The 116,784-nt window shown below is 39.3% G+C and overlaps 6 protein-coding genes across 11 annotated transcripts; 4 read left to right on the top strand and 2 right to left on the bottom strand.

The window, feature by feature from the left end:
• Positions 1 to 487: 487 nt before the first annotated feature.
• On the bottom strand, positions 488 to 22,132 carry Tsp74F (Tetraspanin 74F). Of its 2 annotated transcripts, none has more exons than XM_076519746.1 (7): positions 21,820 to 22,132; positions 4,517 to 4,612; positions 3,834 to 4,028; positions 3,584 to 3,754; positions 2,755 to 2,847; positions 1,702 to 1,842; positions 488 to 918 (listed from the first exon to the last, which is right to left on the bottom strand). In XM_076519746.1, exons 2-7 carry the CDS (start codon positions 4,592 to 4,594, stop codon positions 871 to 873), a joined length of 726 nt encoding a protein of 241 aa, XP_076375861.1. In that variant the 5' UTR covers positions 4,595 to 4,612; positions 21,820 to 22,132; the 3' UTR covers positions 488 to 870. The 2 variants fall into 2 exon arrangements, with proteins under 2 accessions (XP_076375861.1, XP_076375862.1); XM_076519747.1 differs by lacking the exon at positions 21,820 to 22,132 and adding an exon at positions 15,931 to 16,082.
• Positions 22,133 to 29,306: 7,174 nt separating this feature from the next.
• On the top strand, positions 29,307 to 41,660 carry LOC143258914 (tudor domain-containing protein 3-like). The gene is made up of 17 exons (XM_076519461.1): positions 29,307 to 29,666; positions 30,012 to 30,096; positions 30,175 to 30,374; positions 30,453 to 30,600; positions 30,690 to 30,923; positions 30,998 to 31,131; positions 31,208 to 31,444; positions 31,519 to 32,164; positions 32,238 to 32,351; positions 32,427 to 32,523; positions 32,610 to 32,770; positions 33,629 to 33,735; positions 38,814 to 38,947; positions 39,090 to 39,226; positions 39,296 to 39,478; positions 39,547 to 39,697; positions 39,780 to 41,660. The coding sequence occupies exons 1-17, from the start codon at positions 29,629 to 29,631 to the stop codon at positions 40,094 to 40,096; spliced, it is 3,123 nt and encodes a 1,040-aa protein (XP_076375576.1). The 5' UTR covers positions 29,307 to 29,628; the 3' UTR covers positions 40,097 to 41,660.
• Positions 34,252 to 37,797, top strand: SAK (polo like kinase SAK). Of its 2 annotated transcripts, XM_076519738.1 has the most exons (10): positions 34,252 to 34,474; positions 34,543 to 34,638; positions 34,809 to 35,022; positions 35,099 to 35,211; positions 35,298 to 35,390; positions 35,459 to 36,280; positions 36,346 to 36,651; positions 36,720 to 37,001; positions 37,190 to 37,375; positions 37,447 to 37,797. In XM_076519738.1, exons 1-10 carry the CDS (start codon positions 34,427 to 34,429, stop codon positions 37,621 to 37,623), a joined length of 2,337 nt encoding a protein of 778 aa, XP_076375853.1. In that variant the 5' UTR covers positions 34,252 to 34,426; the 3' UTR covers positions 37,624 to 37,797. The 2 variants fall into 2 exon arrangements, with proteins under 2 accessions (XP_076375853.1, XP_076375854.1); XM_076519739.1 differs by lacking the exons at positions 34,252 to 34,474; positions 34,543 to 34,638 and having other exon boundaries at positions 34,890 to 35,030.
• PIG-L (phosphatidylinositol glycan anchor biosynthesis class L) lies at positions 41,474 to 44,493 on the bottom strand. 2 transcript variants are annotated; one of them, XM_076519744.1, is made up of 5 exons: positions 43,810 to 44,482; positions 43,481 to 43,562; positions 43,170 to 43,366; positions 42,972 to 43,102; positions 41,474 to 41,939 (listed from the first exon to the last, which is right to left on the bottom strand). In XM_076519744.1, exons 1-5 carry the CDS (start codon positions 44,120 to 44,122, stop codon positions 41,799 to 41,801), a joined length of 864 nt encoding a protein of 287 aa, XP_076375859.1. In that variant the 5' UTR covers positions 44,123 to 44,482; the 3' UTR covers positions 41,474 to 41,798. The 2 variants fall into 2 exon arrangements, with proteins under 2 accessions (XP_076375859.1, XP_076375860.1); XM_076519745.1 differs by having other exon boundaries at positions 41,764 to 41,989; positions 43,810 to 44,493.
• A 360-nt stretch (positions 44,494 to 44,853) lies between these two features.
• On the top strand, positions 44,854 to 45,969 carry LOC143259016 (mitochondrial fission process protein 1). The gene is made up of 3 exons (XM_076519748.1): positions 44,854 to 45,146; positions 45,318 to 45,445; positions 45,518 to 45,969. The coding sequence occupies exons 1-3, from the start codon at positions 45,089 to 45,091 to the stop codon at positions 45,803 to 45,805; spliced, it is 474 nt and encodes a 157-aa protein (XP_076375863.1). The 5' UTR covers positions 44,854 to 45,088; the 3' UTR covers positions 45,806 to 45,969.
• A 5,504-nt stretch (positions 45,970 to 51,473) lies between these two features.
• On the top strand, positions 51,474 to 105,597 carry Lim1 (LIM homeobox 1). Of its 3 annotated transcripts, none has more exons than XM_076519740.1 (8): positions 51,474 to 51,614; positions 57,699 to 57,891; positions 88,125 to 88,357; positions 95,242 to 95,463; positions 98,371 to 98,612; positions 99,458 to 99,743; positions 101,733 to 101,921; positions 104,381 to 105,597. In XM_076519740.1, exons 2-8 carry the CDS (start codon positions 57,719 to 57,721, stop codon positions 104,494 to 104,496), a joined length of 1,461 nt encoding a protein of 486 aa, XP_076375855.1. In that variant the 5' UTR covers positions 51,474 to 51,614; positions 57,699 to 57,718; the 3' UTR covers positions 104,497 to 105,597. The 3 variants fall into 3 exon arrangements, with proteins under 3 accessions (XP_076375855.1, XP_076375856.1, XP_076375858.1); XM_076519741.1 differs by having other exon boundaries at positions 101,754 to 101,921; XM_076519743.1 differs by having other exon boundaries at positions 95,263 to 95,463.
• Positions 105,598 to 116,784: the final 11,187 nt, after the last annotated feature.

Raw genomic sequence — 116,784 nt, forward strand, 5'->3', positions numbered from 1 at the left:
CAGAATGGAAAAGTAAGGTGGAATCCTTTATCTAGAATAATCTATTTCGAAAGTTCACAGCCGTTGCGGTATGAATAACGAATCGAACGACGACGGTTCACGATCAAGCAAATATTAAAAATATCGGATTTGACACGTATGAAATTCAGCAGGATTTCCTAGTCAAAGGAGATTCTACGTCTAGTTCCACTGGGATTTGGATGAAGGAAGTAGACTATTTGAGAATCGCTAAGCACCTCTCGACGAGGAAAAGATTTCACATTGAAGCTCGAAAAATGACTGACGTGTGTCGCTTTTTAAGAATGATAAGACTGAATTTATTTAGACTTTTCGCCATTTTGATTACGCTGTGAGCTTGACCGAAGGAATTTATTCGAACGTTTCTTATCAGTCTTCGAAACATCAACAATTTGACGAAGAAATGAGAGATCGGCCATTTTGACCGGCACATTTAGGTTTAGCGTTAAAGATACATTCGCCAGAAATATTGGGTTATTTCGTACACGTTATATTTATTCCGCGCAGAAGGTACACAATGTATTAACGATAATAATTATATATAATACATCATACACTTAAACGAGAACGCTTATCTTATACCTCTATAAATTACAGAAAGATAAAAAGACAGTAAATAAAGGTACATTGAGTAATGCTAAATGTAACAAAACGATGAGGACTGTACATTGAAAGAGTAGATGCGCGTGGAGATGCATTTTGATTTTCATACTTCAGCTAGGTACACTCAATGACGATGATGACGTTGATTATGAATTCGTATGAGTCGCTCGAGGACGGTTGCCATCCACTTGGTCTTCATTAGCTTTGCCTCGACGTACTGAGGTGTCTTTAGACCACTTCACTCTCTCGTCATTCTATCATCTTGAAGAGCCCGCACGAGAATATCATTCCGAAGAACTGCAATCAAGTCGTTGCCAATTAAAATATATTTAACCCACCTCAGCAATCTGTACAAAATTCAACTATCAATTCACATTTTTGGATTAAAAAATATAGGTCTTCATAGATCGGCTGAAATAACGCAAGAAAGAGTGTTTTACCATTATACAATTCGATTAACACGTTCTTAATTTTCTAAAACTTGTATAATAGTAAAATACATTTTACTGGAACCAGCAAAGATGTATTTAGTTATATTTGTACAGCTACCGACACATGCTGACACGGTATAACGTTTCTAAAATTAGACCAAACGATGTAAATATTTTTGAGATGATAGACAACGGGCTAGTCTGCTAGACAATGCATAATTGTCCGATCTCGACGAAATTTCAGCTTGCGTATAAGTTTAAATTTATGTTTCACGCTCGGATAAAAAAATTGGAAAACGTAATTTTTGTATCTTTCTCGTCATTCCATTCAATTGTAATTTCTTTAAAAAAGATTTCTGTACATTATCCAGTAAACTATAGTCCTTCTAACATCTCAACAAAATTAAACTTGAATAAATTTGTCTTGTTTTATTCGATCTGAAAATTTAATAATAATAATTTCAGAATAATTCCGTTTCAAACGATGTCCGCACGCATATGTCCATGGCTATAAATCTGAAATCTTGAAGAAACCTTTCAGTTTACTAATTAACGATGGTGTAAATGATCTAACAGTAATTATATCGGTATGCGATAGTGAAAATGGAGTTATTATATCGAACCGCAAGCGGAGAAAGTTATTTCCTACCATCAGACACGCGACTGCAATACCAGCGCCGCCCATGATCGTCGCGTGCTTCTGCATGTAAATCCGCGTGCTGTTCATGCAACCTTCGAGATAGGCATTCGAGGGATTCACCGTGTCTGGTCCAGCATTGCAGTTGAACCGCTGCAACAGATCGATGAGAAACCGCATGAGAAACGATTCGGCTTGGGAAAGTCGATCGAACCGGTGAAAGCGTGAGAGGCGAAACAGTGCCGAGGCTGACCGAGAGGTTGCGACGCGGCGGAGGCTTTTCTGAACGTAATCAATAGGTCGTCGATGTTTCGAAATTCTCTGGGATCGTTTAAGTTAAATTGCACCGGTGCAATCATCCTTGAAAGCAAATCCGAGCCAGGAATTCATTATCGTTCGTTGGTACAAATGCAGAGACCTGTTGAATCGACGGTAGGTAATCGAGCCAATAATGTTGCATAAAACCGCGATATCTAAATTGCTAAGTAATTCTTGCAAATCGGCGATTGCTACTTCACCGTCTACTTAATTCAACGAGCAAATTAAGTGCAATTTCAAAAAGATGTTACTTCATTGAAGACTGTGTAGCAACGAAGATCGTCTACACAGCTACTACGCAACATTCTAGCTTGCTATAATTAGAGAATTCTGATTAGCCACTGTTATTACTCAGGTCATTCTACCAGTGTGATGCACTTTCATACGTATAGTGCACCGATTTTAACAGATACATCTGAACAAACAGCTGCACGCTGTGCATTGTAATTTCAAATCGCACGGTCTCGCACATTACAAACAATTTCTAACGTAGAAACTCGATGGCAATCATTTGACTCGCAGATATTAATTAAGACGACTTATTATTAATTACCAGAGCCAGCCTAGCTGGAGGCAATTAATACGCGCGAAGGCGGGCAATTTGTCTATCTCCGAGTTCGAAGAGAAATACTTGATCCAGACGCGAGCACCGCGCGAATCACTAATTACTGCAATTCCGTATTCACAGATCCGTGGACGACTAACTTTTCCATCCTGAACCAGCTCGTTAAGGAAATTGATCTTTACCTGGCCAGGCTGAATTTCACGACAACAACTCGCCGGAACGTTCAGACCCAGACTTCCCCAATCTCGCCATCCATTTACGCCACAGCAGTGGAGCTAAAGTCGAAAGAAAAAATGTCGATTAGAGTCGGATCAACGGTTCAATCTATTTCATGTTGTAAAATTTTCGCGACAGGCAAAACAAACTTCGGTGATAACACAAAAAGGATCTGCAAGCTGATGCTAGTACTTGCGAGTTTCTTGTACCGAATACTTACGTAAAACAATTAGCTAACTACAGTGATGCTTGTAACATAGTTACAGTGGCATTCTTCGAACAGATTTTATCACTATAATTAATACTAACTCCCTTTAATTACACAGACATCGTAAACACGGCGAAACATGAAAACAAAGTTTCTCTAGGCCGTTTGCAAAGCGTTAACGAGGTATATTGTGCTAAACAAGCAGTTAACAATTCAGCTTGATGCATCCCATTCGGTTGGGAAACGAAATCTGTTGCTAGAAACTGGGCTGTGGAGTGAAACAGGCTTCCCAATGTTCAAGGTGGTAGAAATTTGATTCGCGAGAAACAGGTATGGTACGATAATACGTGCTCGAAGTTCACTTTTAACCTTCTCCTACGGTATTCGTACAAGCTTATGGCGTTTTGGTCGCATAGACCCGACTAAAAAAAAAGAAAATACGCGCGTACCTTTGGTTAAAATAATGGTTAAAATGGTCAAACTGGTTAAAAATTTTTATCAAATAGTTGTCTTGCCTACCGGATAGTGTTAGCATAAAACCAGTACGAGCACGGCTTTCAAAATTATCGGCGGGTATCAATGCTCACCGTGGATTGCGTCGTGTCCCATGCTTCCCTGACAGCCTTGCGACTATCGTAAACTCTCATCGAACTCGACATTTCCCTTTGCAGCGTGTTCACCAACTTCTCACGGAACACGTACGCGAGGACTCCGCCAATTAGCATTGTCACGAACAGCAGGAACACGATGATAAAGTACTGGAATCGTTCAGAATTCGGCCGTTTAGAATTCACGCCGCGAACGACGACGACATCGGCTAGCGAAAGGGAGCTTTACCGTGAGAAGCATGCACTTGACTTCCCTCGACGCGCCGATGCATCCGAAAAACGAGATAATAGCCACGATGATACCGCCAGCGAGCAGGACGTAGATCGCTCCCGTTAAGAGATCATTACCCACCAGTTCGCCGATCCATGGTACTTTGTCCACCATAGCCCATGCTGCCAGTGCCACTATGGCCACTCCGCCGAGCTGAAATGTTCACGTTTCTTTGCATTCGAAAATTTCATTGTTTTCCCAGGACTTTTTAATAGGACATCTATAAAAAGATCGAACTTTCGCTAACAAAACAACAAGCCTACCGAACGCCGACAGTTTATTTCGACAGTTCACTTGGATCTTTCGCTATTTTTACGATAATGTATGCTTGTGTTAAGAAATTGATTCAATCACTACCAATGAAAAAAGTCTTTATAGTTCGAGCAATTTAAAATAACAGATTAAAACAATTAAGAACTGATAATGTATTATTTGGAATATATTTAAATTATTACAGAGAGAAAGAATTTGCTATTTAGCTTGTAATTTTTGCAACCGACGTAGCGAATTTTTATTTCACATAAAAATCCGCTGTTCAGTCATCGCGTTTAATCCAACTGGACGACTTTTACACGGAATCGGAAAAGTAATGGAAGCTCGTCTAGCAAAAGTGGTCTCAATACATGGCCTCCGATGCTTACAAAGATGACGAAGTTGACGAAGAAAAGCGAGTACTTCATACACCGTCCGCAGCCGTCCATCTCCGTTCCGTAGCCCATTTTGCACTATCTCTGGATCTGCAAACAGTAGAAGTCGCTTGAAGTGCTTTTTCCAAGACTCGGAGCATTCGTTGCGCGATAAAACGACAGAAACGCACGCGGCGAACTATTGTCCGGAAATAAGGGATGCGGTTTTATCCTAGCTCGCAAATTACGTGCACGCGAACTTTTGTCGATCGATGGCAATTCTTTTCCCTCCGGTAAACTAGCCACAGGTGCGAACCGGCGCAAAGCTGTCGCATGACTTCGGAAACCTGCGATTAGGCAGAAGAACCTCGCAGAACTTTAATGCATTGTTTTGCAAGTGCAACCGTTTCTCAATTAGGTAGAACCGATCGCGTAATCATTGCGATGTCCAAAGACGATCGGCGATCGATCGCCAAACTGGGCTTCGAAATTGATTCCGTGCCGATGTCACAGGCCTGACAGCACGTAGAAAGACTTCTTCGCAATTCCACGTGCCACGTTATCGTCCCCAATTTTCTTCTTCCGCTGGCCTACATACTTGAGGCCAATTGGCCGTGATTGCGCAACCGTCTGGTCACTTTTCCTTTTTCATTTTATTTTAATATCGAACGGCTGAGTCATTCGAATCGATCTCAACGACAGGTGAAAACACGTAAACAACAATACAGCCTAACGAAGACATTTCTTTTTAATTGGTCGCCTCTAAATCCGGCTTACAGGTAGCTGTCTAGCCGAGTTCAACAACCTACAGTTCAATCTTTAACACGCTCCCCGCCGCGTTATCGCGACACCCTGAAGTGGATTCTCATTTATTCTTATTTTCTCATTAAGGGGCGATGTGCGGAAGAGTAATTTTACATATCATCCATTTGAAACAAGCTCGCTCCGGTGTTTTTCTATATGTATATCAGGTGTCGGCAATCTTTTTTTGCTGCGGGTGAAAATTAACCAGAATGTGATATATTTTATTGGGAAAATAATGACAATATGCTATTAAACTTTAAACACAACAATTCAAAATTATTATTCTAATTGTTATACAAACAAATATAATTATCCGCTTATCAAATATCCATACTTCAGATATTTACCTTTGTAATAAACAAATTTCACATTCATGAAATATTTCGCTGTATGCGATATGAAATAAAATGGTCCAGCATCGAGACGGTTAACATAAACTATTTTGCATCTAGATGACGCAGTGGTGGATTTCAGAATGAAAATAGAGGTGATTGCTTGAAATTTCTGTAGTCTATTTTTGCGATAGGAGTGTCAGATTCTAGCTGCAGAAAAGTTGAAAATGTATTTTCCATAAAGCTGACGTAAGTATAATATGAGAAGAACTCCGTTCCTGGAATTTTTATATCCAAACGCAAAACCTGTTCAGCAGGTCAATCAACAGGCTGTTTATTAATGCAACTGTGAAACAAATACCATTGTATCTACCATATAATCCAAATAGGAATTGTTTTTCAATATACACATATAAGAGAGAAGCAATAATAATAATACATAAGAAGCAAATGCAAAAAACAATCCGTCGCCGTCTACTTTTAATTTATATGATTCTTTTCCGCCTTATTTTGTTTCTTTCATCCTTCAAATGAGCCGTTTATTTTGAAAGTGGCATAAGTCACTTTGTTGTTAAGTCGATATATTTAAGGGTTTGCGTTTTAACACGTTTAAAAATATGGATGCTAACTTTCGAGAAGATTTACTTGTATTTGTTATCTCAGGATACTGATATTTTTCTCAGTATAAATAATTTCGTATAAACATTAAAAAATCACCACTTTTCATTACGGTAAAGTGACTTATGCCACTTTCAAAATAAACGGCTCAAATGTTATCCGACAAGCGACTAATTAATTAATTAATCTCGAATAAATTAATTACCAATTCAGGAAATCTCGAAATCCGGGGAAGATAAAACGTTCGAAAAAAACAATCGCTAATTCGATGCAGAGAAACACGTTCTAAGTCAAGATCCTTGAGACTTGGTAGTTCTCGGTTTCATAAGATAACAAGTACATACATACACAAGTTCAAGAGAGATCCGTTCGTGTGTGGGCATGAAATAGTAATGCGCGCTATTTTTACATTTTCCCGTGACTCAAAGCTTTTGTAATGCTCGAGATCAGTGCAAGCATCTCTAAATACGATTTACATTGTTTTACGTAACACGCTTCCTGCGATCCCTGAGGCCGTCACGGCGTCTCAAACTACATCGCGTACACCATCGAACAGGTGATACCTACCAATGAGATAATTACGACGCTATGTTAGCGTCGCAGCTGGCTCGTTCGCAGATTCGAGCACATCGAGAGATGCGGATCGTTTAATCCGTGCAGGGGTCGAGACTAAAGATTCCTTTCATTCAACCAGGTGCAATGTTTTAAAGTGAATGCGTGTATACGGACTGTTGAATATGAAAGCCTAATAACCATATGGTCCTTTAGTACGCACCTCTATCCCACATGAATATATTAAATATACGTGCCACGAACCGTAGGGTTACGATTAAATGCGATTACAATAATATTAATTTTTAATTTATATATTATTTATAATATTATTTATAATATTATTTATAATATTAATTTTAATTTTTAATTTTGATATTTTATTTAAGATTTTCCATATAACAATTATCCTGATCGAGTTAAGGGAACCTCACTCGAAATATAGTAATTTCGAACATAATAATGAACTTATTGTCATTACTTAGTGACCCGTAGAGTTACGATTAAATTCGATTACAATAATATTATAATCTTGATATTTTATTTAAGAATTTCCATATAACAATTATCCTGATCGAGTTAAGAGAACCCCACTTGAAACATAGTAATCTCGCGCGCGCGCGCGCGCGCGAACATAATAATAAGCATATCGTCATTACTTAGTGACCCGTAGAGTTACGATTAAATGCGATTACAATAATATTATAATCTTGATATATTTTATTTAAGAATTTTTATATAATAATTACCCTAATCGAGTTAAGAGAATCTTACTCGAAGTAAGGTAATTTACTAAATTACTAAAATAATGAACTTATCGTCATTACTTAGTGACCTGTAGGGTCGAGATTAAATACGATTACGATAATATTATAATCTTGATATTTAATTTAAGAATTTTTATATAACAATTATCCTGATCGAGTTAAGGGAACCTCTCTCGAAATATAGTAATCTCGAACACAATAGTAAACATATCGTCTTTACTTAATGACCCGTAGAGTTACGATTAAATGCGATTACAATAATATTATAATTTTGATATTTTATTTAAGAATTTTTATATAACAATTATCCTAATCGAGTTAAGAGAATCTTACTCGAAGTAAGGTGATTTACTAAATTACTAAAATAATGAACTTATCGTCATTACATAGTGACCTGTAGGGTCGAGATCAAATACGATTACAATAATATTATAATCTTTATATTTTATTTAAGAATTTTCATATAACAATTATCCTAATCAAGTTAAGAGAACCTCGCTCGAAATATAGTAATCTCGAACACAATAATAAACATATCGTCTTTACTTAATGACCCGTAGAGTTACGATTAAATGCAATTACAATAATATTATAATCTTGATATTTTATTTAAGAATTTTTATATAACAATTACCCTAATCGAGTTAAGAGAATCTTACTCGAAGTAAGGTAATTTACTAAATTACTAAAATAATGAACTTATCGTCATTACTTAGTGACCTGTAGGGTCGAGATTAAATACGATTACAATAATATTATAATCTTGATATTTTATTTAAGAATTTTTATATAAAAATTATCCTAATCGAGTTAACACTAAACCTACTGCGGTCAAAGTGACCGCTTTCTTATTTTGCAATTCTGCAAAGTTCCGAGACTCTTTCGTGGAAAACGCTTGAATAAGTTATATTATTGGAGCAAGTCTTATAATAAAAACTTTACAAATTCCAAATAAATTCGGTCTTCTCACTTTTGTGAAGCAGTACATGCCAGTTAGTATTACTGCTTGGTGGGTTTAGTGTTAAGAGAATCTTACTCGAAGTAAGATAATTTACTAAATTACTAAAATAATGAACTTATCGTCATTACTTAATGACCTGTAGGATCGAGATTAGATACGATTACAATAACATTATAATCTTGATATTTTATTTAAGAATTTTCATATAACAATTATCCTAATCAAGTTAAGAGAACCTCACTTGAAGTAAGGTAATCTCGAACACACACACACACACAATAATGAAAACTTATCTTCACTATGCTGTACTTAGTGACCCGTAAGGTCGAGATTAAATGCGTTTACAATCATATTACAATCTTGATATTTTATTGAAGAATTTTCAAACATAATAATTATCTTCATCGTGTCAAGGGAACATTACCCGAAGACGAATTTTCGTACACTAATTATCCTAGCTAATCGTGCCAAGAAAACATTACTTGTAGGCGATTGATACGATCCGATAAGGTAGCAAACTATTCCCCAGAGAGGGGGTATTCTAAGAACGGATACGTGTGTCAAACTTCCGAAGGGCAATGCACGGCTCGAGATCTCGAAAAATGCAGGAGTTACTTTTCACGGTAATCTACCATCCAGAAACCATCCATTTCGTGGTTCGAAGCGACGAGAAATCGCTGCGAACGATCTGGGGCTGGCCGAGGTCGCCGGGGTTCAAACGGAAGAGGTTTGTGGAAACGCAATAAAACATCGTCACGAACGAGCCGTCCGAAAGTTGCTCAACTTCGCCGAAGATCGAGACGATTCGCAGTTTGTTAATTGTCCTGACGGTCCGTGGGCTGGCCGGTTGATCGTTCGCCGGCGATCACCGGAGTTTCAAGATCATCGGAGTCTATGAGCAAGCCTCGCTCGACATTGCCATTGTGAATCACGCCCTCGCGTTCCACCTCTAACTAACTCACGGATCTTACGTGACGCAAGGATCGAGACCGATTCGTGTTTGCATGCCGCGAGGATCGAGAGCGCGCGGCTCCGCTTTCGGAACGCAGGGAACATTTGCGATGCTGGTCCGGCAGGAGATATTGCACCTGCCGGGCACGATGAGCAACGACCTTCGCGTAGATGGACACGTACCAGCGACTTCTCTTTCTGAGGCCGGCAAAAGTGGGTCATTTCGGACGGTCGGACAATATACGCTTGCGTTTATCGACGGACAGATGATATTCGCGAGCTGGTTCGTTCCGAGTTGCATACCATCGTGCCTTGGCTCGCAAGGTACTCTTTTTTTGTCCGCGATTTCTATGCTGCGCTGTACTTTTTGTTTCGCGGATGACTCAATGCACACGGCCTAGAAAGATTGTTCTGATGGGCGGGGGGAATGGCGAATTTTGGTCGAAGCAATGTAAATCATCGTTCAAGAGGAATGTAGAGAGACAGGGGCGAATGCAATCTAATAAAACGGATCAATAAACAAATATTAGCACGTAGACATACATGTAAATGGCAAGTTTTCCAGAACAAAAACTGGAACTACGGGTAAATTCTCTCCAATTGTCCCTCAGCTTGTAAACTGAAATCGACAATTTGGGAAGAGGAGATGCGATTGTTCGAGCCTCGGAGCTCGTTTTTATAGTTGTTGACAATCGAAAACTATAAAAACGAGCTGCAAAGCTCGAATAATCGTGTCTGCTCTTCCCAAATTGGCCATTTCTGTTTACGAGCTGAGAGATAATTGGACAGAATTTACTGTAGCTCCAGTTTTTGTTCTGGTAAACTTGTCATCTATATGTATTTCGACAATTGGAGAGAATCTGCTGTATTCTGTGATATATGCGAAGAAAGTCCGTAGAGAAAACGACAGGATCAACACTGTGGAAGCAATAAGCGAGAAACGGGGTAAAAAGATTACAGAATGACTTGAGTGGCTACAGAAAAGAAGGCAAGAAAAGGAGATGAAAAAGCTAAAGAGTAAAAAACGATTGTATAGAATAGTGCTGTTAGGATTAAGATACAGGAAGTGAATGGGGAAATCAACCGAGACGAATGAATGAGTGCATGGCTTAATTTAGTTTTGTAAGTTATTATATCATATTGGACATTGATTCCTAGCCCATGAAGCTATGTAATATATATGGATGTAAGGAAAAACGCCACATGTCATAATATCAAAATCAAACGAGAGTTTCTAAATCTAGTGTAATGTACATTTTGTAAATCTAATGGGATGAAACAAACATTACCAATTTGTATGTCAGTGATTCATTTTTCTCTCGTGTATTCAGAAATTCGATGTAGGCATTTTATAAATCGCCAACGTGTGAACACGTAGTTCTAAGAAGACAATAAGGCTTAACGCATTCGCCATTGGAACATTTAAGCTTGCACCTATAGACAAATTTCAACTTTTTATGAGTGGTAATAGACGGTTCTTGTTCGAGGCCACGTAATATCGTCTCAATAGTTTGAACATGCTTGCCAAGTTAATTATAGTCATAGTACTTATCTTCGTCAACCGCGTGTGTCTTATAACCCCCTCAATCATCGTCACCCACACCTATGTTTCTCTCCTAATCTACTGGATCGATTTGTAAATTTTTTATTAACGTCTCGCCAAAATAGATCGTCAAGGTACAAATTTGCATGAATACTTTCTGTCTCATTCGTAATCTACTGTGAATGCTTGGAAACACTTTGCTAATAAAGTATCTCGTTTATACGATATCATCTGACTCTTTCTCTCTCTCTCCTCTCTCTCTCTCTCTCTCTCTTTCTCTCTCTCCTCTCTCTCTCTCTCTCTCTCTTTCTCTCTCTCCTCTCTCTCTCTCTCTCTCTCTCTCTTTTTCTCTCTCTCTCCTTCAGAAGCTCGGAATTATAATCTAATAAAATCATCACAATTAGATTTTTAAAAATATATTTATGAACTGGAAACACACTTATTTTAAATTGACCAGCATGATCGCGAAACATTAATACCAAAAATGATTAATACCAATATTGATAAGTTAGAGGAGCAATTTTATATATAAACATTAGATAGAATTAGATAGAAAGATTATTACAAAAATTTGTCTTACCGAATCATCAAGATAGTATAAACTGAAGGAAGGTTAATTCATTGATACTATAAAATATTTTCAATGATTTTGATCAATTATATCGTCTGAGCTGTAGCTATTTCTAACTATGGTTGGCTATAGTCATCTAATCCATTAATACTATGGATTATACATCCATTATACTCTAATCCATTAATATTATGAAATATTTTCAATGATTTTGTTCAATTATATCATCTGAGCTACAGCTATTTCTAACTATGGTTGGCTATAGCCAATTACGGCTATTTCCAGACATGGTGTTTTCTGATCTCGTCTAAGTGAAATTCTATTACTTTCGTTTGAATGGAATATTTCTTATATTATTCCTTTAATTGCTGAAATTATTGGCTCCAATTAAATTACCCTGTATCGTACAATCTTGTGTAATATAAGAGCAACATTGCGCCCTTATTCCGATGATTTACAGTGTCCCATAATTTCGTCCACTAGTACAGTTCTAGGTCGGATGATTTATAACTCATGTATTCTCATTCTATACAGTGACATATTATAAAATTTTCCAGTCCTACAAGTTATTGCAAGACGTTAGTCCGCAGTACACGTTCATGTCACGTAAAGCATTCTCGAGGTAGAATCATTGATCGTGAGTCGTAGATGGTATCTCTCGCGCGTACTATGAAATCTTGATTAACTCGGATCCGATATTATCCATGGCCTTGATTAACTGCGATTTTGATTAACCAGTCAAAATAATTGGTTTCTGATTTTTATTCTTTTACAATTCCTGATACCATGAAAATGTTTTCCTTAGAAATTTTTATGTGAACTTTTTCATTGAAGCACATATTATGACAAAAATCGTAGAAAGTTTCAATGAATCCAATCTTGTCGTTGTTCTAAAACAATATACACAAATATTCGACGGAAAAGTCATATGCGATATAATTTCTTGTCCCGACAATGTTTCCATCGAAGCTCGCTTCACTGACATTGGCTTTATGTTTACACGCCAATCGAATCGAATGACATTGGCATGTAAACATAAAGTCAATGTCGGTGAAACGAGTGCCGATGTAAATATTGTCGGCGACTTCGAACGGAACAGTGTTAGTTACGCATCGCTGGCGATGCCCAGATCTGTAATTATAAACAAAGCATATCATCCGAACGATAAATGCATGCAGCAGTGTGTCCTCCGGGATAAGTTATCCTAATTTTTTATTATATTTTTACGGCGAAAACCACCATTTCTCAAAATGTTGGCTAAAATGCCATATTTAAAGTGTACATATGTATGTACACAGTCGGTGTACAATATATTCGTACACCTTTTGAAACAGAATAACTTTTTTATAATCGGGTCAATCGAACTAAATTTTTTAAAAAATGTTAGATGAATTAGTAGACTAGACAATGGCTAAAAGATTTGTTTAAAAAATTGCGATTGTTTGGCATGATAAAAGAATTAAAAAATTATGTTTTTCCACTTTTTTGCTGTGCCTATAACGAAAATTTATGAGACGCATTTTGTAGATATCGGTAACTTATATACAGGCTGTCTCTGAAATAGGTGAACAAACTTCGGTATCGTATTCTATAACCCCTAAGGATGAGAAAAGGTTATATGAACGTGGTGACCTATGGTATTGGTCTGTATGTATACCACCAAAGGTCCGGAAACTCATCATTTTTGAGATAATAGCAAATTATAGTAAGGTAATCAACAATATTGACAAATACTATTAACAATATCGTAACGCTAAAAAATTTGATTGTCACGGCATGTGACAAAATTTGAAATATACACCAGGACTTTTTGAACGTATTCGGTAGTTTATGAAACGTAGATGCGAAGCGTGTACCAGGGTACAGGGAAGTAATTTTCAGCAATTTATTATGTAAGTTGCAAATCTTTAAAATCTGATCTCGCATACAAAAAGTGTTTATATCTCTAAAACAAAGAGTTTCCGGTCTTATGTTTATATGACCTTTTCTCAACCTTGGAAAGTGTAGAATACGATACCGAAGTTTGTGCACCTGTTTCGCAGACACCCTGTATATGTTGAAACTTTCACTGAAATCGGTTATTAAAGATGGTAACATCTTTAATGTGTGAAGCCAAAGTTCATCCTCAAAGAAACCATTTGTATAACATTGTGTCTTTAAAATACATGTTCTAAAGATGATCTTTGCAAACAAACAATGCATAATATTTTTGAATTAAGTATTGCGCTATTTCCTATAGCGTTGTCATATTACGTTATAACGATAAAGACCGAATTGTGACATTCATCGAAAGTCCTGCTCTAACATGATTCGTGACTTAAAATAAGACGTCAACTATAATCGAAAAATTTTACCTGTTTTTAGCATGCTCGAATATTTAAAGTATCAAACAGTGCTTATCAACAATCTTCGTGACCAACGGTATAGAATTATAGCCAATTAAATTTCAGTTATAGAATTCCGATTAAATATATTCCAATTATAGAATTATAGCCAAATATCAATGTCTGATTATCCATTTCGAATTTTTTGAGAAGATTCCACTGTGCGATGTACCAAAACGTTTATTCGTTGTTTAATGTATATAAATTACGTGCTCAGTTGTTTTTCCTCCAGTCTCAATTAATCCGAGCACACTCGGGCCCGACGAAACCGGTTCATCGAGGACCCACTGGTATTTCTATATTTTGAAGACAAGGTAGCTCGTCGCCGTAATAACAGGCCCGTTAATCACCGTCGACATTATTCAATTGTCATCGCGTTATCTAATTCGCGCTGCCGTGTAATTTTCATCAACGTGTTTGACCTAGATGTGGAACTTTGGACCGACTCGGGACCGCAATCCGTCAGGAAAAAATAATTGCGTTACTCTTCAGATAATGACGGCTCGACGTGAATCGCCTCGTTTTCCGTTTCGCGATTGCCTGCACAGCTCGTCCGTCGGTTTTCCTCCGCGCGCGATTTCTATCCGTCCGAGTGAATCACGAGCATTGTACCCCGCGTTGCATCCTAATCCGCATGAGTTATCACGTTATTCTTTTCACAGTCGGGAAAACAGGTATTTGCGTCGATGGGTGGCCGTGACGCAACAGTTTTCAAATGAACGTCGATCACTTCGTTTGATTTAAAGTAGGTGCGAGACCTTTCCGTCGATTTGTGCTCTTAATCATACAGAGCATTTCTGGCAAGCAGAACCGGAAAGGCAGTGCGATTATGCACGAATAAATAAAACGAAAGCGTAAACCAGAATGTTTCACCCGCACGCGCCGGCCGGTGTTTTCATGTAGAAACGGAAAGTCGTGAACAGGCATGGTAATTTGCTATTCAATGTTTTGTGCATTGGCTTCATTTTCGAAATCGTTTATCATAGGATGACACTTCGTGTTCTTAACAATTTCACGACCGCGCCAGTTACTTCTTCAACAAAATTATAAATCTTATTATATATAAATCTTAATATATTATTATATATATTATAATTATTAATATATTTAATATTATATTATAATTATTAATATATATAATATTATATTATAACTATTAATACATATATAATATTATATTATAACTATTAATATATATATAAATATATATTTTATTTATTAATATATAATTTATATATTTTTTTATTATTTATATATATATATATATATATATAATATTATATTATATATATTATATATATTATGCATATTATATATATATATATAGTATTAATATATTATATATTATTATATATAAATCTTAATAAAATGAAGCAATCATTTTTAATTTTTAGAAATTAGGAGTGGAAGATTTCCCCATTCGGTCATCAATCGACAGAATTTAAAACGGGGAGATGTCCCTATTTGGTTAACTAAATGTTAAGAAACTCACTTTTTCGTGCAGAATCAGTCCCATTACGATTACACCGTCAATTTCGAGGCAAGCTGCATACGCACACGTCAAGATAAAAGATCTTTTTACGTAAAGTGAAATCATAGTCATGAGCATACAAAATGTCTGCTAGGATCAGCTAGAGAATGATTATTCAATTCTCTGTAACTGTTTCCGGTGAATAGAATATTTCAGATCAAAAGCAAAACGACAAAGGCATACATACGTATATTTCGAGGAAATAAAAGAAATTTCTTGAGGCATTGATTTCCTTCCCGATTAGAAATGGAGAATTTTATTAGAAGCATAAACTACAGAAAATAATGATTATGGTAGAAAAAACATCGCAGAAATGTAAAAAGGTAAACGAACTAGCGCGTCTATAAAATCACGCAGAGTGTGCGTGGCTTCTGCAAAGCCACTTCCGACGTTAATGTTGACGTGCAAGACTTACGAGTTAAATGCACAGCGATGTAGTCTAATCGGCGGATCAGTGTAGATAAAAAGACCAGAGAAACCACGTTTCCGGAGCGAGTACAACTTCGCACTTCGATTGAGCACATCCGACTCGCGAACAGCTTTGCGTGTGGTCTTCGTGCTCGCCTATTGTTCGCGGGAAGATAATAAAAGCGAATCCTCGTGCACGGGTGCACGATCCGTGATATTACGATTTCGTGCATCGCGCTCGAAGGTCGTGCGGATTTTTAATACCCCGTTGCTCATTACATTTGATTATTTCGAGTTACATCATAATCGACGCGTGCTTATTACATCGCGTCGAGAAGCAACGTTCTCACGTAACATTGGGTGTGTTTACGATTCTCGTTTATGAATATCTTTCGTCTCCGAAGAACCCGTTCGGTATCGATCGTCTGTCAGAATACTCGGTTGGTGTACACGTACGCATATTTTTCCTTCTTGCATCTACTTGTCAATGCTTTAGAAAAAATACTGTCCTTCAGTTAGTCCTAATTTAATTACGTAAACGGTGGTTGCGTTAACAACAGGATAATATTTAAATCAAACTTGTATCGGTTGTTCGTAAAGTCGCTCCGTTCTTTCACGAGAAAATGAAAGACGATGTTTTAATGTTTAGAATAATAAAACGAACAAACGCTTCGACATTTTCTTCTGGTAGCTTTGAAATCTTACTTTCTGTTTTTTTTTTATTTATTGACAAAATAATGAATCAAGGGCTTTTTTAACACCCTTACAAAACGGAATTTATTTTTAAAACGATCGAAAGGAAGACCCGATGGTCATTACCACAGGTTATTACCGTCATGTACGAAATGAAAGTAAAAATCGGTGATCCAAAGCTAAGCAGAGGGATCTTAACATGGTGGAGTGACGAAGAAGCTCGTAGGCAACGTTTCACTTTTATAAATATCGGTGGGAACGGGGATCCTATCGTTAGCACAGATCTCCGCGAGATCATAAATCGCCTCGGTCAAATAATAGAAAGTAATAAGCACGGTATCCGTGTATTCTGTACGATTCAAAACCTAAACCGCGATATTCGATTACGAGATTATCTCCGGCGGCGAAACCTATGACCGCTAACGCATCAACCTTTCGTTCGATAAAATCTTGGCTACCTCATCCGCGCGAGAAAACTAGTGAAAGCGTTGAATAATTCGCGGGGAGACGATGCCGGGCCATCGTTACGTCGCGGATTAGAGGCAACGAGGGCCACCGATCGGCCACGATAAATAGCCGATATATCGGAGGGGAATAAGTGGCGGAAGCTGTTCTATGTTACGCGAGTCACCGTACAGTCGACGGGAAGTATAATATACCGGTTTTGCAACGAGCTATGGCACGAAGCTCTCCCGTAGGCTCGGTCACGCACCGACATACTGCCTTAAAGACGCATTACACGAGAGAGAGAAAGTGGCTTCTCCCTTCGCATTAAGTAATCCGCCGGCCGATGTATGTAAAACGTAAAAATAATGGAACGATCGGGACCCGAGACGCGGTGACGTCACCGTGGCACTTCCTTCCTCGTACCGAGACGACGTAAATGGCGTCCTGGCCCTTCTAAATGGCACCCCCGACCCATAGGAGCTTAATTAGAGCAACGCAATTCCTCATCGAGCCGTAATTGCGAGCGCCCGCTTCGACGTATCGATCACTTCAGCGACGAGCATCGTCGCTAGACTCTTATTACCGTCCCCGGCCGAGCAAACGGTCTGCTCTTTTTGCTTGTTACCAGACGTTTAAATTAAGCATTTTATCGCCGGTCTATTTGATCGCCTTAGGGGCCCTTGCAGAAGCTCCACCTTCGCAGCTTTCATCCGGAGAATCGTCCGCGGAATTTCCGAGGATGGTTCAAGTCTTTGCGGAAGCTTCTGCAGCTGGTCAAAAGTGCGGCGGATGAGACGGGAACAGTATTAAAAGGTAAAGAATCTTTGAATACGAGACTTTAATGAAATTCGAGGGAATTCGTCCCGAGGATATGTGAGAGAGCTGTTAATAGCGTATCCGTTTAAGACGTTTCGGGTCCAGAAGTACACATTTGGCAGCTTTCCACTAATACTATCCCAACAAACTATGTTCTTCCTCAAATTGTTTGTCTTGCCGTATCTATATATCTTTAAGAATGAATCATCGAAATAAGTGGTAGTAGCTTTGTACAGGGTTTCCTAAAATTATGGTACTTCCGGGAAATGAGGAGTCATTTGAAGTAATTTTTTCCTTAGCGAAAATGCAATCCGGGGCTTCGTTTAAGAGTTATTAACGAAAAACAGTGACCAATGAAAAGCGAGCTTAGCTAGCCCGGTTCCGCTAATTGGCTCGGCCGCTAGGCGAGCTCGCCTCTCATTGGTCAGCGTTTTGCGTTAATAACTCGTAAAGAAAACCGCGGACTGCATTTTCGCTAAAAGGAAAAAGTTACTTCAAATGACTTCGGGAACCCCTTATTTCCCGGAAATACCATAATTTTAGGAAATCCTGTATATTTTCGTTTCATAGATGAATAACGAGTACAGTAAATTCTCCCCAATTGTCCTTCGGTTTGTAAATAAAAATTAACAATTTTGGGAGAGGAGATGCGATGATTCGAGCACTTTGCACCTCGTTTTTATAGTTATTAACAATCGACAACTGTAAAAATAATCGTATCTCCTCTTCCGAAATTGTCCATTTTTGTCTACAAGCTGAAGTATAATTTGGGGAGAATTCACTACATATTCTCTAATTACGTCAAGTAACTAATAGACCTTGCGCCAAATGATAGTAAACTAATTAAAAGAAACGACCTTTTCTCTCGAAACTTTCATGGTTACAATGGTTTCCTTAATTCGCGTGCGCGGTATGTTCCCTTGTTAGCCTAATGACAGTATAAGATTCGGAAGTGTATACAAAACACTTGGAGCCGTACAATGAAACGTAAGAAGAGGAAACAGGTGGAGGCAACGTGCAACGGCCACCTAGTAATTCTCAAGTTCCTGCACCGTCTTCCTTAAACACAACTTGCAAACAGCTTTTCACCTCGAGCAAACAATTAACGTCAATCTCGAAATTATTATTGTAAGAGATAATCCGTGTGTTGTGCTCGAAAGCTATTTAAACGTATCGTACAATTAACAAGCAACCGAGACGGCAACCGTATCTCATGCGGGTTTCTGAAATTCGTGTCACGCATTTGTCGACGACCGTTTATTCTAAAGACCTAGCTCCTGGGAATATTAATTTATCAGCGATACGTCAGCGTGCCGATTGTCCGCGCAGGACAATTCGCCAGTTCCGGGTCAATCGTCCCGTGATATTGAAAATTGCTGATTACGCGGATTCTCGGCGCACACCGCCGACCGATAAAGCGATTTCATTTCATTCGATGACAACGAACGAGCACGACTTTAATGTCTCATTCGTGGCCGCCATCGTGTTGCGTAAAAGATTGATAGAATTGCGGTTGCGAGCAGAGTCTGTATGATTCAGACCGTCGAACGAAAACAGAAACCCCGGTTCTCCTCGGCTTGACATCATCGCGCGTACCCGCATCATCGACGAGGAACGCCGCGTTCCCGAGAGTTTCACGGTTGCAGTCGTGACTTTCCATGAATCGTTTTCTCTCGAGAAAGAGAGACACGCTTGCGCTCTCGGGACACCGTTCGCTGAACGCCCGCTGATTTATGTCGCGAAAGAAAAAGAACCGATGGAACCAGAAAGGATCGACGCCGGAGCATCGGCGGGACGTGCGTCGAGGTTGCACGGCCGAAGGTTAAATCAACGATGAGAAAATCGTTAAAAACGCACTCCGTCGTCCCACCATCGGACATACGCGCGTTGTCAGCGTCTGCGAATTCGGGCAGATGGAAGTCTCGTTAGGGTCTTGTTTTTTCGAAAGGACGGGTCAATACAGCCCCGTCGCGTTTCCAACAGTGGCCGGTCACTGGGTCGGCTGTATTAGGTCCAAATTGAATCAACGTACTGTTAAGTACCTCCGGCGATCGAGAATCTATTAAGTTGTAAGCATGGACATTAGGAACGCGACGATTTCTCCACGGCCACCTGCTGCAAAGAAATCCTGCCACTCCGTTACCGTCGAAAGTAATAATCGGTGACAAGTGAAGCGATCAACGTTGCGCAATATTTTCTGAGTCAACTGATTGATATTCCGTACGTGCTAGACGCTTTTAGAGCACGGATAAATATTAAGTGGGTTGCATAAGGCTGGATCGGAGCGCAACGTTTGTCGCCCGCACACTTTATAATATTATAAACTATGACGTTCCGAATCCGTCGCATATGTTTTCTCTCAACGCGTTCCGTTGTTCCCGGTTAAGTCTGTCGAAGCTAAATTAATTTCCGAATTAAGCACCCCGCTATGGGAACACGACGGTGACCCATTAAACGCGCGTATCGCGCTTAATTAATTCAAGGTTTCGCATTGCAAAGTGTCCACGCCAATGTTTACGCGCGGTAGATCCGATAAGGATTCGCTTAGACACTTGGAGCTTAAGAACGAATTTCTTCTCAATGAAAGTGCGAATGATAAAACTCGAAGGAAAGTTTCTCCACAATTTGCCAAACATTTCACTCCAGTGACTTTCAGACGATCACGTGTAATACAAATGCTTAACACCCGTCGGTGTTTAGTCATCCTAGTTCTCGATTTCACTGGTTGTGATTAATCTTTCTCGAAGGACGAATTCTTTCGGAATGAACGCGAACGATTTTTCGCCACGGCTTGGTTATGCCACGAATGATAACCACGCGCGCAAAAATGAATGTTTACGCGGCTAGCTATCGACTTCAACTGCAAAGCCAAATATTAGCTGCACATATTCCGATAATCTGAAGGCGATTCGTCCGAGACGTTTTCAATGCTCAATATTTCACGTGAGTTCAAATTATTTCAGAAACCTACTTCTGCGTGAACTTTACCGCGCGGAAGATGTGCAAAGAGATAAAAAAAATCACTGAATATTGACGCTACGCTGAAAGTCGGGGAAGCAGACAAACGCGAAACGGTGAGAACGTGTGATAAATAACTGTCCCCTACGAGATACCCGAAGACCCCTCGATTCCATCCAGATGAATAATGAAACTCGAGGCGCGAAGAAGGAAAGGGCTTCGGTAGGAGAAAACGTAATAAAAAAACAGAAAAAAGAACGATCAAGGAAAAAGTCGAAGGGAGGGTTCCTTTCAGTCGGTCGAAAGTTACGCGACGTCCGAGGTCATCGAGTTCCACCCATGCGATCGCTATGTCCGCGTTACGATGCCCGCGTCTACTATTACGCGCGCGTTTTCTACACGCTCGGCGCGGCACAGAAGTGGTTGCGCGCGAACACTCGCAACAATACTGCCGATGCCGTAACAATATGGATGCTGGAAAATTCCGATCCATCGCGACCGATGATTTACGCTGCCGAAAAAAGCCTTCCGCGGAAGGCCTCGTCCCTTTCTCTTCCGTTTTTACGAGGCTCGATGCAAACGAATCACCTCCAGAAAGAAAGCAAACACTGCTCCGCGACTTCGAGAGCCCAAGCTCGGTCGATTCCCGAAACCGTAATTGCACCCGGACGTTTCGCATTTGCAACATCGTCGATCAGCGTGGGCGTCGCTCGATTCGACGACGAACGAGACGCGCGTGTTATTCGGAGGAGCCGAGCCTGGATTCGCAGGAGCCTGTTGATTCTCGCGGCCGAATCGCTCTCGATGCCAATCAGTCGGGACAGGCTTGGCCCCGGCCGTGTTTTATCGGTTGCGGATCTGAGAATCGCGGGCTTCGAATCGAAGCGGTTTTTCGTTCGGTGCGGAAAAAAACACACGAGCCAACAATCGCGCGATCGATGCTCCAATTCGCGGCGACGAGATTCGGTTGCTGTGTACTCACGTTGCTCCGTATGTTAGGATCTCGCCCTTCGGTCGCAGCCGGCTGATAGAAACTCGTTTCGTCCGCCGACAAAACGTGACACCGTTCCGCGAGGCACGCTCGAAACTGTCGGGCTGGTCTCGGACGGTGCGCGCCGCGGAAAATCAAACGCGTTCTCCAGCGCACACGGGGGGTTTCGTGAAACGACCACGAGGCGCGGCAGCCTGGAAAATCGTCGTTTAATTCGGACACGAGGTCGCGGGCTCGAATGGTACCTTCGGCACGGACTCGCGCGATTTCAGGCCGGGGTCTGAGTGAAACTGAAATGGGTAAAACCGACTGCGGAGCTCTTTCTCTCTTTCTCCCTTTGTCCCCGGTCTCGCTCGGCTCCCTCCCTCCTTTGACTTGGTCTCACCGATTATATCGTCCCCCTCTCTCCGCCATCCTCATTTTCTCTGTCCATCTTTCTCGGCCACTCGGTTATTTTGCTCCCCTCTCCGTTCGAACGCTGCTTTTGCTTCTCCTTCGCTGACACTCACTCTCCCTCTCTCCTCCTTATTCGAATACTCTCCCCCTTTACCGGCTCGAGTCATCGTTTAACGCGCGGCCGACGCGACGCGACCCGACGCGACGGTCCCCGTCCTGTACCTGTGTGTACACACAATCGTATCTCAGGGCTTCTACGCGCAACGTGTGTAACCATTGTGCGATGCGATCCGACACGCGTAGAATCCGTCGAAGATCCGGCGAGCTACCGAAAGTGGGGTACGGGATAACGTCTCGAATACGTCGACCAGCGCCCGTTGTACAGGTCTCCTCGTTTTGGTTCATCTAGCCCGTTGACACAGATGCGTAAATTTGCCGAACGATCGAAGCCGATTAGCTCAACGGCCGATGCTCTTATCAATCGCAAACAAGGCGAGGTGCAATTAGGGGTACCGGGTCAGGAGGTTTCTGGAAATATATGCTGATAACTCAAAATGTACCGGCTGACGCACGATTAGCGAACTGGTTTCAAACCGTTACGACTCTCCTGGCTGCCGCGTATTTTATCCTTTGTTTTTCAGTTACCACTTTTACTGCCGCGCCACCCGTTAATATATCATGTCTTACAAATTCGAGTAGTTTATACGAAAGGGGAAAGATTGCAAAAGCAATATGTATATAATATATATATTTTATAATATATAATAATAATAATATTTCATTAAGTTATATTTTTTTTTTAAATTTTGTGAAATGTTCGAGGTTGTTGGGTCGGCAGTCGAAGTGATAACGGGGTGGGGAGCATCGAAATGGTGCGAATTGGGGTTCTTAGGGCATGTTTCGCGATCGCTGTTTAACGTTTTTGATTGCAATTGAAGCATTTAAAGTGCTCGGGATTTTGGTAATGAGTACCGGTCTCTTTGAGATGACCAAACAGAATATGACGAATGACCAAATAGAAGTCGGGAGTCGCCAAAACCAACGAATCTAATGGTTTATTTCTTGTCCGGTTGAAGCAACATGCTATTAGAAAGGAACTGTGAATGTGTATTTAATCTCACACAATCTCCGCACTTCGTACTTGAAACATAAACTTTTCGAATACACGTGCTTCCATGAAAAGCTGGCTAGTAATACGTTTATTTGTGTCTGTGATGCCAGCCCACTGCTAGTTTCTATGTAATCAAGCTTTTCGTGCCGCGTTACCTCCCGCCCTAAACGAAACCTTGTGTATCGACCAGCTGCTAATTGTTAAATTAGAAAATCAAACGTTTTTTTAAACAGAGTGGAGCACAGGATCAAAGAATTTAAGAAGACATTCGACGAATGTCGAAGCAGAGAAAACAGCACACTGAGATAGTAGAAAATTGCGATCCTAGGAAGCACAATTTTGTCACCGTTGCAATCAATTTACATGGAATTGCAAAGAGATAACGAAAACAAGAATGATTGAAACATTATCCTATTGATAACGTATCCCAAGCTGTGGCGATCTACATACCATTGTATAGTCTACGCTCTAAGTCATGATTATCTTGAGCTGTCGTTATTTAATTTTTGTTGGTCTTGTTGCGTATACCAACTTTCCTCAACTTCTGGGCCAAGGACCAACGCTAGACCGCGTTAACTTTTTAATCAGCCGTAAAGCGATATAACCACTCAGCTTCAAAAGGAAAATCGTAATTAATTTGTTAGAGAAGTGATCGTACATTATCTTGTATCACCTTCTGTTGTAACATGTGCGTAAACATTTGAAAACGTTTTAGTGATTTCAATTCCGAAAGCAATATAAACAAATGTAATTTTGGTTAAATTGCTTTACTTTTAAATTAAAAAAGTTTCGGATGCAGGTTTTACTGGACGTCAAACCGCTGCTTTTCCAGAAAAGTGAATTTATGAAGCAATGGGAGAGCAATTAAGCAAACAGTGGGCATTGTGGAAGGAGTAATTATTCAGCCTTGAGGCGCCAATTGATTTTGTCCCTGCCGCAATCGACGCTGCGCGACGCGTGTCTACTCGTACGCTTTTGCGTAGGAAGGGTAGAAGCCTTCGTGGGGCACCACCCTACGTTCTACATCGATTCAAAACACTCAGAAATTAGGACGAACGAGTTCACTTCTAATCATTTATGACAAGAAGACATTGTTCGGTTCCCCGGTCTATTTTATGATTTCATTCTGAGCATTTTATTTCAAGATTTAGTATATAATTTTTGTAGTGTGATATACAGGGTGCTCCTACATAAATATAATATAAAAATAATCTATGCAAAATTTTAGATCGATTTGACGACGGCGATCCGTGTGTCATCGAACTCGAAAATGTCCTGTTTTTTAAATTGTTTTTTTTTCATTTAGTATTTAGTATTCTACATTTTCAATTCATTTTCCTCAAAGAAAGAATTACTTCTCTTCAATTGTGCCACGTATGTTAAAATGTAAAAAGGTTGCGACAATTCTTGATATCTCGACTACTCTTTCATTAAACAAATTACTTTGATCGCGTGAGACTTTTATAGATGCTGACGTGGCAATCAACTTGGTAACAATCTATTGACTTCATCGTGTTCACAGTTCTTTCGAGGTATTTTCAAATAAGGATTAAATAAGTCACAAAGAATGATTGAATTATGCTATAATATAATTATTTGAAGCAAGTCACATTGATCTGCAGATCTTGAAAGAAGAGATTATTTGCCATTTCTCAACAAAGATTAATTTGTTCAGCAAGCCTACATTATTAGTTTGTGTTCCTAGGCAATATTAATTCCTTTCTCCTTCTTGTGATATACGTGATAACAAACGAGTTAGCTAACTTAGACGAACTCACGGTGCTCTAATAATCTTACCGTCTATTCGTATACCATCCACCCACTTGTGGCAAGAATTATTGAAACATAATGTACATATGTACGGAAGCGATTCAATAGAGCTCCACGCCGTCAGTTATTGGATCGGGCATCGTTGTTCCACTTACTTTTGAACGAGTCGATATTCGCTATATTCTATTTCCATTCAATTCGAATCAATCTGTATATCATATAATTTCTACCTTCGATATCACAATTTTTTTTAGAGCCTAGAGGGAGTCTGAGGTGACCTCGTACGTAGGGAGATTCGATTCAATTTTATATGTGTTTCTTATCTACTAAACTAAAAAGGATAGTGTGTTGCAGTATATAGAGCGCGCCGTTATCGTTAGGTTGTGTCAGATTATAATTATTCTATACTCTGCGGGTCAAATAATGAAGATACATGAACAAATCAAATTTGCATAACTTTAACTCGTTGAGACAAATATTTTTAGTTTTTGCATAGCATTTACTAGCGAAGCACATTCAAATGTAAATTAATGATAACTATGTATGTCTGCAGCGAACGAAGTCGCAAACATTTCGCAAAAGAGAAGTGTTAGGCTGAAACAAAAGTATAATTCTTAGATTCATTGTTTGCGTAAATTGAAATTGGTTTATTAAATTTAGCTGATTTGCTGAAAGTTCAGTTTCTTAAACAAAACTTAACTACAAACAGCTCGATAGCTAATTTTTCTTCTCTCTGACAATTAACTATTTCCGAGCGATAACGTGTTCTGTTGAAAGTAGATTGTTTCTCTGAAAGTATCGTGAACGCTTCTAATTCATTTCACGTTATTCCGGTGATAGTTGGAGCAATGTTTAAACACCTGAGCGAGAACGGTAGTTTTAGCCGATGAGTATCAATGTTATAAATGGTGGGTTCGTTCCACGGAAACGCATAAAAGTCGGTTTGTATTATTTATATCTTGTCCTGCGCACCTTCGCCATCGTAATTATTTTTCCCTCCCCTTCCCCGCCGTGACTATAAGCTGACCCAGTAAGCAAAGATAATTTTCTCTCACACGACCATAATGCACAATTAAAGTGTACGGGACGTCTATGAGTGGAAAACGTAAGGCACGCGCTTTCTTTTTTTAGAAAACACGATCTTTGCATTTCCAAGGTGTCGCAACGAATCCGAACGATCGATAAACACGTGAAAACGCGGCGAATCCTCCGTTAGTCGGTTCCAGTTAACACGTTCAAACTGCTACAATTATCACCGATATATCTATATCATCGATGCTAATAAATTATTCATCGTTATAGTATGATTCGATGAGATTACGAATCAATTTGTACATTTCTGTACGTAATAACGTCAGTATTAAGGGAACGTAAACCAAATGAAGACAAAACATGTTATATTATATTGTATATTGCAATCGCAATATCAATTTTTCGTTTATTGCCAAAATTTATCCGCTTCAATTTTGTTTCTCTTCGTGTTACAATTCGTACCTAATTAAGAACTCAGAAAAATATAATTTAATGGATTCATACGACTACAAGTTCGAAGATATGAAAGTCAAGTTGACTTGGTCAAACAATATCGATAACAATTTTAGTAAGTAATCGACTATTAATTTTTACGGTAATCGTTTTGACCACACAATTTTTCATAAACTTTCGGCGCAGTGATATGTGCGAGCCTTGCCCTGGAACGTGTCCACACGCTTCCGTCATCTCCGAAGTTAGGTTCTATCTGATCTAATTTCATCGTTTGTTCAAACGGGGCTCCGCCCGTGTAATAATCATCGGGTGAAATTGGACCGATCAGCGATTAATATCTTTCTTATTCGCTAACGCCATGGGGGTTGCCGGCGATAATAACCAATGGCAACTGTTTTACAAATTGCGTGAGCCGCCCTACGACGCCCTCGAAACAAAAATTCCATCTACTTTGTGAGTACTTTTCATGGAGATAATAATACAATTCCATTTACACACAGTACGCAACGAGTTACTAGACACGCACAGAAGTGACCGTGACATTCGTGCGGATACTTCGTTTCTTACTTCAATTATCCACACTCTCTTCTTCTCTTCGTACATCTATTATTTCGTAAAAATTTTAACACGACAAAATTAATATATACTTAGAAATCTAACAATTTTATACAATGTACTGTAATGTTTAGCGTATAACGCGACATTTTTAAATATGATAATTTTTACACACAAATTAACTATTAATACAAAAGATCCAAAGTGATCTTCATACCTTAATACAAAAATTCAAAAAAAATATCAACATATTAAGAATTACATTGTTTGCCCTCTTGATTATCATACAACTTCTGCCTAAACCATTTTTCCATATGACAAATAGTTTACAAGTGATTTTAACTGAAGACACCAAAGATTAGAATAACATGAGAAAGATATTAGTACTAGAAATATTGTACTCTAGACAAATTTTGAGGATGTGTTAATACGTTGTTTGCGATTTGTTAAAATGATTAAAAGAAGGAAGAAATTCCTATTATAGGAAGGTATTATAGGAAGGAATTCCCAAAATACGTTGCAATTAATGTAGGGAGACTTTATCTTTGTAATCTGTTAATCAGCGAAGAAAGTGGTTCGTGTATATGGATGATTTGAAGGCATGATAGCTGACGACAAGGTAATCTTATTTATATAAGCTGAGTTACGCCGGCCGCAGCCGGTGGAATCTCAAGAATTGGGAAACGTCACTCTTACTGTTCACCGAAACTTGATTTTAGAAGCTACCGCGAGAAACACGAGATCCGTGTGACCCATTTCCCCTGCCTGTTACCGTTCAACGCTCATTTTCAAGCGACCAAGTGTTTCTTTCAATTAGTCGACTCATTCAGCGCAGCTCTTTTCACGCGATTTCCTCGGCGATCCACTCGAGTCATGCTTTTTCTTCCTCTTTATGTTCGATTACTTTGCTACTTCGTGCCGTTATATAACGAATTATGTACGTTACTACATCCGAGTATTACCAGGAAAACATCGGTATTAATTTGTTGAATTTATTTATCAATATGCGTTGTTGTATCTTGCAAACAAACGGAAGAAATGTCGAAATATTGATTAACGCGAACTGTACGCGATTGTAGAAAATTTGAATTTTTCCTGTGCTCTAGAAAATTCAAATATTAATACATAATATAAGAAATGAATTTTTATTATTATCCCCAATTTATAAGAATTGTTACAACTTTCAAAATTTGCATCAAAATTTGCAAAATAATCACAGGGATAACACCTTCGTTGTTAAAAACAATTCTATTTTTAGAAAATCTTTGACTAAATGTTCATTCGAAAAATTAACGGTCCTGGCTATTTTTAAATGACAGTCGATATATCGATACTGTCGTATTATTGTTTTCAAATCCCGTTTTCGTGAATTTATTTCAATTATTACACTCAAACACTTGCGAAGTTTGTACTGAAATGTATAACACCTCCGTTGTTAAAAACAATTCTATTTTTAGAAAATCTTTGACTAAATGTTCATTCGAAAAACTAACGGTCCTGGCTATTTTTAAATGACAGTCGATATATCGATACTGTCGTATTATTGTTTTCAAATCCCGTTTTCGTGAATTTATTTCAATTATTACACTCAAACACTTGCGAAGTTTGTACTGAAATGTATAACACCTCCGTTGTTAAAAACAATTCTATTTTTAGAAAATCTTTGACTAAATGTTCATTCGAAAAATTAACGGTCCTGGCTATTTTTAAATGACAGTCGATATATCGATACTGTCGTATTATTGTTTCCAAATCTCGTTTTTGTGCATTTATTTCAATTATTACACTCAAACACTTGCGAGGTTTGTACTGAAATGTATAATACCTTCGTTGTTAAAAACAATTCTATTTTTAGAAAATCTTTGACTAAATGTTTATTCGAAAAACTAACGATCCTGGCTATTTTTAAATGACAGTCGATACATCGATATTGTCATATTATTGTTTCCAAATCTCGTTTTTGTGTGCATTTATTTCAATTATTACACTCAAACACTTGCGAAGTTTGTACTGAAATGTATAATACCTTCATTGTTAAAAACAATTCTATTTTTAGAAAATCTTTGACTAAATGTTCATTCGAAAAATTAACGGTCCTGGCTATTTTTAAATGATAGTCGATATATCGATACTGTCGTATTGTTGCCACCGATATATCGATCTTGAAATCACAGTGCACTAAATGTCCAAGATGGTGGTCGGGAACTTGAAGTCTGATAGGCGCGGTTCTTTTTCAGCATTGTTTGATAAAATCAGAAGGTGCCAGTGCGTTTAGTGAACAACAATAAATAATCATTAACAATTTCGATCTCTCTTCGTGACCGTTGATTCCCGGGAGACTTATTCACCATTGGTTTGCACGTCAGCTGACACATGTTTATGTATATGACGAGTACACGCATGCAACGCACATGAAATATCTGCTGGGAAACTAGTCGAATTAATGAGATTGGCTCCTTGAAAAATTCAAGCTCGAGGTCAACATGACGATGAATGTCGTGAAATTGAAGGAAAAGGGGTGGTGCGTATAAAAATGGATATTACTTTGTTCATAATAATTTACGAAAATATTCTAACTACTCGTGAATTAGAAAACCATTCTATGAGGTATTTCTTAACATGCAAGACCCATTTCTGTGATAAATCAAAATCACGAAAAAATATAAACATGTATCTTATTAGAAAAACAATTAAACAAGTTCATATCATCATGAATCTTATTATAGGGTCTTGCATGTTAAGATCTGTCCTGTAAAAGTATTACACATTACAGGCCTTTCTAAATAAACAAGTATCTTTAAACTGTAGAAAATTTTAGAAATCAAAGTTTTTAATGCAGTAACATATACTTGAATGTATGAATTAGGTACATCACGGATCATGCCTACAATATCGCAAGCGATTCTGGAAATATCATTGATATCCATAAAATTGTAAAGAGATTACTAGATGTAAGAATAACATGCTTTATACATTTTTGCTAAAACCAATGGTTGTGCTAGTTTTCTACTATTTTATTTATTGCATAGTTGGATTTGAGAGAAATTGGTAATGGTCAAGGAGATGCTACTCAAGGTAATATTGTATTACAAATACAAAAAATACGCAATGTAGCTGCCCCTAAATCCAATGAAGAATCTCGTGCAGCTCCACGTTTATTGAAATTATCTTTAACCGATGGTAAAAATAATTATCAAGCTATAGAACTTGAACACATTTCATCTTTGAGGTAAATAATCTAGCTAAAATAGTTGACATTTAATTTCTACAAATAACAGATCTTATCACTTGATGAATACTGTTCTAGTTTAAATACTCCACCTGGTACAAAGATCCTAATTGTCCCAGGAGAATTACCAACTTCTCACGGTATTATTTTACTAAGACCTTCACACATAGCACAAGTACTTGGAGGAAAAGTAACGAACTTAGTAGAGAAATGGGAATTAAATAAAGTAGGTTCTATCATAAAATCTTTTAATATATTAAAGGAAATGATTTGTTATATGTGTGTATATGTGTATCTAATATAATTTCATGGCAGAAATTGGCATTACATACAAGAGTGAAGTCAACTGAGGAAGGTGGACCTCCTCCTTGGATACCATTTGGTAAAAAAATTATAAAAGTGTCTGAAAATGACAAAAACTTTAAAGCTTTGGCAGAAAAGGAAAAATCTAGCAAAGAAAATGCTGAGTTTGAGGCCCAACGTAAAGATGCTATAGCAGAGGCAGCTAAACAAGGTAGCAAGAAAATTTTTGGTGGTGGAAATAAACAGGTATGCTAGATTGAATATACAACAAGAAATTTGAACATTTTAACAATCATTACAATCATGTGATGATCTTACAGCTTTTAGATCACAGTGTACAAAAAATAGTAGATCAAGGTTTCTCTATTGAACAAGCAGAGTATGCCTTGAAATTGAATAGAAACAATGTGGATAGAGCATTGAAGTTTTTGCAGAAGACAGATAACAAACAGAGGTATATTTTTTTCCTTTTGCATATTTTAAACTACTTAATTAACTGTCTTTTACTATAATAATTACAATTATTTTAGTACACTGAAAGAAACAAGAGAACCTCGAAATAAAAGGTTTGATAAAAAGTCAGAAGAAAATAAGCCAAGCAGTGGAAAAATATCTCTCTTCGATTTTCTAGAGGATAAATTGCCTATACAGTCTGAAGCTGCAGAAACCAATATTCAATCTCAAAGTACTCATATACAAAACACAGAAAGTAGTTATGATCGAGTTGAGTCAAGAAATAATGACATGCAAAGTAGAAGAGGTGGAAGGTATATATCTTTTAAAACAATACATATATTATTAAAATAGTAGTTACAAATAAGTAACTGTTTTGCTTTTACAGAAGTCAAAGAGGAGGACGCGGATATCAAGTACCACCAAGACATTCAGAAGAAAATAAAAATAATAAAAAATTAAATTTTAATAACACCAATACTCCTCAATATTCGCAATACAATGGGGGAAACAATCCTCAACAAAATAAACCCCCAAGATTTCAAAGAAATCAAGATAATCATAATTTTCTTCAACAAGATGCTGGAAATAAATCTTACCAGAAATCACAATTAAGTGATCACCGCAATTCCGGTTTTCAAACGCATGTCGATGGAACAAACGTCAACGATAATAGTAATTACTATAAAGGTTCACAAGAACATCAAGGAAAAAGTTTTGGAAGCAGTAGGAATTACGATACTGATGTCAGAAGTAGACAAACTTATGACACTTCCTATGGTAGACATAATCGATCACAAGAAGATGGAATGCATAGACCTTATTCTGCGAATACAGGTGATAAAAATTACAAAAACCAATTTAATAAATTTCAACCAAATGATAGTTCGGGTAGTAAGAGTACCATAGGGCCCAATAATCAAAGGGCTCAGAATCATTTTGGTAATAATCAAAATCTGAATGTTCCTGTTGGAAGTTCTTGGGTTTGGCGAGTGGGCGATAAATGTTTAGCCAAATATTGGGAAGATAATAGGGTAAGATATCATATATTATATAAATACACAGGGTAATAAGTTTAAATAATAGGTTTTACCATTTGGAATTTAGTATTATGATGCAAAAGTAACCGGTGTGTCGGATAGAACCTGCGTTGTTCAGTTTAAAGGGTTTGAAAATTACGAGGAAGTGCTCCAAGTGGACTGTTTACCTATAACAGATGATGTATGTAAATCATAAGTAAATTCCAATTGTATGATGTTTACAGTAATTAATTGTTGTTTTGTTTAATTATATTAGTTCCAAGTTCAAGATCTTGGCCTGGAACAGAAACAATCGGATCAGTGGTGTAATAACAAACAAGTTCGTTATGAACAAACACAGAATCATATAGCTGGTAAATTTATAAAATTTTCTATATTAGATGCATACTTTATTTTAAATATACTGAAACTCATATTACATATGTGATGTATTTTACAGCGGGCATGGAATTTCGAAGAAGTGGAAGTGGAGTTGTTCCTCCAAATAAAACTAATTACAGTAAAAAACGTAACCAGCAACGCAGCACCCAACCTATTTATCAGCCTCCAGCTCAACGATGTCAAAGCTCTATGCCTATGAATACTCAAAACAATTCCTTACTTTAATGTAACGTCAGTCTTTCATTTTTAGTAACGAAAATATTGGACTCTGCAGAATTACTGATTATAGTGTTATTTTCAAAGACTGACTTCATAAGAAAAAAACAGCTACACGCTCTTCACCCCTAATGGATATAGATGTCAATATTGATAAGACGTAATCGAGTCATGTGCCACAAAATAATTTATATTCGTAAACAGAAACTTGTAACAAGTGTACAATTATAGTACGAATTTATTTCCTTACGCAGTGAAAGTGAAACTAACGACTAAAAACAGTAACATACGTGTTTATTATGTCAGAAAATGTCAAGATATTTATATTGTAGAATAATCGTGTACTATGACGAATTGCGCAGCATTTCAAAATATTTCGTCCACTTCCGCTGAAAAGTTAATACATACTTCATGCGCGTAATGTACATTATGCTGTGTATTATTTGTAACTAATTTGTAATTATAGTTATTTCAAATGAATTACAGTTGTGAGAATTGATAGCAAGTTTAAATTTACAAGAATATTGTAGCTCTCTTCCATTATTTACCTACTTAATGAAATGACTACTACTTTAGAAAATTTTAAAATTGATAATCGAAACTTCTAATTTTCAGTAACATGGATAGTGTTTTATTATAATGGGAGTAATACAACCGACAAAATGGGCAAATCAAATTATGTTTTATATTTAATTACCTAGCAATGTATATCGATTATTTTATTAAATTGCATCGATACCTAACCGAGAAACTAAATATGTAAATAAAACTAATCTCAAACAGGAAATGAGATATTATAGCGTCCATGCTCGGTATTCTAACCGTTCGTGGAATTTCCACTCAAGTGTCCAATGATGTCAGGGATTCTGTTCAGAATCTGCTCCAAGTGGCGGAGAGGAAGCCTCACAAATAGAATTGGACGATTCCAATAGAAATCCATTGGCATCATCCAATTCCATTTGTGATGGGTAATTCTCTCACTCCCATTTTCCTGAAAGAAAGTTGTAAAGCGATCAGGATGCTGGGAGTTCTGCGTGAAACTTAAATGAGTTCGACCACAAATGAGGTTAACATACATATAAGAGACAATAGGTATACAGTAATGGGACTTACAACTGCACGCTTTTCTTATTTCCTAAGCCGGCGCGAACATCATCATTTTACTGCTCATTCAATCTGCAGTGGATCCTATCTCGGCAGTGAATGATCCGCCAATCAGAACAAAAAAAGTTTCTATATTGATCCTCACTAACGGATCAAGCTGCGGCCTAGAATTGTGCAGGTGTGTGTAAATATATTTTTTTATCTACGATCTGTTGCACATTTCGTTACTGATATTTTAAAAGTTAAAGGAATACTGTAACTTCTGTTTGCCTCATCTGGACTGTATCTCTGACAATATGTACTCCTATCCTGACTTGTGGTGTAATTTAATTGAATTTAACTATTTTAAAAATTGACAATTGATAGCGCAAAACTGCACGCCATCTATACATTGTAAACAGAAGACGTATACAATTTATACATGGCAGGTACGCCATGTTCTTTCTATTTCAAAATTTATTAAATCCATTTCTATTTAGACGTATTTCATAAGTAAAAAGTACACCATTTGGTGGCCTCGGTGACTGAAACAATTTTCCCGTATTTATTATACGGATGCCAGAAATGCCACCGCTGTCGGGGGGCTTCGGTGAACAGATAGAGGTTAGTATTTTGAATTTGTACGTTTATAGACTCACATTTAATGTATTATTTATTATTTCTAACTGTAGGATTACGAAGTATTGAACTTGCTTGGTAAAGGCGGTTTTGCTAGCGTATACCGAGCAAAATGTCTCCGAAGTGGCATAGAAGTCGCAATAAAAATGGTAATTCTATTATTTTCTTAGGTTAAGTTTTGCTTGTGTCATAAACACTTGTTGCATTATTATCTTAAATTTTTAATTTCTACCATCAATTATGCACATGTATTATTGTATTTGTTGCACATGTGCATAGATGTAATTCTGCAAACAAAAAATGCTTCATACAATTTTAGATCGACAAAAAATTGATGCAAGCTGCTGGGATGGTGGGTAGGGTGCGTCAAGAGGTTGCAATACACTCAAGATTAAAGCATCCAGCCATACTTGAATTATATACATTCTTTGAGGATGCTAATTATGTTTACTTAGTATTGGAATTATGTCACAATGGAGAGCTTCAACGATTTCTTAAGATGCAAGGTTCTTGTGCATTACCTGAAGAACATGGTATAAATGTAGATATATTTATAGTTCTTATTGTCTCTGAAAGTTGCACATAGCATACCTACTTTTGTTATTTCAGCTGGTCGTATAATTAGACAAGTAGTACAAGGATTATTATATCTGCATTCACATCAAATACTTCACAGGGATATGTCTTTATCTAATTTGTTGTTAAGTAGAGACATGCAAGTGGTAAGATTAATTCCATATTGTAAAAATTTGTCTATCATTTGGTTGATTTAGATCCTTAAGTGCCAATTGAATAATTTTAATTACAGAAAATAGCAGATTTTGGATTGGCTACTCAGCTGACAAGACCAGATGAGAAACATTTAACTATGTGTGGTACTCCTAACTACATATCACCTGAGGTTTGAATATTAATTTACAAAATATGTATTGAAATATCGAATACATTCCACGTAATATATTATTGTAGATAGCAACAAGATCATCACATGGTTTAGAAGCAGATGTTTGGAGTTTAGGATGCATGCTATATACTCTTTTAGTTGGTAAACCACCATTTGACACAGATGCTGTTAAGAGTACCTTAACACGTGTAGTTATGGCTGATTATGTAATGCCGTCTCATTTATCGGATAATGCTAAGGACCTGATAGACAAATTATTAAAAAAGAATCCAAAAGAAAGAATTCGTTTACGTGATATTTCTAAACATCCATTCATAATGAATTTAGAAAGAAATAAATTACATTGTGAAAAAAATGGTATGCGTTGTGCATTGTCTGGAGATGGTATGGTTGACTCAGGTTTAGGACGAACATTGTCTTCATATGGACGACCAAGAATGCGTTCTAGATCAGAAGAACGAATGTCCACTATGCCAATACTTTCCAATGGCCTGGGTGTAATGATTAGTGCAAGGAGCGAAGCAATGTCCGAGCCTATTGGAAAAACACATTTACGTAAAACAAGTGACATTGATTATCATCCAAAGCAAAATTCTGTATTAGCTGGACTAGCACCACCCATACAAAGCAAAATATTCTCTCAAAATCAGCATTACAGTAATTGTGATGCATATGAAAACGTTGATAAATACAAAAATGATAAATTTAAAAAACGAGAAAACCCAGAAAATTGTTTTGAAGGAACAGAAGATGGAGGAAAATTACAAGTTCCACCCCTATCTTCAGAAAGATTGCAGCCTACTAGACACAGAACAAAGAATGCGATTCTTACCATATTAGATCATGGAGAAGTCTGCACTGAATTTATTAAACGCAGAAATGGAGTGGTAAGTGTAAAGCGGAACTGAGTAACTGTTGGTATTTCTAAAGTAAATATATTTTGATACTATAGGAAAAAGTAGGAGAAGTGTGCAGAATATCGGGCGATGGATTGAGAGTTATTCTTTATAAACCAGCTAATTCGATAGAAGTTGGCTCACAACCGCCCCCACTACCAGGTCGCGGTGCAGATAGCATTTATTCGTATGAAAATCTACCCCCACGCCATCATAGAAAATACGTTTATGCTTATCGCTTTATAAAACTTGTAAAAGCTAAAACACCAAAACTTACACTGTATACGCACCGATCGAAGTGTCTTTTTATGGAAAATGGACCACATCCGGATTGTGAAATTCATTTTTACAATGGAGTTAAGGTATAATAATAAATTTCGAAAATCATAAATAAATGTTGAATAAATTGTAACTGTATCATTTACTGCAGGTAGTGCGCGTTGATGGCGTGGTGAAAATAACGGAAAAGAGTGACGGGGTTACCTTTACAGAGGGTGAATTTCCACCACACTTTGATGACTATTATGAACATTATTCGGAATGCTATCAACGCTGTTTATTGTTAGAATCTACTCTAACATCTTTGGAAGCAGCTACTGGACATTCCAGTTTCCCTGTTATAATTGGACGTAGGCCCACTGCAGCCTTAAATGATGCACCTTGCTTACAAGGAAAAGAAAATGTTTCTCAAGCAACAAACCATACACCCGTGGTATGGAACTTATGGAATATTGTGTACAAATTGTGTGTGTGTGTGTGTGTGTGTGTGTGTGTGTGTGTGTGTGTGTGTGTGTGTGTGTGTGTGTGTGTGTGTGTGTGTGTGTTGTATATCCTATCAAATGAATTTTTAGATTTTGTAAGATAACATTATGTGATCTGTAGTGGTACCGTTTATTTTAGATGCCATCTTTTGATGCTAGTTGCTCAGTAATTTCCACTGTAGCGTCTCAGTCACGTAAAATGAATTCCATACGAAATACAAATGCTACCAATCTCAATAAGGTGATAGTTCCAGGCGTTGGCACTGCGACCCAATTATCCTCCGGAGATATTTGTGTTAATTATAAGGATGGTTCAGCCTTAACAGTAAGTAAATAAAATCTGTACAACAAATTAGAAAATATAATTTTTAATTTATTCACCCTCATTGTTATTAGGTAAGTCCTCAAAGTTATGGTGGTGGCATAGTATATGAGAGTAATAATGGAACTGTTACGCGATACAACCAACACTATCAAAATTCAGAAGTTCCACACATGGTTAGAGACAAATTGCGCCAGTTACCGACTGCTATCAAATATCTTGTTCAACCGAAACACAAGAATATTCGGTGAAATTAAATATACCTTTAGATAATCAACTATTTTGTATAGTAGTTTTAGAGTAGTGTAACTACTATAAGAAGAAAAATATTTTTATAAGATTATAGTATGTATTGTATTATTATAGGTAATTATAAAGTCAAGCGATTTTTTTCAAATACAATAAAGAGGATATACATATATTTATATCTGTATTTCAGTTTATTTAAGTATATGAGAAACATTGTTTTAATTCTTTCTTAGCTATAATAATGATATATTAAAAAATATTTACTCTATAACGTATATATATTTTAGATGGAAGATTTTATGAAGCTAAATGAGCATGCATAATTTTTATCATTACACTTCAATCTAAACATTATGAACGTGGTTTCCACAAGGAAACAAAGGTAGTCTAATCGGGGTCATGGATGTAATTAACATTTTTCTCTAGTACCATAGTTGAGTTTAATGACGGAAATGCAGCTAGTTTGTAATTGTACTTTACAATCTTTTGAAAGGACAACGATCCCGTTCACTTTTACTTATTGTCGCCATATTGATCTGTTTTAAAGAGTGACAGAAAATGCATAAATAAACATATATAATACATATATCAAGGTAAATATGTTTATTTGAAAATATCATTGTCAAAAGTTAGTTTGACAGTGTTTCAATTGTATTTTTCTGTAATAATCACGACGAACACATAAAAGTCGAAGGGCTCAAAGGTTTACTTTCTATATGTACATATGTCATATGCACATATGTAGTTCGCAACTTCAATCTGTCTAAACTCATGGGGTTCTATAAACAAGTAGTGTGACGTGTCGACGTGTAATTACGAGAAGTGTGTGGGATGTCATTCACTAATACAATAGAACGACATTCAATTGCTGCAGTAATTGAGGGAGTCTAGTCTTATAATCTTGGAATTGACAAGGGGCAGTGCCCATTCTCAACGAACCTAACCTCATATAATAACGGACACAAAACATGGGTAAGAAAATAATTCGCACATATTTTCATTCTATGTAAGATAGCTGTGTAGAAGATAAGAGTTCTTTTCTTAGAAAGCCATGCAATCCGTTTCCTAGCAACTTATCAATAGCGCTAATGTCGCGTACGATACGTTTCGTAATCTATATGTTTAAAGATTACTCATTCATCGTCTCAGTCACCTCTTCGCATCTTAATTGAACAGGTTGTTGATGATAATCGATATTAAAAATGACAAATTATGAAGTAGGAAGTGACAATCTTCCATTGCGTAGAAAATTTGACAGTAACATTAGTATAGACAGATTTTCTGAAAAAAGTCTTCATGGACTTGAATATGAACATAGATCTTGCAGTAAGTTCCTTTAAATAAAGAAATGGCTATTAATTAGAAGTCAGTACAATATAGTAATTGAGTAACTTATAGTAACATTTATAATAAAATTGCTTGTAATAATAATAAATTGTAAGCTAAAAGTATGTTATTATTATTGCAGGGAATATATGCAATGATTGTATGGCTAGAGTGCCATACGCTACTCTCATTGCAACTATTATGTGTTGCTTGGGAGTTGGTATATTTTGTGGCACAATGTACAGAGGTGTGACACTGGGTTCGTTAATGATGGATCAGGTATATTTAGATATTAGTTTCCTATGAAATATATTATATAATATATTTAATCAATAAATACATTATTAGGTATTTCATTTACGGCTTGGATGGCTAGAAGCTATACAGTTAACGTTTGCAATACTTGGTGCTAGCATGGCAGCTTTAGGTTTTATGATACTATGTGTTGGTTGCCTTGCAACTGGAGCTACAAGACACAAAGTATATCGTGCATGGAGATCCAGAGTGGGTGGTCGTATTTCTTGTGCTGTTGTATGTATCTACTTTTCACAAATGACAATTGGAAAAGGAACAAAACAATGACATCTCTTTTTCCTTAGTTCATGACAATCACATACATTCTACAATTAGGCTGGCTCTTGATATTTGCATTTCTGGTTATAATTACCTGGATTTTTACAATATTCTGGGGCTTGTGCAGTAATCCCAGAGTTCAATCTCTCGATCAGTGTATCGATTTTACTCAATTCAGTAAGTTTTGCAATTTCCTGTATTGCAAATTTTGATATTTTGTGAAATCCATGAAATTAAAGATATGCTCTTTCCTACATAGGTTTCATATTCCCAAATAATACTAGAGTAGAAGATATGCAAGTATGTGGACCCCAGGAAGTAAAACTATTTTGTAAAGATTTTGTGGAAAAGGCAGAAGTAATGTTTATCTTGGCAACAGTAGCTGCGATGCTAGTTGTTTTAAGTCTGATACACTACTTGATGTGTCTATCTGCTAATTACGCACATATCCGAGATCACGAGAAATTCCAAGAATTACAAGAACTTCAGTACCTGCAGGATCCAGGTGATGCAGATTCTCCTCAACCTGGTATGGGAACTTTGAGCTCGCATCATCGTGGTAAAGATAGATTCTAGGATACGGCCCGCGAGATCTTCGCTATGAATCCGTTATAAATCAATCACTCCTGTTTGTACGAGACAGAAGATCTCTCCCCTATAAACATAGACAATATTTTGGTGTTACTTTTCTTTCTGTGTACCAAAATTCAGTATTCTATCGAGTATTACTGCAGTAGTTTATTGACTGAAGATCTTGCGGGAACACTCTATGCCGTCCATTTTCTACGACTGTCTTATAAGCATTTATTTTGTTTTAAAGTTACAACTCAATTAGGTAACGATTAGAAACAAATAAGATATATATATATATATTCATTATTATAGTGAACATTCCATTGTTTAAATTCACAGGATGTTTGAAAAAAATGTGGGCAAATACAAAAGTTGAATACGGTACAAAAAAGTAATGAAAAAGATCGTATAAATGTCTCTGCTCACTGTGCCTAATAAATTTATAGAATTATGCCCATATTTCATGACATCCTGAGTAAGATAGGACAAGATTCCATAATTCGCGTGCGTTTAAAGATAAAGTAAGAGTTTTATATAAAATGGAAATGTACATTGAGTATGCGTGAAACACAAAGAATGTAGCACACAGTATGTATCTATAATTGCTACTTTCTACTCTATACATATAGAAATATATTTATATTCATATACACAAATGTCTGCTGTGCACTAAAATATTATTTGGTTGCTGATGTCTGTATATTATATGAGACTGTTTAACAATGCAGACCGTATATTAAGTATTGTTAATATTCATATTGAGACTTTTGCGCTAGAAGAAGTGTATTTTTTTTATAAAAGTTAATTTTATTGTACATTACTACTCAAATATTCTAAATGTACTAGAGGAAAAATAAGAAATTTGTTAATGTCATAGTTTTCTTTTCAATTTGTATTGATTGCAGTTGCATTTAACAGACTATCACTTCATCATATCAGTCTTTCACAAATTCTTACTCAAGTTCAATTGCCATGGCACAATACTTAAAAAAATTAAATATACATAGATATAAATCATAAAATGTAAAAATTAATTCAAATTATATTTTGAATGCACAATATCCGACTGTGCCAAATTTATGCAATTTGAGCAGTGAGTACAAAAATATCACATCGTACATTATTGTACAATGAATAATAAATTATTACATTGTTAGAGAATTATTACATTGTTAGATTCTAAAATGGTTATAATAAAGTAGCAAGTTTGACTTAGAATAGAACCATACTTGCTCAAATTACAGTTTTTGAAAATGTAATAAATTTTGGGAGGATACTTTTGTTAAAAAAAATGGATGTGAGTAATGTTATAGAAGGATACTTTTGTTTAAAAAAATGGATGTGAGTAATGTTATATTGCGTACATAATTGTGCTCATAATTACATTTTATTTACACAAATTTATTGCGATAATACGTTCATTCATACAAGACAGTTTAATTGCGCAGATTACATTGAATAAAAAATGGATTTATTGTTTCGTTTTTAATTACGCGCTACAAGTTTCGTTTCTAAATATTTGTATATTCCTGTAAGGTTGAATAAAATTTACTTCCTATTTCACATATACGATTTTCGAAAATATTTTAAATGTTCCTTTCATGATTCCTACAATTTTTTTACTATGTATCAGTAAACAAATTTTTTTTTTCATTATTATGTACAATTAATTACAATTTGTACAATTTGTATAAATCACTCTAAGTTAATCGTCGTCAAACTGGAGATCTAACTCCAAATCGAGTGCACTTACTTCTTGAAAGGTATTTATGAAAGTATACCGTGAGAATATCATGTACAACTTTCGGAACCAGACATATTGAGACTTGTGTGCAGTCATAGCATTCTATAAAGACAAAATAGTTTCAAAATATATCATTGTACTCGTGCTGAAATCTATAGAAATAAAGAACGAATAATTTATATAATAAACATTTATCATCAGTTTACAAGGTGACTCACCTAACTCGAGCATCTAAAATATCTCACTTCTTTTCATGGTAGAAAAAAATATTAGAGGAAAACATTGGTTGGTTCAAAGGAGCAAATATTATAATAGGCAAACAAATTTGTTCAAGGTTATATCTTTTGAGATCTTAGGATCACCGAAGTTTTTTTTAAATGGAATGATGTATTTCTATTACCACTCTATGATAGCCGAATTCATAAAGCTTGGGCAATATTCGGCACACATTTGCTTTGGAAATGCCTGAAGAACGTACAATTTTTCGATAATTTGTAGTAGTATCAATATTGACTGTAGTCAGTACAAAAGTTTCGCCTCTTCTCCAGTAACAGTTTTTGATCGTTCTCTTTGCAGTGGTTTAATACTCTCCGTTTTACAAAACAATTGAACTTCGCGGTCAAAATTTTGTTACGGAGAATGGTTTCTCTCGGAGTATCTTTTTGTGTACAGTTGAAATGCTTTTATTAAGTTCCTTTTAGTCTCACCATAAATGAAATATATTTATATCGCTTCTGCGTCACTGTGCATGACCATCGTTTCATAGAAGTAACGTTATCTTTCACGATCAGTAAGTCGAACAAATCAAGATGAACTTTTTGTATTCGAGGTCACGCGAAGGTCATAACATTATAGGTCGTTGGATTCGCCTTAACCTCGACTGTCATATAGTGGTGGTAAAAATATATCATTCGATTTAAAAAAGACTTCGATGATCTCAAAAGATATAAACTTGAACAAAATTTTTTGCCCCTGTGAACCAACTAACGTTTTCCTCTGACAATTTTTTCTATCATAAGAAACAAGCGAGATATTTTAGATGCTTGAGTTAGCCGAGACACTCAATGTACTCTACATTTCTCAAAATGAGTATTACAGTTTTAAAGAAATTGATAAAGGAAAATGTACACTTACTCTTATGGTCTTTCTTTGATCATATGTTACTAAGTACCAGAATGAAGCAGTTAATAAGCTAATTGGTAAATCTATCAGTTGTACATATTTTCTAATTATATTCACAGACTCTAACACATACAGTTTACAATCTGAAAAGAAATTAGTTTTTTAGTATTAACTTAATATTAATTTGGTTTTCTAAATGGTGATACTAACAAGATGGTACTTTCTTCTCAATGCATAATGCAGCTATGGCAAAGTACAGGGAGATGTGATTCTTGTGTCGACTTATGCCATGCTTGTCAAATGTTACAACTGCATTGATTTTGTAAGTCTCTACATGTTGTAAAATACATTCTGCCACTACTTCTGTTGGCCATTGTACATTTTGATCATCAGGTAACTCTGTACTCCTATACATGCATTTATTGAACTATGATAGAAGATTAGAAGGATAAAATGTGGCTACATTCAAGTATGTAACATAAAATTTTGTTTTAAAATAATTAAATTAAATTTTTCCTTACATCACTATAGTTACATTAGCTTCTGGAATTCCTAATAGTTTTATACAATCCCATAGTTCTTCTTTTCTCTTCTTATGTCCACCTAAAAGAACATTTAGATATATATGAAAAACTAAGGATATACATATATCTATTATATTATTTGTACTATATCTGATAATTTATCCTGTTGTTAGTAATGTTGTTTTATTTGTACAGTAGTTGTTATTAAAGCATCTACATTCTGCTTTTATTAAAAATGAAGTTTCTATTAATGGATATCCATATCTAGCAACAACAGGACACATAGATAGGTGTTATATTTATAGTTGACAAATTAAATTCCATACCAGTAGTAAGACAAAGTAGATATAGCTCACTAGCCTTTGATTTTGTGACCCAATAGAGTAGCGGACCAAAGAACATGACTTCATCATCAGGATGAGCCGTAACTAACAATATTCTGGCAGGCGGACCTGGAAGCTGCCACGCTCTGTGGCTTACTTTCTTCAAGATTGAATAAAGGAAAATGCAAACGCAAAGATAGGCAGTAACAGCAATTAACAATTGCCATGATATTTCTTTTATGTAATACCACCACCAACAAATTGCTTCATTAATTTGCAGACTAACGTATTCCTTAATCAAATCGAAATCTAACATTTTTAATGACGATGTACCAACTACTTCCACTTACGAGTGTTACGGTCCTGTCATATTTCTGGAAGATCCTGCTACCCTTGGAAGCTCGGGAATAAGATTTCCTTCTTTAGAGGAACATTGTAAGGTTATGTTGTGCAGAAACGAGATACTAATAGGATTGAGCGCCATACTTGCATAAGTCGATACAAACTACTCTCATAATGTTCGTTCACACTTCACACTTATTCATACTTATCTGCAATCTTCTGTGTTTTTTTTGACAAGTTTATTCGTTTATTTCAATCTATTCATATAAAATTTACTAAATCTTTTCGAAACACACCTGTATTTGCTAGATGATTATTTAAATATAAAGGCAATAGATTTCAGATACAAAATGTTTTTCCAATTATTAGTCAATACGTACTATACCTGCACCTGTTATTTTTTGTTTGGAAACTTAAATCTTTCTGTAAACCTAATGCAATTTTCATTATCTAGCACGTATTCGTAATGAAAATACGAAGTCGCATGATGAAATCATTAGTTTAATTTAATAAGTGCGTTTTTCCAATTTATATTGTAACAATTAAATCTCTATGTAAAGATTTGACTAAATTGATGAAAATTTATTTTTCTATGATTTTGAACATTTTCCCGCGCACAGTAGTATAGTATCGCAGGATGTCCAAACTTATAATTCCCTATATTCAAAATTTAGATTTTATTTTAATTTTGTTGTCAAATTGATGTTATTCTTATATATACTTCATTTAGAAAATTAGATTCATGTAGAGACTCTTGATTTAAAATGGTTCTAAAATTTCAGAATATATTTCAAAAGTAAAATTCATGGAGTGCATATTTAAATTGAATCGATCTACGCCAATGTCGTTTAAGTGGCGTATCGTAATTGAATAGATCTGACTTGTAAAATTGTGTTATGTTATTCAGGGTAAGAATAGTCAAAAAATTGCAAATTGTACAATGTCTGAAGAAAAGGGAGAAGTGGACGTGTTCCGTGATACACCTGTAAGATATTTGGGTAATAAAAAACAGGTTATAAAGCATTGTTACTTAAATTCTCATTGATAGTTCCACTTTTACAGAACTCATCTTCCTTGTGATCATATTTTCATTGGTCTTTATTTCATTTTATTTCACTCATATCAAATTTATTATTCTATTTACATACATATCATAATTACTCTTATAGGATATGCAAATGAAGTGGGTGAAGCTTTCAGACCAATAGTACATAGTTCAATAGTATGGCTCAGTTATGCTGTCTCTGCTGGGTATGTCGTTGCTGATACAGTCCATAAGGGGTGGACGCAATATAGTGTAAGTATAGTTATAAAATCAATTTTTAAAAATATTAATAGATACAATAATCATGAAAATACCATGTTTCAGAGGGACAAAACTGAGGATACAACCAAAAATGCTTTGTATTCCATGTCGGATACCTTATTGTGGCAAACATTTGCAACCATAATAATTCCAGGTTTTACGATTAATAGAATTTGTGCTGCCGTTCAATGTTTCCAAAGAAGAAGTTGTAATCCTATCTTAAGAAGTCAGTGGATACCCACTGCAGTTGGAATATCTGCTATACCACTCATAATAAAGCCCATAGATAATATAGTACATGAAGTCATGAATGCTACTTACAGAAAGTGGACAGGCTACTATCCTAAATGATCACTACTACAAGATCTCAGATAATAGGCCTTAGATGTAATTAACTTTCAAGAAAAATGAAAGTATGATGGTTTATAATAATTCTACAAAATGACGAAACAAATTTTGCTCTTTCCAATATTAAGGGTAACTTACTCTGTGAATAAAAATCTGTTATGTTACTATTTTCATTGTTCTCGAATCGTATTGTATCCTTGTCCGTCCGTTTAATGATCAACTTTTTCTACTTATATTGGAGATGCCATAAAAAATATTTATATCTAATTTTAACCAATGACATGATTCCTTGTATCTACAGTAGATTTGCATTATTGTACAAGTCACGTATAAAATGAGAAAACCTAACATGAAATTATTATACTGTATAAAGTTGGAAAGATTGATCTGTTAAAGAGAGCACAATTACTCAATCTCATAGATTCAAAATATTTTTCGCTTTACCACAATTAATTTTACAATGTTGTTTCTATTATTTTCTCTTTGATTTTTGTTCTGTAGACATTATACGTCTACGTATATCATAAAAGCAAATTATTAAAGAAATGGGAAAAGGTACACAGCGAATAATAACAAAATAATTGTCAACGAATGAATAACATAGATTCTATATATAAATTAGTCGCGTTTGTTACAAATATACAGTCTATAATCGACCAATAATAAAATGCATTCCTGGCAGTTATTTTCGACTCTGTCAGTAAAACACTGGCAGTAGCATTATCCAGTATGTGATCAGACGCAGTGGAAATGTCAATTGTTGAAGCGACTTGTTCTCGTATGGCAATTAGTGTGCAATTACGATGTAGTTTGCTAATTCACAAAGCGTTTCATAATTACGCGTCCTATAATATACTATAAAAATAAGAAATTAACATAATCGAGGAGAAAAACATTAGGAATACGGATTTCGATAATTTGAAATTCAGGTTCACGACTTTCTCATTAGATTCCGTGGGTTCGAATAAGCCGAACGGAACCACTGGAAAACCAAGAATAATTACCGTGCACGGGAAGATCGTAACTCGCAGGCCACGTTCATTTTCCCATTTATCGTCTTGTCGGGCCGGACTAGCTAGCCGCGGAACAATGGCTTCGCGTTGCGTAGGAACGAATAGCCTGTCATACCTGTGACATATAGTTTTTTTCTCGCAAGTACAATCGCCGCGTCAGTCAAGAAGAAAAACTGATCGTATTTCTCTGTTCACGGAACTGACCTCGTGGTTTTTACTGACCGACTAACGCATCCGATGCTATTAGAGAATTCCGCTTTGCGCGCAATTATTCTAAGTATCAACAAGTAGCGTTCAGGCGGATACAGCGGTGCTCTAATATTAATCAAACGGTACAATTGGAAAAAAAATGTAAAAACCAGAAGAAAAATCTAATTTAATGGCATTCTTGTTCTATATTCCATAAGAATGTTTCCTTTCATTACGATTTTTACGGCGTGACGTATGCAATTGAAAAGATAAAAAAGATAAGAAATCACTATTTGTCCGTACAATCTGGTAATTTTTTAAAATCTATTTTCAGCCGGCATGTAATAATAACGTGTATGTAAACGTCGCTGGTGCAGAATAATGATTTATAAATTGTGTCGACGGTATTCAAAGGCTTTTATGCAATGTTGAATAAACTCTTTCCCTCAGACTATACGTTTTTAAATTTGATTCTTTCTTTCTGCCCGACGCGCGTGGATATTGTATAGATTTTGTTTTCTTATTGGTAGAACCAAAAGTGTTGTGCTGGCTCGATCTAATCGAACCCATAACAGACGAAATATTTAGAAGCTGAACAGAGCTTCATTTGCAAATAGATATGCTTCTCGGGTTAATTAATTCTCGTACAGTTATTGCGTATTACCGGCGTTTTAGTGGCTCTTAACAGTTGGCGTAACACGATTTACTGCCTGCCGGGTCGCGAATAAAACGTGCAAAGAATTGAACTCCGAGGATCCTTCTGATTACGAAATTCCGTGTATCTCGGTTTGCGAAGAGATTTATAATACGGTAATAACGGGATGCACACGAAGACGGTATTTCGATACTGATAAGGTCGTATACGATCGACTGTTGGTAATCGCACACATCGCGGTGTACAGCGTGGATACGGTAGCGTAACAAACCGAGGATCATCGAGATCTGACAATAAACTCTGAGAAGTGTGCGAATAACAGTTCCTTTCCTGAATATCGTAACGTGGTTCGTCGTTAAACTGACCAAGTTGTTTTCGCGATGAAGACGTTCGTTTCGAACATATCATTCTGGAGGTAGTTAAACACGATGGTAACTAAAATAGTTGTTCATTCAGCTCTTTACCACTAAATCCATCATTGTTTGATGTCGCCGATATGATACGAACAATGTTCCTTGAAAGGAATTCATCCATTGATTCTTCCAAGTTTCCAATCGGAGCCTATCTAAATGCACAGAGGCTTCTAAATCCTCATACCACCGGAAGTAATTTTACGTGTATAAATAATTTAAAGAAAAATAATTAAATTCTTTTTTCATATGGCGCTTCGTTTTCGAAAAAATTAAGATCGAAGATTCATCAGGTCCGTTCGCGTTAGCATTTAGAATAAGTAAGTAAAATAATAAAATGTTATTGTTTCTTCCCCGATTTATATTTATCATGTAGATTTGCCCCTTGGCCGATCGTACCGCAATTTATAAAACACCTGGCTTTCATTCCCACCCTCGATCAGCTGATACCGGTTTAACAATTTTTCTCTCTCCCAGGTTATTCCGTGTTAATGTTTACAATTCATTAATGACGTAATTAGATTCCAGTTTTGTGGGAAAATGCTTACTGAAACATTTAGTTGGGCCATAAACAATCCGGTGCAACTACTGCTACTAAGTGATTAACTTTCGAACGGCGGATAACCTGGGACGGCACGCTGAATTACTTTGACTTATGATAGGAAGATTTCATGGAGGAATTCAACGTAGAATTTGTTACGTACATAATCATTTAAATAAATAGATAATTAACTAAGTATAAATATAACAACAACTATAATAATAGACAAATATGAACAATATTTGAGTTCATATTGACCCATATTTTCAAAGGCATTATCTCTTTCCTTAGTTTCAGGCGGCAAATCTAATATTTTGTTACATTTAAAAGTACAATCAGAATGTATAAACAAATGATTCTAGTTATGCGCATCTATGGGTACTTAAAAAAAACCGGCCTTCGTGGATTAATTAGAAAGGCGAGAACGAAAGAGTTTTCTATCGGAAAGGTACAGTCACCGTTCACAAAAGGAACGTAGAGGAGGATGGCAAAGGACTATACTTACTCGGACGCCCCGTTACAAATTGACACATCTAAGTGGCGGTCGATTTTTCACGGGAGCCTATAATAATCTCGACAGCTTTTCAGTAGTCTATGGTCGACCCTTGTAATAAGCTTAACCAGTCCTTGGTGGTGTAATTTATAGAAGCCACTTGTTTAGGGTTAATTACGACCGCACGCGGCTACCATTAAATTTTTTTTTGCGCGCCCATCATTTCGAATCTTGGACCCGGCAGATTCTTGTAAGGAAATATAAAGCATAAATAACGGAACGTGTTAGAATCGGAATACTTTAAGAAAACAGACAGTCGAACGATCCGATTGGGCTGCATTGTTTCCAGGCGCCGCAACAAGGGAACCTAATTGTTCATCGGACAATACGGAAGGTTGTCACGCGCGAATTCCGATCGGTGTTTGGAACGGCTCGTAGAAACAAAGTTAATCGTCTATCGGACCACGGCTCTCCGTGAACACTGTCGCAAGTGGCTCGCGGCGAAGAGTCCGCACCATTGGCCCTTAAAACCGTCGAACAATAGCGCGAAGAGGTCCTTAATCGATAGAAAGCAACGCGTCGCCTCGGTACACGCCTCCGTCACAAAACGAGCCTCGCGATAAGGTTATGTCTCGTGAGTCGCGAACACAGAGCGTATATATGTATAAACGCACGCACATACACACACGCGCGCGTACACATAGGCAGGCACATACACGCGTGGTCGGTCGAGTGTGTGCTATCGGCGCGAATAACGGGCGGGAGAGAGAAAGACGAATCGAAGAACACTGTTGGGCAGAAAAGAGAGGGTTAAAAAGTGGGAACGAAAAGGAAATATCAGAGAGTATCGCGGTCGAGAGAGAAAAGATAGAGGCGAGAGTAGGCAATAAGAGCAAAAGGGACGGACGAGCAGCGACTTGGGAGGGGCGAAGAGGTGGGGTGGGATGGCGACCGGGAGGGAGCGGGGGAGGAATATTTCGCGGGCGCGAGAGGCAAAGATTGTCTTGAAACCTGTGGCATTTCGCTCGGTGCTCTTCTGTTCGGTATACGCCGAAGAGGGATCGATAGCGCGTCAGAGACGAGGAGAATCAGGCGGCAGGCTATTTCGAGCAACAACACAAGCCGGCAGAAGCGGCAGAGAAGCAGTAGCAACGACAGAAGCGTCCTGTGCGCTGCGAGATAGATCCGCAGCCATTCCACGGCCATGTCTGCCGGCGCACGGGGTTGGCTACGCCCGAGCGGGGTCTCGCCGGCCAATCGCTGGGAAGTGCGAAAGGTCCCGCGCCGTGGCCGTGGCCAATGGGCGTAGCCGATTTCGGCGAGGCGCGCGACGTCTCGTCCAAGTAGAGGGGGGCCCTCGCGGCTGTCACAGGTGCAGCCAGTTGGCTGGCGAACTCGAGGCGAGCGTGCTCGGGAATCGCCGCGATCCTCGTTCGTATGCCGCTTATCGGACCGCACTGTTCGCCTGGTTCCTTCGATATCACCGCATATCGGACCCTCCGACGCGATTCACACCGTTCGCCACTAACGAATAGCGACAAGTGCCCGTCCAGAGAATATTGTCGAGCGACATCGTGCACAGGGCGCGCTGATACACACGAGCTCCAGCGAGATATTCCGGCGTGAAACTGTCAAACAGATCGCGAGATTGTTGATGCGGTCCGTCGCGCGGACGCGCACGTCGCGTCTGACAGATTCGGACGCGATACCGGTCCCATAGGCGACGTCATGACCGACCGCGGAGTGTCTAGAATCGAGATAGGACGATTTTGAGCTACTTGCGTGTACCCGGGGTCGTGATGTGCCGACGGTACTGATCTGTCAGCTGGGAAACACGAGGCCGAGGAACTGGTGTCCAGAGCCGGGGCTGCACTATTCCGTTGAACTCGTTCAGCGGTCTTCGACGCACCGCTGAAAGAAAGAAACAAAAAGTTGAACACAAAACACTAGTACGTTTAGCAGATCGAGGGGTAGTGGACATAGAATCGTGCGTACGAAGGAAACACGCGCGGAACCAGACAAATAGATGCATAGATGTATTGCTAAAGATAGAGAAGGAGGGAACTGTATTTGTCAAAATATCGAGTGCGCGTAGAGCGAGAGAGAGAGAGAGAGAGAGAGAGAAAGAAAGAGATAGAGAGAGAGGGAGAGAGAGGGAGAGAGAGAGACAGACATACAGAGAAACGAAAACTGGCAACAAACGGGGGGAAGTGTGAGAAGTGCGATTTAACGGCCGTTGGGATAACACCGCAGTAAAAGTGGGTGCACTGGGGCCCTCGGGACCGTTCGGCCGATACGGGCCCGTGGAAGGTGGGCCTGGTGGTGGTCCCGGGCCCGGCGAGGGAGTGGGGACAGGGGTGGCCGCAGTCGCGGCTGGGGAGGTGGAGGGCTACGGGGGTGCCGGTGGCGGGGGAGGGGGCCCCGGGGGGGTTGGTACCCCCCGGATAAGGGTCGCGACCCTCGGCGGGCCTTGCTGCGCACCCTTGCCCGTCACCCAGGCTTGTAACATAGGTAAGTGGAGTTTATTATTTTGAAAAGTAACACATCTAGTTGCTCTACTTCTACTTTTTACGCGAGCTCAATCCTCTCCGAGAATTCATCTGGTTAGAAATGATATGGAAAGGCAGATTTTTTATGACACAGTTACAGTAGCACAGAAACGGGGCCTATAAAGGGAAGAGGCACTGTAACGCAAGCTGTGAACGATAGGTTTATCGTGTGTAGAATCGTTTAAAATTCAGTAGGTAGGTATATCTGTTGCATCTCAGGAACTTGGTAGAATCTGTAATAGCGTAGATTTCCACCGCTTTATAGTTCCTACAAATTGTACTCGAGAACTACGACTCGCGACCTCTATCATTGAAAGCTTCATCCTATTGCCGTCTGACTTCACCAACTGAGGCTACTCTCATATTCTCATTCATTATTAATTCCTCGTTTTAAGACAACGACACAGTTCCGCGACACTTTTGCGACACGATGTCAAGGGAGACGACACAAGTACAAATCTTAGATCTCATGTTTCGAAAGAAGAAATTCCTTTGAGACTTCAAGTCAAAAGATCTTAGAATTAGGGTAGTGCAATCATATGACATGTGTTGTTTCTATTTCAATCGAATAGGTATGCGAATATTCGGGAGCGATAGAGTCAGCTGCTTTAGAGATTTATAATGGAAACTTGGACGACCCGCTCGATTCTTTAAAACTCGAAGAATTCTTTTTGATTCGAAGGGGTGGTTCCTCGTGAACTCTTTCTGGAGTGCAAGAACGTCTATCCTTCCTTTATCGTGATTGATCGTACCGTAATTTGGATGTCATAAGAATGCGTCAATTTTTTCTCCGCGGTGATGAATCGTTCCATGGATCATTCCGTGGGCTCGGATCTAACGAGGATGAATTCGCCTCGGACAGGGTTGAACACGCGTCATTGTGCGTAACGAACCAGCGATTCGAGGAAACCGTCGTCTTCGGACACGCGAGTAAAATTACGCATGCGGCCGATTATCTCGGAAAGAGTTGCGCCGATCGGAGAAGAACTTCTTGTTCAGGAATCGATGTTTAATTCATGACGCTTATTAGTGTCAAATCGACGGATTGATTTGTGGTGTCATGGCGGCATCCACAACCGGGTCGGCTATGTAATTTCTCGAAAATGTTGAACCGCATACGCTGGAGGCTAATTGAAAATTCATCGTTTTTGTAAGGGCGAATCAGAGACGCTGTATCGTAGCGACGGAAGACCGACTTCGTAACACGGTCGATGAATTAATGAAGCATAATCATTTCTTCAGTTCCACGTCTTCATTTCCGCTATTATAACAAATCGAGAATTATCAACGGATCACTGTCGATCTCGTGTCTTTTATTTCAATTTTTTTGCGGTCTCGTTAACACGTCTATTCCTTTGCGGAAATTCTCAAATCGAGCTGCGACTTCGTCTACCTTGCGAATTCTTTGCTCTTCTTCCGAGACTGGTAGCTGGATGGTAGGTGGATAGCACGGGAAGGGTTTTAGGGCGCTTATGATCCCAGAGGGAGGCTCCAAGAAAAATATTGACACTGAAGATATCATGTTCGACTTTGCAGCCGTGTTCGACACGATCGCCCCGATCGCTGTTTGTCTCCTCGACAAATTCTTTATGGTAATCGTTATCAAATTTCCATTTATTTTGTACGAAACGGCGTATCGTTCTAACAGCTGCGCGAGTAGGTTCCTACGCAGAGCATTAAACCGCAAGCGAGTTCATCTGCGCACGATCCTCCGACATCAAAGTCGAGAATCGTATATTATTCGCGAGGTTCCTTCTCTCCAAACCGAGTCAGAGGGATCAGGAAGCGTATTAATCGCGGGAAAAACATTAATTACTCTATTACGAGACTCGTTTGCTCTTTTTCTCTTATTCCGAACGTTACATCCTCTCAATGGGTCGTAAAGACAAACAAGACGTAATTGCGCAAGCAAGAATGCAATTCCTTTGTGACAGAGTAAACGTTCTTCCTTAATGCAAATTAGCGGAATGCCTTTGTCCCGCTTCCCGCTTCGCACTCTAATCAGGGGTATATTTTTGGAGCGGATGGTTCGAGACGTGCGACACCGGGGTGGTAAACATCGGCGACCGTAATCAAATTTCTGCGCACGACTCCAAATAGAATTCTATTCAAATATGCTTTGTGCCGTTTTCGAATCGTTATCGATCGGTTGAAGCGGTTTCTGTAAAAGGTGGCACGCGTCGCACGCTCCACGCCAGAGAATTGGATTAATCGGGACCGTTTTATCGAACCGTCCAAGCATTCGTCTCACGTACACTTAATCCTAATCTGGTTCAGAGGATTCGGGGAAAGCTGCCCTCTGTTCTTCCTTTTTTTCCCGCGATTCGCTCGTGGAACTGGCCCGCGATATCTGATTTCTAGAATGGAAGGTCAACTGCATTAGGGGATGCACATCCGATAGCGTTATCTCTGTTCGTCTTTTGCGCGGTCGAATTTATGCGAAAATTATTAGTCGAGGAAAGAAGGAAAACTGTCCATCCAGGAGCCAATTTAATAAATTGAGGAACTTTTTCATTACAAGCAATATTAATCTCTCGTGGAAATATTTTTCATTACCTTTTATGCATTGAAAGCTATCGAGAAGCTACGATGTTTTAGACAGATGAATTGCTGCTTTTTAGTAACGAGTGGACTTCATTACAGTGTTTTTACGTACTCGTAGAAAGTATAAATCTTCGGAAAGAGTGTACCGTCTGGTTAGAAGCAATAACGATGAAATTCATGAAAAAGAAGCACAAAGTACATCGCGAACATCCATACACCGTCTCAAACATCATTTTTGCAGCCGATATGAACTTTCTCTCGCGTTTCAACCGATACATATTTCTCTTCGAATTTACAAAGAAAAACGTTGCTAAGAGGCCGATGTCAGAACGTAAATCCCGCTATTGAATTAAAAGAATAAAATGTCCTTCGATTGATTTATTTGTGCGTCAGGCGCAGGTGAATTCCCATGATTAACTTTCTCGAAAATGGAATCGCGCGCCGGGAAACTTCGCTGCGAGTCCTTTTTTTCGTTTATTTGCCCGCGGGCGATCATCGGGCGATAAATTCGCCGGGACACCGGATAGATTTTCTTTTTCGTGAAACACAGACTTTTCTTAGGAAGCCAATTTCGCCAGAGGAATTACTCGTAAGTCGATTTCGCGTGGAACGATTTAAATCTTGAGGTAACTGCGGGGTGGTTCGGGTCGCGTCGACTCGCGTTTCTCCTTTTTCTTCTCGCCCTCCCGGCGAAACCGAGGGAGATGAGATGCGCAAGGTCAGACCTTAAGGGTGGGAGAAGGGTTGCTAGGTTGACAACCCTGCCAGCAGGGAGGAACTCTCCGCCCATTGGTGGAAACCACGAAAAAAAGAGAGGAGTGAACCCTAGAGGGTTCAGCAATGGCGAAAAAAGAAGTCAGAGATCGGGAGCGAGCAGGAGCCGCGATACAGAAATGGAAAGAGAGAAACATAGGGGAGAAGAGAGGCGAAGAAAGCGTAGCAAAGGGCAATCTCAACAATGAGAACGTTTCGTAATTATCGGCGCGACTTCCGCGGCTTGAGACGCATTAATAAGATCAACATATAATTATTGACAATTAATGAATCTACGCGCGAACTAAATATGATTACGAACTTTGTTAACCTGTTTCTACGACTGCCCGTTGTAATTATTTATGCAGCTATAAACGGCGCGTGTTTTGTAATCGAGTCTACTGAAATATGGTACTAATTTATTTGAATCTCGTATTCTACGCGCAAACGTTATTCAGGTACTAAGTGAATATATTATGCAATTTACACGAGTTTAGTATGTTACATTCAATTTGCTTAATTGGTAGTTTATCGTACTCTAAATCTTTGTGTACAAAAATTGCATATTCATTAACCTCGGAACTGTATCGATTGTTCGTTATAACCATTTCGTATGAAAATCTAATTGATTAAAAGAAGTATATGATTTTTATATGAAAACACATAGTAATTTCTTTTTGAGAATGTACACACGAAACGCTGAATGAAGTCTACGGCAATAAAAAAAGGTTAATAAACATACGCACAGATTCAATATTTTTCATTCCACAGAAGAAACATCAAGCGATGCGTTTGCTAAGTAATTCCATTTTTTTTATCATTCGCTTAAAAACGTGAATTTGCATGAACATTCACAGTTCAATTACAAGGATGACGTTTTTCATTATTTCTTCTTATCAAAGTAATCCCGCTTCCATATGAATTTCCATAATTCTATGATCCCGAAAACGATTCTATATTTTCCTCATCAAAATCATTTGAAGCGAGGATGCGGCTATAGGAGGCTTAACATCTTAACCACGGATAACGCGTACTGTTGAGTCAAATCAATAACGGTAGAAAATATAAAACGCATATTTTATCGGTATTTACAGAGAGGTATGCAATGAAATTGAACTTATTGGTTATTACATGCGAAGTGTCCGATCTTTAACAGTGACTTCGCACAAATATAAGTTTCACAAGTTTTCCAATCCCATTTTAGAAGAGATTACATTTTTGGTCGTTCGCATATTTAATTTATAAAACTATGTACACTTTATCATTTCTACTACCATCGACTATTGGCGCGTCTAAACAATGTGTTGACATTACGTTCAATTATTGTGGCATTATGTTTATTTGTTCACATTGATACTGAATTAAATTATTGGTACTGAAATAAATTCTTCTTAAAACTCGCGTAAGATATCTAAATTAAAAAATGGAGATTGTACTTTAGAAGTTAGATTTTGGACTTTGAAATTATACAGGGTGGGCGGAAATCACCTCCTGTTTAGTTTTACTACGAATTCCAGCCCTCCCTATATATCTTATTAGATAATAGTAAATATAGTACATAATATAGTACATAATGACAGATATATAATATATAAGAGTATTTCTCCGTCAAAGCACATTACAACAGCGGTGCTCGAAAATCGGACATTTCACGTGTAACCGCCTAACATTTTGGATACTTCTGACAAAGAATGCGGTGACCATTTTGTAGGCGATAATTTCGACCGTTTCTGCACCGCGAATTTCAGTGCAGTGTTAAGTAACATTAGCGCATTCATCGTATCGATGCCCCTGTTTGTCCCTAATCGTTCGTGAAAACTCGATTGTTTTTCCGAGGTCTGCGCAGACACGGCTGGCTCGCCGTCAACAATAGAGGAAGTCGCATCGTGTCGCGCTTATGGTCTCGCGCCTCTCGGCTCTCTGTTCGACGCAGCTCGATAGGCTACACGGTAATCAATTCGTTCGAATTACAAAAAGTCGGAGGACAATGCGCCGTTCGTTATGCACGTGCCCCGGCGCGGCCGGGATTTTCCTTCGAATCGGAATCTGACCGGTAATCGGGATTGTTTAAAATTCGATCGGGCGCACGTGCTCGGCTCGCGTTCGACCGGCATGTTCTAATCGCTCAATTAGCCTATCCCAGACGATCGGTTATCAACATATAGAACCCGGAAAAAGGGGAAAAACAAGAATAGAATCGTATCGAGCGTTAACACCGGCGCTACCGAACGGGACAGAAGTACCGATCGGAACAGAACTACCGATCCCGCGTTTCCCGTTTTACAATTATCGAAGGCATAAAAACGCTCCTGCAGGGGATTATTTAATAAATTCATTTATTCAGGCGCATAATACAATAAACGCACAAACAGACAGACGGCTGCGTACGCGTTCACCCAGAATTTCCTCGATTTTCTCGTTCGTTTTCCGCGGTGGCGCGGCCGCGCGTTTCAACGTGTGCACGAGAATTAAAACAGCTCGTCAAGTCGCGGGCACCGTGTGCTCTATGCTTTCTCGACGTTTCGCTTTTCAACCAATATTGATCAAGTGCACGCGCTCCGCCGAAAATACAAACTCGCAATGATTGGCGGCGAAGGGTGGCAGGGGCGGCGAAGGACAGGGGGGGGGACCAAAACACGAGAATTTTACTGATTCGTAACCGTGTCGGTAACAAGCCCCCCGACCACCCCTTCGCCGCTACCGAACTTTGACTCCGATTGTTCAACGAATGCTCTCTTTCTTTTCGCAGCAGGGAGACGCGGTTTGGCGATGCTCCTGTCATGTGCAGGATGCGACAAACCAATTATGGATCAGTACCTGCTGAATGTTTTGGACCGAGCATGGCACATCGAGTGCGTCCGTTGCTTCGACTGCAGAACCGCGTTGCAGGACAAGTGTTTCTCCAGGGAAGCGAAGCTTTTCTGCAGGGAGGACTTCTTCAGGTACTTGAAAACCATTGTTCACGATCTGACGAGGTCATCTCGACGCGGAGGTGGCCTTGGAAACTGCGATCCCACGTGGGACTCGCGTTCACGAGATCCACCACGTGGGATCCTCACTTTTTTTTTCTACCGTTGTTTTCGTTTCTTCCACCGTGTACCCTAATCGCGAATGATCTGACTTCTGTACATGGACAATTAAAGCGAATTTCACGAATGCGATTGCTCTGACTGTTCATCTTTCAAGCATTTCGAGCATTTCGGTTGTCATTTAACCAGTCGTAAAGAAATGGCAATGTTTTGTGTTATGGCGGGTATACTCGTTAAAAAACAGCTAACTGGTTAAGTTAAGGAAATGAATAAATGATAGTAATAAAATTAAATAGTAAAACAGTCATTTCATTACAACTTAATTCTATATTATAACGTACACGTACACGTATATTTATACACTTTTCAAAGAGATTGCAATAGTTAACTGGTTGATTGATCCAGTCAATACATTTGTTTTAATCCGACAGTACACACATGGGAGTCTAGTTGGATCGCAAGCATTTGAAAGTCTTATCTCCTTCTCGTATTTATATTGTAACAATTATATTGTACTATTGTATCATACTAATTTTGATAAAGAAACGTAAAATATATTTACAGACATTAATATATTATTGCTAAAGAGCGGATTTTATGCATTTGTGATAAAAATGGGTAGTCGAAAGAAAATATTACAAGAATTTAGTGACATCTATTTATTATTTTCAACTCACCGAAATTATTGTGAAGAAAGAAATTTTTATTTGACTCATCTTTGTTGCAGTTGATGAAGATAAGTTTTACTTTGCATAAAGATCTATAGTTGTCACAACAAATGTCACTTCTTACTGAGGATCCATCCCGTGTGGGTACTTTTGTTGAAGTTCTCGTGTGCACTGTCGGGTTAAAAGATTTAGACCGAATATATGGAACATTCCATTATAAACATCGACATTATCTCTGGATTAATGCAATATTTAAGATCTGTTAGAAATGTGCAAATAATTAGAAGAGACAAGGCAAGGAAGAAGAAAGAATGTCACAAAATAATTGCAGATTTCTTCATTTTTGGTGATTTACAGTAAAACTATTAAAAACAGACATTTCTGAGATTCGCTTTAAAAACAGAGTCCGCGAATTAAAAATCGAGGATAACAGAAGCATCTTGGCTCGACACATCGTATTGTCACCTGTCTGTTTTAAACGTGGAAAACCATCTTTAAAAGGTTGATTACCGGCAATTTATGAACGATCGCAGTTTCACAAATCCCGCGGCTACCTTTTGCAACCCTCGGATGCTATATAGCTGTTTAAAAACTACTTATTGTAAATGTATGGTAAAACAGCCATTTACCAACCGCCATACGTATTCAGAAATCTCCATACTTGGCCCATGAAAACAGTTCCGCTGGAATAATGAGGCAGACACTATCGTCGATTTATCGGGCCGGCTTGTCCCCTCTCCGCTTGTCCGGATAATTGGCATTCGAGCCGTTGACACGTAACACTGGACATTAATCGATGGATCTTTGTCGGGAGAAGTCGTAGCCGCCGGATTTTTTTCTTCGCAGTCCGTCGAAACAGTGGCACGGGTTTCGCCGTGGTGGCTAACCATTTCCCGTTAGCATAATTAGATAAACTATCGTGGTGCAGGCGCTACCAGGCCGTCGACGCCACAGGAAATGGATAGATTTACGATCGACCCATTAGCAGACAATCGCCGCGACATTTGTCGTTTGATTCTTTCGCGAAGTGCAACGACGGTTGCTCCCAAGCGAGAAAAACCATCCGCGTCTAATGGAAAGGAGGCCTTGACATTTTCTCTGGCAAACCCGCCGCCATTTCTCTCGGCGAACTTTTCGCAAAAATCCTGCCCGCCACAGTTACATGGCTCGCGGACCATGCTCGCTAACCGCGTGTTCGTCAAGCAAAAAGCAGAAAAACTCGATCTAGATTCTGACACTACCCCCGCCTGTGTGTTTCATTTTTCTTGGTGCACCAGTGGCGCACAGTGGGACAGATAGATAGTTTAGGTGAAAAAGTCAAGAAATAGATATACATTTTCTATTTATTCTTGTTCCAGAATGTTTACTGAGACTAACGATACCCACAATAATATATTTAGTAACCATATAAGCACAGAAATCATTGCACACAAATTTGGAATCATAACATGATTGTAACGAACGTTATATGAGAACTAGTACTAATAGTTAGTGCTAGTAGTTAGTACTAGTAGTTTTACAAGAAGTTCTAGAGGCTTATATAAATTAAATTTAATAATATTTATAATATAAATTTAATAATAATACAATTAAATTTAAAGTGCCGTTTAGTTTACTTTAGAAATGAAGAACTAGATAATATCAAAAGATACCGCCTTCAAAAATTTATATGGCATAAAGTTGAATCACATAGAAGAGATTTTTCCAAAATTTAACTGCTGATATCTGCTAATCTGCTTGTCGCATCGTTTTAAGGTTTTTCTGAGACCTTCGAGCCATGTCGCTACAGCGTAAGGAAAGTTCGAGACGGGTCAAATCTTATCTGCCGCTAATTATTTTGCCATCATTGTTTAGTCTGTCTTTAGACACTGAAAGCGCTGCATCACCAATTTGCTTTTTTCGAATAGGGATATTGTTACATTACAAAACATTCGCGTAAAGTCACAAACGTTGATTTATTGTCAGTGCTTCTAATAACACCGAACCTTGTTATAAACGCGGTCGTAGAAGCATTCCAAAAAAAGATTAAAAATCTTCAGCTTTAGGAAATCTTAAATATAATAAAACAACCAGAGAACTTTCTTCCAACTCTGTAAGCACCGAGCAAACTTCAGAATTTTCCGACACTGAAGAATCTGACATAGATTTTGATTTCTGATTTCGTATGTATAAATTGTCGTATCTACCATAGATGTTCTATTCCATTATGTTAAATTATACTTTATTACGTATTCTATTTACATTATGTTCTCGATTATATATGTTAATTTTATTTATTTTCTGTTATATTTTATATTTTGTAAGTACTATGTATGAACAGCATCCATACATATAGATTAAAAACTTTTTCTTTCAATTTTTGCAGTTGAACAATTTTTTTGCGATTAAAATTAACAGGAAATGAAAGTTCGAAGTTTCCTTTTACATCGACCACATACAAGATAGTATAAATAGCGTTACCGCTGAGTGGGATTTTTTACCATCTAGATTCGCCGTTTGTCCCACTGTGTGGCGGCTCAGACAAAGCATATTTTACACCAGTGTCTACCTGCAGTGCAGCTTTCGCAAGTCATTAGTCTCATAAATTATTTTGTTTGAACAGTTTTGTACGCGGTAACTTATTTCACTTACATCGTTAGCGGAATTAGGTATGAGCTGATTGTGCAAGGGAAAGTGAATAGAGAATCTCTAACTGTACTTTTATTATTTCGGAAAGTTCACAATTCCTTGATTAGTAAAATTCCATAAGTGTGCTACAAGTGTTTGATTCTAGATTGTTACTATTAGATTGGTGCATATCAGATGACGGATTTTTAAATGAATAGTAAAAACTTCTTTGAAAGATGTTTATTTAATCAAAATATGAGCCATTTGCTTCGATACATTTTTCCTAACGCAGAAATATTCGCAGAATTTATACTCGACTAAGCTGAAAATAATAGAGAATTTAAAATTAAATTTTAATTAATTTAGAATTAATAAAAAATAGAGAATTTTGAAAAAATTCTTTTGACAAAATATGACTGTATGGCATATCGTTGGCAAAATACAATAAAACTGTGAAAAAGGTTACGTCATAAACAACGACATAATGTAAGCAAGTAGATAATAGTATCCCTATCACTAGCAGTGAAAGTGTTGCCTCGTAAACAGAGCAATTTATTAATTAGTATAGAGGAACATTAAGAAACAGGTTCGGTACGGTTTCTTTAAGACCTGCATTATCAGTTGTGATGCAAAAACCGCTATATTTCGCTAAAAAAGGGAACGAAGCGCCAAACGGAACTAATCGATGAACATTCTATTTGCTTCTTGCCGATCAGAGACACGGTGAAAAAGCTCGGACCTGTAAGGAGATCACTGGATGGGTAGTCTAGGCTAGGACATTGTTCGCCGGTGTTACTTTATAAACTTTGATCGCATCGAATATTTATAACGCGGTGGGGAATTGATGGTTCTGGTTTCAAATTGCGCCGCCGGCCAGTCGTTAAAAGCGTGTTGCTCGGGCGTAACAGATAATTGCGCAAAAAAATGTTGCGCGGGGACCAGTTTTCGATGTGTCCGGTTATCGAGGAGGAAACGTGGTCCTCGAGGAAGCTCTTTGTCGTCATTTTCGTAGAAAGTTCTAAGGCTTAGTACTCCATAAGCAAGAGTAACTTCTTAACTTGAACCAATTAAAGAAACGGACGTTTAGCTCTAAATTTTTTAGTGCAAAATTAATGATGTTCTTTTCACTGTTTCATAATCTTTCAAGTCATATAGCTAAATTGCCATCAACTTTTTCCAGACAGCTAAGAAACACATCGAATATAAGTCAAAATAAACTAAAACATGATTTCGAAGGGGGGAAGAATGTTTCTAAATTGAATATGATGTATATTTTGCAAGTTTAATAGAACAAATCCTATGATTAACGTATTCTCCTGTTTCCTAGGATTGACGACCCTACATTGACATATTTTCAGCACTTTAAATGTGCTTTTCTGCGCAACCGATAATTTTTATTATAATAGTTTCTGACGTTTCTGCTTCTCTAATGTCTAACAAAAATACTGGATACAAATATTTAGGACAACCTAATACATACTCAAACTAGCTCATCAGTTGCCTATCATTCTTCGCGCGTTCGAATTTTCAGTATTTAAGCGAATCTTGTCGCGTAACCACAAACCGATCGATCACAATGCAAGAATCACGGTTGCGGTTACAACAACAACCGAAATCGCGATGCATCGCACCCGAGACCTTGACATTCGCGCAAGAAACCGTATCCCGAAGCGTGAAAATCTGCTCGGCGGTCGTGTTACGTTCCGGCCGAGGACTTTCGCCGCGGATCGGTTGAAGAAGTCGCGCGAAAAAGTAGCGGCAAGTCACTTACGTTAATTACGGGCATGGATCGAAGAAGCTGGGGACGTTTAAGGCCTCGGTTTCCTTCTCGCCCATTTTTTTCGCTCTTCAACCTTGGCTCCGACGGTTTTTTTTCCAAGCACAATACCGGTCTGAGTTAGGACAATGTGTCTGTTAACCGGTACGTAACGAACCGGTGAATGTGGGGGAGCGATTGAAATATCGTGATTCGGAAGAAGACATCTGTAACGAACCGCGAAAAAATATCGTGTTGCTCGATGAAACCAGGCAGTCCGAATATTCGTTGTTTCTTACGAAAATGATCGCTGCGAGCTCCGACCGATAGAGCAGTGCAAGTGATTATTGTGGAGTGACCAATTGCTGTGCCTTTGGCTTGTTTTCGGGAATAACTCTAACTTGTACTAACTTTATAATCTTTTTATTCTTTTATTTTTGCATAAAAGAAATTGAATATTCTTGTATTTTATTAACAACACAATTCAGTGTCTTATTAAAACTGGCTCCACTACCCTAAATTGCAGAATGTCTGCACACGCTCCGGTTCATAAAGATTCAGATGGTGTATATTCTTAGAAAATGGAAACCGGAATATTTCAAATTTTGAAAGTGTTCCGTTGAACGTGTCCCCAGACTGATCGAGAGCATTTTCGAAAATTCAACGTTTTGTATAAGAATAATCTTGAACTCTAGAGCGAGGATTGTTATCCTTTTATTCTTAATTATTCTTATTTTGATCTCTATTAGCTTCATAGTAAAACAAGAATCGCATTATAAGCTTGAAGAGTTGTAGGTTTTTGTTAAAATTTTTGTTAAAATGATAGACGAAAGATGGTACACTTACCTGTACACTGAAGGTTGGTTACTAAAAAACACTATTTATTAATTAAAATATCTATGTATGATGAATCTGTGTATATAAATGCCGTTCATCGAAAATATTAATTGGATTCTCACCTTGTTCGCACCGACAATTCCAGACTGAATTTTTAAAATTGGAACAACTTTCTAGCGTGTCTAATAAACGGTTCCGAATAGCGCAGTATTCTTTAGAGGTAATAAAAGTGTGTGCAACGCCGCTAAACTTCCTTATTGCACTGTTGTTTCCATTAGTTTATTGAAAAGAAAGCTGGAACTTATCGTTACGATTTCGGCTAATTTTATAATTCGCTAGAACTCTCGCCGCAATTACCGAGGTATTAATGTAATCTCGGTGTCTGAAACTGGAGAAACATTACGGAAGGCTAAAGGTGTAGGGAACGGTTCAAGTAGCAAAATGGCAGCGTGCTTCGAGGAACCATTACGGTTTTATATCGACTGCGCTCGCCGCGCCGGTAGCGGAGGAGTAATCCGTTCGCAGTCGAGGATTAATTCGAGCCGAGTTGCACCGTGCTCGACGTGGCAAGGGTTACCGTTCGGTTTCCTGCGCATAAAATCGTCCACCTTACCGTTCGGAGGGAGACGTGTTCTTCTTTCGCGAGTTCTGAAACCGATGAACGATCCTCTTTGTGGCCCGAGGAGCGCGGAGCGGCCGTCGAAAAGGGGGCGCCCCTTTGATACTTACGCGAACGGGTGTATAACGAACGTGTTGTATACTTTACGAGCCACTTTGCATTTCGTCCCGATGAAAAATTCATTAGATGTAAGACGAGCGAGGAGAGGCCACGCTCGATCGGCGAAGAAAGGCTTTTCAAGTCAAAAATAACTCAACGACGTGCCGTTAATTAGCGTTATCCTCTTTGCTAACCGCTGCACGCAACGCTGGGACCGCGACGATAATTACACTCTAGTGCGGATCAGTGAAACCATTTTACCACGGATTATTGTTAATGCAACTAGAAATTGTTTTATACTGCATCTGATCCTTCGAGGATGCGCTCTCTCTTCGTCGCGAGACTTTTTAAAGTCAACTAGGCCAATTCTTGCTGCGACAACTGCATTAATTCCTCTTCCCAACCGGGCTAATTTCGCTCTAATTTCGTCGGTTTAATTTGCGCCTTATTGTAGAATCGTTGTCTTTGTAAACTAATTTATATGTAATTTATATGTATATTTCGTTCGACTAGGATGTAAGGAAAATTCTAACTTTCTCGAGAATGAAACCAGAAAAATGGTACCTGCTTCAGTTCAGATTTGAGGGATTAAGAAAGCTGATCAGTGAAAGAACAACTGTCATTTCGCAGTTCGCAAAATTCGTTGCTGTCAATCATTTGATTGATAAACAAAATTTTATTTGTACTTTGTCCGTTAACCCTCGAACGACGGATCTTTTGCACAAAAATATAGCTTCATATTCTTAGCATCATTTATAATTTTGTTTAGCAATTTTCTAAATATATTTTGTTATGTACTTTTTATGTAACTTCAAGGCACCGTTAATTAACTGTCAGAAACTAGATAGTCGAATAGCAATATATTTACATTCTGGGTCCAAGTAGACCCGAGCCTCGTCGTCCGAGTATTAATAAATATTTTCCTTTTCCTCAATATGCACTGGTACTTCTTTGTGAGTCGGTTTTGAACCCTCATTTCTGCAGTCCTGCTTCTGAATCGTGTCCGACTTCATTCACTGGTTTGATAACTAATAAAAAGCTGACTGAATGTGACACGAAGAAGAACATTGAAAGGCTGTAATTTTCCAAAACGTAGGCAATTCTTATAAATAATAGCACGTGTATCGTCGTAACCTAATTTACATTTAAAGAGCAGTTGGTTGAAGTCTCATCAGCCGGAGTAAGAATGGATAATCATCGGAAGCTATTTCGTCCGGCCATTAGTGATCGCGGAGCCATTCGGGGATTTCAACGAATGGAGAAAGAACTGGACTTCGTAAATTTCCGATAAATTCTTGGAACGGAGAAGTATATTAACGTCGCGATAAGTAGGATTTTAATTCGGCTCTCTAATCAACCGAAACGAATAAACGAACGGATGAAGATTGGCAGTAACGAAGAATCCGAGTTCAAAATGAATGCACGAGGAAGGAGGAGGCACGGGCATAGCCGATTCCCACGGCGATGCGACGAATCTATATCGATATCCTTTCTCGATTCGGACGAGAACTCGTCTCTCCTCCTCTCTGCTGCTCTTCTCGTCTTCTTCCAGCGAATCGCTGTTGGGAATACTGTAACACCTCCGGGAGGTCCGAAGGTACCGGCCGGAGAGAAACGGTACGCGGTTATGGTAACCGGCTCTACGAGTCGCAGCAAGGTCCTTAAAGGTCGATAATGGCCCGTGGGGGCCCTGAAAGGGTCCAGGATCAAAAGGACCGATGTCCCCGTTTCGACGCGCCGCCTCAACTGCCGTAGCTTGCGGTCGATGGCCCGTTCGTTGTGTACCCGACGAAAATTATTACCTTAAAATATGGTCCGCGCCGTCGTCGAAATATACCGATGAAAACATTAACTGGCCGCCAAGGGGGATGATGACGGTGTCACCGTGACACAGAGCGCCGAGGCTAGCGCCTTGCTATATATTAGCCTACTGCTTAAAGGCTTCTCCGCGTTAGAGTCCGTTTTTTACAAATTTGATTTTCGGGAACAGCTCGCGTTTATGTCGAGCTGTATATACTTCATTATTGTTTACGATGCTTTCACGACCGTATCGATATTCTGTTGTGCCCAAACTGGCATACTAATGTTCTGATTTAGCATAAAAAAAGGACTGCCAGCATTTTTTACGACTGTGGCATTATCGTTGATTTTCTTTTTTCATTCAAATTCTCCGACGGTAATCGGGAAACTGAAAGTACTTATTTTCTCGAGAACATCGACAAAGAATTAGTTTTTGTTCCCATTGTTCGATGGTATTTCAATTTGCAATTGTTGCTTCCGCTTATCGAATTGTCTAAGGAATTCTGGAACAACCTCGTTTCCACGTCGCGTTGTTTACCGTAGACGGTCCACTTGTATTCATGTAAATCGCGCTTGTAGTTGCGCATCCACGTATCTCAGACTTTTGTCAACCAAATGGTAGAAATTCTGTCACCCCGAAATATTTTCATAAGTTATTATAGTATTCGACATCGCTATTGAACACACAGACTCCCGTATCATCAGAATTTGAAGAAAAGGAAAATACATTTCTTGCTGCAAGTGCAGTAATTTCTTCCTAATTCGCGCTCAGATTGCGCATAAAAATGTAGTATTCGATATATTATAGTATTTGATTGTCAACAGCTATAAAAACGAGACGCAAGGCTCGAAGAATCGTATCTCCTTTTCCCAAATTGTCCATTTTTATGCACAATCTGAGCGCGAATTAGGGAGAAATTACTGTACTTGCAGCAAGAAATATATTTTCCTTTTCTTTAAATTCTGGGCAAATAGGCAATGGACAATTTGGGAATAGGAGATACGATTATTCGAGCCTTGCGGCTCGTTTTTATAGTATCCGATTGTCAACAGCTATAAAAACGAGATGCAAGACTCGAATAATTGTATCTCCTTTTCCCAAATTGTCCATTTCTCTGCGCAATCTGAGCACGAATTAGGGAGAAATTACTGTACTTGCAGCAAGAAATATATTTTCCTTTTCTTTAAATTCTGGGCAAATAGGCAATGGACAATTTGGGAATAGGAGATACGATTATTCGAGCCTTGCGGCTCGTTTTTATAGTATCCGATTGTCAACAGCTATAAAAACGAGACGCAAGACTCGAATAATTGTATCTCCTTTTCCCAAATTGTCCATTTTTATGCGCAATCTGAGCGCGAATTAGGGAGAAATTACTGTACTTGCAGCAAGAAATATATTTTCCTTTTCTTTAAATTCTGGGCAAATAGGCAATGGACAATTTGGGAATAGGAGATACGATTATTCGAGCCTTGCGGCTCGTTTTTATAGTATCCGATTGTCAACAGCTATAAAAACGAGACGCAAGGCTCGAATAATCGTATCTCCTTTTCCCAAATTGTCCATTTTTATGCGCAATCTGAGCGCGAATTAGGGAGAAATTACTGTACTTGCAGCAAGAAATATATTTTCCTTTTCTTTAAATTCTGGGCAAATAGGCAATGGACAATTTGGGAATAGGAGATACGATTATTCGAGCCTTGCGGCTCGTTTTTATAGTATCCGATTGTCAACAGCTATAAAATCGAGACGCAAGGCTCGAATAATCGTATCTCCTTTTCCCAAATTGTCTATTTCTCTGCGCAATCTGAGCTCGAATTAGGGAGAAATTACTGTACTTTTCTCTCTTCAAGTATCGTTTATTTAAAACAATTATGTCAACTTATGGACAGAGTTCGTCGTATTTGCAGTTAAACGTAGTTCAACTTCGGCTCAGGTCGACGAAAATTAACCATTCCGACGGTGCATCGGTTACTAGCAAATAATCTTGTGTGCCAAACTTTGCACATACAGTTGCTCACGAAAGTATTTGAACACATTTAAATTGGAATAATTTTTTAAAAAACGGGCCAATGACTTGAATCTTTTTGAAATGTTAGCAAGACCAGTTCACTAGACAATGTATATGTTTTTTAGCTTTTTATCGGTGAGTCTAGAACGAAAGGAATCCATAAAGAATCGATTTTGTAGTTCTCGACAATTTATGTGCATTCTGAGAATTTTATCGCGACCGGTAAAAGGTGTTCGAATACTTTCGTGAGCCACTGAATTTAGAAACGATGTAAAATATCGATGCACACAGTTTTCCTTCGTTAGTGACTCGTGTATCGAGGAACATAACGCGATACTATCGTGTGTAGAAAACTATTTCCTATTGATTGACAAGTCAGAGACGAAGAGAAATGCTATTGGAGGCATTATGGGATAAAAGCGCGCCGCTAACGAGTGAGAAAACGCGTGACACTAACAAGGGAAAACTAATTCTAGAAGTTGATACCGACGTGCTTGGAATGCCTTGACGATAAGTTCAAGCAATCAACTGAGAAATGCCTAATAGAAGACATTCTTGCGGCCTACTGGTTTAGCTAACTGTGAATCTACTGAACTTTCAAATCAACTTAGAGACATGAGTCTCGGGAAAATGTTTGACGTATATTTTTTTTTTCTATTGGAAATCGGCCATGTTAAGTATAGCCGTCAAAGTGCAGGCTAAAAACGTCTTGAATATTCAAATCGGTAATCTACCATGTCATGCCGACATCTGCCGGACTTATCTTCAGCTACGAAGAAAATTACGAACATCAACTGACACATCATTGCTGTTCAAAATATTGCAATATTATGCATAAATTATTGCTACGTAGGAAAAGAAATTTAAAACCGTGTACTCAGCGTTTTCGTTATAAGCTCACGCTCTATCATGAAAGTAGATTTAATCACGAAATTTATAAAAAGATATAAAATTCTTTAGACATAAAATTTACTTCGTCGGATTTATGATGCAAAACAACAAGCAATCGAACAAAAAAAAATTTCGAGTACTCTCTAACTTCTGAAGTATGAAAATTTCATGCCCAACTTTGATGCCGTGTCCAAAACGGATGTGTGCCAAATATTCTTCCAAGAACTGTCCTCCGCAATGATTTCATCAAAATCGGCGTGTCTGGGTTCGGTACGGTCCCCTGTATGATGATAAACATAACACAGAGAAAAAAATCGCACGCCATAAAATTGACGAGTCTGCACGTTCGCCGAACAACATACCGTGGGCAGATGCCTCAGCAAATCTCATAATGTGCTTAAGGTGTTCGTGGTCCGACGCTCATCGTTTCTCCTGTCTTCAGACAAGAATCGTCGCGAAAATATTCACCGAATTACGTAGGGAATACCGTTACATCATCGGTAGTCAGCTGGAATATTAACGACGAGTCTTTGAAGGCTTGTCTTTGCGAGCGACCAAGATGATCGGTGGCTCGGCAGGGAATAAATCACGCGGCTGTTGCGATTGGATATATCGAACGTGGACGAAGAGAAGGGCAATGGGAAATTGCGATAGGAACGGACTTGTGTTTGCCTGTATAGCTACATGGGGTGAGAAATAGGCTCGGAGTTTCCCATTGTCCACCGCGTTGGTCGTCTGAAAATTTTCTATTTGTACTACGCTTTTTTGTTTTTGGCATCATGGTAACTTCTACGTGCATGTATTGGGTCACGAGAGAATGAAACACGATTTCTTAATGTTTAGAGCAAAAAAACTTGACATTTTTCTGGTAGCTCCGAAATCTTATGCTTGTAGAAAGGCCCGTTTTTTATTCGGCGAAACGCTGAGACAAGTACTTTTTTAAAACACTTTTACAAAACAAAATTTACAAAAAAGAGGCATCTTTTCGGACATCCCAATACATATATCGCAATCTCATCAAAAAGTATAGCAGTTATCGATTCGAGTGTTTGCTAAGTGGAGCTTCCCGGATCTCTATGCGAATTACAATTTTCCGAAATTATTTTATAACATTTAAATCAAGACAGAATTTATTTCGTTAAGTAAAAAATTCCTCGCGATGAAAATAAAATGGAAAGGTTACTGGTATGTGTTAATGGTAACGTTTTCTTGTGTTTTACAAAGGGGGATTTTAGAATCACTTAATAATAATAATAATCACATAATAATAATAATATCACATAATCACATAATAATAATAATAATAATAATAATAATCACATAATCCTTCTTTAGAGAAGGATTATTATTATCATTAAAAGAGAGTTCAGCGATATGATAAATCTACTATCTTTACAAATTTTTCTCAGATGACAAAAAGACATGTAGTATTTTTGAATACTACATGAAGCAGTCAAAATACGACAGAAGTTAAAGCAGCGAGCACTGCACATGGCGGAACTAAAATTGCAAGGATATTTCTTATCCATAATCGTGTACAATAGACGTGCAGTAACGTTGTAATTTACGGAAAATCAGCAATGCGCAAGACTCTATTGAAACTTTAAACAACACAGTTCATGCTGGCTAGCCCGAAAATCACGATCGCTTCGCAGCCGAAGCTTCTCATCGAGCACCCCGTCGTCGGAGTGATCGATAAAATGTTCGAATTAATTAGAAATCGGCATCCAGCGAGTCATTTCGGTGTATCGCGTTTCGGGTTGTAGAAGACCCGGTGTTCCGTGTATGGGGGAACGTGGAAAACAGGAGGTCCGTACGGAACAGCGTGGCACACGGCTAGAAATCAAAGGCGTAACGATCGAAGTCGATCATAGATCGGCGCGGCTTTTCTCGACGGTCTCGAAAGGGCGCCGACGAGGGGTCCATTGTCCTTGCTTTCCTCCCGCGGTGCTGCTGGCTGGCCTCCTCGGGAGTGGAGAGACCCGTCGAAACTCGAACGTGGAAACATTATAAATGCGGCGTGACGCCCGCCACGAACCGTAGGAGAAGTTTGTTGGGCGTGACGGGGCCGGCGCGGCATGGCGCGGCATGGCGCGGCGCAGCGCGCGGCCAACAGAAAGAGAAACCAGCCGCGGAGCACGCGGAGAAACGGAGAAGATTTTTCGGCGCGGCTGTTTCCCTTCCTGGAATGGAAGGTTCGGCAATAGCGGTGGATCGCGATCGGCCTAACTTCTGCACACCGACCGTTTTTGCCAACCACTCGCGCTACTCTTGCGTCACACGCGAGACGGGACCCCTCGCTCGGGTATCTGCAGTAGGTCATACACGAATTTCTGAAGAAGTCGCGGCTGAACTCGATTCGGGGAACAACGGTGGTCGGTTTCTGGCAAAGTCGATATTGCTCGCCTCGTTTGCGCGCGAAAGAAACTTGGCTCTTACGGCTATGCGGATACGGTAATTTCTCCCTAATTCGCGCTCAGATTGCGCACAATAATGGACAAGTTGGGAAGAGGAGATTATTTGATTTTATCGAATTTATTCGAGATTATTCAAGATTATTCGAGCCTTGAGGCTTGTTTTTATAGTTACCGATCGTCGACAACTATAAAAACGAGACGCAAGGCTCGAATAATCGTATTTCCTCTTCCCAAATTGTCCATTTTTGAGGGCAATCTGAGCGCAAATCAGGGAGAAATTACTGTACTTGTGATTTGATTCGATTTATTGTCAACCTCGCAATATCGGCGCGGCGGTTGGGCGTTCACGCGAAGTCCCATGATTGGGTCCTTATGTATACGAACATTTTGAACTAAAATTTTCTTGTTATCATCATCATCATTATTATTACTATTATTATTATTATTACTATTATCTTACCGTACTTTTGTTAAAACAAACGGCAGGCGGCATCAAGTGTCAAACTGTCAAGACAGGCTTCGAGCTCTGAGTTCGAAAGAACCCGGTCGTGGCGGCGGTTAACAGGTATAGCTCTTTGGTATACATAAGAAAACAACGTGAAGGATAATGGGCAAAGAATGTAGCAACTAAAGTATCTTGTGTTCTTTCGTTAGGAGCTGAAGCGACCGAAAAAGTTTACTCTGCTGCAGTAATGTTCCACAATCATAACGATCCTATTTATGCAATTGTGTTGACCGTGAGAGTTCGATGGAATTCTTGTACACGAATAGGTTTTTAAATTAATTTGTCAGAAACTGTAGGAAATAACAATATTTATACTCTGGGTCCAAATGGACTCAAATTCCGCCGTTCCAGTGTTAACCACTTGCGCTGGCGCATGTACCAAAACGATCCGACGTAACTCGCTGTGAGGTGTCAGACTTGTGTTCGATGCCTTAGAGAAATCGGAAAAAGATTTATTTATTTTTCTAAACTAATTTATTTTCCATTTTAGAATATGGGTTAAATATCGACAATGTTTGCTCTGGCGAACAACCCCACCCGACGTGCCATGCCCGTCGTTTTTGTTTCTATGACAGTCGCATGACGACGTACATGCCACGTCGTTGGCGATTCTGCGACAAAAGCATTACGACGTGCGTGGCACGTCTTTCCAGCGCAAGTGGTTAAAATAGTACTCATCATTCTGGGCTCAATTTTGGCTTGCAACTTTTGTATGGTGGAAATTCGAATTCCGTCATCCGGAAGTTAATTCAGCAAATTGTATTTTATTCGCAATTTCGTGCGATAAACGAACGAGAAAGCTTGGAGAGATGACAGGAAAGGAAAGAAGAAAACATCGTATCAGTATCTAGAGTAGAAAATGAATGAATTTTCATTCGCGGAAGTGTACGAAGATTGTTCTATTCGAGAATGAATCCTTTGTATTAGACAGAGTCGATATTAGCTTTTGCTCAGCTATTATTCTCATCATTCAAAAAGCTAATAATTGCGCGAAGTCAAGAAGTATGAAATTGGAAGATGGAATTACGCACGCATGATACGTGTCAGTGCCGTTGATAAGTTCAATGCGATTGTTGATGAAAACGAAAAGCCAGATATGGTTAACATTTAAATTGCATCAAGGAGTGCTGGTCTTTACAGTGTCGCTTCTCGTGGCAGGAATGCGGTTTTCATTGGATAAGCTTTAACCTTCGCGGGCGCATCAGAACGAATTTAGTGTTTCTTGAAGAATATCGGGGATGCACATGTTCGGGATAGACGCGTTCGCTAACAAGGAGATGAAGATAATTAAAATACAATGTCCTGAACCTTCTCAGTAGGACGCAGGCTATGTGACCGCACGCGAGCATTTGATGGTCGTCCTCTATAATCGATGCGACGTCTCTATTAAAGTGGGCAAAGGCTTTTGCAAAGTGTTAGAGTTCGGTGTGCCACAGCTATGCATAGCTTTAGAGGGTTAATAGTAAAGGGGATATTTATCGCAAAAGTTACCGACTAAAATTAGCGGTGCTCTACATGCTTTGTTGCGGGGGCAGCGAACAAGTAATCAGCGATGACTAAGCTAGTAGATGGGATATTTAATTGCCTGCGAAACCGTAAGAAAACGCAACACACAAATACATCACGCGAACGTATTATTGACAAACTTCGAACACGTGTTTAACATGATCACAGATCAGTGTTGATCTGTCATGGATCGCGCGGACTACTGCCAAAAGGTGTTTCACGATTCGTGATCGCCGCGATGATATTCCCACTGATCCAGTAATTTGCGTGGTTCATTGTAAAATGTGGCGTATTTGGTTTCCCATCAGGATAATTGATTTATTTAACGAATCTGGTCATAATTTCAAGCGTCGTGCAATATTAGGCTGTTTCATGTGACGGGACAAAAGCGATCGATTAATATATTCCTCAATGGAAATGATCAACAAAGCTGACTGTGCCGATGTTTAACTAAAGCTGGTACCTATTGTTTACGAAACTCCATTTATTCGGATAATAGAATCGGCCAAAGATCGTTTAAAATCGACTGAAACGCGATCATAAATGGGAACGAAATTCAACTAATTTCGTTCACAGTTGCGATCACAATTTTGCTCCCCTCCGTTCGAACGACTGACCGATTTCTGCGCTTTTCGCCGACGAATAGTTTGAATTTCCGTCAATCTATCATCGACACGCCGAAATGCTAACGTCTGGCCCGAAACGGTATCCTGCACAATGAAATCTCGAGCCATTCTTCTGTTTCCAATTCGTGCCTTTACGGTCATGCGTGTTATACTCGCATTGAGAATTCCAGTGGCGAGGATGAAAATCAGTAGTCTATACCTGAGCAGTCCCAGAACTGCTCAGCAGCATAATTAACCATTTCGAGACCCGATCCACGTCCCGGTTGCTCACGGTTCTATGTAGATCTATCTTACACGAATTTACATAATCTCATACATGGTATTCGTTTAATTACCGCGCTCTATCTCCTTCTGCGTTCCTCTTCATTCACGGGCGAGCGTACAGGAGGAGGGAAAGTGATAATGAACAAGCCACGAATGCCGAGAAAGTTGATCGAAGAACCGGGACGAAGAAACGGTCGGAACAGGAGCGGCGGACCGTCGCCGTCGTCGCCGCTCCCTGTGATTTTATGTGTTTCACGCTGTTACGCGACCGACCGAGAACATTAGCATAACTGTTATGAATCGTTTCGCAAGCACGCGTTCACCCTCTCGGTCGTAATCGTCGATATTTCACGAATTAATCGGTCCTCCCTTCAAACTTGTTCCCGATAAACCGCGTCCGCGTTACGATCTTTCGGATCCATAGAAGTTCAGTGAAAATCAGCTGCCCGGCAATGCTGCGTGTGGCAGTTTCCACCCTCTTGTCGGTAAAACATGCTAGAGACAGAAGGTTGTTAAAGGGTTCGACGGTCTTGAGCATCTTCTTTTGTCCATTAAATCCAAGGATACGATCGTTTCCACAGAAAGTCGACTGACGTTTTCATGAATAGGCCGCGAATGTTCGGATATACATTTTTGTGTGAACATATGAAATGTCGGATATTTGTTACATGTAAATGTTCGTCTCTCTGCCTACGTTATGTTGTTGTTTATGACACAAGTTTTTTTTACAGTCTTATTGTGTATTGCCGACGTCATATTTTTTCAGAGAGAATTTTTTCACAATTCGGTATTTTTGTCATTCGTTTTGAGCTTCGTATCAGCATGAATTCTGCGGCTATTCGTGTAATCGTTTTATAAGCCGAGTTTGTTCACTCCAAAGAGCAGAACTTCGTTCAAAATGGCATTTATACATTAAAAATCTGTTAGGAAAAGTGCGTCGATTCGAATGAATTATATTTTGATTAAATAAACATCTTTCAAAAAAAGCTGTAATGTTCTTACTATTCATTTAAAAATCCGACATTTCATATGCACCAACCTATGAATTGCAATTGTTGAAAGTTTTATGTCCTCGTGCATTGCTATATGTTATTATACATTATTATAAATAAGTAGACTGCGGATTTTTATGCAAAATGAAAACTGTCTCCATCGATTGTAAAGAACCGTAATTACGTAGAAGTTTCTTTCTTTCTTAAAGAATTTTAATGACTCCGAAACAGTATATCCACATACTTCAATTCTTTTAATCTTGTTAGTGTTTCAAATCGCATCGACTCGTTTTTGTTGTAAATGCATAAAATAAGCAGTCAAGAAATAAGTAACAGAAATTACTCGGGTATCCACAAGAAATGTTCTCGGCGAAAAGAAACGGACATGTCGACAGCGATGCAGATTATGAACTGCATAATTTAATTCAGCACTAGAAATGAACGAAGACATAAAAGGGGGAATAATGTAACAGGGTATTACTATTGAAAGGATGTTGAAAAACGAAGTTTGAGGTGTAGATAGACAACGTTGCACACTCTGAGCCAGTTATCAATGCACAGATAATAAACGACCTATAATTAGGTAGATAATAGATGGTAAGCCCAGATAACAAAGTAACGCAGTTAATAAAAATGATCACGGGTTGAAAATGACTCAGCGCCACTTTGTATCTGATCGCCATACATTCCATCTTTCGTTAATCTGACGGCTACGATCTAATTCTACAATTCAAACTCTGCGGCACAAGTTTTTCGTCAATAAATGAATAAAATAAAAGAATGTAGTGACAAGGGAGATTAACGTCGGCGATATCTCGATAGCAACGGCGTTTAGAACGATGCCAATCTTGATGTCTGGAGAGTCTCAATATTTGTCTGGAACGGGTCAAATCGTTGGTCACTTCGGGGCAAGACTAATAGAAGAGCAGCGAGGGAAAGAGAGAGAGAGAGAGAGAGAGAGAGAGAGAGAGAGAGTGTGAAAGAGAGAAAGAGAGAGAAAGAGGAAGAGAGTGTCTGTCCCCCTTCCTCTCTCTCTCTCTCTCTCTCTCTCTCTCACTCTCTCTCTTTGGCTCTCTGTCTCACTCTCTCTCTCTCTCTCTCTCTGCTAATTAGATTCCGTTAATTAGACTCCCGCCTTGAAAATGATCGCGCGGGTGTTTATTCCCTTTATCGGTATATTCGAGACACCGGCGCATGTGCTCTGTGGCTGCCTCAGATAAACGGGTGGGAAGGCGAACGAGGTGGTTGACTGTGGCGGCGCCGAGTGTTTACAGAGAAATAATGAATTGGACGGTAATTAAAGTTTCTGCAATAGGTCAAGGTGTGCGTTCACGGCGCCGCGCCGCGCCATTTGACCCGCGAGCCGAGTCATCGCTCGACCGCAGGAACGACTTCTTGGGAATGGCTTGCACGGTCAGTGGTCGACATTTCTATTTTCCTCGAGGTTGTTTCGCCTATCCGGCCCGATCACAGAATCGATTTATCCTGAACAGAAACTGTGAGAATTGATTTCACCGGGGATGCTCCGAAGAATTCTGAACTAATTTGTGGGATTCTGCGTTAACCCTGACGAGCTTGATCAGACTTGTGATAGAAATCGTGAAGCCTTGACATTCAAAACTTATCGTAATAGATGGATAAATGGTATTGTTTAATTACTAAATTATTTTATTAAATTATTTAACTTATTACTAAATTATATTAATTATTTAAATTATTATTAAATTATATAAACATTTACTATTTATTATTAAAACCTAAAATGTAAACCATAAGACATAAAGCATAAAACATGAAATATAAAACCTAAAACGTAGAACATAAAATATAGAACATAAGACATAAAATAATTATTTCACTATTATGTTGGCAATCATTTGTGTTGTACACTACAGTTTATGGTTTCAAGATACAGATTTATGCCGAAGATTTTTAATTATTTACACACTTGATAACCGATATGACGGTTAATCGTTTAATAATTCACAACAAGTGTGACGAAGGTTTCATACATAATTTACTAAGTATGAATGTTAGTGGTTTCCTCTAAATCGAAACAATATTCGATTCTTCTGTTATAAAAATCTTGGAGAGGAAAGCAAGTTAATAAGAAACCTACCGAATCTGTCAAAATCACCCCAGTTCCACAATTTTAAGTTTAAAATTGTTGAAATTATATAGATTATATCATTAGAAATGATAGAATTTTATTAATTCAAGCATACACTCAGACAACTTTAGCGCAGGGTAGTTTTCGTGTTAAATATTTCCTTGAATATCACAATAAATGAAATGAAATATGAATTTTTTAAAGAAAAATCAACCATAGTGTCCATGTTTGGAGGACAACGAAAAAAGGACTCTAACAATGATCGGTAGACCATGTATTGTTATGCAAAATAAAAGCTGTCTGGAGGCATTAATTGCAAGATGCATATATACATACATTTAACCATTTTAATGAGTTGAAAAGCATATAAGAGTATTTGTAAATTCTTCAAATGTATTTACTGTTCTGCATTTGAACCACCCCTCCTTCTCATAAGACAGCGTCGCTAACGCAGATGTTACAGTAACTTAACAATAATTTAAACACCAGCAATAATTTCGCAGCCGCTGTAAACTGCGAACTTGGCGCAGTTCTCATCAATCAATTCGCCGGTTATGCAACCGATTGTAAACACCCTCGAGTGTCCGGTGAAAAAAACGATCCGCGTAGGAGCAGCTCGCCGGATGGTGGCGCGCGTTGCTCGCGCGTGCTAATAAATCTGGCGAAAACGATTCGTCTGTCCGATCCTCCCGCGGCCGTATTATTACGGAAGCATCGGAGCCGTATACTTCCAGTCAGCAATCCCGATCGCTTTAATTACAGGAATCACGCGATTAATTATAGCAATTACCGGCGGTCCCTTAGGGCTGCCGGCTTTCGAAAGTAAATATATCTCAATTGATGCTCGGCGCTTCTATCCGGCTGCACTTCCGACGTCGCTAGCGTGCATTCAAATTCCCGCCTCGACACGTCCGTTTGAAATTTTCCCTCGGCGAGGCGTATCGCGTATCGGGCCGACCCGATTCCCCGACCCCCTTCGTTTCTCCATTATTTTATTGCTATCGCGGCTCCCGACGGAACACCGTGTCCGACGTGACCCGCGACCCACATTATTTCTTCGCCGCGTGGAAACGGCAGCTTCCCGATGAACTCACCGCCGGAAAAGCCAGACGTTGAAACGAGCTGCCTTCTTCTTTACAGCTTGCTGAAAGCTTGACAAGACAGGGCTTCTCTGACGGTATTGAATCGAGCTGATTGTTGCGGTAAAAATCGGCCGAGTCCGCGCTCCTCGTATCGCGGATTCCTTTCAGCGATCCTTGCGATCTTATTTTCATTATTACCTGATTTTTCATGGAAACGTTGACGGTGAAATTACTACCATCGCACCGGCCAAACGACTGGTTTCATGGTTTTTATCATTGCAATAATCGTTGAAATTGTACAGATGGGAAATCATTCAATGAGCTTCTTTATTCGAGCACATGTTTGGACAATGATTTGTATGCGTTTATGGTTAATCCGAATGTAAAAATACAATGAAATGTATAGTTTGATGAAATTTAATACAGTGGAGCATCGATTATTCGGGCTAAGTAGAGCGACACGTATGTTCGGATAATAGAACAGTTATCTAGTTGCAGAGATTTCATGTTTATTGATTTTTACAGAAAATCGTTTTACATATGGGAAATGTACTTATTTGGACAATTTTGTTTGTGATCTAATGCTAAAATATTAGAGTCATGGACACGCGAAATGAAAACTGTTCAACTTCAGTCTGTAACGATCATATTTGAACATTTTTATTTGGATATTCAATTCCTAGAATCTAAATAAATTCTGTCTTGTTATTTTTATAAGACGATGCATTCGAGTAGTTTTCAGTGTTTGGTAGGTATAGTGGTACTATTTTAAAACATTTATCTACGATCTAGACTATCTAGACTGTCTCTTGACTAGAATAGGTGACTAGGAGTATAATATAATTATATATAATTATTAATAAAAACTATTACTAAAAAATTATATATTAATTATTAATATATAATTGTAATATATAATTATTTTAGAACTATTAGGTCTACCGGAAAGTTCTGTCCGTTTAAGAAATGAAAGGAAATAGTAGATTTTTCATAAATTTAGTAATATTTATTGTACAATATAATTTCCGTCGTTACTTATGACCTCTTGCCAGCGTGATGGCAATTGTGATGCAATTTGTTGTCTCAAATGAACATGTGCATATCTATCGAAATTTGCAATGACATTATCAGGCAGAACTTTCCGGTAGACCTAATATATATAATTATAATATAATTATAATAATTTCTTAGAAGAAAAAGAAAATTTGTATTTACTGTGTGTCTACATTTCGTTGAATATTTAAATATTGTGAAGAAAAGAACAGAATTTTATTCCAACTTAAAAGAATGGAATAACATTCATACTTAACAGTTTCTTTCTAGAAATCTTAATTACGAATTAGACTCGGTTAAAATACAGCAACGGGTGATCAAGACACTAGTATTTGTTATTTACATATGAGTGGGTTAGAATCATAGTGGTACAAGTCACATTATCGAGAATTTTGATACGTCTTGAAATGTAAACCATACATACTAAAATGTTAAAAAGAAAAGTGAAATAGATTATAAAGTTACTATAATAATTAATAGTAACTTTATAAGCTCGGAATTATCTTATTTGATCAATAAACAATATACACGTTGGTAAACAATAATTCTGCTTGTGTCTCGCAGGAAAATGGCACTTACGTCACTACGATGACAAAGTACTGAAATACGAGAAACGTGTCCCTATTTTTCGCAATTTCGAAATCTTCGTAAACGAGACACGTTCGAAGTAGTAAAAATGTCTTGTCCGCTAACGAAATTCAGTTATCCAAGAAACGACAAAATTGAGATCGCCGAGACATTTCTCAGGACTGCCAAGAACTGCTTCGAAAAAAATCGTAGAAAAATAGATAATGCGGAACGAGACGACATTGATAGGGACCGTGTATCGAGCCCACCAATCGCGATAATAGCGTGTTTTTGCATCGATCGTCGTGTCCCATGTCGCCCATCCGCGGGCCCGTTCACGAGCGTATCGTTTCGGTCAAGTAGCCTTTTGTTTGCCATGGAAACAAGAAAAAGAGGCGTGACGGCCGAAACGAAGTAGACGCGACAAAAAAAAAAAAATGCAGCAACCTGCCTACAAGGATACCTTTTATCGATCGGCGCAGTCATCTATAACTATTACGCGGCGTACTTACCGCGAGGCATCCTATAATCAGCCGGCACACTTTTTCAAACTATTCATCAACCTGTCCAAATTAGCAGTGGGTACGCGTAGTTCCTAACAATCTTCTCACGGAAGCAGAAGCCGGAGATATTTCTTGACCAGTGGTCATTACGCTGTCGGGGCTGCAGAGGTCCAGCCTGTGCTGCCCCCCTTGGCCCCCTCTTAGCTGCTCCGGCTCGTCTCACTGTCCCTCGGGTTCGGGTTGTTCTCTCGCCTCGCGCACCAACCCCGCTGGTTTAATTACAGGAATTGTTTAATTAATTACAGCAATTAGCCGGGCCCGTGTCAACCTCCGCGAACGCATACGTCACCGAACGAGAAAGAGACACATAGATAGATAAAGAGGGGAAGGAGAGAGTTCCCCACGAGGCCACCCTCTGGACCAACGATTTTCTCTTTTTATGGGGAGCGCGCGAGGCGCAGCAGGTCCTTTCTTCCTCGTAGAAGAAAAAGAAACGGAGGCTGGCCGTAAAAATCATTAATAGAAAGGCTTACGTTGTGTTTTCGTGGGGTTCTTCGGCTGTGTGAGAAAACGACGAGCCATAGAAAGGGCGGAGGACGGGGGTCGAATGGTGGTTGAGGAGGTCGGGGAAGAAAGGGGTGTGGGCAGCGGGCTCCCTTAAAGAGGAGAGCGTAAAGAGCCACGCTGGAATTCTGGCGTGTAGCAAGAAATATAGGACAGCCGGGGCCCGGTAAAAAAAAAGGGGGTGGGTCCCGACCACGATTCGGCACGGACCCTGCAGTTTATGTATGTGGTGCGTGCTGGTTCCACGGGGTCCCGTAGACGAGGCCAAGCCACGTCTCCGAGGATCTCTGCCAGCCCGTCGCGTCGCAGCGGCGATCATTTAGGCTGTGGTGTTACCGTTTCGTGGATTTTTCATCGGATCGTGGGATCCATGCCGACCGGCGCCGAAGATTCGACGACCGCGGATAACGACTTGCACCCTTCTTCCATGGTATTGCTAGCCTGCGGATTTTCTGCATTTTTGACGAGAATGACTAGGTCAAATACAGAACTGTGAAGACATTAAAACAATTTGAGGGCATCTTTATATTATGTGTAACTTATTGAAATGACTATAAGAGGAATGACATTTTTATTAGACTTACGTTTCGTACAATTAACTTAAGTAATTTTCATTTTGTGTAAATATTCGCGTAGTCTATTTATTACTTTATTAAACAGAAGCCTATTATCACTTTAATTGCCGCGTCACTCATATGTGGATGACGGAGTATTTGGTCTTTGAAAACTAATTGTTACGCTAATCTATTAGATTTTCCTAATTTAATCAGGATTTGCAGAAGGCAAGAATGTTGACAAATTAAATAGTTGGCGTCATACAACTTAACTTTTCAATTTTAATTCGATTATGAAATAAAATACTCATAATTAATGATGTATTAAATAAAATACCTTAATTTTATGAAATGTTCGAGGTTGATAGCATGGCAATCAAAGTGTTAACAGAATTGTATCTTGACGACACTCTCGATAATTTTCTTTTTTAAACACTAACTTCAAACGAATCTGTTACATTAAATATAATGTAACAATTATAATAATAAATTATAAACAATAAAACGTATAAAATATATATAATTATAAATAATAAAAAATATAATTAATAAATTTAATTAATTTGATGTTTTATGGATCACATTATTGCAATTTTTGAAGATTTTTTTTAAATTCTTAACTGTTGGTCTGCGATTGTAACATTAAACAGATGACATTATGCAGATGAACGATATCACATTTCTTATTTTATAATTATTGAAATCACGAAGCTGCTTCCATTGAAAATTCTTGAATACATTTCTTTAATCAAACACACATTATTACAAAAGTAGTGAAAAATTTAAATTAATTAAATCTTGTCATTTTTATAAGGCAGTGCATACCAGTCACTCTCAGACCTCGGCAGAAAACTGACGTTCCTTTTTTTTCTTAAAGTATCCGAGAAATGTTTGAAGCTATCCAACTAGGTTCACATCCACTCTTGTAATATACATAAATATTATACTATACTTCGACCGATCTCTACCAAGAACCTGTTCCCTGAAGCTGATTTCATTTACGAAGATGTGTTTGTCAGTGTTCTATTTACCGTTTCGTCCGGATCGGTGATGAATTTGTTTCATCGAACTGTTTATTGATCATTATCGTATGTAATACATGAATTATGCAACGGACATCAGAGTTTTTTGTGTCCCCGTGATTTATGTGTTCGCGCGTGTGTAACTGTGTAATGTTACACCGTGTCAAGATTAGAAACTTGTAATTTAAAATCCCATAAAAGTACGGTTTACGCTGTCATTTAGCAGAAAAAAAGTAATAACACGCTAAGTCCGCCAGCAACGTGTTTATGGTATCACCGGCGCGACTGTGACGTAAGTTTATATGTTGATCAGCATCCTTAGAATGTCCTGGCTCGGGTCCATTGCTCTCGGAACAGTGTGCACGTTTATTGGTCGCTACTGCTGGCCAGACACGATAGCCTTCGGAAGAGAATCTCAGGGTTCGCTAGTTTTGGCAACAAACGTGACCTCGCTTTGTTTTTAATTATCTGTTATCTCTCATCTGTTATCTCGTTATCTGTTTAGTTAAACTCATTGGCATTGTGATTATTAGACTGTGGCTCGTTATGCAAAATGAGAACGTTTTGCATCAGTTATAAGCAACGAGGATTGGACAGAAACTAATTCCTCCCCTTAATTGTTCCAATGTGTAGGAAATATTGCAACAATCTTTCCACAATCATTAATGTTATACGGCTGAAATAAATTCTTACCGAGTACAATAGAATCTGTCGCATATGAATCGTCGACTGAATCGTTCAAGAGTACGGAATTCATACATATATCCGAACTGTAATAAATATATTTGAATTTTAAAGGTACTTTAAATTGCGATATTAATGTTAATCGTAAGTAAATACGTTCATCCCGTAAGTAAATTCCACAGTGAAGCTGCATAAGAAGATAACGCGTTCAGAGCGACGTGTGCAAACATTATTACACCGGTAAATATTTCGCCGCGATTGCCAACACGAATAAGCAGATATTTAATATAATTATGTTTTCTGGCGAAGTTTCGAATTTTCGTACATCATAATCAATTCACCGTAAACGAAGCTGCTGGTAGAAAGACGCCAACAATGGGACCAACGATAGCTTCGGATAACATTACGAGGCGAGTTTGTGTAAAATGAATTAATCGGCCTCGTCTCCTATGAAATCTGTTTCTGTCGGTCCCCTCGGGAGATCGTCGAACGCTTTACTACGACAAAGAAGCGGAACGGCCAAGGAAAAATAAGAGACGACTAATACGAAATTAACAAGTAGGACGCGTCCCGCTGAAAAAATCGACCGGTCGACCGCCGGTAACCGCGAGACGCGCTTTTACTGCACCGAAGGGTTTTAACTTTTTATGTTCTATGAGGACGTTAAAGTCCCATCTCTTTAGAACCACCATATTTCTTTTATCGACGTTTGCGAGTCGCGCGGCTTAATGACAGGACTTGCAAGCACCGGGACCAATAAACGTCATTCCTCTCACAACATTGACTTTCCTTTTCGTTCTGTGTGCAGGAGATGCTACAAAGCGATCGCGTGCACAACACGTCCGCGACGCTGGGAAAAATGAAAATGTCGAAACGAATAAGTAGAAAAAGAGTCGCACCATGAACGCGATGATCCTTTGTGAGTTAACGCGTTGACAATGATTGAACAAGTAGTGCTTCCATGGAACTCAATATTTATTGCACGGGTCAACTTCGACCGTATGATGTACCGTCGTGATTTCAAATCGACGAGGGAAACGTGTGTTGCAAAAATGGTGGTACACGTTGATACAGCAACAATAGATTCTCTATTTTTGGAGTCAAAATGTTTACGTTGCTTCTTTTCTTTAGTTAAGTGTACAATTGTTACATTAAATTATTATAATACAGTAAGTTTTGAGCATGAAAATATTAAGGTTGGCATAAGGTGAGCATAAAAGTATAAAAGTATAAAAAAGTATCTTATAGGGTATAGGTACAGGTAGCCCTCCTACGATACGGCATCCTATAACACAGTTTCGCTCTAACATGATAGGATAAATTGCGGGAAGCTATAGCACTGTAACTTATAACACTGTTTCGCTCTAACACGATAAGAAACTCGCGAAGACCTTCGTACGACACTGTACTTCTACAGCACTGGACAACATGATTTTTGTTTAACATATTTAAAAACTAAATTACCTTAAAATAATGCCAGAAAGGAATAATGAACTATAGCGCCTTTACGTGAAAATATAATTATTATAATTAATATATTATATAAATATATAAAACCTTTCGCTGAAAGAAGTCGAAAATTCAGAAGGAAGCTTGAAAATTGTCTATCTTTATACCATGAAATTTACAATGACCTTGACATAACCAGCAAACAAACCAAAATTACAGATTTTTTAAAGAGGATAGAATGTGTAAAAAATCTGTATGAAGAAGAAGAAAGTGAAGATGATATCGTTCAACCGAAAAAACGTTCTTGTTTGATTGTACTGAGTAATGATGAGGAAGAAATTTATATATAATAATATAATTATATATAATTATTATTTATATATAATTTACTTATATATATTATTATATATTATATTATGTTATAATTATTATATATAATTTACTTATATATATTATTATATATTATATTATATTATAATTATTATATATATTATTATATTTACTTATATATTATATATAATTACTTATATATAATTTATATATAAGTTAAGGTTACATTAAATGAAAATAATATTTTTTTTTCATTTTATGTCATACATACATTTATATTTTTAATGAAAGTTAAATTGCTTATATGGAATTAAAAACAAACGTTTCTAATACGTTTTCAGTACATAACCTTCCTTTTTGTACTGACTGTGGGTCTCATATAACACGATTTCACACAAATGGCATTTTCTGGGAACCTATTTACCGTGTTATAGGATGGTTTCCTGTACCAGGTAAAATTTACTACACTAAAGCCATTTGATTTCGACCATCCTGTTACTCTCAGTTGATGATGCATTTTCGAAACGTCGATCTTTTGCATCGATGCACTGTTTTACCTTCCACATGTGCTATCGCTTCCGAATCTATTGTTGCTCGTATTGTAATAATTGAAACGCTTAAGGAACTAATTTAGGCTAAAATCACTTTAGCAAATTTGCTATAAAGAGATTATGATACTTCAACACTTTACTACCGTACTGTAAAGCTTACAATTATGCTATAAACTGCATTATACATAGTTTCCAAACCTTTTTTCTTGTTTTCGTGCACGCATTCTCCGCACTAAAGCACAACTAACATAAAAGAACAATTCTTCATTAATTTACCACAAGTAGCAAATGTTAAACAAAATGATCATTAAATCGCAAACAGGAGCAGCAGGATACTTGTAAAAATTAGGTTCTGGACACACCAGCTAGAAAACAAAGGGCTAAATTCGTGTTACCGGGCTGCGATGCCGAGGAAAAAGTATTTCCACTAGGACAAATACACTATAAATATTTTTATCTTCCCATGCAATATATAGGATTTGGCATATAAACTTCTTTTTGAAATAGTAGTCACATGTGTGGATATTACGTGATTAAATATATTTGAAATGCTATTCCCATATGTGTAACTACTATTTTAAAAAAAGTTTATTTTTGCTAAATTTTGTGTTACATGAAAAGTTAAAAATACTTATAGTCCGTTTACTATTTCAAACATCTATTTTCTCCGGCCCTGGTTTTCGCGTTGATACGGGCGCAACTAGTTACCAAGAAAAAGAAAGCGCCGCTGGCCAAGCAGGGATTCTGAGAGGAACTTGCGTCGGGAAACCGCGCTTAACGATTAATCACGGTCCGCCCAAAAGCCCATTGAGACGCGTGCGCTCATTATCCAGCTTTTCGGCGCCGGAGAAATAAAAATTACTACGGCCAGTCGTGGATCTGAATAAAAATTTAAGATTTAACGGGTTTTGCTTCGTAAAAAACGGGACTGTGACATAATTTATTGAAACATTGCTGTGTATAATGTGATGGGAACTACATCTGCGCAGTATGTTGTTGCAAGAAACGTTTAACCCATCTTCCTTATCGCGTTCCGAGAACAAAATGTATGCGAAGTTTCGACAAATATTTTTGCGTTGTAGTTCTTGAGAAAATAGCAAATAATGAGAAAGTAATTATTGTATGCACACAATTAAATGAGCTGTTTATTTTGAAAGTGGCATAAATCACTTTGTTTTTAAGTCGATACATTTAAGGGTTTGCGTTTTAACACGTTTAAAGATATGGATGCTAACTTTCGAGAAGATTTACTTGTATTTGTTATCTCAGGATACTGATATTTTTCTCAGTATAAATAATTTCGTATAAACATTAAAAAGTCACCACTTTTCATTACGGTATTATGCCACTTTCAAAATAAACGGCTCAAATAGGGATATATTTCTATAAATCTATAAATCTACACCACGTTCGAATATGTTTCTTTCTTTTGCAAGAATTTAGTTTCATTCTGGAAGAACAGGTGGAGCTTCACAGAATTGCGTCAAGATACTTAGATCCTAATTAAAATATCACCTTTTAAACATTCGTACAGCAACCGTCAGACTGCAGACATTTAGGCAAAATAAAAATGTTGTACGAACAGGAACAGCATTTTCTTCTTTTACTGATTCTAGCACTCAAGTCACAAATTGACACCTCGACATCATTTAGTACAGATTACCGTACAAATAAGTGCTTATCCGAATAATAAATAACTTCTTACTCGAATGAATTTCTATTCAAATCAAGTATAGATTTTCTATTCTATTGTATTCGTTAATCCTTATGGGTCGTCCGAATAAAATACTGCCCGACTCCAGTCATAAATGCATAAAATGCACTAATCTTAAGGTACAAACTAGCCATGCCAGAATCTATACAATGAACTCGTCAAGAATCGAGCGCTCCGGTCGGCCATGTTTTCGGCACCAAGAGGCTTCGATGCGTTAATCCCGTGTGAGGTCATTCGGTAATTCGTTCGACCGGCGGATAGTTTTATTATGCCTACGGCTTTGACTTAGATCGAGTAATACAATAAAACCCGTGACATGTTTTCGGTTATTTACGGTGGCGGTTGTTGTTCTGGCCTGTTGCAGGCGATATGGGACGAAATGCGGCGGCTGCCTCCAGGGGATAAGCCCACAGGACCTCGTGAGGAAGGCGAGGGACAAGGTTTTCCACCTGAATTGCTTCACCTGCCTGGTGTGTCGGAAGCAGATGAGCACGGGAGAGGAGCTCTACGTCCTGGACGACAACAAGTTCGTCTGCAAGCAGGACTACCTGTCGGGCAAGCCGCTGCCGGACACGCATCACGTGCACGGTCATCATGGTGAGTTACAAGTGTCATTGTCCCTCGTTATCCACCGCTGGGGTTGGGATTACACTCGCACAGAAACGGGGAGGGTGGGGGGAGGGAGGGAGAGAGAAGGGGAGAGAGAGGGAGAGAGAGAGAGAGGAGAGAGAAGAGAGAGAAAGGCGACACAGAAAGGTACAATCGTCCCCTCTTTGTTTCTATCGTCCATTTGAATCGGATTTGCGGAACCGCTTGCGGGATGATATCGATTCCCTCCGTCCTTTCTGCTCTTGTTCTTTCTATCCCCCTCTCCGTCTCTATCTTCTTCTCTTTCTCTCCGTGGGATTTAAAACGATCGGAATTTTAAGCAGAGCTCACCAGAAGCTTGTCGACGAACTTCTCTGTCGACTTCCAACTCGTAACTATTTTATAATTGTTGCCGCTTTACAGCGAGAACGGTACGCGGGATACTTTAGAATCAGTGCAGAAATCTAAGACAGAGCATTTGATAAGCTCTTGAGAGCATTTGAAATCATTTGAGAGCTCCGCAGCTTGCCATATGGAAATTACAGCATTTATGTGCACGAACGATTTCGATTCGAATAAGAGAATCTTACGTTGGTATTATTGGAGAATTTAGTTTCGTACTAAATTAACAAACTTTACTCTCTGGGATTCAGTATTATAGGATAGTGCTTCTGGTTTGTTTTTGGGCATTAATTTTGTATTCATCGAGTAAGCCATATTACATTTTCTTATTCTTTCATTTTGAATATCTTTTAAGAAAATAATTTAATGTGTCTTATTCGGTAAATATAAAGTTAATTATGCCCTAGTAAAATTCTTATTTGCAGAAAGCGATAACGTTCTAGTGGGTCTATGAATTCTAAATAAATGTTTCACATTTTCTTGATGTTTTGGCGATTTCTTTCGAATCTGTGATTTTGCCCTGCGAACAGGAAAATTTCGGAACATTTTTAACATTAATTTTTATATCGAGCCTCGGAACAGTTGTTGAAATAATTTCAAAAATGTTTTCCACGCTCGTTTCACGAGACGCCATCGTAAGAATATGGAAAGTTCCATTGAACGGATAAAATGATTATCAAATATTCATGCACCGGTACCAGGAATATTCCTCCGAATAAATTCTTAACACTCGACGGATGTAAACGGGTCTATGCAGAAGAGCTTACGTAAGCATGTGGTAGTGTGATAATAAGGATTACAGTGAATAACGTTATTTCTCGCTTTGGAAAATGTAAATGAAATATTAACGTAACACCGTAATGCGACGTGCGTGTAGAAGGAGGACTAGGCCGCGTTTATACAGCGAAGAATAAAAGCATTCTTACCTTTCATAGAACTTACGCGGCGTAACCATATATGTATACACATTGTATTATACGTACATTAGTACTGCTTAGCAGTACGAATTACTATTCTTGTGTATGACTTATTGTTAGAGACGTGTGTCTTAATCCTGTTATTAAATGTTGCGGATTAACTGTTCGAATCCTGATGTGAAGGAACTTGATGTCTGTTGCGTTAGACGTTTTATCGACAACGAAACAAAACATAATAGCGTACGAAAACATTATAACACGAAGAGAACATTCAATAAAGTCAATTTAATAATATCATTTAATAAAAAGTTATAAATATTATTAAAAACCATCGTTCAGAGAGAGAGTTCAATACTCCTAGCACAAGAATATCTATGCTCGTTCGTTGTTTACTATGTCCTACACTAATTCTAGGAAACTACTTGAAAGCAGCTCTACGCCGTTCCATCAATGAATCGCTTCCAGCGTTTCTAAAGGTCTTTGAAACAGACCTGATAAACAGTTCGTAACTGCCACGATTGTTTGAATACCTTCGTCGCCAATACCAACTGCACCGATGAATCTTTCTAACTTGACAATAAGACAAACTTACAAGATGGAAGATATTTTAGATATAGTAGATTCGAGTATATTGCAAGTTCGTATTTGAACCAAGTTACTCGACCAAGCACTCGATTTACCATTCTAACTGTGTAGCAACCAATGCTGCTAAACGATATGTAGAAGCCATCGAACTCGAAAACAACAATGTTTTATACCGCAAACTGCGGTGGCCATCTATATCAACCCTTTGCGCTCGAAGTCGTTTTAACTCTAAATCGAAGATAGCTTTTCTGACGTACTTTATTTCGTATTATATGACTTAGTGCAGTTTATGTATATAAAATAGAGTCTTGTAACTCATACAAAAGTTATCCTTTTAACAGTCTCTTGAATATAAACAAACATGACAATGCAAAAATTATTTTATAACACGATGTAACAATCTTTAGTGGTGTCACCACTCAAGTGCAAACGGTTAATGCAAAATACTGTCTTCAACAAGGTATATCGTGAAATGCTTATAGCCGTACCAGAGGTTTTTAAAACAATCTAGAAACATTACGAAATCGGCAAAGGTCTTGATAATTAAGCAGAAGAATATATTAACAGGCTAATACATTAATAGTTAATAGAGCGAAAGTAGCGCATGTCGAATGTACACACAAAATCAGGTTTAAATACGAAAGCAGTTTATTTTACGACGTCCGACGAATTCTTCGATCTGATCAAAGCAATTCATCCACATTCCACCAATCACCGGCGAAGATATTACAAGCTATAAATTAATAAAAGCATTCTTGCTTAATCGACCATTCGATCATTAGAACAATCACTCCAACGTCGATCGAGCCGAACCGGTCATGCAAAACAATAGTACCTATACACGTTGCTCATTGGCCGGGCAGACTCTCGCTGTCCAACAAAATAAATCCCGCGAGGCGGAGAAAAATAAACTGGAGGGCGTAAAAATTTTTATTTCTTCTTATTTCGGAGGGTACCGGGAGGGGGCTCGGCTCGGCCAGGGGGATCACAGTTGAACGCGTCCGACGCCCGAGATTTCACGGAGTCAGGCTCGTTCTAAAAAAGAGGGGCCGGGGGTTGGTTTTTCACGGGGGTTTTAGCCCGGTCGACGAACGGCAAGCTGTGAAAACACCATGCGTGTACCCGCGCCGTCAGCCACCAGCCTAACGAGAAACAAAGAGGGAGAAAGGAAAAGAGAGAAAGGGAGACAGAAAGAAAGGCCGAGAGAGAGAGAGAGAGAGAGAGAGAGAGTGAGAGAGAGAAAGGGAGGAGGAGAACAGCTCGGTTTCACGAGGGCCTCGCTCGTGTGTAAGCCGTGAAACGAAAACCGAAAGGTCGATAGGCAGGGGCGAACCTTTTGTCGCTTCGATGCCGACGTCGAAACCGCAAAACGTCCGACAACCCGTCTCTTTTTCGTTTTCTCGCGGCAGGGAGCACGGGATCGTCCCGTCTTCGGGACGCGCGTCTACGCGCGCGTCAGACCAACGCGTCATAATCGTCCCGTCGCGTCTCGATCGCCGAACCTGCGCCGATTATCGAGCAGAACTGCTTTCGTCGAACCGGAGGATCGTTGCGATTCGAGGAATATCAATTTTCTAGGAAAGATCTCGTCTATTTGATTATCGCGTATGACGTAGACGATGACACGATCTTTCGAGATGCAGTAATTTCTCCTTAATTCGCGCTCAGCTTGCGCACAAAAATGGACAATTTGGGAAAAGGAGACACAATTATTCGAGCCTTGCGGCTCGTTCTTATAGTTGTTGACAACCGTTCTTCCAAAATTGTCCATTTTTGTGCGCAAGCTGAGCGCGAATTAGGGAGAAATTACTGTACCTTGGAAATGAACTTTCGTTAAGATCTAATGAGGGAATCGAGCTTTGTCAGGGTCCATAAGGTGTAAGAAGGTTGCAAAAGTCTGATATAGCAAATTGAAACGTCTCTAAAAATGTTGGGAACTGTTTTCATGGGGACCTCGTATAATTAGTTCCAATTTGCAGTAGTTTCTTATACTAATTCGGTAGTTATTAGTTGACGATGTAACGAAATTGCTTCAAGGTTTAACCAGTTAGCTGTTCTTGACGAGTACACTCGTCGTTCAAAAAAATTAACTGGTTAAGAATACATTGAATATACAGTTCGATAATCTTTAGTAAATTATATATTTTACAAAAATGTTGTATTTAAACGAAATATGAAGGAAATCAAATATATACAGTATAATTACAGTAACTTACACACTTTTCAAAGAGATTGCTACAGCTAACTAGTTAATTGCATATAATCCTGCGTGTTAATAACACACCTGTTATTAGGTATCCATATTAATAAATATTTGGTAAACAAGTTATTATTAGGTATTATGGGAACGCAAATGTTAAATATCGCCGATTCATCGAAGCACACGGTGAAATGATATCATCGCCGTTATCGTTTCCAAGAATTTTGATAATAACAATTTTCACGTATCTATCAGTCCATTTTTAGCAAATGTTACAAAATGAAATGTAGATAACTAAGAATTTTCCTAACAAAACCGTGTATAAGTCCTGTATCAAAACCTTGTCTTCATTAATGGAACCTTGGCAAAAAAAAATGAACGCCCAACGCAAGTTTGATTGTAATAAGTGTACAAAAGTATTTGTTAGTCGCACTTATAGTTTCGGCAATTGTGAAACAAGAAATCATGAACGAATCATAATCATAAGCAGAACGCGAACTTGTATAAAAGTCCGCAATCTATGACCACCGACGCAATGTTGCATCTACCAAGACGAATCAAAGTTGACCGTAGTGCTGCTGAAACGTCGATATTCGACGAAGATACAACTTCCACTCGAAAGGTTCGCGCGGTTAGGGAACTCGCGTTTCTGGGTAGTATCCTCGAGGCTCGATTCCCCGCGAAAAGTGTTCGCCATCGGGACGACGAATTGCCGGTTTTCGATGATCAAACATCGTGACGTCTGGATGTGCCGCGCGTTTCCGACATTAATCTCTATCATCGGCCGGCCATTTGTCAGTTGTCGAATTCGCTGTGATCGTCTGTGCGGCGCGGGCGTGAAAAGCGCAGCAATTACGCGACGTCCGGTCGATCAATCAGGAACGTTTATCCGATAACTTTTACCTAACCGTCTTTTGTCGCTGAACACGCGAAATTATAATGCCGGAGAGGGTAGGAGAGGGGGCAGGGTGAATTGGCTTCAGCGAATTGTTGCTCTTTGAAAAACTACCGATTGCTCGCGGCACCGGCCGCCGCAGTCGCATTATTCAAAAGCGAATAATTGTAATCGCGTTTAATTGGTAATTTCGTACGGAGCACCGACAAATTTACTCGTGTCATTGATAAATTGCGTACCGCCCCTCCTGCTTGTTGTCGCGCTCCGAGGCTTTTGTTCGTCTAAACTTGACGTTGATCGACGTCATTTTGAGACGGGATCGAATTTTGTGAAGATACTTTGCAAATAATATTCCGGGTAATGGTTAATTTTTGCCGGCGTTATCTGCGCCGTTCGGCGCTGATGTTTCACCGTGCGTGAGTTTGTGCCCTTTTCAAACGTCCGATGTAACAAATGGAAATGAACTTTCACCGTTATCGGGCTACCAATTTTATGCATTTATAATGTACACGTTCGTTCGAGGTTTGATATCGTAGGAAGTTTGTTGAAATGTAACTCGACTCTCGTTCCATTCGCGACGCAAATAAATTGATTGACGAAAATCTGTATTTGCATAAACGACCGATTCGTAGTCCTGAAGTGTTTTTATCCTTAACCTGTTGACCCGCGAATTATCTTTTGTGCTACACGTTTCACAATGGAGATTAATTTCTTCGTGACAAGTCATATTATCACGCTGAGTGTAAGTGATAAAGTAATTAAAAAAAGCTCTTTTCGCTCGATGATTATTTATTTTTGTTGGGTATCGGTGCTTATGCATAAGCAAGGAACTCAAACTGTTATTTTAGAGCAAAATAGTATTTTATTTAGTTAACAGAAACAAGGTGAGAAGGTAGAAGATGTGAAAGAATAGGATAAGGAGACAACCGAGCAAATGCAATTACTCTTGCGAAGGCTGTCGTTCGACTGACTAGGCAGCGTAGTTTTTCTTTCTAAAGTTGCCAGGGGCACAGGATAAGCACATGCAAGTGATTATCCTTACTCTGTGCATTTATTGCCCTGGCAGCGTCGTCTCCGGCTCGAACGTCGCATCGGTGAGCCGACCTATAAGTGTACGACCCCCTCCAAGGGTCATACCGCAAGATATAATAAAACTAGAATCTAAGCATGCATTTAACAAATACTTAAAACTATATAGACATTTCAATAATTTTGACAAAATATTTTATGACGCATTTAAAAAACATATAAATCACACATTTTCAATGTCGCTTAGTTGAATCGTTGTTAATTAAATATACATATATATCCGGTTAATTGTTTTTAGCAGTTTTCTTTCGTAAATCCTGACATCCTTAGTACACTGCACATAAAAAATGTTATAGAAGGTGTTTAAACTAAACTGTACAAATTCGAAGTGTTACTATATGGTTTCGCTAGGTTTTAATGGGTAATGCGCTCCACGTATTATGTACTTTTAAAAATTTCAGTGACGAAAAAAGTCGTCATCATGCCCATTGGAGTTGTCTTCCTGGTATGACGAAATATTTCTTCTTACCCGGTTGACAATAATGCTGGCACATTTAACGCATTAATATTGATAAGAGAATTACACTAACGAAATGAGGCACTTACGCATTTAACGAGATGTAGAGAAGTTTGGTTCGAGTGATAATCGAATCACTGATTTCGAGAGAAACTGAATTTCTCAATCCGCTGGAACCTAGTGGCTTTTCTCTATCTGAACGTTATTCGTTCACTTTGACCGCGAAAGTGCTCGAATCGCGTCCGAATACCGATCATTGAACAGAAAACTGACTGGCGCTCTTTTCGAACTCAATGATTCGATGATTGAAGTGATTATAAACATACGGTTCGAATCGTTTACGAGCAGAATCGTCCAACCTTTCGGCAGGAGGCGACTCGTTGATGGGTTCGGGATCGGAGGACGAGGACGAGGACGGTAGTGCTCACCATCATCATAGCGGTGTCGGTGGCCCCCACCTGGGGTCCCATAATCTAGGCCCGGGTGGTCCTGGTGACCAGACGGTTGGCCATACTGGTGACCTACCTCTTGGAACCGATCCTTGCAAGCAGGAAGACTCGGAGGATCAAGGTAAGCCTGCGGTTCGATCTTTTCACCAATTTCTGGGATGGAAGGGGGGGGGGGGGATTCCTCGCGACCTTTAGAATTTTCTGTGCACCTTTCGAAATTCAGATTTGATTTACAGCTGAAAGGAGGACATCACCCGAACGGTTCCAAACAATTGATTTTATTTTTATTTCCTTAAAATTTCAAGCGTCAAAGAAATGTATTTTGAAATTCGAAGATTTCGCGACTGAAGGTAAAGTTGAAAAAAATCTTACGTTATCGCAGAGGAAAGTTATCTTCTAAACTTCTATTATGTGTTCTTTTTGATACTACATTTTTTAACATGGCCGTCACGAAATCTCCAGATAAATCTGGAAATTAAAAATCAATCTACATACGATTCACTTCAAATTTGATAGACATATTCTGTATAAAGTATTTTACAATGTAGCGTACGATTATTTTTATATGTCAATTATTTAATTTTTTATAAACATTTAGAGTTGATTTTTTGGGATGAAAACAGTTATTATTTCTTGAAACTGCGGCCATTTGTACGATTATTAAAATTTTTGAAAACCCGTAAGTTACATTTTAGGTAATAGTTTCTAGTATATGAATCGACAAAATTTGTTCGATTCAGAGGTCCCAGTACTTGCCAACTGTGACGGCCAGCAATCAATGTTCTACGAGAAAGGATTTCGGAAACAACGAATACGAAAACATTGAAAAACAAAGTTGGAACATACGTTTATATTCTGTTAGTAAGACTAAATCTTGTATTTAGTAATTACCTATAAAAAAATCTCAAACTTCATCTATTGATTAACGCCTCGGTGTGGTGTCCTCCCCTTAAATTCAGAGAAACGTGCACGCCATGCGTCGTCATTTTAATAGGCTGTTGTGCGAGTTTCACGGGAAGCTCTGGCCACTCGATCTCATTTCCCCAATTTCACCGAATGAGTCAAGACGGAAGTGTTTAATTGACTTGGGAGATCTTCATCCACTTGAAAGTTTGTACCCTTCCTCTTTGACCCAAAGTTTCGCAACTTCTTAGCAGCGCAAGTTTTAAAAAGACTCCCATAAATGGAGTAATTCTTTAAAGTTCAGTTTAACCGGCGTTATCGAGTGGCGTACTCATCGACATTTCCGACTGCTACGATAGGCTGCTCGTTGCACCTGCAACACGGTGCAGCATACGTTTCACGACCTAGCAGTTGGCAATCATCTTGGTCCACCCCCGCGAGACAAGAAGGGTTGCGGGACTAGAGTGTCGTTCGCTTTGCGACAAATTCGATTTCCAAAGGCCGATTGACTGGGACCGACTAACGACTTAATCGAGACTCGGTCTGGAGCCCCTCCTCGAGCGAGGGAGGAAATTCAGTGGCTTGACCTGGAGCGTCAGCACGAATTACTAACCGCGTCAGGTCTTCCCGGTCTATTATTCGCTTCTGCTCTTTTATCGGGTCCGAGGGCAACAATGAGCCCTCCCCCCCCACTTTCGCCGGTGCTCGACGCGCGCTCTGCACCCGGTACGAGCGTCTCCTCTGCGATTGGTGGCCGGGGGGAGGAGGGAGGGGTGTCTTCGCGAAGGGTGGCCCCCGTGGCGCGGTGTGACACTGTCCAAACATTTTCTTTGTCCCGTGGTTAAGACCTTATACCTCCCCGGGCATATATAGATTATCGTGAAGAGTTGGACCCCTATTTCTCTCGTACACGTCGCCGCGTACGCGTCCATACATCCTGCGGACAGGAACACGCACACGCGCGCACACAGCCACCGGTTTCGAGTATAGCTTTCAACTGGAGAACAGCCACGATAATCCGATGGGGGTCTCGCATCGCTTCCGGGGGATTGGCTCCGATTGTTGTTACCTCGATCCGGCTGATCAAGATCCCGAGATATGTATATCGTGTACCCGATGCTAAGAATCCGCTCGCAGAAAAAATGTTATTGTTTGCTCAGCCGATAACTCGCGTTGCTGCGAATCCACTTAGGAAGTCGGAGTGGAAAGTTCAACCCTTTGTTGTCCACCTTGCCTGCTGTCTGTTTTGATGCTGCTAGATTCTGCGATCACTTTGGGTCTTATTATTTCATATCTCGGTAGACGATACGGGTTTGATCTTCGAGAGGTGCATATTCTGCTGGGATCGATATTATGCTACGCTCTGGTTGATCTCCCGACTATACCTTACTCTAGCTTTTTCGATGTTTATGTATACACCAGTGAATTTTGTGTAAGAGATACGCTTCACCAGATTTTCATTCAAAACTGATTTGAGTGCAGATGTACTACATTTTTTCGAAAGATATTTTTATAAACGTATCATTCTTTGCTTGCAGTCATACTTTGGCATTTTTTCTGTAACCATGCACTCGTGTCAGTATACTAAGATCAACAGTTGGCTTGTTTCAGTCTTCTGAATGAATTCGTCATTCTTAAAGATCGAAACATTCCCGAGCTAATGAAATGATCACGAAATCGTGCTCACTGTTCTTTATAGTGTTTAATATGTGGATATGTAACTTTTTCAAATAGCTTATTAATTGTAATTCATAACTACAGTGTCTTAATCGCTACAAAGAACTATGTTGCGAAGAACTGCTATTTCTTATTCATTTCTATAAAAATATTGTGTCTAATATCAGTATAAAAATATTACGTCAGTATAAGGCACCATTTATTCATTTTGATGTTCAATATTCAATAAGACTGTTCTTTTTCAATTCAGCACAAATAGATGATCGAACACTCGTAACAATTGTTTGTTTGTTGCAACCGATTTGAAAGATCGGCATTCGACAAAAGGAAACGTCTTTACCGTTTAGATTTCATTCACACGAATAAATGTAGTATAATTTTAGCCAGGCGAACGTTTTCTAGTTTCCGTGAAACGATAATTAAACGGGTTCGTCTGCGTTACTCCAAGGTTCCTTGGATGGAGATCCCGAGACGAGGGATAGTCAAACGGAGAACAAAAGTCCTGATGGCGGTGCTGGCGGTGGTAGCGGTGACGGCGGTGCTGGTTCGAAGAGGCGAGGCCCGAGAACGACCATAAAGGCGAAACAGTTGGAGATTCTGAAATCGGCCTTTTCGTCGACTCCGAAACCCACCAGGCACATCAGGGAACAGTTAGCGAAAGAGACTGGGTTGCCCATGAGAGTGATACAGGTTCATACTGTTTCCTTCTTCCTCTTTAGACATCATCGACTCGGCTATTAGAAAGTTATGTCGTTGCTGAGAAACTTGGTCCACCCGTGGGTTAGATCAGATTTTTCTTTTCGTAATTAAGAAAAAAGCATTCCAGAAAATGTTCTTATAATACTTTCTGCAAGCATACGAATAATTGCTATCGATTACTAGACTGCGGATCTTTATGCAAAGTAGAAATGTTCTGTCTCGGTTGCAAGGAATCGATCAAAAGTAATTTACCGATACCCTTCAATTCTTTGAATCTTATCCCGGCTTCGAATCTTTTCAAATTGCAGCTGTTCATGCTTTTCATGTATTCATAAAATCCGAAGTCTACATCTATCTTTCTACATCATATCAGTCTACATCTATGTTTCGTACACTTTCGTGCATCGATATCGTTTTCTTAATTGTAATCAGAACGATTTGGAACTGTATTCAATTTGCGTGAGCTGCGCAGTGTCACGTAACTTCAGGAAATCTTTCATGTAGATACGTAAACTTATACTGTCTAACTTTGAAGTTACTTCGAATTTAGCATAACTTCCCATTGTTCCATCACCTCGTCCAAATCGAAGAATTTGGTCATTGCGATTTTACTTTTCAATTCGAACGTACTTCCTATTCGAATAAGATCGAGTTATAAAGGTTTATGTAAATTAGAGCTCTATAGTAATCGTACAAAATTCATTTCGGATATCGTGTTCTTCAATCTTCGATGCTTTCAACGTATCCGTAACGCTATTTGATAACTCGCACAATTTTTGGTGCATCGCGAGCCCAAAAATAAGCGATCGTGGCTTATTGGTGTCCCTTTTGCGCAGGTCTGGTTTCAAAATAAAAGAAGCAAGGAGCGTAGGTTAAAACAACTGACGTCGATGGGCAGGAGCCCGTTCTTCGGCGGTTCCAGAAAGATGAGGGGCTTCCCTCTGAACCTGAATCCCGGTGCACTGGGCGGCGAAGATGGACCGCCACCCGGTTTTCCATATTTCGGCGCAGAGAAGTTCGAATTCGGTTACGGCGGGCCCGTGGCGTTTCACCATGAATTTTTCGGTGCCCATCCGCCCCCTCATCCTCACGGACCGCCCTTCAGCGGACCGGGCAATCCAGGTGAGTGCCGGAATTCCATTTAAACGAACTTGTTCCATCTGTTTCGTGGTGTCTCTCGCCGCTGTTCTTTCATTCATTCCCACTGCGGAGAACCCGTATTCTGGAAACTGAGTCACCGCATCGAATCCATATAGCTCTGCTTTCTAACTATTCCTACAAGAATCGTTTGTCGTACGGTAACAGTAATGATAATCAGACTGCGGATTAAATGCGTTTATTGAGACAAACTGGTGTAGGAAAAAGAAACACGAAAGAGAAGAATTATTACATTTCTAAATAATTAAAATGATTAAGAAGGGAGATAAATTCGTATGTAACTTCCATAGTTGCTGATGAAGAATCGTTTTCATTTTGAATAAAGATCCGCAGTATCATGATAAAAATACGGTCTTTCTTACGCACAAAGCCTTGTCGTAATTAGTAGAATGAAATACGCAAAGAATATGCATTTAGAGAGATCGAGATCAAACTTCGGAAAATATGTATTCCTTTTATAACGAGCCTCCACGAAGCATTGAAATAAGCACCAACATTATTAGACTGCGGATGTTTATGCGAATATTGATCTTCATGGATCAACCGAGGCAAAAAAGTATTTCTTTCAACACGAACGTTCCTTGCTTTTATCGTCTTAATTCTGGTTTGTAAATTTTGTAAAATACAGAACCTGCTTTTGTATCTTCCGTCCACAATATACCGCGGCGTTCTTAAATCCTTTCGTGATTGCGGACTAGATATCACGCGACCTGACGTGTCGTCGCTTGACACTGTAGACGAGATTTCGCACACACATGCTTAACATATTTCACGTTACTGTGAATCAAGGTGTTAAGATTTCTATCAGGTTCGGACTGAACCAAAGGCCGCGTTCACGAACCTAACCGCCTCCCTTACGAGCCACGAACATGAATGCATATCCATTTTGAACGCATAAAATCCGACGTCTAAACATTAGGCTGAGGATGTTTATGCAAATTTATATTTTCTTCGCCGTTTATCAAGAAACCGGGGAAGGTAGCATTTTTTTTCTGATAATACTAGCTTTAATGTTGCAAAATTTAAATAATCGAGATAATACTGTAGAGATTTCTTTCGGCTAGATCCAGTCGAAATCTTATGTATTAATTTGATTTGATTTGTTTTCAAACCCACTTCTTTGAGGCTTCGTATTGGACTTATTATAAATATTTAATGATTCGAATTGACTGCGAAGAAAACAGAATTTAGATGAAACGAAATTATCTTATAATGACAATTGCTTGAGTCGCACTTGAGTCTGTGCTATGAGCAATATCCTTCTCGTTCCTAAATCTAATCGTCTGATCACATGCAAAAACTTTTCTAAAACATCCACATTTTTGAGTTCGCTGCTTTACATAATTTACGTTACCCTATTTTCCATCCTACAAATAGACCATTCGTAATATACTCGAATCTGTACCACGAGCGATATTCCCCTCCTTCATAAATTTGGTTAACAAAGTAACGTCCGATCATGTTCAAGAACACTTTCCATTTCTCTTGCAAACCCCACTTTCTCGAGTTTCGCCAGCTTTGTCGCAGTGCGATATCTTTAACGAGTGAACGCTCGCAGAAGGTCGCGAGACCGATGCAGTTCTTCCGAAAAGATTCGTGCCCACTAGAAGCGCATAAAGATCCGCAGTCTAATAATCATCACTTATCCGCTACGAGAGGGACGGCAAACGCGAGCGGTGCAAGCTCTCAGTAATCGATCGGACCGCGTATCGTTCCATCGCTCTCAGACAATCGCAGCTGGAGAATGGTGCACGCGAAACGCATAGGTTGTTTCAAGTTAGTCGGTTTGTACCGGCCGGTTTACATCAACTCGCGATCCTGCGATCGGAACTGTCTCTCGTCGGGATTCCACCGTTAGTACATATAGTAAACATCGTAGCGGGTAGGTAGGTCGCGATAATTATGACAGCCGGGTTCGGAGATAGCAGGCCGGATACGATCCTCCCTGAATAGTGCGTAATCTGTTCCTGACAGGTTTGGACCCGGCGAGTTTAGCGGGTATGGCGGCCGCAGTGGCGGTGACAGGGGAATATCCACCACCGGGTGCGGGAGGCGGCCCTCCGGAATTTCTCACGGGCCCTCCTGGACAGGGGCCCCCTGCACCTCCTGGCGGTAGCCCCGGCGAGTTCCTAGCACCTACAGGTACGACCAGATACTTTTGCAAGCCTATAATTACCGGACCAATCTATTAGGTCGTCCCGCAGACTCGTGGCGCAATCCTCTCTTCACATAACTTTTCGAGCTTGAAAAAAAAACCAGCTGCCACTTTTTCTTCATTAAGATTTATGTTGCTACGACTGCCACGCTAATGGCGACAATTTGAGAATTATACCGTGCGGGATTGCATTTGCATAAGGTCGGTTGAAAAAGTCTATACTATTTAACACTTTAACCACTAATTTCAACCTTATGTCAAAATTTCATATGTATAACTAACATCGTTGTATAGACTTTCTGCATTGTATAGTTTTTCTGTTTTGTATCATAAAATCGGTACAAACCGTAGGGGAAGTATATACCTATGTGTACATAGACCATATTATTCGACAGTGTTATAAGTTTCACTGAACGTCATTAGGCAGATTGTAAAAATGAAATGAATATTGAAAAAAAATTCGATACTTTCACTGCCACGCCATAAGTATAAAAAATTTCAGAAAATCAGAGTGATATATTTAATTACATTGGAATTGAAAAATTAAGCTGTACGACGTTAATATTTTATCTACCGGTAGCTTCATAATAGCCTTTTTCGAATCGAACATCAATAGTTGAGAATTTCTTGAAACATTTCTCGAAAGCGATAACAATTTCATTCATGATCCAGCAATCTAATTTGGAATTTAATTTGACATCTTTCTTTCGAAAATGTTATTTAAGAGAAAATTATCGAGTTTGTCTTCTAAACACAGCTCAGTCATTGTGAAACCTGTTAATAAGTTTCTGGTGAAGTGTTGATTACCTTTGCAACATTTATATGTTTTACGGACTTTAATAAAATTGGGATGATGAAATAGATTAGCGTAAAAATAACTTTCTACTCTGAGCAAATAATTCCGTCAGAGCCAAATATGGGCTACACGGCAGTCAAAATATCGACACCTTCAGCGCCGAAATTCATTTTTATTGTAATACACTGAACAAACTAAATGTTACTTGAATTTTTAGAATAGAAAAAAGTTGAACTAATATTTTCTATGGTAAATTTTAACTTTCTAGTTTTGGTTTCATTCAATTAATGACTCTGATATTATGGAAATTTTTGAAATTGGTATTCTACACTTAACGTGTTAAAATTTAATAACGTTTTTGGAATTGGGATCAGAATTTTTGAAAAGGGATCAGAATTTTTAAATTTTCATTAGAAGCTTACGTAAAAAGATTTACTGGTTGCAATTGTTTAAACGAATTTTCTACGTATCGTGTAGTAAATTAATCCTTCTGAAGAAATGTGATATCAGTAACTCTTAAAATAGAAGTTTTTGTTTCATCCTGTTATTGAGTTATTAATGTATTATTTATTAAAATAACACCGAAATGTTTAAAACTGTCCAGTGACAACGAATTAATGAGACTGAACGTTAGAATAAAACACATGTAAATCCAATGAACATATATTCTAGGAATTGTGTTATAAAGTAACGTTGCCAACGTATAAAATTGTTATTCAACATTGAAATCAGCACGAATTTATGGGACGACCTAAGAGAGTCTACTTTTCTATTCCAATATCGAAGTACTATTTTTTTTATCGCAAACTTATAAACATTGATGCATGATGTAATGTACAGGGTGTTGAAAAGGTCCCCGAGTATTATTTATTAGTGGCGAGTCATATATATATATATATATGAAGTACTCGCGGTGTTCGTATCGATATTTTATTATGGTCTGATATCAGAGGGATGGTAATCTATTGTACTGATTGGAGAGGCCCTGGATGTATTTGATATTGCACAGTAGCATTTACTCACGCGCGCAGTAAACATCTAGTTTACTGTTTAACCTTTAGAGGGCAGAAAAGCTAATATATTAGCAGGTGTTATGACAATAAAGTGACACATATGAGGAAATTTGACGGCCCTCTAGAGGTTAAGCAACACTACAAGATGACAAGGAACCACAATTCGGCAAAGATTCTAATTGAATAAAACAATGACAACGAAGCAAGCTAATCAGTCAACAATCTTCCATTAACGTTTCTTCATAGTTTCAAACTATTTTCTTACCTTTTCACTACATTATAAGCCTACGTAATTTTACGTTAGCAACCGGTTGTAGTTTGCGCGAAGGTTGCAATCAGGATAACAATTTACTCTTCACTTTATCGCAAGATAAAGATGAGCGTAACCTCATCGATAAGGGAAGGGTTAAACAATTACCAAATCCGCTCGGTAAACGATAATGGCATAAACTAGAGAGGAGGGGGATGGGGCAAGAAAGGGCAGAAGGAGGGTGGGGAGGGACCGCTTCAGCATCCTGTAGTTAAAGCTAGAACACTGTGGAAGACGGCTGGTTATCTTGCGGGCTCGGATCCCACGATTCTCTCGAGAGATCGAGGTTGCGAACGGCACCGATTCGACGGGTTTGATGTTTCTCAGGTGGAGGACAGGGTAATCCCAGCGCCGGCGGGAATGGCGGCGGTCCAGGTGGCGGTGGCAGCGGGGGTGGGTTCCTGGAGCCGCACCAGATGCAGAGCGAAGGGCTGGCCTGGTAGTACGAGTTTTAATTGACGTTATGTTAAAACGAATTACGTTGCGTTCCGTCGTCGCGAGGCCGAAATATCGATCGTTTCGTGGATAAGTCGACCAGTCCCGGCGTTCGACCGATGGGAGGCCTTTCGGCTTTGTTTCATAGGCAGCTCGAGAGACTTGTGGTCCACGGCGAAGGCCGAAAAGTTCCTCGACGACTCGGACTCGGAGGTTCGAGCTTGCAAACTTTGTACGTTACGTTTCTTCCTTTTGTAACATATAAATATGATAAGACGATCGACCATTCAATCTTCGTTTCTATCACGGTTATCATTATTGACATTATTATCTTGATTAGTATTTTTATTATTATTATTATTATTATTATTATTATTATTATTATTATTATTATTATTATTATGGTCGTGGGCGAACGCCCGACGCTGCTATTTTATTATTACTATTATTATTATTATTATTATTATTAATATTATTATTATTGAGAGGAGAAATTATTAAATATTATTAATAATATTATTGTGTATAAAATTTTCGAATGTCCTATCGTGTAATATTATACCCTCCCTGTTGATTACTTTTCGACGTTACTTTAAGGAACGCCCTGTAGATATCTGCTGTTATACATTCGAAAAATCGTACGCGACACACGCATACACAAAGAACATACACGTACGCATACGTTCACATCCACGCGAGCGGGAGCGCGCGCGTACGCGCACAGTTACACGTATATACAGTGACACGTTGATTACACGATGTATGTACACCTGCGTGTACCAAGCACGGACACATACACGCGCTGTAACAGTTAAAACCGCTGTATTAATTATCATTAAAACTACAAATATAAATAGGAATGTGTAACCCGTAACTGTTAAGGCGGCGATCGATGTAAATAAATTGTCTTTTCGCGGGTATATATACAAACGAAACGAAAAACGATGGAAAAAGCGCGCGAGCGAACTTGTTTTAGTAGCTGGACTCTATCACCGAATTAACCGTCTGTAATTGTAATTGCAACGCAAGGAAACACGCGAGGGATACACGCCGCCGCGATGCATAATGATTATAAATATTATTATAATAAACCACCTCGTATTTCCGTATACGTGTCTGTGTGCATCTCTTTCCTGCCTAATTTCTCGATCAAACACCTATTACGGTAAATTCTTCCCAATCTTGTGAACAAAAATGGACAATTTGGGAAGAGGAGATACGATTATTCGAGCCTAGCAGCTCGTACGAAAACGAAGTGCAAGACTCAAATAATCGTATCTCCTCTTCCCAAATTGTCCATTTTTGTTTGCAAGCTGAAGAAAAGTTAGACAGAATTTACTGTATTTATTTTGTGTTCACTTTATTCTTTAAGTACCGAGACGAAGAAACCATTACGCACAGATCTGGAGAAATCGTCGAAGTAGTAAGTACATTTTCAAAATTCCTTACAATATAATATATATAATTATTGCATGTAAATCTTCATTGAACCGCAAGATCACTGGCTATTATAGACTCAGGAGTTTTTCGCGAAAGTTGCGGAACGATTGTAACTTAGTTGGAAACACCGTTTTAATAGTACACTAAATTTACTTTTGGATAGAAATACTTCCTTGGTGAAACTGTTACGAAAGATTTCACGAGGTACCTGTAGTAGGATTTCAAAAATACGTTTAATTTATTCATCATCCATAAAATCAATTTACGAAAGACTTTAAGATCGACTTAACGTATCTGCGTATAGATCAAGACATAAATATTCCAATTTATGATGTATTGTAACATAAATTAGCCTCGTTTCTTTGCTTGAAAAACATGGTTCGTGCAATGGTATTTGGAGCAACGTTCTAAACCCGTCATTCGATGTATTGGAATATAAAATTATATTCATTTTACGTTACAACCGAGAATAGAAACTGCCAGCAACGAAAGAATACTTCGTACTATTAAATTACTCAAGAATGGAGTTTAAAACGTCAAGATAAAATATAGAACTTCCTCGCAGGACCACGAAGACCAAGAGTCTTCGTATCCGAGTATCAGGCACTCCGTCTCGAGACAGTACGATAAGGCTGCGGCGCCATTTTTCTCGACCCGTCCCCGGTTAACAGCCCGAAATCCGAGCACGTATCATTCCCATCGAAATCACAGTTTCTTTCGCGAGTCCCGGCGGGCCAAACACCTGAGACTATCGATGGCGACAGTGAAATCCTTTCGACCCCTTAAATCGTCGTCCGCAAAACGCATCTGCGCCTTGGGGGTGGTTGCGCTGCCCTAACGTCGTTAGTGGGTGCAATGTCGTTTTCCACGTGGAAAGGGACGGAACGGGAGATTCGTTTTCCTGGACATCTGGTGAATTCGATTTTGATGTGTTTCTGCCCTCCGGGGGTTGGTCGGTTCTTCGGGGCTGCGTTCCCGTATCCCTGACAGTCCCGCAGGGGACAGAAACGATGCTGTTACATCCCCCGCGCGCGTCGCCTGCAAACCTGTGTACATACACACTATCGACCCCCTGCGACCTCTCGAACGAGAACGTCTCCCTCATTCTCTTTCTCTTTCTCTTTCTCTTTCTCTTTCTTTTGCGTAAGTATGTGCGCGAAGCTCGTGACCCGCTGTGACAGTTTACTGTCGCGTTCCCAGATAGTCTTCTATTTTTCAGCAGCGCGAGGACGTGCCACATGAGACGCTCGGCCGCCTTTAATATTGTAGCCGCTGTTTGTCTTCCTGGCGCCGTTTTAGAACGACTCTGGCTGCCGTTGCGCATTTTTCTTCTTTTCGATGGTGTCATCGAGTAAAGATATCTCCATCGTTCCTCCATTTCTTGGTCGCAAGGCGTCCTTGACACATGTTCTTAGGTTAATTGGGTTTGTTAGATGTTCTTCTTTTTGTCTACTTTGGAACGTATATGGCTAGCTCTGATCGCTGGTTCCTTTTTTGTGGTTAAGGATACAACCGATGCACATGCTGTAATACCAACTGCAAGTTCGGCGTGGTTTTAATGTACACACGTGATACTTCTTCGTCGCAGGATTTCTTTGCTCCATCTTCTTGTGCCAATTGGTTCTGTTCAGAACGTGGTTTCGCTACTATCTTTTCAACTGTGCACACAATGACCACATTTTTGACAGTTTTAAGAAGTACAGTATTGCCTCTATTCACTGTTTCGTTTTCTAACGTTGTTGAAGACGAAATTGATCTATACTTCCTGACACTAATTTTAAGTTCGTGGAAAATTGTATCGTTCACAAATAAAAATTTACGATTTACACATTGTTTTATCTCTACGAATACACATAATCTACCCAGGCTGTTGAGATACGTGTCAATAAATCACAGAGTATTTTAATACATACGGAATGCTCGAAAGTCAATCAACGTAATTCCCTGAACATGAGAACATAAAATAAGTTCTTAAAGACGTAATTGCCAAAAATACGAGCGCACACGAAGGTATGAAAGAATATATTCAATAATGCTGCAAACGAAAATCGGAGTTACATCGATGCCTTCCGAGCCCTGCGCACGTTGCATTCTTCAATAACTAAGTGTAATCGTGACACATTTACTTGGTTCCGAGTTGCTCTGCGCCCTGTCGAGCAATTCGAGCTGCACAGGGTGAAGCTCTTGAAGTTTAAATCATTTTAAAGTGGAAACTCGCAACGGTTGTACATATTGTAAAATCGAACAGACGTTAGGAAGTTAACGAGTGGCTGGGCGACCATGTTTCTTGAAAACGTCCTCTGAACCTCTTCATCATCTCCCCCGATCGCCGCCGGTTCTCGCGGGAGTTTAACGTGGCATTTAACTAGATCGAGTGGCGGCCGGTGTACACCGTGTGTACATTGTAACAGCGATTCGGAGGGCGAAGAGCGCCAGCCTAGCGTGTAATGCGTGTCCTGGCCCGGATGGATCTCTTGCAGAAGATCCACCGGGAGATTCGACAGATGCGTGCCCGCCTCCGCGCCCCAGGAACTTCCACGGGGGTCCCGCGGGAGTCTTGCAGAGACAAACCGTCCCAGCGGGTCCCCGTGCACCCCATAGTATCGTTTTTGTTACCCTCTCGTTAAGGAGGAGGAGGCATCCGCGAGCTACCCCCTTCCGAGTGACGATTGCGTTGAAACTATTTAGTAATTTGTCGGTCGATGCAGACGGGAACATTCTTGTACAACTCACCCCTTTGCCTACATTGGCTCCGTTTTAAAGCATTTTATAATTGGCAATCGTCGAGTCGGTAATTAGAAGCAGAATTGTATTTGGCGATTGGCGAATCTGGAGCGCCGCTAAAAATTGCTATAGCAAATGTTTCAATACCGCGTTTCAAGATAATTTTTAAGGTGTCAGATTTGTTTATATGCATAAGGTGCAATAAATCCTGTAAAACGTACGTCGGGAAACTTGTTTCGGATTTCGAATTAAAATAGCTTTGAGTGCAAATCTTGCAAAAATTCTTGCGCAATCCAACCTCTTTCTTCTATCGCTTCTATTGGGTATAGCGATTATATTGGGAATTTATTTAACAGTGGAGTGATCCTTGGTCAGGGTTAAAGAAATTAATTCGCATTGATAACGGCACATAAATGCCATTTCATTTCAGTTTTATGAGGTCTTTTTATCGATGCACAATCGATGCCTATTTATTAAATTGCTCAAAGTACAATTCCCGGGAAATTGAAATCGCTCGATTTATCTTTAAAAATTTGACCCCTGAGAAGACTACACGAATTATTGTGCAATACATCGGCTAAAATTGGCATCCAGAATGTTTTGATTTCTTGCAAAACAGTTATGTCAATAAATTTGTACCTTGCCAACTACTGTTTCGTGAGAAGACACGATCATAAATTCTCGGTCAACGAAGGTGCGGAACACTGGCTCCTTTTTAACGTAGTATTTCGTAAACCGGAGACTCCCGTTAGGTCTCCGAGAAACTAGAGGGGATCAATTATTCATGAGCATTAAATTTTTGGGAAGGACGAGACTCGCTCGGAGGCATGGTGTCGAGAAGGGCTCGCAAGACGCAGGGGCTGATGCCGTGTCACAGTCGAAAGCGTTCCGAGCGCTCACGTGTCCGAGCACGTGTCGGCGAACAAGCCCCTGTCGCGCAAACCCTTCGTCCTTCTTCTGTCATTATGCAAGGAGGCCGTACAAATCACTGCCTGCTTACTCTGCACGCTTCTGAACCCTGCCGATCGTCACGGGCTCGAATTAACGTAACAAACCTTGAGCTAATTGGAATTAACCCATGCTTTGCCGTTTGATCGCCTTCATTTCTATAACTTCGGTTTGTGCTCCTAAGCGTTTAAAATGTTTTAACCTATGCACAATAATCTCGATCGTTCGTCATATTTTTTTAATAAATCCTTAACTCTGAAAAATGCAGTGCAGGAAGTCGGTTGTCGATCGACTTCTCTCTTGGACAAATCCGTTTTCGAGCAAGTAAACTGTGTATTGTGACGCGTTGCAGGTTCCATGCTGCAGAGCAATGCCGTATGATTATGGCTGACGATTTAGTAAATTGATGTATGTTCGTTGCTTTTGTATACGATGTCGTGCATGAAGGATTATTACAAGGATTTAACTCAGCATGCTCATGGAACAGCTGTTTACGTTAGCAATTTGTTTTCGGGTTTTAAACAAATAGTTCTTCGAAAGTTTATCTGAAGCTGACTAGCATCCTTTCACAGTTAATAATTTCTCTGATAGAACGAGACGATCTTTGTTTCTTGTATGTTGTCTCTTATTTTTACTCCTGGATTTTGATAACAGAAGAGTAAAACATTGTTTCGATTTAGTCGAAATGAATGGCAGTACAATGTGCAATTGATTAAGACGCAATCATAAAAATCGACTGACGACAAAACTGATGTTCTACAACGGAGTTCGGTCTACGAAGTCAGCGCAGAGAATTCATAAAACGTAAAAGTACCACTGATCGAGGTCGTATAATCGTTTCACAAGCTCTCGGTCGCAAGACACCGTGGCCCGCTGATCAAAAGATTACGTCTTTACCTTTGTGAATTCGAAAAGCTTCGTCCACGCAGGATTTCGTGGTTCCGTGAAGCGTGTTCGTTCTGAGAACCGGTATGAATTCGTCGAGCGAGATTGGGACACAATAGGAACGTCGAGTGGTCGTTGTCACCAATCGAGAACGGAGCCGGATGAAACGTGTCTTTTCGTTGGCTACGTAGACCAACTTATTTTGGTCTCGATTCGAGTCGGACAGACAGCCAACCGGTCAGCCAGCCAGCCAGCAAGCAAGCAAGCAAGCACGCAAGCCAGCCAGCCGATGCGATGGTACACAGAGACACGGGACAGAAGTGTCCAGAACGACCTCCTGGTGTTCAGGCTGGCTTAGGCTAATCCGAAATCCGGATTACTTATGCCTCAGCTGGTCCAGTCTTACCGAGCGCGACGTCGTAACACCGATAGCCGTTCTCTTTTTCTGGGCCGTTAGTTGTGGATCTCGCGGCGCACAGTCGCGCGACAATTTCGTCGAGAGGCGAAACCGTCCGCTTTTCCGAACTTATTCTCGAAACCGATCTGCATAAATATACTTATGCTAATTGCGCCGGATTGTCCGCGGCGATCCCTGGATCTGCTGAATCACGCGGACACGCCGGCGACCAGCGACGGAAGTTCTTACGGCGTTCCTATTAACGGGGACACACGACGTATGGAAATAACCGTGTCGCGCGTAGATCGTTTTATTCCGTGTGTAAAGTACACGCGGCTTTATTTCCTATACGCACTACGGGCGCTAGGGCCCCTCTGGCTGCTAGTAAATTTCAAGCGCGCGAAGAATCTTCGTCGAGATGATTAGCTCTCTTGTGCTTGATACACGATGTCGCCCGATACATTGATTAACGTAGTACCACGTCGATGCTGATGTACTTCGACGGTTACAATAAACGTTGCTTCCGCAACCAGTTCGTGTACATGTAAATGGAGCTCTTCTTCATGCTCGAGATACCAACCATCGACCGTTACACGTCGATTTGTGGCGACGATAGGATCGAGTTCATTCAGATTTTATACGATTTGTTCCCGATTGAGACTACTATTCAAACTTGCATAACCAGTATTGGCGGTAACATTTATTGCGTTGCTATTGACACAAAAGTGGTGAATAAAAAATTAACATCGATTGCTCTTATTTCGCGCGTCAATAATGAAGAAGTCGAACTTGTTCGATTGAAGAGAAGCAAGTGTATTGAAAATGTTATTTTTATTACAATTCTGTTATCGACTCGGATGAATAAGTAATTAATAGCAATCTCGCAAACCGGCAATAGTAGTTAAGGGTTGAGCAGGAATTTAGAAAATCAGGTCACATTAGAAAATCTCTCGCGAATCTGCGCCAATGGTAACCACGCGAGTGAACAGCGGCGCCATCAGTTTTTTGTACGACGAACACGATTCGTCGCGTTGTTCCGACAAATTTCGCGGCGCAAGTTCCAACCGCTGTTCGCGCCACCCTCGACCCGCGCAACGTTTCGTGCGAATGGCACGCCTCAAGAAGCATCTCTCTTCGCTTGTAGTTCTTCGCCTTAAATTTCCCGCCCTAGTCGCGTGAATACATATCTACCCTCTCGACCTGCTTATCGGCGCTCCCCCTCCACCCGAGATAAGTATTTGCTATTTAAAATACCGGTCCCGGTCGCGCGGGCCCCAAGATAAACTGTTCATGCGTCGGTCGAGGGTCGGAGCTGTGAACAAGAACGGAAGAAAGAGAGAGAGAGAGAGAGAGAGAGAGAGAGAGAGAGAGAGAGAGAGAGATAGAGTGGAAGAGAGAGAAAGAGAGGGGCGAGAGAAAAGAGGGGTTGATTATAAACCGAAGGCAGCGCGCGGGGTGAAGGATGAGGGTGGAGGGTGGCGGAGTGTGCAGCAACAGCAACAGCAGCCACGGCGGTCCACCGTGAGGGTGGTTTATGGGGGGTTGTACCGGGTATTGTTGTATAAATAGGTTTGGCGAGTTAGGGGTTGCTACCCCCGAGGGAACTGCACATGTCCGCATCGATTATACCACCCCTTCCTGACCCCCCAGCGTGTTCCCGTCTCGCTTCGCCGTTCGTTTCTCTCTCTCCTTACGGGCCTCTTCTCGATTCTCCGCCACCGGTGGGTGGTTTCGACCACCCCGCACCATCCCCCTGCCGCACGGCCTGTCTCCGTCCCTCTCGGTCGCTACGATGCCGTCTCTCTCCCACGACCACCCTCGTGTGCCCATCGAAAGCTTTCTCCCTGCGGAGCCCACGGGGCACACCGCCCGGTTATTTTCAAGCCATTTGCTTTGTAAACGCACGCAATCTCGACCAGTCACCCTCTCCACCGGCATTCTTCTTCGCCGCTAGACTTTCGGACCCCTTACTCTACGCGCCTGAACGCGAATATTTAGGTTGTCTAGCCGCCGCGGGTTCCACGCCGACCGAGCGAACAGGTGGCAAAGGTTCCTCGCGAGGCTCTGCCGTTCGGCTTCTTTCTGCACCGGATGAAGTCTGATTGTGGATCGCGAGGGCACGGAGGGCAAGCAATCCGGTGAACCCTACCGAAACTCGTTTCGCTCCTTTCCTTTTGCTCTTTATTAAGTGGCTGCAAATTGGAGCCGCTACTTGTTAATAATCTTTAGTCGCATGCGCATCTTCAGGCACTTCATTGCGGAAACTCTCGGACGTTGGTGGAACGCCAATTGTTTTAATGCAGTTACATCCTTTTCCCGAATTTAGTGAAATCAATGAGGACGGTTTTCGAAATCTAACCGTAGACTGCGAATTTTATGCTTTTGCGAGGAAAATGCATGACTGAAATTAAAAATGATGGCGATATTGGAAGAATTGAAGAGTATCGATACACTACTTTCACCTTACTAAAAGTTTTAAAAATAAGAAAGGATTCCTAAATGTTTTTTTTTGCAATATACGCAGGAAATTTTGACTTTGCGTAAAGATCCATCAGACTAGAATGTTCCTGAAAATATTGCATAAAGCTGTAATTTTATCTTCTACAGTTTCGTTCAAAGTTTCTATCTGGTAGATGTATGAACATCGGAAAAATAAAGTACAAAGGATAACTTTAGTTTTGATTTCATAAGACTAAGTTTTTCAATGCAAAACGTTTTCTAAGCTGCGCTAATATCTTGATTAAGGTTTAGGATTAATTTAGGATCAATAGTTTTTAGTTATCGTTACCCAGTCATCGTTAGTGCAATCTCGTCGCATGGTTGATTCTTCGAGACGACAAACAATCAAACAAAATATTGAAGCTTTTGTTTGCATAAGCTGCATTCAACGGTCACGTCGCATGGTTATGTATCAAACACCACGAAGCTACGTCGCGACGTAGGTCGGTGTCTTGAAGTTAGCAAGTCGGGTCGTCGATTAGCAAGAGTTTCCAGTAGCTTCTGTCTTCTTGGTGCCCTAGGATCGACCCTGGCGACTCCGTTTGTAGCCGGAATTATTTATTCGGGGCACCCGGTTGTACACAGCCGTGTTTACATACCGGCTCGTATTAATATTACATTCGCGCATTCCCGCTAAACCGTACAAGAGGGTTGCTCCGGTTCCTCGCTTTTTCTTTATCGTCTCGGCGCATTCATAAAATATCTCCGTTCATATTTCTTCTTAAGTCCGCCCTGCCAGGCTGCTGGTTCCGATCCGGGTCGTCGCCAGGCCACCAGTCGAATCCACAGGGCAAAGGGGTCGTAAGCGGAGCAAGAGAGAGAGAGAGAGAGAGAGAGAGAGAGAGAGTTTCAAACCCGTGCGCTGTTAAACTCTTTGGTAACTTGTAATCCCCAAATGAAATAATTGAATGACAAATTTTGTGAAAAATTTCTTTCGCGATTATTTATACTGTACAGCCACTAGTTTGGATTATTTATAATTATTTATAAAATATAATTAGTATTTGAAAAAAAAATTACGTCAAATCCAACCTTTTAGAAGTGCATACGAGATATTTTTAATGAAATGCCACGATGGGCATAGAAACGAAGAGATGTAAACTGTGACGGTGCAATTGTTTGCAACTTTGGATCATATTCTACGAAAGCTGTCCCATTGTTCCGTCAATATTGGAGCCGGTTTCATTCGAATCTATCACTATCGCGCCGATACTGCTGTGCACGTTCTGTGACGATCGTCTATTTGGAGCACTATGGCTATATCACGGATCACCGGCTGCCAAACGCATGCTTTTTAATTGACCCGTCCTTTTCATCTCAATTGTGTTTACATAAACGAATGACCTTGCACCTCCATTAATGGGTTATTCAATCGTCGCCGAAAGCATGAAACAAGGTCTCGCTACAAATAAAAATTCTGCAACCCTCGCACGATCCATAAAAATAGTCACACAAGAGATCCTCCCACAGTTTCCCACCGATTTTCATTTTACACTTTCGTCCCGCCTATCGTGCCTAATCTTAGATTTCAAACAAACGCGTAAAATTATAAAATAAGGACTAAAACAGGAAAAGTGTAATAAAAGAAAATAAAGAAAATAAATTTTCTTTATACAATAGAATCTCGATCATCAGAAATAATCAGAGGGCCGTGCTCGTTTACACAATAGAATAGTTACTTATTGTTAGTTAGCTAAGTCGTCATTAATTCACACAATAAATCGTGCTATATATGCGCGAGATTGTTTGTTGAAAGTTGTTTTCTTCCCTTCGATATAAACGATAGCTATAAACAGAAATGTCTAATATCTTTTTAAGAACTAGTCCTCCCAAAGTGTCTTAGAAACCCAAAGATATCATTACAAGGATATTTTCTTGTAAAATAAATGCACTGATTTCGAAAAGGGGTGCACGGCTGAAGTCGGAACTGTCATCTTGGCGTGTTACAATTCTCCGATCGACAGCGCAAAGGTTGCATTGCAAGGGGAGTGGACGAGCCTCGAAAACAACCGACTGGCACACCTCGGTGTCTAGCTACAAGTGGCGCAACCCCCGACGAAAGCCCCACTTGACTTCTCGCGATCCACCGTGAACCTCGGCAACACCCGTTAGAAGTTCTAGCGTCGCGATCAGCACCGCCCTCGGCGTTCCACCCCATGGACACGAGAATCCTCCGGCACCTGGCGCATGACAGAGTACACTCCAGTGAAATCGCACTTCGCTCCCATCCGTGGCCCTCCCGCCAACCCCTGGACCGGTATCCTACCCTCGCCGGTGATGTTACGGCACGTTTGACCTCGTGTTTTTATTAACAACAGGTACTATTACGGTCCATCGGCGATGACGACGCGATTCCGCGCGACGAACGACGCCCCAAGGCTCCTGATAGCCGGCCCGAAAATCACCGACTTCGGATGCAGATTTCGGGACGGGACAATGATTTCCCGTTTGATGGACGACGACCGGTCTTTGGTTTCGTGTTTGCCGCTTTTCAAGTTTTTAGCTTGCATTTCTCTCGTGACGAAAGTATTATACAAAGCAAGAACAGCTTTGGGAATTTGCAAACTGGACTCTGATGCAATCTGAAGATTACTCAAGCTGATTTCAGAAGATTGACAATAGACACTTGTTTCTTGCACGAACAATTTTAACCAAGATATGAACATTGTGAATAATTGTTTTAATAGTTGTTACTTCGAGGTTTCCATAGCAAATCGTGCTATGAACGCGTATACCTGGGGGTCATTTTTATCACTTATCCATGAAGTTCAAAAAATTATGGTAATTAATTTTTCAGTAACAGTTACATTTAATACGTCTATTTAGACTTAAATTAAGGAACAGTATCATCAAACTTTAACTATATTATCAGTATTTTAAAATACAGAGTCAAAGTTCGGTGGTGCGAATGAAATCGAGGAAACAGAACGGCTCAAAATAGACGCAAGTGCCATTTTTAATTCCATTTTTCTAAAATAGCGAAACAGCCAATAGAATTTCGTTATTCTTGGTCTGACGGATACCATCTTCTCCACCTAATTTGTATCGCTAATTTAATCAACTTCAACAAGATTTTTCATCCAGTCCGAGCTTGATTGAATTCTCATTGGAGCGATCAAATTATATTCTAATTGCAGCCTGCATAAATCATCTTGGAAATATTTGTGCTCTAATTGCGAAACATGCGGATGAGACAGATGAAACATATTTTGATTTCTGTCTATGATTTTCCATTCCTGGGCAATTTCATTTGCCCGAGGGATTCGAACGTCGATTGCCAACTAATTTCTAAAATTTTATTGAAAAATAACTGTTGTGTGTGATAGCTGCCCGACGCGAGCGTGACGTGAACATTTTGTTTGCGTGCCGTATGGTGGCCAAAGCAATCAGTGAAATATCCACA

This window comes from Megalopta genalis, chromosome 3, assembly GCF_051020955.1.
Source record: "Megalopta genalis isolate 19385.01 chromosome 3, iyMegGena1_principal, whole genome shotgun sequence".
Taxonomy (NCBI): Eukaryota; Metazoa; Arthropoda; class Insecta; order Hymenoptera; family Halictidae; genus Megalopta; species Megalopta genalis.

Bases quoted from the DNA above. Each gene is read 5' to 3' on its own strand.
- Tsp74F (XM_076519746.1), bottom strand. From the start codon at position 4,594: ATGGGCTACGGAACGGAGATGGACGGCTGCGGACGGTGTATGAAGTAC. The intron at 2,848-3,583 runs GTGAGCATTGAT...TTTCGACTTTAG, and splicing joins GGGACACGACGCAATCCACG to CTCCACTGCTGTGGCGTAAA. The intron at 1,843-2,754 runs GTAAAGATCAAT...GATCTGTTGCAG, and splicing joins GTGAAATTCAGCCTGGCCAG to CGGTTCAACTGCAATGCTGG.
- LOC143258914 (XM_076519461.1), top strand. From the start codon at position 29,629: ATGACGATGAATGTCGTGAAATTGAAGGAAAAGGGGTG. The intron at 32,524-32,609 runs GTAAATTTATAA...TGTATTTTACAG, and splicing joins AACACAGAATCATATAGCTG to CGGGCATGGAATTTCGAAGA. The intron at 39,698-39,779 runs GTAAGTTTTGCA...TTTCCTACATAG, and splicing joins TATCGATTTTACTCAATTCA to GTTTCATATTCCCAAATAAT.
- SAK (XM_076519738.1), top strand. From the start codon at position 34,427: ATGCCAGAAATGCCACCGCTGTCGGGGGGCTTCGGTGAACAGATAGAG. The intron at 34,639-34,808 runs GTAATTCTATTA...ATACAATTTTAG, and splicing joins TAGAAGTCGCAATAAAAATG to ATCGACAAAAAATTGATGCA. The intron at 37,376-37,446 runs GTAAGTAAATAA...CATTGTTATTAG, and splicing joins AGGATGGTTCAGCCTTAACA to GTAAGTCCTCAAAGTTATGG.
- PIG-L (XM_076519744.1), bottom strand. From the start codon at position 44,122: ATGTTAGATTTCGATTTGATTAAGGAATACGTTAGTCTGCAAATTAAT. The intron at 43,563-43,809 runs GTATGGAATTTA...ATGTTCTTTTAG, and splicing joins TCTACTTTGTCTTACTACTG to GTGGACATAAGAAGAGAAAA. The intron at 41,940-42,971 runs GTAAGTGTACAT...TTGTCTTTATAG, and splicing joins ATCAAAGAAAGACCATAAGA to AATGCTATGACTGCACACAA.
- LOC143259016 (XM_076519748.1), top strand. From the start codon at position 45,089: ATGTCTGAAGAAAAGGGAGAAGTGGACGTGTTCCGTGATACACCTGTA. The intron at 45,147-45,317 runs GTAATAAAAAAC...TTACTCTTATAG, and splicing joins TACACCTGTAAGATATTTGG to GATATGCAAATGAAGTGGGT. The intron at 45,446-45,517 runs GTAAGTATAGTT...ACCATGTTTCAG, and splicing joins AGGGGTGGACGCAATATAGT to AGGGACAAAACTGAGGATAC.
- Lim1 (XM_076519740.1), top strand. From the start codon at position 57,719: ATGCTCCTGTCATGTGCAGGATGCGACAAACCAATTATGGATCAGTAC. The intron at 95,464-98,370 runs GTAAGCCTGCGG...CGTTACTCCAAG, and splicing joins GGAAGACTCGGAGGATCAAG to GTTCCTTGGATGGAGATCCC. The intron at 101,922-104,380 runs GTACGACCAGAT...GATGTTTCTCAG, and splicing joins CGAGTTCCTAGCACCTACAG to GTGGAGGACAGGGTAATCCC.